Source organism: Cervus elaphus, chromosome 17 (genome assembly GCF_910594005.1).
Source record: "Cervus elaphus chromosome 17, mCerEla1.1, whole genome shotgun sequence".
NCBI lineage: Eukaryota > Metazoa > Chordata > Mammalia > Artiodactyla > Cervidae > Cervus > Cervus elaphus.
Window position 1 is genome coordinate 26949513 of NC_057831.1, and position 144179 is coordinate 27093691.

The 144179-nt window shown below is 37.9% G+C and overlaps 2 protein-coding genes and 1 long non-coding RNA gene across 6 annotated transcripts; 2 read left to right on the top strand and 1 right to left on the bottom strand.

The window, feature by feature from the left end:
* The first annotated feature begins 12963 nt into the window (after positions 1-12963).
* EIF4E (eukaryotic translation initiation factor 4E) lies at positions 12964-96213 on the top strand. Of its 4 annotated transcripts, none has more exons than XM_043871358.1 (8): positions 12964-13057; positions 57720-57766; positions 81431-81537; positions 86892-86987; positions 89779-89842; positions 90546-90659; positions 92732-92871; positions 94932-96213. In XM_043871358.1, the coding sequence occupies exons 1-8, from the start codon at positions 12979-12981 to the stop codon at positions 95044-95046; spliced, it is 762 nt and encodes a 253-aa protein (XP_043727293.1). In that variant the 5' UTR covers positions 12964-12978; the 3' UTR covers positions 95047-96213. The 4 variants fall into 4 exon arrangements, with proteins under 4 accessions (XP_043727293.1, XP_043727295.1, XP_043727294.1 ...); XM_043871360.1 differs by lacking the exon at positions 12964-13057 and adding an exon at positions 28773-28791; XM_043871359.1 differs by lacking the exons at positions 12964-13057; positions 57720-57766 and adding an exon at positions 58005-58248.
* Positions 30095-30343, bottom strand: LOC122673209 (40S ribosomal protein S27-like). Its single transcript, XM_043870737.1, has one exon. The coding sequence runs from the start codon at positions 30341-30343 to the stop codon at positions 30095-30097; it is 249 nt and encodes an 82-aa protein (XP_043726672.1).
* Positions 96214-100163: 3950 nt separating the features above from the next.
* On the top strand, positions 100164-101045 carry LOC122673512. The gene is made up of 2 exons (XR_006334702.1): positions 100164-100212; positions 100918-101045. It is a non-coding gene; the product is annotated as an uncharacterized LOC122673512 (long non-coding RNA).
* The last annotated feature ends 43134 nt before the right edge of the window (positions 101046-144179 follow it).

The window sequence follows — 144179 nt, forward strand, 5'->3', positions numbered from 1 at the left end:
ACTTCACATAAGTCCTTATTTATTTTGGATATATTCTTAAATGTAGAATTGCTGCATTAAAGGATCATCACTGCTGTTTATTCTTTTTTACATAGTTTGCTAGTTTTTTCCTCAGAAAGTGTATAAAATTTACACTCTGGTCAGAACTATATTAGAGATCTTATTTCCGGAGACCTTACTAGTGCTAGGTATTACCTATTTTTAATGTTTTTCATTGGGATAAATAGATAAATCTATTTGTTATCAGATTATAGTAAGGCTGAACATTTTTCTCTGATTATACCTTTTTTATTTGTATTTTTATATGTTTGCTTTTATTTGTTAAAATTTCTTTTTTCAAGAACAATGCTAAAAAAAGTCAAGACACAAATTGGCCATGATACCATCACCTAAACTCATCAGTGTTTCATCTATCCTAGTTACCTTCAATCCTTTTCCACATGCGTATTAAATGTTTACACATTTGCTGTTATTGATGGAATATTTTGTTCAGCATTTTCACATAGCACTATGCCATGGATTATTCTTAGATTTATAGAAAACCGGAAGTCCCATTCCTTTTCTATATGATAACTCTGTGTATTTGTGCTATCATGCTTATGGTTTGTAAGTTCTTACCATATTCCCTTGTATTTTATTATATGTTTAGATCCCTTGTCATCTTTGTCCATCTACTCTGGAGGAATTCCAGTTTGCTGGCTTCTGGTGGGTTGTGTGCAGGATTGAGCTAATCAGATAGAGGAATAGGAATTTCTGAAAATTCTAGTTAAAAAGACCCTCAGGGTTCTTCTCAGGCACTGGGAGGCTGGAAACTCCTGTTGGCCATCTCCTCTGGAGGCTGCTGCTTCCTTGATCTTTATGAAAGCCATACTGTAGGCCAGTTAAGAGCACAGAAGTTGCATTAAGATAGGCACTGTTCAGTTCAGTCGCTCAGTCACGTCCAGCTCTTTGTAACCCCATGGACTGCAGCACGCCAGGTTTTCCTGTCCGTCACCAATTCCCGGAGCTTACTCAAACTCATGTCCATAGAGTCGGTGACGCCATCCAATCATCTCTTCCTCTGTCGTCCCCTTCTCCTCCCACCTTCAATCTTTCCCAGCATCAGGGTCTTTTCAAATGACTCAGTTCTTCGCATCAGCTGGCCAAAGTATTGGAGTTTCAGCTTCAGCATCAGTCCTTCCAATGAACACCCAGGACTGATTTCCTTTAGGATGAACTGGTTGAATCTCCTTGCAGTTCAAGGGACTCTCAAGAGTCTTCTCTAACACCACAGTTCAGAAACATCAATTCTTCTGCACTCAGCTTTCTTTGTAGTCCAGCTCTCCCATCCATACATGACTACTGGAAAAACCATGGCTTTGACTAGATGGGCCTTTGTCAGCAAAGTAATGTCTCTGCTTTTTAATATGCTGCCTAGGTTGGTCATAGCTTTTCATCCAAGAATCAAGCATCTTTTAATTTCATGGCTGCAGTCACTATCTGCAGTGATTTTGGAGCCCTAAAAATAAAGTCTCTCACTGTGTTTCCCCATCTATTTGCCATGAAATGATGGGATCAGATGCCATGATCTTAGTTTTCCAAATTTTGAGTTTTAAGCCAAATTTTAAACTCTCCTCTTTCACTTTCGTCGAGAGGCTCTTTAGTTCTTCTTCACTTTCTGCCATAAGGGTGGTGTCATCAGCATGTCTGAGGTTATTGATATTTCTCCCGGCAATCTTGACTCCAGCTTGTGCTTCTTCCAGCCCAGCGTTTCTCATGATTTACTCTGCATATCAGAAAAATACAAATTAAAGTACCTACTTTTTAGAGTTCTGTCATAATTAATTTGGATCGACTTTTTAAGTGCTTAAGAGACAGATAAGTTATAGTTATCATCAATATTAGTTAGCCTTGCTATAAGTTTCTCTTTGGTCCCCTTCACCCCCATAAGACAAGCTATTGAGTGACATAAACTTCCTTGACCACCATTCTGGCTGTTCTTAAGACAATCAATTTTATGCTTTTGTTTAATTGTGAAAAAGTAACAAAACCGATTTTTATGAAATTATGCCAGACATAGTCTACTTTATTCTTTTCTTCCTTCTGATATTTTTAACTCAAAGTCCCTATTGGACATCAATTTCTGTTTTAATTCCTGTGGGCAAAGTTCAGGTAGCCTATTTATAGCCAAAAGAATGGACTTCAGAGTCTCAGATAAGAATTTGGTGTTTTTCAGAGTCCTTTGGCCCTAGAGGGACTTGTTTCTCTGAACTTTTACACACAGAAAATCATTTTTCAGGTAATGTCTAAGCACATGCCCGAAGCCATCTCCAACTAGCTACTCTGCTTCAAGTGTCCACAGACAGTTTATATTCAATATGATCAAAAAGAAACAACTGTCCTCTATTGGGCACTTTTGTCATCCCCTTTTCTTCCTGAATTCGCTATTTTGTTTAGTGACATCCTTTCTACTGTTATCTCCAAAGTTAAAAATTAGACTCTCTCAGGACTTCGCTCGTGGTCCAATGTTTAGGATTCAGCACTTTGACTGCCATGGCCTGAATTCAGTCCCTAGTTGGAGAACTGAGATGTTGCAAGCCATGTGGCGCAGCCAAAAACGAAATTGGGCTCTCTCTTCTTCCCCGTGCTCCAACATCAAATCAATTACTCAATCCTATAGGTTTTATCTTCTAAATATTTGTTTTCTGTATTCTCTCTATTCTTTGGCTGCATTTTTAGTTTAGGCCATTTTAAGCCTAAGCTTTACGGTAGCCTCTTAACGACCTCTAATTCCATTGAATCTAATCCCTGCCATCAAACTGATTGTTCTAAGAGACAAATCTGATCATGTCTTTCCCGTGCTTAACATCCTTCGCTAATATGGGGCCTGTGGAGCTGGAGCCAAGATCCAAGAGGTAACCAGAGCTCGAAGAATTGGGGCCAGTGAAACAGTCAGAGCTAAGGGGATCTGTGGGAACACCAGGCCAAAGCAAAGGAGATAATCAAGGATCAGGAGCTTGGTACATAAAAGGAAAATGAGAGAATAAGTAACTAAGGATATTGAGAGCCAAATTTTCACTATCTAAGCAGAAAGTTTAAAATATGAGAAGGCTGAAGGCTAGAATGAATCATGTAGGATTATACCGAAATAGAAGTATCAGTGTGAACTCAAACTTTAGATAAATAATACAGTTGTATGTGTATATGTTTGGATAACGCTTAGCCCACTAAGAGGACCTAGTAGCAATGAACACACCTAATTTCCAGATCTTGGTTTCTAAAAACTATTCCCCACTAAAAGGAATCAGAGCTTCTTGGAGAACTGGCACATTGCAGGAGCAGGGGAAGTACAAGATAAATCTGTAAAGTCCCATTGTACCAAAATATAAAGTAAAGCTCAAACATGATGGAGAGTATAAAAAGCACATTGTTGGCAATTTGAAGGAGCTCCCACTGGCCAAACTGGAGATAATCTGAGCATTAGAATAAATAATGATAGTATCAGATTATAAGCCATTTTAAAAAATGTTCATCCATGGACCCATACTGATAAAAACACACAAATGAGAAGCAAAGGTAAGCACTTCTTTATAACAATGTCAGATAATAACTGTGGAAGAAATGAAGTTGTTAGAAAATTACCTTTTGGTGGACCATTATACTAATACTTGGGCTTCCCTTGTGGCTCAGCTGGTAAAGAATCCGCCTGCAATAAGGGAGACCTGGATTCGACCCCTGGATTGGGAAGATCCCCTGGAGAAGGGAAAGGCTCCCCACTCCCGTATTCTGGCCTGGAGAATTCCATGGACTGTATAGTCTGTGGGATCCAAAGAGTCCAACACAACTGAGGGACTTTCACTTTCACTTTCATAGTAATACTTGGGCTTCCCAGTGGCTCAACGGTAAAGAATCCGCCAACAAGCAGGAGACACTGGTTCAATCCCTGGGTCAGAAAGATCCCCTGGAGGAGAGCAGAGCAACCCACTGCAGTATTCTTGCCTGGAGAATCCCAAGGACAGAGGAGCCTGGTGGGCTCACAAAGAGTTGGAAAAGACTAAAGTGACTTAGCACAGGTGCATGCATAGTAATACTTTACTCAGGCAAGTGCTGAAATGATTGGGAGAAAATTTGTTAAGGAACAGAATAGTTACATAACCTCAGTGTAACTCCCTACAAAATATATACCATTTAAAAAGGCAAAATAGGAACTTCAGAGCTGAGAAACCTTGCAGATGCTTTCCTAACTATGTAATCAAAGTTAAAATCACCAGTAATAGGACAGATCAACTTTGTACATCTCCTAATATGAAACACCAAGAGCACAGTATATCTTTTGTGGTGTTCCTGCCAAAAATGCATAATTGACTCTAATCATGAGGAAACATCAGACAAATCTAAACAGAAGACAGTCTATAATATAGTTAGCCTATACTATTCAAAATCCTAGTGTCCCAATAGGGAAAGATTTGAGGAACTATTCCAGATCTAAAGAGATATAGCAATTAAATACAACACTTGAAACTGGATTGAATCTTGGACCAAAAGAAAAAAAAATGTTTTTGCTATGATAGAAATTGGTTGTATTTGATCCCTATTTGATCTCTTGGTGAAATTACTATTTCTTCGAGATCCAATTCAGGTATCACTTCACCCATTAAATTTGTGTTGACCCTTGCAACTCTGACTTCCCTGTGGCTCAGACAGTAAAGAATCTGCCTGCAATGCAGGAGACCCAGGTTAGATCCCTAGGTTGGAAAGATCCCCTAGAGAAGGGAATGGCTACCTACTCAGTATTCTGGCCTGGAGAATCCTAGGGACTGAGAAGCCTGGCAGGCTACAGTCCATAGGGTGGAAAAGAGTTGGACATGACTAAGCAACTGATATTTTTACTTTTACTTCGTGCAACTCTGGGGCTTCCCAGGTGGCGCTAGTGGTAAAGAACCTGCCTGCCAATGCAGGTAGATGTAAGAGACACAAGTTCAATCCCTGGGTCCAAAATATCCGCAGGAGGAGAGCAAGTCAACCCACTCCAGTATTCTATGGGCTTTCCTGGTGGCTCAGATGGTAAAGAATCTGCCTGTAATACAGGAGACCCAGGTTTGATTCCTGGGTCAGGAAGATCCCCTGGGGAAGGGAATGGCAATCCCCTCTAGTATTCTTGCCTGGGGAATCCCATGGACAGAGGAACCTGACAGGCTAGAGTCCATGGGGTAGGAAAGAGGAGGACACGGCTGAGCGTTAAACACGTGCAGCTCTACTTCACCAGTGCCTTCCATAGTGCTACCTCTCAACCAGGTACAAGGTGTTACTATTGCAATTAATAATTTCAGGTAACATTTATTAAGAACGTACTATATGATAAGATATGGTCATACGTATGTCAGTACTACTACATAAGTAGAAGTGAGATGCTAATGCAGTTACTTTTGATGCTCACAAGGACTCTGTGAGGTAGGTCCTAGTTGTTGTTCAGTCGCTCGGTCATGCCCCACTCTGCCACCCCGTGGGCTGTAGCGTACCAGGCTTCTCTGTCCTTCACCATCTCCCAGAGTTTGCTCAAACTCATGTCCATTGAGTCAGTGATGCCATCCAACCATTTTCTTCTCTGTCGCCCCCTTCTCCTCTTGCCCTCAATCTTTCTCAGCATCAGGGTCTTTTCCAATGAGTAGGCTCTTCACATCAGGTGGCCCAAGTATTAGAGCTTTAGCTTCAGCATCAGTCCTTCCAAAAATAGTCAGGGTTGATTTCCTTTAGGATGGACTGGTTTGATCTTGCAGTCCAAGGGACTCTCAAGAGTCTTCTCCAGCACCACAGTTCAAAAGCATCAATTCTTCAGTACTCAGCCTTCTTTATGGTCCAACTCTTACATAACTACTGGAAAAACCATAGCTTTGACTATACAGACCTTTGTCGGCAAAGTAATGTGTCTGCTTTTTAATAAGCTAAGTTTGTCATAGCTTTTCTTACAAGGAGCAAGTGTCTTTTAATTTCATGGCTGCAGTCACCATCTGCAGTGATTTTGAAGCCCAAGAAAATAAAGTCTGTCATGGTTTCCATTTTTTCCCCATCTATATACCATGAAGTGATAGGACCAGATGCCATAATAATAGTTTTTGGAATGTTGAAGTTTTAAGCCAGCTTTTCCATTCTCCTCTTTTACCTTTATCAAGAGGCTCTTTAGTTCCTCTTCGATTCCTGCCATTGGGATGGTGTCATCTGCATATCTGAAGTTATTAATGTTTCTCCCGCCAATCTTGATTCTAGCTTGTGCTTCATCCAGCTCATCATTTTGCATGATGTACTCTGCATACAAGTTAAATCAGCAGGGTGACAATATACAGGCTTGACATCCTCCTTTCCCAGTTTTGAACCAGTCTGTTGTTCCATGTCTGGTTCTAACTGTTTCTTCTTGACCTGCATGCAGGTTTCTCAGGATACAGGCCTGGTATTCCCATCTCTTTAAGAATTGCGATCCACACAGTCAAAGGCTTTACCTTAGTCAGTGAAGCAGAAATAGATGTTTTTCTGGAATTCCCTTGCTTTTTCTATGATCCAGTGAATGTTGGCAATTTGATTTCTGGTTCCTTTGCCTTTTCTAAATCCAGCTTGTACATCTGGAAATTCTTAGTTCATGTACTGTTGAAGCCTAGCTTAAAGGATTTTGAGCATTACCTTTCTAGCATGTGAAATGAGCTCAATTGTGTGGTAGTTTGAACATTCTTTGGCATTGCCCTTCTTTGGGATTTGAAAGCCCAGGTCCTAGTACTAATCCCATTTTTTGCCCAAGTTCACATAAACAGTAGGTGGCTGAGCCTGGCCTTGAGTTCAAATCTGTCTGACTACAAATGCCATGCTGTTAACCACTGTATCCATTACCTTTACTCTTTCACCTGTCTCTCCTACTAGTCTGTAACTTCCTTGTGACAGGAGGATTTATATCTAATTTTTTTTCTATTCCCAACCCTTAACCTTATCATAATTCTTGATGTATTATAAGTGCTTAGTCAATGTTTTTCCTCCTTAAGTTTATGTAATGTAACTATGATTTATCTCATGTTCAAAAGAGAAAAAGGTATGTGTGTGTGGTGATTGAAAGAGAGTTGGGGGTGGAAGGGAGAACACTGGTTTTATCAGAACCCAGAAAGAAGCAGATGATACTCTCAAGCTGGGTGATTTGAGAAAAGAAAAGAATTTGATAAAAGGACTAGGGACTTCCTGGTGGTGCAGTGGCTAGGTCTCCATGCTTCCACTGCAGGGGGCACAGGTTCTATCCCTGTTCAGGGAAGTTCTACATGTCTCATACTGTGGCCAAAAAAAAAAAAAGGACTATATACTAAGGATTGGACAGGGCCTTGGAAAACCAAAAGAAATGGTACAATAACTGAGAGTTAACAATGGGAAAATATTTACATTTCTCAATCTGAAGGAGTAAGAGGACAGGGCAGTAAGTTGCAACTGTCCTAGAAAATCAAAGCCAGAAGTTTTGGTATTCAGATGCAGTGGAAAATGGATCAATTTCGTTTTCTCTTTCCAGAGTAGCATTTTTATTGATGGATGCTAAAGAATGCTTTGTGTCTGCTGAAGAAATATTTGTAGCCAAAACTGAGAAGTTTATTAACATTCACCAAAGTTTAGTTTTTTGTTTCTGCCTGCTCCCCTTCATGGGCCCACAGCATGGAAGCTGATGTTCAGGATTCAGCAGATTCCTGCATGGTAACTTACTGGATATTTCCAGTACTGAACGCAATAAATGCAAATGCTAAAATCCAGAGTGAGCTGGGAGGAGAAGGCCTCCTAGCTGGAGTTACGATTTTTGGTTAAGAGACATACCCAGCCCAAAGCCACCCCACAGTCAGGAATCTAGGACCTCATTCTCTTCCTTCCCTTCAGTCCTCTAAAACTACAATGATAAGGAGCCTGTCATCTACAGTGGACCATACAAGTCCACCTCAAAGGGTAGAGGGCCAGACTGAGAAGGGATTGCAAAACAGTCAGACATGACTTAGCAACTAGACAACAGCAACCACCAAGCTTCTTAAGAATTGAAATACTGGTCAATACAGTTGAGGTCCTCAGTTACCCCTCCCCAGTCACATCCCTCCACTGCCTCTCCTGCAGTGCTGCCACAAAGATTCTTCTGCTTCTGCATAATATATGTTTTAATTGAAATGGAATAACAGAAGTTTATGACAAGGACTAACACTTCGCTTGCTGTGTCATGTTTTTATAGCTCAGAAGCATCACGGTGTAAACAATGGATTGGGAGTCAGAAAACTGATCCATGTGTCTAGTTCCAAACCCTTTGTCTTATGCAATGAACTTCAGATATTTCAGCTTTTGTCTCCTCATCTGTAGAATGTTGTTAAGAAAATCAAATGAATTTGTACCGTGAAATCATTTTGTAAACCATAGAGTGCCATATGAGTGCAAATGATCTCTGCTTATGCCTGCCTCCCTTCTGTGTATGACATATCCTGTGAGAGCAGGAAACTTGTCTCTCCTGTCTATTTGCTATTATATCCCTAGTCCCCAGAATAGGGGCTGGCACAGTATAGGAGTGGCATTAGATTAGTCAGGGAAGGCTAACTGCTGTAATAGACAATCCCAAAACACTCAGTGACTTAAGAAAATCAAGAGTTTATATCTCCCTACGTCAGAGTCAGTTATAGATCAATCGGGGAAGCCCTGCTTTCTCAGTCAGTCTGATCTCAGATCCCAGATGAGTCTTTTATGTATACCACATCCTGGATCCTTGGAATCCTTACCTGAGAATAGGCTGCCACGAGAACTCTCCTATGCACGAGATTTCACAGGTCACCACGGGAGTGGTGTAGTTCACTCTAGCACATTCCACTGGCCAGAAATCAGTTCCCGGCCACATACAAGGGATGCTAGAAAACATAGTTTATCTGTAGCCTCAACATAAGAGAAAATGAGTTTGATTAGCATCCTACCAATCATTACTATGACTTTCACAATATCTGAAGAATAAACACATGAAGAAATGAAGTATACACATGTGAATGCAGCTTAGGATACACTTTTGTTTATCAGCATCTCAGTAATGATATTTTCTTTTTACTTGAAGTGTAGTTGATCTGGGGGCCTCCCTGGTGGCTGAGTGGTAAAGAATTCACCTGCTGATGCAGGAGATGAAGGTTCGATCCCTGGGTCAGGAAGATCCCCCTGGAGAAGGAAATGGCAACCCATTCCAGTATTTTTGCCTGGGAAATCCCATGGACAGAGGAGGCTAGTTTATGAGTCTCAGGGGTTGTAAAAGAGTTGGACATGGCTTAGTGACTAAACAACAATGACAAAAACTACAATAGTTAATTTACAATGTTGTATTAATTCAGGTACACAGCAAAGTGATTCAAATATACATATATCTTTTCTTTTTCATTATAAGTTATTACAAGGTATTGAATATAGTTACATGTGCTATACAGTAGGTCCTTTTAAAAAATCTATTTTATAGGTAGTAATATATATCTGTCCATTCCAAGCTTCTAGTTTACCCATCTCCCCACTACTTTCATAACCATAAGTTTGGTTTCTATGTCTATGAGCCTGTTTCTGTTTGGTAAATAAGTTCATTTGTATCACTTTTTTAGATTCCACATATAAGTGATATCATTTGTTTGCCTTTCTCTGACTTACTTCACTTAGTATGACAATCTGTAGGTCCATTCATGTTGCAGCAAATGGCATTATTTCATTATTTTTATGGGTGCATGGTATTCCATTGTGTGTTGGGGAGGGTGATGTTTGCCTTATCTTCTTTATCCTTTCATCTGTAGACATTTATAGGTTGCTTCCATGTCTTCGCAATTGTAAATAGTGCCACTATTGAACACTGGGTTGCTTGTATCTTTTCAAATTAGAGTTTTCATCTTTTTTGGATCTATGCCAGGAATGGGATTGCTGGTCCATATGGTAAATCTGCTTATAGTTTTTTAAAGAAACCTCCATACTGTTCTCCCTAGTGGTTGCACCAATGTACAATCCCATTAATTATATAGAGCGTTCCCTTTTGTCCACACCCTCTCCAGCATATTATTTGTAGACTTTTTGATGATGGATGGCCATTCTGCCAGATGTGAGGTGATACTGCATTGTGGGGTATTTTTAATTTTTCTTATTTATTTATTTTCAACTGCACTGGGTCTTCATTGCTGCATGCAGGCTTTCTCTAGTTGCAGTGAATAGGGGCTACTCTTTGTTATGATGCATGGGCTTCTTATTGTAGTGGATTCTCTTTTTGGGGAGCATGGGCTTTAGAGCTCAGAGCCTGTGATGCACAGGCTTAGTTGCTCTGCGGAATATGGAATCTTCCCAGGCCAGAGATAGAACCAGTGTCCCCTGCATTGGCAGGCAAATTCTTAACCACTTGACCACCAGGGAAGCCCCTCATTGTGGTTTTGACTTCCATTTCCCTAATGTTTAGAGATGTTGAACATCTTTTCATGTGCTTGTTGACCATCTGAATTTTCTCTTAGGAAAAATGTCTATTTAGATATTCTGCCCGTTTTTTGATTGGGTTATTTGTTTGTTTGTTGTTGAAACTGAGCTCTGTGAGCTGCTTGTATATTTTGGAAATTACTCCCTTGTCAGTTTCATTGTTTGCAAATAATTTCTCCCAGTTCATAAGTTGCCTTTTGTTTTGCTTATGGTTTCTTTTGCTGTGCAAAAGCTTTTACGTTTATTTAGCTCTCATTTGTGTCTTTTTGCTTTTATTTCCATTACTCTAGGAGACAGATCAAAAGAAATATTGCTGCGATTTATGTCAAAGAGTGTTCTGCCTATGTTTTTCTCTAGGAGTTTTCTAATATCCTGTCTTACATTTAGGTCCTTAATCCATTTTAACTTTATTTTTCTATATGATGTTAGAAAGTGTTCTAATCTCATTCTTTTCCATGTAGCTGTCCAGTTTTCCCAGCACCGCTGACTGAAGAAACTGGTTTTTTCCCATTGCTTATTCTTGCCTCCTTTGTTGTCGGTTATCTGTAAGTCTGTGGGGTTTCCGCCTGGGCTTTCTGTCCTGTCACATTGCTCTGTGTGTCTGTTTTTGTCCCTGTGCTGTACTGTTCTGATTACTGTAGCTTTGCTAGTTAACTTTTCTAATGCATAGTATGATCAACTTTTTTTTTTTTTTTTAATTATAGTCAGGGCCAGTGCTTGACCTTGCCTTACCTGTTTTGAGGAGTTAGCTTGAGCTTAGTTAAAATGCTTTAATTTTAACATGTACATATTTTAATTCTACCAGAAAGTGGTTTTTACAATTAATATTAGCATTGTAAACACTTGTTTAGGTTTATGTGACTGTGTACATACAGTAGCAAACTAATAGAACAGGATTACAGAAATGCACATTTCAGCCATGAATGGCATAAAACATATCCCTGTGTCCTTCCGTACAATATGTATGTGTTCATCAGACAACAGATATTGTAAATTATATCTCCAATAATGATTTTTATTCATGAAATGAAATAGAATTAGCATGTTTTACTAAAAACCTCTCTAGAAGCCAGTATTTCCTTTACTGTGTTGCCATAGTAGCTTTTCTGCAATATTCTTTTTTAATTTTTAAATAATCAGATTTTAACAGGCTGTTTAAGATTCTAAGCAATGACATCTTTTCCTTCTTATTAAATTATAAGGCACTCAATGCATTTTAATAAATGTTTTGATCAAATTGTTAGTATGAATAACAAAACTTCTGTTGGTCTTGATTTACCAATGTGTATGTGGAATCATGATGGGGGAAAAATTCCCACACTTACTGTGTACATAAATACAGAGGCTCTTAAAATATTTTAAATAAGACACATACTTAAAGCTATATTTTAAATAGGCACAGTAAATATTATTTGATAAATATTTGTAAATACTTCTAAGAGAATTATTTTCTCATTTGATAAATAACATCTACTAGAGATGACAAACTAGAAAATATTTAAAAAATTTTCTTTTATAAAACCTATTTTAAAAAATACTAATAAGTAGCTTGTCACAAAATATATTAATATCAAGAAGAAATTTAGAAAACTTCATTGAAAGACTTAAATAAATATAAAGGCAATATTTATATATAGGAAAACAAACATTTTTAAAATTGAAGTATAGTTGACTTCTTACAATTTCATGCTAGTTCCAGGTGTACAAAAATTTTTTCTGATTCAGTTCATCCCAAGTTAATATATAGGTTAGTTATAATTAACAGTTAAAATCAGTGAGATATGTTATTATTGTTTTGTTAATTGTTGAAATGATTTTTAATTTTATTTATTTTTAATAACAGTAAAAGATAGTCACAAAATTATGGGAGGGAAGTAATAATTAAAAGAGAAGTCTAATTTTACCATATATAAAGCTATATATGGTACCAGTTTAAAATCAATAATATAGTCCCAAAGGACAAAGTAGTCTAGAAAGCAGAATGATAGAGTCCAAAAAATAAGAATATCTGAATTCAAATTCTGAATCTCCTTTATAGTTAGTTTCTCCTTGCCTCCCTTCTATGGTAGTGGTTTAGTCGCTAAGTTCTGTCCTACTCTTGCGACCCCATTGACTGTAGCCTGCCAGGCTCCTCTGTCCATGGGATTCTGTAGGCAAGGATACTGGAGTGGGCTGCCATTTCTTTCTCCAGGGAAAAGTGAAGTGAAAGTTGCTCAGTTGTGTCCGACTCTTTGCAACCCCATGGGCTATATAGTCCCTCGAATTCTCCAGGCCGCAATACTGGAGTGGGTAGCCTTTCTCTTCTCCAGGGGATCTTCCCAACCCAGGGATCGAACCCAGGTCTCCCGCATTGCAGGCGGATTCTTTCCCAGTTGAGCCACAAGGGAAGCCCAAGAATAATGGAGTAGGTAGTCTATCCCTTCTCCAGGGAATCTTACCAACCTAGGAATCTAACCAGGGTCTCCCGCATTGCAGGTGGATTCTTCACCAACTGAACTATGAGGGAAGCACCTCCTGTAGAAGAGGATTTACTCACATATGATGTGTGATGTATATGGGCTAAGTCACTTCAGTCATGTCCAACTCTTTGCAGCCCTGTGTACAAATCAATATAAAGGTGAGGAATGATTGAATAAATTATCTTAGGAAAATTAGGTAGAAATTTGGGGAAAAATAAATTGAAAAATGATGAACTAAGAACAAATGTAGGGCTTCCCTGTTGGCTCAGTGGTAAAGAATACACTTGTCAAAGCAGAAGATACAGGTTCAATCCCTGGTCTGGAAAGATCCCACATGCTGCAGAGCAACTAACCCCACCGCCACAACCACTAAGCCTGAGCTCTACAGCCCAGGAGCCACAACCACTGAGCCCATCCATGCCCCGTAACTGCCAAGCCTGTGTGCCCTAGCGCCTGTGCTCCACAACAGCAGAAGCCACTGTAATGGGAAGCCCATGCGCTGCAACAGAGAGTAGCCACCGCTCAGCGCAACTAGACAAAAGCCCAAGCAGCAGTGAAGATCCAGCACAGCCATACATAAATAAATTAAATTATGTATAAAAAAAGAACAAAAGTAAAAAATTTAAAGTAATAAAATTAGCCAAAGAATAATTGAAAGAAATAAAACTGGATATTTAGAAAACCTCTGAGAGGTTTTCTAAAATTCTGTTTAGAATTATTTCAAACAGAAGACTAAGTCCAAATTCAACTTTATCATGTACTTATTGAGCTATGCTACCATATCATAAGCATTATTATAGAATCTCAGGTTAGATCAGTAAACAACAAACAACACAGTTTGTAACCCTGACAAACCCTGACAAACCCAGACAAACAACAGTTTGTAACCCTGAAGTTTCCAGCAAGACTCAAATATCGAGGATAGATAACTGTTTTCAAGAAAAATAAAGAACTGTGTGGTAATGGTTTATAGACAGGCATATAAATGAGTGAAACAGAATTGAGAGTCCAGAAATAAGACCATGCATTTATTTTCCAAAAAGTTGAAAACCACTCAAATGTCCATCTACTGCTTAATGAATTTTTTATTGTATTGTATCTGTATAATGGAATAGTATTCGACCATAAAAAGAATGAAGTACATGTTACAACATGGGTGAGCCTGAAAAATATGCTAAGTGAAAGAAGTCAAGCACAAAAAGCCACATATTGCATGATTTCATTTATATGAAATGTCCAAAATAGGCAAAGCCATAGAAATAGAAATTACATTAGTAGTTTCCTGGGGACAAGGAAAAGAGAGAATGGGGAATGACTGAGGGTTTCTTTTTAATTGGTGAAAATGCCCTGAAACTAGTGGGGATACTCTTATTGTTATTCTTTGGAAAGTCATTTTTTCCCCTGTAAATGCTTTTAAGATTTCCCTCTTTGTCTTCGGTTTTCATTAGTTTTGCTATAATGTCCCAGAGGTGATTTTCTTTGTATTTATCATGCTAAGTCTAGAGTTTATTGGCTCAATGGCTTGATATCTCTTGTTGGATTTTGATAATTCTTAGTCAATATCTCTCATTTCACATATGTTAAAAGTAAATTTCCATAATATATATATATTGTTTCTTATCAGTGTCCCATATGATTCTTAATATTTTCATTAGGAATTTTTAATATTTTAAAAAATATTTTCTATTCATTCTCTTCTCCAACTTTCTGTCTGAATGCTGGGAACTCCAAATATTATTGTTTGGTGGTTTTTTCTCCTGATCTTGAATCATTCAAGGAAATATTTCTCCTGTCTCCTGCCAAGGAGGTGTGTTTATCTGACTGCCTCAACCCCCAGGAATGAGTGTGCATATTTTCACTTTATTCTCCCAGTCAACTCCTGGACTCACAACTTCCTCTTGTCCAGATCTCATGTTTTCATTCCCATTTTCTTTGACCTTGTGGGTTTTAATATATATTTTATTCTTTTACTGCCCCTTTAAGGAAGCCTTGAGTAGAAGAAAAAATAAATGATTATTCTGCCATGCTTAACAGGAAGTCATATGTACAGTACTAGTCAGTGTTGGTAGATTTCTGATGGTGGGGGCCTTTTTATAAAAGATCTTTAAATCTGATTTCTCTTCTGAGAAGAAAGCCTAAATAAATAATGTAAAATTCAAAATTGAGAATATTTTCTAGGGACTTCCCTGGTAGTCCAGTGCCTAAGACTCCACACTCCAAATGCAGGGGGCCTGGGGTTCAGTTCCGGTCAGGGAATTAGATCCCCCATGCTGCAACTAAAGAGCACATGTGCTGCAACTAAGACCTGGCTCAGCCAAATAATTTTTTTTAAAAAAGAATGTTTTCTATTCAGAAGGATATTCACAGTAGCATACTTAATGATAAAGTTCAGATTAACCTAAATACCTAATGGTTTGGTAATAGATAAATAAATTTAGAGTCTACATCTAATAGAAAATTGTACAGCCCTTTAAATTAGTCAAGATATGTATTAACATAGATAAATGCTATTACACTATGTTAACTGAAGGATACAATTTTTAAAAATTGTCTAGAAACAAATACAACTCAAAACAGAAGCATATAAAAGTATGTTTCTGTATGGAAGTAACTTATCCAAATATGGACAATACTTACCTTAGGATGGTGGAACAGTGACAAATGATTTTTTTTTAATATACATATATACTTTTCTATATTTTCCATTATGCCTAATGAATGTGTACTTTCTTAAAATAATGAAGATAGGGAAAACACCATTTTAAAAAGAAGAAACATTATTTCTTTAACTTACACACTATGCTATTTATAATACTAATTAATACGAAGTCCACATTATTTGTTCAAAATATCATATTTCTTTTTAATTCATTACACATCCTTGTTTTAAGTTCAGTTATAAAGATGGAGAGTTTTCAACATGCATTTCTTGAAAATAGTGTTTGAGAAAGAATCCTGGACTCACAAACCTAACAAACCCCTAGGTCATATTCTCTACATTTCATAGAAAACGTGTTTCACTTACAATTCGGCCTCAAAATTAATTGATTCAAATTCTGTGCTACTACAACTCTAAAATGCAGTGCCTTATTTAAATATCAACCAAGTACTACAGAGTTTAATTTGAAATACGTGTTCCACGTTACAGTCTGATCTCCCTCAATACTGTTTAACAAATTAAAATGGCAAATGGTATCGTCTGCTAACTCTTTGAGGCAGCAAGAGATACTGAAGAGTTGCTTGAGTTTATCTCTGCTGACATATTCTACAATGTGTTGCAAGACTGTTCTAAGATTGATTTATACAAGTTGAACCAGAAGTGATTTTTTTAAGTGGATTTAGAAATGTGGTGTAAAATAAGCATTATTCTGGTTTTCTGTTTTCAGTGCTTGAGATAAATTTAAAAGAAGTGAAATCTTTGAGTAATTGGAATTAGACAACTGTCACATTGTTAATTGGCTATACCCCAATACAAAATAAAAAGTGTTTAAAAAAAAAAGAATTAGACAGCTATCCATAAGTTGTGGAACATTTGAAATATACATTAACACAAACGCCACATTGCAGATTCTGAACTTAATTTCTCATATGAATTGTGAAAATAATGCATCATCTACAGGCTAGAAGGATCTAAAAGATGGAAACTTCATTACCAAGGAATATAACATTTACAGGCAAGAAAAGAGCCTTTTATATTCTGTTTATGTTCACAGCAACCCTCTTAGCAAAGAGAGAAGCCCAGAAAAGAAGCAAAGTATAATTCTTAATATCTTTCCATTTGGGCTCAAATTACCCAGAATGGTTTATTCTGCCTTCTAATAGATGGCTGGAAAAACAACTACTACACCAAGCCAGTGTGGAAATGAAAGACAGGCATCTATTTGTTTTACAGATTTATAGCAGCTTCTTCTCTGATAGCTCACCCAAGCTTCTTTGGGGGCCCTCGACAGCTGCCATTTTGCAGTGCTCAGTGGGAAACTCACTCACATGAAATGAGCTTACAGATTTCTGTTGCTTCCTTTCTTAGCAAAAAGGTCCTTTCCTACCAGTGCTTTCCAAGTTACTCTGTTTGCATAGCGTTATGACTCTCAAAGGAACACACACCACGTAGCACATAAATTAGGAAATTTATGGTATTCATTCATGTAGCTTGATTTATGGCAGGACTCCCATTTCAGCTCTGTTCTGGGCATGTCTGAAAGCAGTGAAAGAGGTGAGATTCTACAGGGGCTAGCAGAGAAACCTCAAAGGAGAGGTCAGATGGGCTACCAAGGTCAGAATGTCTTTGTGAGAAAGCTACTTCATGTAGCTGTGAGTACAGCAGCTTTTATGAGAATAACCAGTGTAACTGTGTGATACTGTAATCCTTGTCTCCTGATAGTTCAAGAAGTGTAGTTCAAGAAGTGTCAATATGCAACCTGGATTGCATAATCTGTCTACTTTGCTTTTCCCAATGTCATCAGCATCGAAATGAATAATGCAACTGAATAATGCAGTTCACTCATTCCTTATCTTACAGTTAAGCCATATGTCTTCTCAAATACTCGGTATATTTAGGCAAGGTTTTTTTTTTTCCAATAATAGTTTTTACAGCAAGAATATTAGTTCTCTAAGGAATCTCAAGTAATTTTATAATCATAACTGTTTTATCTATGTATTCTGATGTATTTTATTCTGAGATAAAGAGGATATGTTTTCAGTGTCTCATGCCATCTCTTCTTATTTAAAGCATTGATATGATATATAAGTACTTGATTCTGTAGTTTATAAAAACTGAATAAGACATGACTGTGAGATGCGAAAAACTAACTCATTAGAAAAGACCCTTATGCTAGGAAAGATTGAAGGCAGGAGGAGAAGGGGATGACAGAGGATGAGGTGGTTGGATGGCATCACGACTCAATGGATTTGAGTTTGAGTAAATTCTGGGAGTTGGTGATGGACAGGGAAGCCTGGCGTGCTGCAGTCCATGGGGTCACAAAGAGTTGGACATGACTGAGCGACCGAACTGAACTGTAAGATACTTTTGGAGGGTTCTCTGAAAAGTCTGATATTAGTGAACCTGCACTTTTAAGACTTCTAAAAATAGAGATCACCTACAAAATCATGTTATATTCCTGAGAGTCTCAAATACTGAAAGAAACTATTTGCCATAAGATCTCTCTCTTCTGTTTCACTTAGGATGAAAGCCTTTGATGAACTCATGAGATTGTGAAGAATGTTTCTAACACTTTTAGTTACATTCAAAGATTGAAATGCAATCAACAGCTTAGTGGGGATATTCCTACTTATTTGACAAGTTGGATTGTTTGTCTCAACTCATAAAATAAAAGATCATCTTCTAATATACAAGGGTTTCATAGGATGCAAGAAGAGAACTCTTGCCTATGGAATTAGTAAAGTAAAAATGTTTGTTGTACAAATTTAAAGATTGGCTCATGTACAAAGAATCCTGCCCACACTGTAAAAGATTGCACTTGCCATGACTTAGGGGATTTGAAGAAGCAGAATGCTGATTCTGAGGTCATAGGGCCTTTGAGGATGTATTTATTTGCTTGGACTGAGATAACAAAATACCATGAACTTGGTGGCTTAAACAACAGTTTCTTTTCTCACGGTTATAAAGACTAGAAGCCCACGATCTAGTTGTTGACATATTTGGTTTCTTCTGAGTCCACTCTCCTCGGCTTATAGATGTCCAAATTCTTGCTGTGTCCACACGTGATCATCCCATGGCCTGTGTTGTCTGTGTCCTAATCTCTTTTAAAGATACCATGTCATATTGGATTAGGGCCCATCCACATGGTCTCATTTTATTGCCTTCTAAGTCACTTCAGTCATGTCTGACTCTTTGTGACCCTGTGGACTGTAGCCCACCAGACTCCTCTGTCCATGGAATTCTCCAGCAAGAATACTGGAGCGGTTTGCCAGGCCCTCCTCCAGGGGATCTTCCAGACCCAGGGATTGATCCTGGGTCTCTTATGTCTCCTGCATTGGCAGGCAGGTTCTTTACCACTAGCACTACCTGGGAAGCCCATTTTATCTTAATTACTTCTTTAAAGGCCCTGTCTCCAAATACAGTCACATTCTGAGGTGCTGGGGGTTCGAATTTCAATAAATGAATTTGAGGGGGACACAGTTCAGTCCATAACATTGGGAAATATGCTATCCTGGATCTCTCAGAATATAGATCCAGGAAACGTGGAAGTAGTTCACAGTATTTCCCAATGTATGATCTTGATTATTCACATGGTAATGCTGGAAAATCCAGGAGAAGATGCCTGAGCTTACAATAATATTTGCACATATTGTCACACATTCAGAATAGAAGTCAGTTACTGCTGACTATCCTGGGTCTTCATTGCTGCATGGGCTTCTCTCCATTTGTGGCAAGTGGGGGCTACGATGTAGCTGGGCTGCAGTTGCATCTCTTGTGGAGCATGGGCTCTAGGGCGCTCGGGCTTCAGTAGTTGCAGCGTATGGTCTCAGTAGGTTGTGGTTCCAGGGCTCTAGAGCACAGGCTCAATAATCGTGGTGCAGGGGCTTCTTTGCTCCGATGCATGTGGGATCCTCCGGGACCAGGGATAGGACCCACAACTCCCGCAATGGCAGGTGGATTCTCCACCACTGAGCTACCAGGGAAGTCCTTGTTACGGGTTTTTTAATTAATTTTTTAGAAACTTTTTGTTTTATATTGGAGTATAGCTGATTAGGGCTTCCCATGTGACTCAGTGGTAAAGAATCCAGCTATCAGTGCAGGAGATGTGGGCTCAATCCCTGGGTAAGGAAGATGCCCAGGAGAAGGAAATGGCAATCCATCCACTCCAGTATTCTTGCCTGGGAAATTCCACAGACAGAGGAGCCTGGCAGGCGACAGTTCACAGAGTTGCAAAAAAGTCAGACACAACTAAGCAACTAAATAGCTACAGTAGCTGATTGATGATGTTTTGGTAGTTTCCAGTGGCCAGTAAATGGATTCAGCCATACATATATAAGTATCCATTCTCCCCCAAACTACTCTCCCATCCAGGCTACCACCTGACATTGAGCAGAGTTCCTTGTGCTGCTGTTAGGGGTTTTTTACTTTAATCTTTATTGGAATATAGTTTTTAAAATATTTCTTTCTTTGACTGTGCCAGGTCTTAGTTGCAGCATGCAAACGCAGTTGCAGCATGTGAACTTACTGAAGTAAGTGAAGCAAAATGAATCAGTTACACCTATACATATATCCACTCTTTTTTAGATTCTATTCCCATATAGGTCATTACGGAGTATTGAGTAGAGTTCCCTGTGCTATACAGTAAGTCCTTATTAGTTACCTATTTTATATATAGTAGTGTGTATATATCAATCCCAATTTCCCAATTTATCCCTACCCCTTTCCCCTTGGTAGCCCTAAGTTTGTTTTCTACATCTGTGACTCTTTTTGTGTCTTATAAATAGATTCATTTGTACTATTTTTTTAGATTCCACATATAAGCAATATCATATTTGTCTTTCTCTGGCTGACCTTGTTTTAATTTTTCATAAAGATCAGTAGAGAGTTAACAACATTTTCTTCACAGTAGTAGTAGTAGTAGTGAAAGTTGCTCAGTCATGTCTGACTCTTTGCAACCCCATGGACTATACAGTCCATGGAATTCTCTAGGCCAGAATACTAGAGTGGGTAGCCTTTCCTTTCTCCAGGGGAATCTTCCCAACCCAGGGATCAAACCCAGGTCTCCTGCATTGCAGGTGGATTTTTACCAGCTGAGCCACAAGGGAAGCCCAAGAATACTGGAGTAGGTAGCCTATCCCTTCTCCAGGGGATCTTCCTGACCCAGGAATTGAACCAGGGTCTTCTGCATTGCAGGTGGATTCTTTACCAACTGAGCTATCAGGGAAGCCCTTTCTTCCCAGAGCCTTTGTCAAAATTGTGTACATCATCTCACTCAATATCAGTTTCCAAGACATTTGTTTGGTTAGAATGTCTCAACCACATATGTATCAACAAATTTGCAAGTTTTATTCAAGAAGTGGGTGTTTACATGATGCAGTTGTCAGAGCAGGCTCACTGCTATAATAAATAAACCCCAAATCTCAGCACTTTAAAGTTTATTTCTACTTTATATAAAGTCTAGTCAATATTCCTGATCATGTAGTTCTCCTAGGCAATTTTTCTCCAAATGGTTGCTCAGAGAACTAGGCTCTTTCCATCTTATAGCACTACCATTTTAAATAGGTAGGTTCCAAGGTTTTGTGGAAGGGAAATAGAACATGTAGAAGGCACTCCAGGTGTTTACCTCCTTGACCCAAATGTGAAAGAACGTCACTTCTGTTCATGTTGGCTAGAACCAGTCCTTAGATTCAGAGAGACTAGAAAACATAGTCCTTGGCTGGACAGCTGCTTTCCAGTAATAGCTCTCCACTGTGAACACAGAACTTGAATCTTTGGTGGTCAGCTGGCCCCCTCTGCTATGTACAGCAACTCCAGCGTAGGTTTCTTTAAATACAGTTGCATTGGAAATTTAGTGACTAAAAGCCAAACTGCCCAGCTAGAACCCTGGCTCTGCTGTTTATTGGCTGTGTGACCTTGGAAATACTGCTCACCTCTAACTACCACAGCTATCTCATCTATAAAATAGGAATTTTATTCAGAGGTTTGAACAGACTACTGTAAAGCACCTGAAATATTGCCTAGCCCACAGTCAACACTCAGTAAGTGGTAGCTATTATCATTATTCTCATGAGTATGTCCCCACCACACTCCTTGTGAAGTAGGCTGTAAAAGTTTCAAGAACCCATAGCCCTCAGTGCAGCAGAGATGACCCAAGTGGGGAACTCTGCCCGACAGAAGTGGCCATGACTGAATGAATGGACCAGTATCCTCTCTTGTAACAGTCGAGTGTTTAACACACAGAGTAAGTCAGCAGGTTATTACAGGGGTGGAATCCAAAAAATGAAAAGAACAAAACCAAACAAACACCCAGAGAAAAGACAATGATCAGAAGCCATGAGACAATAATGCCAAGAGCTGTCAGACACCATGAATGGGGAGAGCTAAGAAAGACCATGGAGAGAATGGAATAGCAGGAACAGGGGACTGCAAAGAGTAGCTGAGTCATCAGAATGGCCCAGGACTGCATCGGGGACCCACGGCATCATGAGAACACAATGACGCAAACGGCTGACGTCCCACATGACCTTCCTGCTTCATTCCAGTGCGCGGAGGGTCTGACTGTAAAACAGATACTTGTCTTCCTTACTTTAAAGCCCCATCACTTAAGATTTCCTACCTTGTCATTTTGGCTTGTGATTTGAAAGAGCCTGTCATCATAGCCACTGTGATTAACTTGAAATGCATAAGTGATCTTGGTACTTTTTTCTGATAATATGAATCTAGTGGCTGTGAATTTCAGTTCACAGATCCAGGTGTAGAAGAAATCTACAACAAGGGACTTCCTGATTCTGAGCACCACCAGCACCCTTCCTCTGATGTGTTGAAATTTAACCTTGTTCATTCTTGGAGCCCATCTTACCCAGGATGGGTCCCAGTTCTGGAATCTTATGCAGTGCTGCAGCATCCAGCAGGTGGAATACAGCCCATGGGTTGTTGGTCATCTCTTCACAGCCCTGACCATGCTCAATCCACGTCATCCCCTCACGCCCAGCAGCTCTGAGCTGCTTCTGCACCAGGTTCGCTGCGTGGATATTTTTACCAAGGCTGTGAACCCCGTGCACCCTGGGGTCTCAATCACCCTGCGATTGTGCCTCTCTAGGGTCTATCTTGCTCCCTCCCTTGCAATACTGCCCGAAAGTATGATCCAGGTTCCCATGTCCAAACCCATGCCTCTGGCCCTCATTGGACCTAAAGAGTTGTTTTAACATTGTTATTAACAGAGAGAAGCCCCTTTACTTCAACTTTCTCCAAGTCATTTTGTCCCTACCTGTACTTTCTCTCTTCTGCTGAGGTTTAAACTTTGGAAATACAAACCAGAAAATTTTCCAGCTGACTTCCATGCCCATCCTTACTACACACACTTCATCTTGATGAAGAAAGCAAAGACCTTCCCACCTACAAATATGAGAGAAAAGGAAAGGGAAAAATAAAGAGAAAAAAATTAGGTAATTTTGGGAATTCACTGGCAGTCCAGTGGTTAGGACTCTGTGCTAACTCCTTGCTTCCACTTCAGGGAACTAAGTGGGAACTAAGATCCTTCAAGCCACTCAGCACAGCCAAAAAAGAGAAAAAGTTAAACACTCCAAATACTTTTTATTCTTCTTTTTTTTTCTTTTTGCTGTAGATACCTGGAAACTCAGGTTCAAATTTTATGCTCAGTACCATTACAGACCCTTGGAATGCGGATATTTACTAGTTGTTTTTTTTTTTTCTTCTGATTTCAGGTAGTCATTCTCATTTTATTAACTTTATTTGGTATACCTTGTAAACAAATACATTTTCCTACCTATTCAAATCCATATTGATTTTTTAAAACTAATTTTTGTAGCAGTGTGGAGGGTAGCTGGGGTCTGCCAATAGAGACATACTCAAGTCAGGACTCAGAGCTGGAAGGTCTGTCCTGATATCCAGCAGTTCTAGTGACTAAGATTCCAGTGACCTCTGTTGTGTGCTCAGCCATAGTAGAGATTCAGTTCTGCCTGTTTCTGACTGTCCTGCTCTAGGTCCCACCAGTAAACGGACCATCTTCTTTCTTTCAACATAATAGCATCTGTTTATTTTAGCTTCTCCTTATTCTTGACTTCTCCTATGTAGAGGCTTGTACTAGTTACCTTTTCTCAATCTTTGTCTTTCAGTTTTTGCTTTTGCTACCATTTGAACACCTCCCAAAGATAGATAATATTCATTAGACTAATTAACTGCAATTATTCCCAATTGAGTTTTCCCGATAGATCAACTTATAGGTTCATTTTTTTTCTCACCAGACTACTGATTTGTCTTAAAATGATATTAAAGGATATAAATCAACAGCCAGATGAAGAAATATATAGGGCAAGGTCCCGAACAAAAGAGCATCTGTCCTCCAGGAGCTTGGGGCCTAGCATGGTGGCCTGAGGAACCCATGTAGAAACCAGTTCTTCCACATGGAAACTCCAAAAAAGGGCTTCAACTCATAGGTTATTGATTAAATGGGTTATTGACTTTTCTTGGATCTGATAGCTGCCTTTGTTTGTGCCAATGAATAAGGTGTCAGGGTCCTTTCATACAAGAGAATTATATGCAGAAGTAAAACTCTAGAAGAGGATAACAGGGAAGAACCTCTTAGAAGGCGCTGTGGGCAAACAGGTATCCTAAAGCTTAGTTTGTTCAATATTACCATTAATTAAAGATAGGGTAAATAAAGCAAATATTGCTCTCAGAATATAAATATATCCTTTCCCTTTGAGGCTTCCCTGGTGGCTTAGATGGTAAAGTGTCTGCCAGCAATGTGGGAGACCCAGGTTCGATCCCTGGGTTGAGAAGATCCCCTGGAGAAGGAAATGGCAACCCACTCCAGTACCCTTGCCTGGAAAATCCCATGGACAGAGGAGCCTGGTAGGCTGCAGTCCACGGGGTCACAAAGAGTCGGACACAACTGAGCACCTTCACTTTGCTTTCACTTTTGAGGATAAAACCCCACCCTGACCCATTCAGACACTGTTTGGCTCCATGACCTTTTTGACGCAATGACCAGAGTCCAGATTTGTACCTTTGCCATAGTCTGGGTTATCAGGTCTTAAGTACAACCTTAAGCAACATGGTAGCCTGTGACTACAAAATGAGATTATACTTTCTAGCGAAAGTGAAAGTTGCTCACTTGTGTCTGACTCTTTGTGACCCCATGGACTACACAGTCCATGAAATTCTCCAGGCCAGAATACTGGAGTGGGTAGCCGTTCCCTTCTCTAGGCGATCTTCCCAACCCAGGGATCAAACCCAGATCTCCCACACTGAAGATGGATTCTTTACCAGCTGAGCCATCAGGGAAGCCCTTGCACTTTCTCTTTGTCTCTAAATATTATTAAGACACAAGTTTCCAAGTGGCCTCCTGAAAAGATCCCCAATAGTTCTGATGATGACTTGTTATCTCAACACTATTTTATATATATTCATTTGTCCAGATTCCACTAGCTTGTAGACGCAAATAAAGTCATGTTAAGAGAAATAACCAACTAATGATAAAGTGACATCATCACTTACATAATGCAGGACTTCAGTCTCCTTTTGAAATCTCACTTTCTTGAAATGTTTTAGGCATCTTCACCTGGTGTCTCACATATGCTCACAAGCACACCCCATCAGGTACCACATACACTTGCTGGAACCTGGAGCTTTTCCACCGAAAACATGTTTCTGAAAAATATGTAAATCACACCTTAAGTTGCCAGATGTGTCATTTTGCACGTTAATACTTTTCATCTTTGATTTACATATTCAGTTTAATGTATGTATTCAGAGTTTTATGACAAATTATGCCATTATATCTTTTCTAATTTGTTCATAAATTATAATTTAAATTATAAACTTCCCCAAGTCAATTCAAATGCTAGTACATGTTCTTTTAAGTTTTTAAAAATAGACTAAATATAGGTGTTCTTCTACACCTATGTTTCAAACTATAATAATTCAAAATTTTAAACTGTTGTCTATGTATATTGATTGTTACTGGCTGGGTTCCCTGGGAAGTAGACTCTGACACAGAGCTTGAGGCAACAGCCATTCATTAAGTTGAACCTTGGTGGCTCACCATTGTGTTGACAGCAGTTTAACCCTTGTGCTGCTTAGATCCACTTCTTCACATGCATTCTGGAACACCTCCTCCCAGATCCAGTAGACCTATTTTCTAGGGGAAATTTAGAAGTGGAAGTTGAGTGGAAAGAATTACAGCCCTGATGTCAGGGCTGTGGCAGGACCTGGCCCTGCTCTGCTGGCATGGTAATTCCTGCTGGGTTTCACTGGTGTTCAGGAAAGCCTCTGGATCACATGATGAGCCCTATAGGTGCCAAGCTCCCTGCAGACACTGCTATGGTTCCACAGGCATCTCAGCTTCTGCTTTACTCCAGCATGCATGGCAGTTCTTGCTCTGCCTGCCAGTGTCTCTGACCAAGCACCACCCAAAGGCATTAAAGAAAAATGCTTCTCCCCTGTCTCTTCTCTTTAGGGGAATCCAAACCTGTAGTGTCAGGGTCTTAACAGATTTCAGTGAAACAGCACTTTCAACTTTTACTTAGCACCCTTCTTCTCCCGAGGTCCCAGACACCCACTCAGGGGACTTGTAAATGAGAATGTGCCTAATGATAGCCACCAGGCTCCCGAGATCACTATTCTCTTAAAACTCAAGTCCATTGTTTCTGACTTGACTTTCTTCAAGATGATTTCTCCCAAGAAGCAAATTTGTCCTTATCCAAATGGTTCTATGTGGGCCCACCTTACCAGTTTGCCAGATACTCCAGCTCTTGCCTGAAATTCACCTAATTACAACTTTCTCCCCCAATTCTATCTGCCAGATTAAAACAAAATCTTCAAGTAATTGTGCATAAATAAGTATGCTCTTTCCACCTCTAAAAGAAAACCAAAACAGCTCTATAGACATTAGCAAGTGCTAACACAGTGACAAAAAATACTGTAGAGATGAGAAAAACAAACCCACTTCATGTCAGAGCCAACTGCTTAGGCTAATATATGTAATTAATTATAGACTTTCCGGCTTTCAGCAGCTTTGCAGAAATTATTGCATAAATAATAAATCATTGAAATCCAGAATCTCAGAATCATTAAGAAAGCTGTCTGTCAGTAATTCATGGGACTGAAGAACAAAGAAAATAAAGACTTGAATCTATCTTGCTAACCTATTTTAGCTTTGCTTAGAGCAAATTTTTATGTAAATTAAACAGAATTAAATAAAATAAAATGTAATTTTGAGCTAGTTTTGTTGAGAAATGTCAAAAGCATTCATTACAGATTCAAGAACAATTTACCATAAACTCAAAAGTTAATTACAAATCTAATTATAATAAATCACTAATACAGTTGATTAAACTATTTCATCCTGAGTTTATACATTTTTCTATTTCTATAGCACTTGTTGGGTTTGTTTATTTGGGGTTTCTTTTTGCCTTTGCTGGGTTTTAGTTGCAGCATGCAGGATCTCGTTCCTTGATCAGGAATTAAACCTGGGCCCCCTGCATTGGGAATGTGGAGTCTTAACCTCTGAACCACCAGGGAAGTCCCAGTGGTTGATTATTTGTTTGGTTTTTAATGTCTGTACCATTCCCAGAAGACCATTTTCTTTTTTTCCGTAGTATGCACTCCAAATAGTATGATAAATGAAGGAACAAATGAATGATTGTCATGTATAAAAGAAGGACTATTTCCCTCAAATATTCTGGGCTGCCTTCTTGCAGCCCCATATCAAAGCGACGGGGACCCACACCAGAGCCAAATAGTCTGGATTCTGGTTCTGACTCTGCATCTATTACGAGGTTGAACCTGGAAATGCACTTAACATCTCTGTGCCTCAGTTTCCTCATTTGAAAATGGGAATAATAATAGTGCCCATCTCATAGAATGTGATGAGGATTAGATGCAATTTCATGTGTAAAGTCCTTGGAACACATATGTGTCACATATGTGACACATATAAAGCATAATTGATTTCCATCATTATTCCTCTAACTTACATATGAATACCACATTTTAAGTAAAAAAGAAACTAAAGAATTTTGAAATTTCAAAACTATAACTAATTTTAGATAAAGTGACGACTAAACCTTAAGAACTTTGCGGGGACTTCCACCGTGGTCCAGTGGTTAAGACTCCATGCTTCCAATGTAATGGGTGCAGGTTCAATCCCTGGTCAGGAAACTAAGGTCCCACATGCTGCATTGCATGGCCAGAAAAAATAAAATAATTTTGCAAGTTATAAAATGTCATGCTTGCCGAAGAGGAAAAAGATACCCAGGAGATGTGACCATGAAGTAAGAGAATTCAGAGGTTTAGGGGGAAATCCTGGTGCAAGAGATAATACTTATGGCAAACCAGAAGCAGAGGTGAGAGGTCCCAAATCACAAGGGGACTAAAGAAAACCAAAACAAATGTTGCCAGTATACATACCACAGGTCTGGTCACCATGTGCGCGTGATCTTAAAAGATTTCAGCTCAATCTTTGAGGAATTTCTTACCTAAGGAATGATTTCTTCTATTTCGTATATGACCAGTGTTTACAGATACCTATGATCAGTCACATCCTTGAGACGCACCTCTGATTTGTTCCACAGATGGGGTTCACAATGATATGCAGTTTAAGACTTAGACTAACACAGTCCCATCTCCAGCTCATCTTATGTATATGTTTCTCTGCTCCTCGCTGAGCATTGTGCCTGAAAAAGCAGGCAGTTGCTCAGCTGGCAAGTACCCACATAGTTGGGTCAATGCAGGAGACACGGATTCAATCGATGGGTCAGGAAGATCCCCTGGAGTAAGAAATGGCAACCCACTCCAATATTCTTGCCTGGAAGATCGCATCAATAGAGGAGCCAGGCAGGCTACAGTCCGTAGGGTTCAAAGAGACGTGACTGAGCAAGCACTCATGCACACAGTACTTTGCCTATCTTCTCAAGTTCTTCTGTTGCTGTTGTGTTTAGCTATGACTATTCTTAGCTAAATTCTTTGATTTTTTTGGCAATAAGTTATATATAACATGTCCATGTAATTTTTTAAAAATCTCTTCCAGATTTTTGGTTACATTCCCTTTCTCATTTCTAATATAGGTATTTGTTTTTTCTCTCTTTTGTTATAATTTAAGGTCATCGGCTGAGAGTGCTTGAGATACCCATCTACCCAACAGGAATTATCTTGTCAATAAAGCCTCTCCACTGGCCACGATTCTCCCTCTCTTGGACAGAGCTTGGATGGGTACTGCCTGAATTTGTTTCTCTGATTCTTCTCATTCAGCACTTCAATAACTGACCAGATGCCTGCTGTCTGACACATTCTTTCTTTAGATATGTTAAAGACTTCCCTGGTGGCTCAGTGGTAAGAATCTGCCTGCAATGCAGGAGACCTGGGTTCAATTCCTGGGCTGGGAAGATCCCCTGGAGAAGGGAATGGCAACCCACTCCAGTATTCCTGTCTGGATCATCCCATGGACAGAGGAGCCTGGTGAGCTACAGTCCGTGGGGTTGCAAAGAGTTGGACACAACTGAACAACTAACACACACACATAGTCCACTTAGGTTGATCTGGAAGCCACTCTATTTAAGGTGACTTTACTTATTATTGGTTTTTGCTTTTGATATGAAAAATAACGTTTATTTTCTGATTTTAAAAACAATACAAGCAGGTTACAAAGCAATTAAATACTCCAGAAAAGCTTAAAGAATATAAAATTGACCAGAGGAACCACTAACCAGTTAAAGCCATTGTTATTTTGGTAAACATCCTTCCAGATCACCCTCAATTAAAATGAAAAAAGTATTATATTATACATGCCTTTTTATAACCTACTTTTTTACTCTGCAATATACTATAGACATTTTTCCATGTCAGTAGCTATAAATGTTTGTCATCATTTTCAGTTCAGTTCATTCACTCAGTCGTGTCTGACTCTTTGTGACTCATAGACTGCAGCACACCAGCTTCCCTGTCCATCACCAACTCCCAGAGCCGGTGGTCATCATTTTAGCTGTCATTGTAGCAGGTATATATTGTTACCTTGTATGAATGTCCCACAATTTATTGTGTTTAATTTTCCCTGCTTTGGTCACACTGCACATCTTGCAGGATCTTAGTTCCTCTTCCAGGGATCGAATCTGGGCCACATCAATGAAAGTACCAAGTCCTACCACTGGTTTGCCAGGGAATTCCCTATGTGTTTAAAATTTTAAGGTTAAAATATCAGAGGAACATTTTATTTTGAAATTTCTTGAAAGTTACTTCACCATTATGTCTCTAAAGCAAATACCCACTTTTCTTTGTTTACCATGTGCTGGTTCTCTGTTAAGACTCTATATGTATGAACTTAAATTCATTCTTCTTAGAAAAGCAGGGAGACTTGAGTGAAAACCCCATTCATCAACTGTTTTCCAGCTGACAAGTTTCCATAGATTTTCCACAAAAAGTTAGTTTTTTTCCCACTTGTTTTTTTGTTTGTTTTTGTACCCAAAATGTGTTTTTTGGAATGGTTTCCCATTCATCTTACTACAGGGTACTTTTAGTGTTACTTCCATCTGAAGAAGCATCCTTCTGTAAGCCTTGCTTTTCCTCCTGTAGGCTGGCAGAGGATGGTAGAGCAGCCAACACACAAAACTACTGTTTGTGCATGGCTGAAAACGGTGGTGATTTTATAGCATCCTGAGTGTTTTACATCCATGAAATAGGAATTGGGGCTCTGCACCAGGCGCTTCTTCTTGTGTTTCCTCTTTTCCTCTTCTGGAGAGGGATGAAGAAGATCCTTTTCGAGAGGCATGTTCTCATGATGAGGTCATCACCACCGGAAAGACTTGTTTTGAAAGTGCTTTTGAAGGCATCATTGGCTTTTTTTGCTGAATCTTCACTTTCACTTCAACTAGCTCTTTGCAACACTGATTTGAGATCCAGTTTCTTCACTGATAAAGTAGATGGATGAGTTGTTTCTAGGACTTTTTTATTCTAGCTCTAAAATATTTGATTCTAGAAGACAGTGTGATGGGTGGGTTTGTGCATTTTCAGTGGAAGGCATAAGACAAAATGATTAAAAACTTTCCCTTACCATCAAAATGTTTATATCAGAGAAGATAAATATATACAGCATGCTTAAGGTATAAAAAATAAATCTTTTAAAGGGAATTTTATGAGAACATATAGGAAAACAAATTGACTAAAGAAGGCAAAGAAGGCTTCATGGAAAAGGAAATTAATCTGGACTTGAAGACTAGATGAGAGCTAAATGTGCAAATCTACAGATGTGTGGAGATATAATCTGTGATTTAAGAGTTAAAGTAGGTGGGATGGAAGGTGTGTCAGATAACATGTATTTGCTCCTTTGGGTCCCCTCTTCACTGTGCTCCACATTGAATGTTCATACTCTTGAGAAGAGTCCTTATGCCTGGGAAAGTTTACCTGCACTGATAGACTTGCTTTTTCTCTGGCTTCCAGTTGGGAAAATACGAGAGTGAGAGAAGACTGAAGTAGGAATATCTGCTCCCTGACCCCCTCCCTACCGTGTCTCCATGGCTTGCTTCCTCTACTGAAGGCACAGCTCTTATTTAGAATCCAGCTCAATATTGGGTCCTCTATCCTATTCCACTGATTTGTTTATCTGCTTTTGTGCCAGTATCATACTGCTTTGATTATTGTAGCTTTGTAGTATAGTCTGACATCAAGGCACATGAGTCTTCAAGCTCTATTCTTCTTTCTCAAGATTGTTTTGGCCATCTGAGGCCTTTTGTGTTTCCATACAAATTTTAAAATTATTTTTTCTAGTTCTGTGAAAAATATCATTTCGCTAGGAATTAAATTGAATCTGTAGATTGACTTGGGTAGTATGATTATTTTAGCGCTATTGATTCTTCCAACCCAGAAATGTGGTATATCTTTCCATCTATTTGTGTCATCTTCAGTTGCTTTCATCAGTATCTTATAGTTTTCTGAGTACAGGTCTTTTCCCTACTTAGGTAGATTTATTTCTAGGTATTTTATTCTTTTTGATGTGATGGTAAAGAGAACTATTTCATTAAGTTCTTTTTCTGATAGTTATTAGTATATAGAAATGCAACAAATTTCTGTATGTTAATTTTGTGTCCTACCACTTTACTGAATTCATTGATGAACTCTAGTAGTTTTCTGGTAACATCTTTAGGATTTTCTATTGTGTAGGATCATGTCATCTGTAAACAGCAACAGTTTTAATTTTTCCTTTCCAATTTAGATTCATTTCAGTTCTTTTTCTTCTGTGATTAATATGTCTTGGACTTTCAAAACTATGTTGAATAAAAGTGTATGGCATCCAGGTTTTGCTGTTGCCCTGATATGGTATCTGTGATAATTGTGAAATCATTATATCCTATCCATGATGTGTAGGGGCCACCTTGCCACTGGGACTCATACCCCAAAGCTGTATTGCATCAATGCTGTGTCATAATCAGTGGTATCTCAGGGTAGAAGAACTATAGTATATTGGTCTGTAGTATAGTATATTGTATGTATTGTTCTATAGTATAGTGTATTGCCTGACATATTCTTAGGAAAGGCTAAAAAGGTCCACTTCAGGTTCTTGTGGAAAAAAAGACAGTTTGAATTTTATTCTGTAGGCAAATGAGGGCAATTCTTGGGCTTCTAAACAGACTGCCATAATTAGGCTTATGATATAAAAATGATCTTTGAACAATGTGAAGGGTGGACTGAAAATAGATATCTGAATACAGGAAGACCAATTGGGCTGCCATTGCAGTAATTTAGGAGAAAGAAGTTATGATGGCCCAAAGTAGGGTAATTAGAGTGAAAACAAACAAACAAAAAAAAAAATAGGACAGATATGACAGCCTGGTAAGGCTGTTACTGTTGCAGGAAAAATCAGTTAAATCAGAATAACACAAGTTTTGGGTTTAAGACTTTCAGAAAATCTAAAAAGATAGGTATAGACCCATGGATCCTCCCTTTCCTAGCAGTTTTCTCCCTTGCTAGAGCAATATTCTCATTTGTGTGGAAACCAGGGAAAGGTTCATACCAAGAATTTTAAAAGCCATAAATTGATAACAGTTGAAGCTGAGTTATAGGCAAATGAGATTTGTTATTATTCTTACTACTTTTGTGTATGTTTGGAATTTTCCACATTAAAAAATTAAAACACACAAAAATTAAAGTAGTCATCCCTCAATATCCACAGGGATATTGGTTCCAGGACCCGTCACAGATACCAAAATCTAAGTATGTTCAAGTTCTTTATATATAAGGCATAGATTTTGCACATTCTATATCTGTGCATATCCTCTTTTATATAATTGTGTTTATTTCTTGATGTGTCAGGTCTTCATTGCTGCTAAGGCTTTTTCTCTAGTTGCCGTGAGTGGGGGCTACTCTCTAGTCGCACTGGGCAGGCTTCTCATTGAAGTGGCTTCTCTTGTTGCAGAGCACAGGCTCTAGGCACTCAGTCTTCGGCAGCTGTAGCACATGGGCTCAGTATTTGGCGCTCACAGGCTCTAGAGCGCAGGCTCAGTAGTTGCGGGGCACAGGCTTAGTTGTGCCACGGCATGTGGGATCTTCCCCAACCAGGGATGAAACCCATGTCTCCTGTGTGGGCAGGTGGATTCTCTACCACTGAGCCACCGGGGAAGCCCTCCTCTTGTGTACTTTAAATCATCTGTAGATCACTTAAAATATTTAATACAATGTAAATGTTATGTAAATAGTTACAGGCATTCAGGCATGGGGAAAATTCAAGTTTTGTCTTCTGGAACTTTCTATAATCTATCTCATATGCATACTTACATGTGAAATGACTTATGTATGAGGAACCATTCTTTACATTAGAAAAATGTTTTTCAAAAAAACAAGCAAAAGCCTCTAGGATGCTGGTTAAATAAGTTTTATTTTATCTATAAAATGGAATAATTTTCAGTCAATGGAAAGAATAAAACTGTTCTATATACAGTATATTTATATGGAGACATCTCCTACAAATAGTATGTGAAAAAATACACAAACCCAAGTGAGAGTAAATTGGTGTATTATATACATACTGCTGTTTATTATATATATTCAAAATATATACACATACCTAAATATACTCAAAAATAACTGGCAGCCCAGAGATAAGATCACAGTAGGTGGAATTGAAAGAGACACATGTACCCCAGTGTTCACTGCAGCACTATTTACAATAGCTAGCACATGGAAGCAACCTAGGTGTCCATCAGCAGATGAATGGATAAGGAAGTTATGGTACATAATCACAATGGAATATTACTCAACTCTTAAAAGGGATGCATTTGAGTCAATTCTAATGAGGTGGGTGAAACTGGAGCCTATTATACAGAGTGAAGTAAGTTAGAAAGAGAAACACAAATACTGTATATTGATGCATATATATGGAATTTTGAAACACGGTAGTGACAATCCTACATGCAGGGCAGCAAAAGAGACACAGATGTAAGGAACAGACTTTGGACTCTGTGAGAAGGTGAGGGTGAGATGATTTGAGAGAATAACATTGAAACATGTATATTACCATATGTAAAATAGATGACCAGAGCAAATTCGATGCATGAAGCAGGGTACCCAAAGCCAGTGCTCTGGGACAACTTGGAGGGATAGGGTGGGGAGGGAAGTGGAAGAGGGGTTCAGGAAGGGGGACACATGGATACCCATGGCTAATTCATGTTGATGTGTGGCAAAAAACATCACAATATTGTAATTATCCTCCAATTAAAATAAATAAAATAATTTTTTTTTTAAAGATGGCTGTAGGTGCATGCAGGGAAATCATCCACTCAATACTAAAGGGTGCACATTTCTTGCAGTTCTCTACATTCCTACATTTCTCCCTCCAAATTGGCTTTATCCTAAAACTTGTTCTCTTGTGGCCACGTGATGGCTGCAGCCATTTAAGTATTTACATGAAGACACAACTTCCAGCGAGAATGTCTCTTTTTGGGTCCACTTTCCTGTGCTGTGCTGTGCTCAGTTGCTCAGTCGTGTCCAACTCTTTGTGACCCCATGGACTGTACCCACCAGGCTCCTCTGTCCATAGGGATTCTCCAGGCAAGAATACTGGAGTGGGTTGTTATGCTCTCCTCCAGGGGATCTTCCCAACCCAGGGATCAAACCCAGGTCTCCTGCATTGCAGGCAGAGCCTTTACCATCTGAGCCACCACTTTCCTGCTGCTGCTGCTGCTGCTAAGTCGCTTCAGTCGTGTCCGACTCTGTGCGACCCCATAGACGGCAGCCCACCAGGCTCCCCCGTCCCTGGGATTTTCCAGGCAAGAGTACTGGAGTGGGTTGCCATTACCTTCTCCAACCACTTTCCTAGGAGTGAGGAAATCTTCCTGGAAGCCCTCTAGTGGACAAGCCTTGATGTCACATTGGCCAGGTTTGTAAAATCTTCCCAGTCTGAGACCTAACACTGGAAAATAAATCGCTTAGACCAGTGGTTCTCAGGCTTCCCAGGTGGCTCAGGGGTGAAGAATCCACCTGCCAGTGCAGGAGACGCAGGAGACAAGGGTTTGATCCCTGGGTTGGGAAGATCCCCAGGAGTTAGAAATGGCAACCCATTCCAGTATTCTTGCTTGAAAAGTTCTACGGACAGAGGAGCCTGGTGAGCTACAGTCCATGGGGTCACAAAGAGTTGGACGTGACTGAGCGCACACTCACCACCACTGTTTCTCAACCCAGGGTAATTTTGCCTTCCGGGGGGCATTCAGCAATATCTGGAGACATTCTAGTCACACCTGGAGAAAGGGTGCCACTCACATCTTTAGGGTAGAAGCAAACGACACTGCTAAACATCCTAGAACACACTTGAACAGTGCACCATGACCAAAAATTACCTGACCCCAATCCTTGTGCACTGTTGGTGGGAATGTAGATTGATGCAGTCACCGTGGAAAACAGTATGAAGTCACATCAAAAAACTAAAAATAGGTCCAGCAATTCCAATTTTGAATATATGTCCAAAGGAAAAGAAATCACCATGTCTTTTGGAAGATATCTGCACCCCCATATGTGTGTATATATCTTCTGACAGAGATAGACCCATATATGTGGTCGTAAATGGCAGGGTTTCCTTCTTTTTCTTCTTTTTGTGACTAAATAGTATTCCACTACATATAGAAGAGGACAGAAGAGCCTGGTACATTTCAGTCCATGCGGTCACAAAGAGTTGGACACAGCTTAGTGACTGAAAAAAAATATATATATATGTGGAAGATATACTGTCGGAAGATATCTGCACCCCCGCACCTCTATTTGTGTGTGTGTGTGAATCTTTATGTGTGTGCATATATATATATTTCTTGCATCTAACTTTATATACACACACAAGAGTGCAGATATCTTCTGACAGTATATCTTCTACATATACATACACATATATGGGTGTATGTCTATGTCTGCTCCACAACAAGAGAAGCCACTGCAGTGAGAAGCCCATGCTCTGCAACTAGAGAGTAGCCCCTGCTCACCACAATTGAAGACAAGTCAGAGCAGCAGTGAAGACCCAGTGTAGCCAAAAATAAATAAGTAAAAATAAAAAAGGAATTGTTAATACCTGATGATTTTCTAGACGTAGAAAATGGGAGAGAGACTGTCATTGGAGAGATGTTAAGATTTATAGAAAAGAATAACTGGGAAGTGATTTTACTGTTAACCAGAATAGAAAATTCAGGAAAAGAAACATGTGTGGTGAGGTACAAGGGAGATGAAGTGCTGTTTTAGGCTCCACTTGCCTTTGTCAGCATTCCTCTGGAAGCAATTATCAGGATTAATTTTATAGGGCTGTTTTTGAGTGTTATGTACTATTCAATACTATGTGTCAACAATTTTATAAGCCTGATACAGGGTGGTTCTTGGCTGGCAAGTCAGCTACCCTATTGTATTCGTGGGCCCTGAGTTTGCAGAAAATACCCTGTCAAATTTATCTTTCTGGACTTTGCTTTTAAAGATGACTGAGAGGCCACTACCCTCTCCCACTCCTTTGTTGAATCACAGCAGTTGTTCAGGCAGGATCTACTGCAACAACTTGGTTCTAAGTTTCTTGGTCAAAATCACAATCCAATTGTGCCTCTCTGTAATTATACCTAAGCCATCTTGATTGATTTTGGTAATTTCTACTCAGTATTGGGGAACTAGGCTTTGTTTGGGCATTTTCCTCTGACTTATTAAAAAATACTTTGAAACTTACTGAGTCCAAGTTCTTTTTTTATTTTTTCAGAATTTTTCTATTTATTTTTCTACTGATGTATAGTTGATTTACAGTGTTGTCTTAGTTTCAGGTGTACATCACAGTGATTCAGTTTCATATATGTATTGTTTTTCAGATTCTTCTCCCTTGTAGTTTATTACAAAGCATTGAGTATAGTTCTCTGTGCTATACAGGAGGTCCTTGCTGGTTATCTGTTCTATATTTCAGTTGTGTCCAAATCTTTGTGACCCCTTGCGCTGTAGCCCACCAGGCTCCTCTATCCATGGGATTTTTCAGGCAAGAAAAACTGGAATGGGTTGCATTTCCTTCACCAAGGGATCTTCCCAACCCAGGAATCAAACCCGTGTCTCCTGTGTCTCCTGCATTGCAGTCAGCTCCCTTACCCACTGAGCCATCTGGTGTCTAGGTTAATCCCAAACTCGCCAAGGAGGCGTGTCCTAATTCCAAACTGTTTAGTTACTGAAGAAGAATTAGAGCAGTGGCCCAGTTCACTAACAGTTGTAGTTCAGGGGTATTATTTTGTCTACTAACATAGCAATGATAATCTTGCTGGTCCAAATGGAGACCAAATACCTTTGGTGTAGGCCCCAAATCCATAGCATTTTGACTTATATTTGGGGACACATCCTCCAAAACAAGTGAAAGGCAAAGGGGTGAGGGGGAGAGATTCCTGGGAAGCCACACACTATGCCATGTAGGGCCCGGTTCCCTTCCCCAGATGCCCCTTTTCTTCATGGCTCATTTCTGGTGTCCTTCACTGCAAGGGCATCAGTTGAGACCAGCTCAATCCGTTAAATAGATGGTGATAAATTGGAATAGCAAAAGAGGAGAGGTCAAGGTCTTGGTTCCTTTCTACCCAGGAGACTCCTTTTGCTTTCTATGAAAATTCTCATATGAAGAGGCATTAGGAAGGGCAGGCTTTATTAAGCCACAAAATAAAGTGTAAAGAGTGCCTATATTCTTACATTTACATAACTGAGAGCAGTCACTCCAGCAGTTTCTCGCAGAAAAAGATATGCTCTAAAGGGAAATTCTGTGTTCATACAGAGTAGCAGCTGGCCAATTTTTAAATTTTTTTTTTTTTTTTTTTTTAAAAAAAACCAAGTTCTACCTAATCAGGCAACATGCTATTCTTCCTCATTCCGTTCTCTCTGGGGAAGCAAACTCATCATTTCATAACATTCCTTGCTTTTAGATCTTTGAACCTCTCATTGTGTTATGTTTTAAATTATTGGTTACAGTTCTATCTCAACAATCTAGGTCTCAGAAATATTTGAACTAGTCCTTACCAACTTTCTCTTGCCTCAGATTCCTCTAATTATTTATTTTTCTTTCTTACCTATCTAGAATCCAGATCACTTAGTGACCTATCAGTATCTTGCTCTTCCCAGGTGGTGCTAGTGGTGAAGAACCCACCTTATAGGACGTAAGAGGCATGGGTTTGATCCCTGAGTCAGGAAGATCCCCTGGAGGAGGCCATGGCAACCCACTCCAGTATCCTTGCCTGGAGGATCCTGTGGACAGAGGAGCCTGGCGGACTACAGTCCATGAGGTAGCAAAGAGTTAGACAGGACTGAACAACTTAGGACATCAGTATCTTATCAACTGTGTCAGTTTGGATTTCGTTTCTCTTGCAGATGTTCTTCTCCCAGAGAGTAAACAGCTATCTTTCTTCATTTCAAGTCTACGGAATCAATTTCTCTCACAGTCTATAGATTCTGGGTTATTTTTTTTACACATATGCACCTCTTTTAGTTTCTGAGTATTTATCTTTCCCCTATTTCTGTTGCTTAAAGGACTTTTAAGGAATCGTAGGTCTTCTCTCTTTTCTCTATATTCAAAAGTTTTGGTACACTACAAATGTAGTTATATTTATTAAAAATTTCAAACATCGTAGAAGTTAGAAAGTCTCCCCCCAACCATGATCCCTTCCCCTTGCACATTCTCCAGAATTAACCACTGTTAATATAGCAATATATATCCCTCTAGATATTTTCAAATTATCTTTCTTTCAAAATATGCTTTAGTTTTTACTCTTTTATTAGAGATTATACATTTTATAATGCTTAAGTTGGTCAACCGGGATAATTATTCATCTTTGTATGATATTAAGCTCTTGTGTTGATTTCTTCTCTACTAAACACTCTCTTCTTGGTAGCACATCACTCCTTCCCCTTTTCTGTAACCTGCTCTTCCCACTCCTTCAGCTCTCTGGCTCACACAGAGTCATTACATTGTTACACATGCTACCCCTTCCTCCAGGCAGAATTGACTGGCCCAAGAGTGACTTTATAACCCAAGTTAGAATACCCCAGTACTGCTGAACTTTGTTGATTGGTCAGGTGTGGGCACCTGACTTAAAACTTACAAGCTTTCACGCAGCAAAGGATACCATTTTAAAAACTGAAAGACAACCTATGGAATGGGAGAAAATATTCACAAATTATGTGACTGACAAGGGCTTAATCTCCAAAATATAAAAACTGCTCATATAACTCAACAACAAAAAAACAACTGACCCAAGCAAAAAATGAGGTGAAGATCTTAAAAGACATTTCTCCAAAGAAGACATGCAGATGGCCAGTAGGCACATGAAAAGATGCTCAACATCACTAATTATTAGAGAAATGCAAATCAAAACTATAATGAGGTACCACCTCATACCAGTCAGAATGGCCATCATCAAAAAGTATATAAATAACAAATGCTGCAGAGGGTGTGGAGAAATGGGAACTCTCCTATACTGTTGGTGGGAATGTAAATTTGTGCGGCCACTATAGAAAACAGTATGGAGGTTCCTTAAAAAACTAAAAGAATTCCCTGGTGGTGCAGTGGTTAAGACTCCAGGCTTTCACTGCCAAGGGCATGGGTTAGATTCCCCGATTGGAGAACTAAGATCCTGCAAGCCAAAGATTGTGGCAAGAAGGAAAGGAAGGAAGGAAGAAAGAAAACTAAAATAGAATTACCATATGATCCAGCAATCCCACTCTGGGGCATATACTTGAGCAAAACTCTAATTCAAAGAGACACATGCAGCCATATGTTTATGGCAGCACTCTTCACAACAGCTGAAACATGAAGACAACCTAAACATCCATTGATAGATTAATGGATAAAGAAGATGTGGTACGTATATACAATGGAATACTACTCAGCCATAAAAAAGAATGAAATAATGCCATTTGCAGCAATATGGATGTAACTAGAGATTATCATACTCTGTGAAGTCATAAGTGTTAGTTGCTCAGCTGTGTCCTACTCTTTGCAACCCCATGTAGACCATCAGGCTCCACTGTCTATGGGATTCTCCAGACAAGAAAACTGGAGTAGGTTGCCATGCCCTTCTCTAGGGGATCTTTCTGACCCAGGGATCGAACCTGGGTCTCCTGCATTGCCGGCAGATTCTTTACTGTCTGAGTCGCCAGGGAAGTCATAAACAGAAAGGCAAATACCATGTGGTATCACTTATATAGAGAATCTAAAGTATGGCACAAATGAACCCATTTATTAAACAGAAGTATACTCACAGACATAGAGATCAAGCTTGTGATTGCCAGAGTGATGCGGGGGTAGGGAGAAGGATGGACTGGGAGTTTGGAGTTGGTATAGATGCAAACTCTTACATTTAGAATGGATAAATGTAACAACAAAGTTCTACTGTACTGTATAGTAGAGGGGAACTATATTCAATCTCCTGGGATAAACATGATGGAAAAGAATATTTTTAAAAATGTATATATGTGTATAACTGAGTCACTTTGCTGTACAACAGAGATTGGCACAACATTGTAAATCAACTATACTTCAAATAAAAAAAATTCATGTGCCCCTTGACTAGACTAAAGAATTCCTAGATAGCTGGTAAAACATTATTTCTGGAAATGTCTGTGAAGGTGTTTCTGGAAGAGATTAGTGTTTGAATGGTACACCCATCTATGTGGGTGGGCATCATCCAATCTGCTCAGGGGCTGACTAGAACAAAAAAGTGGAAGACGGGTGAATTTGCTCTCTACTTGGTTTGAGACATCCATCTTCTCCAGCCTTTGCACTAGGACCCAGACTTACCATCAGCTTCTCAATTCCTGGACCTTTGGACTTGGACTGGAACACACAACACTTGCTGCTCTGGTTCTCAGGCCTTCAGAGTAAGAGTGAATTACTAGTGACTTTCCTAATTTTTCATCTTGCAGACCACAGATTGTGGATCTTCCTGGCCTACATAACTGTATGAGCTGATTCCTATTATATATATATATATATATATATAAATATATATAAATCCCACTCCAGTATTCTTGCCTGGAGAATCCCCATGGACAGAGGAGCCTGGCTGGCTATAGTCCATAGAGTTGCAGAGTCAGACATGACTGAAGTGACTGAGTATGTATATATATTCCTGTTTGTATCTCCTATCGATTCTATTTCTCTGGAGAACCCTGACTAATACAATCACATAATGTCACTTAGTGGGAAGGTCTTGCCTTCCAGGGTCTAGAATTTGGTGTTGGGGATTGGAGACTATAAGATCAGTTTGTTTAAATGCTGAATTTTTACTAAGCAAAAATAGCAGGGACATTGGAGATAACATTTCAGGATTTTAGCATTTCTAAATATAGACATGAGTAAGGTATCTATCTAAGTATAATAACATTCAGCCACATTCTCAAACTGTATTATCCTAAATGGCAATAGTAATCCTTCAGGTCATGACATGCATTATTTACAAGCAATTTCTAAAAAATATGTAAATCACAACTTAAGTTGCCACATGTGTCATTTAAGTTAATACTTTTCATCTTTGATTTACATATTCAGCTTAATATATGTACTCAGAGTTTTATGACAAATTATGCCATTATATCTTTTCTAATTTGTTCATAAATTATAATTCAAATTATAAACTTCTCCAAGTCAATTCAAATGCTAGTACATGTTCTTTTAAGTTTTTAAAAAATATACTGAATATAGGTGTTCTTCTACACCTATGTTTCAAACTATAATTATTCAGAATTTTAAACTGTTGTCTATGTATATTGATTGTTACTGGTTGGGTTCCCTGGGAGGGAAGTAGACTCTGACACAGAGCTTGAGGCAGCAAGCCATTCATTAAGTTGAACCTTGGTGGCTCACCACTGTGTTGACAGCAGTTTAACCCTTGTGCTGCTTAGATCCACTTCTTCACATACATTCTGGAATACCTCCTCCCAGATCCAGGAGACCTATTTTCTAGGGGAAATTTAGAAGTGGAAGTTGAGTGGAAAGAATTACAGCCCTGATGTCAGGGCTGTAGCTGAGTTCATCTTGCCTCTCCTCCACTATCTACTGAAGATTCTTATCATTCTCTGAGAACACCTTTGCTGGTCTTAGCAGTTTGCCCCATGGTTTGGGTCAGGTCCTTATCCTACAGGTCTGGTTCCCAGGGAACCATGTCTTCTTTGGTACATAATAATTTGTATACTTGTCCATTTGCCATCACAATTGGGCAGGAAGTATCAAGAGGTGCCCAAGTAGATTTTCTGGGCACCAAGCTTATCCTCCCTTCCTGGTTGGTCATCAGGGTCAGTTATTTCTGAGGGAATGATGATTCCTCTCTTTGTCTACTAAGTTGGATTTTGCCAATGATAGTAGATGGATCAGCCTTGGCAAGTGAAATTCATCTTTTTGGGTCCATGTTCAGTCACCATGGATATTCTATTCAAGCACCCACTGGTCAAGCACTGAAGTGGCTGATGACAGAGGCTGACTACCATCAAGTGGCCAAGTCATTTTGTTTCTTAGTTGCTTATGTTTCTTCCATGATGGGTGCTGTCTGGTGGAGATTAACATAGGATACAAAGATCCTCATAGTTTGTGTACACTCTCATCTATCTATCCAATCTACCCTAGACCTACTCTATTCTAGTTTTGTAATCTTCCTTCAGATACCTGCCCAGGTGGCCAAGCCATTCACCATTGACATGAGTTTGCATATGGTCTGACCGTGGGCCACTTATCTTTCCACACAAAGCAGAGGAGCCAGGACACAATATACCCTTTGGGAGGAAATTCACTCACCACCTTTTTTTTTTTTTTGAGGCCACACTTATGTGGGGCTGTAGTGACACTTCTCTTTTCAACTTGCATCCCCATGTGGAGTTAACCCAGCCATGGTTCAAGCTTGAATCTTTCTCCTCCATAAGCTCTTCCTGAGAAATTTCCCACATAGCCATAGTGAAAATGGAAGGGAAGGTGCTGGTGCAACCTGCTTGTGCCCATGAGTCCTACTTGTGCTGAATCCTAGATGTACCACTTTCATCTCATAATGAATCATTGCTAGCCTGCCTAAGCTTTGACTTGGTGAAATAGGTCTCACAGAACCCACCTCACCAGGGTAGTTATAACCGTAAGGTTACTTGGTGTCCAGTAACCATGAGTAAGCCCCTTTTGGGACTTCCCTGGTTGTCCAGTAGTTAAGACTCTGCACTCTCAATGCAGGGGCACAGGTTTGATTCCTGATCAAGAAACTAAGATCCCTCATACAGGACGGTGCAGCCTAAAAAAAAACAAAAACAAACAAAAAAGACCCCTTTCTTCTACCAGGGTCTAATAGCATGCCAGAATTTTTTTTTCAAGAGTAAAATTCTCTGCTACAAATGTTGTGGCCTTGCTGTAGAGCCCTAGAGGCCTGCATTGTGATTATCCCACTGGGGTTTGAAAAAAGTCCACATAGCATCTTTCACCACCATTGACACATCTAACATCATATGTCTTCCAGGCAGTGTAGCCCAAGGCCTGATTGCACCATAGTCTGATACTACTTCAAAGCCCTTTCTCCTCTGGGCCCTGCTCAAAGCTAGCAGCCTTTCTTATCACTTGAACCTACATGTAGAATATGCTACCTTTAGAGCCTGAAGAGACATATTTGATGTTGGGCTCCCTTTTTTCACTGTGGGGGATGTGAGATGCCATAATTGATCCTTTAGTTTGGAAGGCATATCCTGACATGCCCTTGACTAATGGATTCTTAAAAATTGTATTTTCATGTTTGATAGAAAACAGCAAAATTCTGTAAAGCAATTATCCTTCAATTAAACAATAAATAAGTTTTTAAAAAGTTGTATTTTCAGGGACTTCTCTGGTGGTCCAGTGGCTGAGATTCTGAGCTCGCAATGCAGGGAGGGGGTGGGGCTGGTTCCCTGGTCAGGGAACTAGATCCCATGTGCCGCAAACTAAGACCCAGCACAGCCTAAATAAATTTTTTTTTTTAAACTGTATTTTCATGGCAGGCTCCTGAATCTTAGTACATTTTATTCTCCACTCTTTGATTGCACATATGTCCTGTCAAGGTCTCCAATGTTGTAGCCCTTTTGTGCTTAACCAGTTTGATTAGAATGATGTCATTGATATAGTGGGTCAATATGATGTTTGCAGGATTTTCAGACATTCAGAACCTCACTGGGGGAATTCCCTGGTTGTCTAGTGGTTAGGACTCTGCTTTCACTGCCGGGGCCCATGTTCGTTTCCTGGTTCGGGATGATCCCACAAGCTGTACAGTGTGGCCGAAAAACAAACAAAACACCTCATGGGATTATACTAAGGCAGAAACATATATTGTATTGTAACACAGCCTGAGAGCAAGATTTTACATGTACACTGTCCTGTCCATGTCTTTCTAATCCCCATTTTGGTAGAGGTGGAAAAGAAATGTCACCAAATTAGTAGGTATATACCATCTATTGAGGCCATATTAATTTGCTATAGCAAAGATCCTATGTCTGGTATAGCAGTAGCGATTGGGGCTTCAACTTGATTGAGTTCAATAGTCCACTGTCATGTTTTAGGATCTAGCCAGTTTTTGCATGGACCAGACTTGTTAACTAAATCAAGATAATATGCGGACCACCATCCCTGAGTCCTTTTGAATCTTAGGAGTGGTACTAATTATACTACTATCCTTTCCAGAAATATACTCCTTTTGGTTTATCATCTTAACTGGAGTTAGTAGAGGAGGTAGAGCAGTTTCAGAGGTTTTCACTTGGCCTTCCTTACTACGATACCTCTTCATTGGGCCAAGGTTCCAACCACTAAGTGTGTCTATTCCAGGTATATATTTAGGGAATGGTAAAATAACCACTGGTAGGTTTGTGGGTACAATGGGCTCACTGGAGCTAGACCCTGACCAGGATTCCAGTTATTGCCTGAACCTCATATGCTCTCCTTCTAAAAGGGAAGTCAGGATGATGCTTCAAGTCTCTGGGTACCTACCAGTGTAAAGTCAAACCTAAGTCCAACAATTATAGAAATGTTTGGATACTCCCTTTTCCAAACTATACACTTATCCAAATAAATGACTAGAGATTCATTTGGAAAAGAACTGGGGAAATTATTTCCCCATTGATGGCCATGGTTCCTTTCTCCTAGGCACCCAGCTCCTTCAGGTGATGAACTCTGAGTCTGAAAACTGGCTCAGATCCAGGAAATGGGCAAAAGATTGTGATGTTTTATTGGTAATAACTGCCTTCAGGCTTCTTACCATCTATTATTGATTGTTTTTTTAATATATAAGTCAAATAGTACCATTGTTGGCTCCCCATCTATTTTACACCTAGAGACTCCATGTCCTATTAGCTATTTCCACAATTCTAAGGGACAACCCCATTGACTGCTGCTGACTTTTCAATTATCATGAATATTCTTATCAATCCTTATTGATCCAAAGATTAATAACTACCGGGATTCCCTGGTGGTCCTGTGGCTAAGATTCTGTGCTTCCACTGCAGGGGGCAAGGGTTCAATTCCTGGTCAGGGAAATTCCACATGCTGCATGGTGCGGCCAAAAAAAAAAAGTCATCACCAAAGATTAACAATCAGAGAATCTAGATGATGGGTTTACAGGTACTTAATGTTCTGTTTCAACATTTTGCAGATTTTTTAATTTGCAAAATAAATGTAGGGGAACAAAGATAAAGGCTATGAATTAGTAAATAAAAAAACCAGTGACAAAAATTATCAGCAATATATTCTTATAATTAAAATTTTTTTAATTGCTTTAAGGCCCAAGCTGATAAGTTTGTTGTGACCTGTTAGGTTGATACAAGACTTTGGAGAACAATGTGAATTCCAATATGTGTAAAAAGCAAAAGTTCTGTTGTACAAATTCCATTGCTGAAAACTTATCCTGAAGGAATTATCTAATCTATGTAAACAAATTTCTCATGAATGTATGCATTAGTGCATTTTTCTTAATAGGAGAAACCTGAAAATAACCAGAGTATGTAACCATGAAGAATTAGGTATGGTAGTGTATCTACTTAATAAAGTATTCTGAGACCACGAAGGTTACCAGTGTTGACGTGACACACTGGGAAAGACACAATATTACTGACGCAGTATTTTTGCCAAAAATGTACAGTTCAAAAGTGTTGCATGAACATAACAAGTTCACAATATTGTAACCCTATGAGCATCAAGTATTAAACTGTCATAGGAAACAATCAGACAAACTAAATTAAAGGATATTCTTCAAAACAGCTGTCCTTTACTCTTTTTTTTAATTATTTATTTATGTATTTTTGGCTGTGCTGGGCTTTCGTTGAGGGGCTCTGGCGTTCTCTAGTTGCAGTGAGTGGAGCCTGCTCTCTAGTTGTGGTGCACAGGCTTCTCGCTGCGGCGGCTTCACGTTGCAGAGCATGGTTCTAGGATGCACGGGCTTCAATAGTTACAGTGCACGGGCTTAGCTGCTGCAGCACCCGGGATCTTCTCAGACCAGGAACTGAACTTGTGTCCCCTGCATTGGCAGGCGGATTTGTAACCATTGGATCACCAGGGAAGTCCTGTCCTTTACTCTTAAACATTTATTTATTTATGTTTTAATTATTTATTCGTTTGGCTGTGCTGGATCTTGGTTGGGGCACACAGGATCTTTGATGCCTGTTGCAGCGTGCAGTATCTTTAGTTGCAGCATGGGAACTCAGTTGCTTGTGGCATATAGGATCTAGTTCCCTGACCAGGGATTGAACTGGGGTCCCCTGCATTAGGAGCTTAGCGTTTTAGCCACTGGACCACCAGGGAAGTCCCTGTCCTTTACTCTTGAGTGCCAGTGTCTGAAAAGACAAGCTGAGGAACTATTTCAGATTAAACTGAAGAGACATGACAACTAATGCAATGCATGATCCTAAGTTGGAAAAAAAATGTAAAAGTCATTATTCAAACAATTGGAAAAATTTGAATATTGAGTCAGTTATTATATTTTAGGTAAAAGTTTTGAATATTACGTTTCCTGATTTGTGTTATGGCTCTGTAAGAAAATATTTAGGAGGAACCTGTTGAAATATTTAGAGGTCATTGTGTCTGCAACTTGCTCTCAAATGGCTTGGAAATACTGAAAGAAAGATTGAGACAGATAAGGCAACATGTTGACAACTGGCTAATTTAGAAGGGTTTGTGGAAGTTACTATTGAACATATTCTGTAGTTTGATAATTTTTCAAAATAAAATGTTTAAAAAGTATTATCCAGTCCACAGTGTTGAAAATTTTTGCAATAAGAGACCATGTGAAAAATGCACAGTTCAAAATTGCATGTGCCCCATAATTATAAAAGCATAAAATGCTGGCATATAGATCTATTAGGGTAGTAGGGGGGATTTTCCTTAAAAATTTTTTTTCTTTAATGCTGTTTGTTGTTGTTGTTGTTGTTGTTGTACAGTCACTAAATTGTGTCCCACTCTTTGTAACTTCACGGACTGCAAAAGGCCAAGTTTTCCTGTCCTTCACTATCTCCCGGAGTTTGCTGAAACATGTCCATTGAGTCGGTGGTGCCATCCACCCATCTCATCCTCTGTCATCCCATTCTCCTCCTGCCCTCAGTCTTTCCCAGCATCAGAGTCTTTTCCAATGAGTTGGCTCTTTACATCAAGTGGCCAAAGTATGGGAGCTTTAGCTTTAGCATCAGTCCTTCCAGTGAGTATTCAGGGTTGATTTCCTTTAGGATTGACTGGTTTGATCTCGCCATTCAAGGGACTCTCAAGAGTCTTTTCCAGCACCATAATTCAAGAGCACCAATTCTATGATGTTTGTTATATTGTATTTAAAATGAAACCATTATAAGATTAAATGCATTTAAAAAAGAAAAACCAAGGGGTAAAAAAGAAAAAAATAATCACCAAGCTGAAGAACAGTATAAAATAAAACAATAAAAATAAAATAATTGTTTAAAGAGTTTTTTTTTAATGTGGGCCATTTTTAAAGTCTTTATTGAATTTGTTATAATACTGCTTCTGTCTTATGTTTTGGCCCAGAGACAAGTGGGATCTTATCTACCCTGCCCAAGGATGGAACCCAAACCCTCCTGCACTGGAAGGGGAAGGCTTAACCACTGAACTGCCAGGGAAGTAATAAAATAATTTTTTAAATTCCAGTTTTACTCTATGATTCCTTAAACTTTTTTTTTTTCCTTTGGCCATGTGTCTTCAGGGCCCTTCATTCCTCGACCAGGAATCAAATGTGGGCCTTTGGCAGTGGAAGCAGGAGTCCTAACCACTGTAAAGCCAGGGAATTCCTTCCTTAAACATTTTGAAGGACAAAAGTTTAATTTATAGATTCAAGCCAATTTAAGCAATTGTCCCATCCCAGCTTCAGATTGAAAGGCAAATAAACACATTCCCCTCTGGAAGTGTGATTTTTTTTTTTTTTAAACAGAGCTAAGCACTAGACATAGACCTACAAGACCTTCTAGAACTAACACCAAAAGAAGGATGTCATGTTCATTATAGGGACTGAAATGCCAAAGTAGAAAGTCAAGAGATATCTCAAGTAACAGGCAAGCTTGGCCTTGGAGTACAAAATGAAGCAGGGCAAAAGCTAACAGAGTTTTGCCAAGAGAAGGCACTGGTCATAGCAAACACCCTCGTCCAATAACACAAGAGATGACTCTACACATGGACAACACCAGATGGTCAATACTGAAATCAGATTGATTATATTCTTTGCAGCCAAAAATGGAGACGCTGTATACAGTCAGCAAAACAAGATTGGGAGCTGATTGTGGCTCAGATCATAAACTCCTTATGCAAAATTCAGACTTAAATTGAAGAAAGTAGGAAAATCCCATAGTCCATTCAGGTATGACCTAAATCAAATCCCTTATGATTATGCGGTGGAGGTGACAAATAGATTCAAGGGATTCAATTTGATAGAGTGCCTGAAGAACTATGGACGGAGGTTCATAACCTTGTACAGGAGGTGATGATCAAAACCATCCCCAAGAAAAAGAAATGCAAAAAGGCAAAGTGGCTGTCTGAGGAGGCCTTACAGTGGCTGTCTGAGGAGGCCTTTTTCAGGCCTTAGCTGAGAAAAGAAGAGAAGCTAAAGGCAAAAGAGAAAAGGAAAGATATACCCATTTGAAAGCAGAGTTTCAAAGAATAGCAAGGAAAGATAAGAAAGCCTTAAGTGAACAATGCAAAGAAATAGAAGAAAACAATAGAATGGGAAAGACTAGAGAACTTTTTAAGAAAATTAGAGATGCCAATGGAACATTTCATGCAAAGATGGGCACAATAAAGGACAGAAATGGTATGGACCTAACAGAAGCAGAAAATATTAAGAAAAGGTGGCAAGAATACACAGAATAACTATTTAGAAAGAAATCTTAATGACCTGGATAACCATGATGGTGTGATCACTCAACTTAGAGCAGACATCCTGGAGTATGAAATCAAGTGGGCCTTAGGAAGCATCACTAGGGACAAAGCTAGTGGAGGTGATGGAATTCCAGCTGAGCTATTTTAGATCCTAAAAGATGGTGCTTTTGAAGTGTTGCACTCAAAATGCCAGCAAAATTTGAAAAACTCAGCAGTGGCCACATAACTGAAAAAGATCCGTTTTCATTCCAATCCTAAAGAAGGGCAGTGCCAAAGAATGTTCAAAGTACTGTACAATTGTACTCATTTCGCATGCTAGCAAGGTAATGCTCAAAATCCTTCAAGCTAGGCTTCAACAGCACATGAACAAAGAACTTCCAGATGTGCAATTTGAATTTAGAAAAGGCAGAGGAACCAGAGATCAAATTGCCAACATCTGTTGGATCATAGAAAAAGCAAGGGAATTTCAGAAAAACATCTACTTCTGTTTCATTGACTATGCTAAAGCCTTTGACTGTGCGGACAACAAACTATAGAAGATTCTTAAAGAGATGGGAATACCAGACTACCTTACCTGCCTCCTGAGAAATCTGTATGCAGGTCAAGAAGCAGCAGTTAGAACTGGACATGAAACAACGGACTGGTTCCAAATTGGGAAAGGAGTACGTCAAGGCTGTATGTTGCCACTCTGCTTATTTAACTTATATGCAGAGTACCTCATGCAAAATGCTGGGCTGGATGAAGCTCAAGCTGGAATCAAGATTGCTGTGAGAAATATCAGTAACCTTGGATATGCAGATGACACCACCCTAATGGCAGAAAGTGAAGAGGAATGAAAGAGCCTCTTGATGAAGGTGAAAGAGGAGAGTGAAAAAGCTGACTAAATTCACCATTCAAAAAACTAAGATCATGGCATCTGGTCCTATCACTTCATGACAGATCGATGGGGAAACGATGGAAACAGTGATAGATTTTATTTTATTGGGCTCCACAATCACTGCAGATGTTGACTGCAGCCCTGACATTAAAAGACGCTTGCTCCTTGAAGGAACAGCTATGAAAAACCTAGACAGCATATTAAAAAGCAGAGACATCACTTTGCCCACAGAGATCTACATAAGTCAAAGCTATGGTTTTTCCAGTAGTCATGTGTGAATGTGAGAGTTGGACTATAAAGAAGGCTGAGCACCGAAGAATTGATGCTTTTGAACTGCGGTGTTGGAGAAGACTTTTGAGAGTCCTTTGAATGGCAAGAAGATCAAATCAATCAATATTACAGGAAATCAACCCTGAATATTCACTGGAAGGACTGAAGCTGAAGCTCCAATACTTTGGCCACGTGATGTAAACAGCCAACTCATTAGAAAAGACCCTGATGCTGGGAAAAATGGAAGGCAGGAGGAGAAAGGGAGGACATAGGATGAGACGGTTGGATGGCATCACCAACTCAATGAACATGAGTTTGAGCAAACTCCAGGAGACAGTGAAGGACAGGGAAGCCTAGGAGTCCATGGGCTCATTGCAAAGAGTTGGACATGATTTAGCAACTGAGCAACAACAACAGTATCTTCTATCAGATATGTGATTTAATCTCCCAAAATAATGATATAGTTAAGTTGTAGTGTGGTACAGTTGACATATAATGTAACATTTCTTTTTAAGACAAAAAATGTTATTGAGTTACATTTAAATGTTTTCATTCAAATAGTTTCAGCCAAGTACTATTGATTGATTTGCTCTTCAAGTATTAATTACATTTAGCTAATCGGTTTTTTTTGTTACTTAACAAAACAGTAATTCCCCTTTAGTTTTTCAGTTTCAACAATGACTGCTGACATTTTCCTATATATTTCCAAAATATATTTCAAAGTGTAAAAATTAAGCCCTAATAAAGGAATAAGATCATGTTTACTTGCCATCTTATTTTATTGCAAAATGAAATAGATATCCCATTTGACTATTATTATCATATGAACCTATTTTCTTACCCTTCAGGGGAGAAAAACATATAGACATATATGGGGAAATGTTTAAGCAAGGTCAGATTTTTTTTAAGGTTCCATCTCCATAAACTGCCTCACAATTAAACTAACAGGTTTCATAAATCTGCCCAGCATGTTTTTTTTTTTTTTTCCATTTCCCAGAAGTCACTTTTTATAAACTAAGTGCATCCAGTGGAAAAGACCCTGATCCTGGGAAAGACTGAAGGCAAAAGGAGAGGAGAGCGGCAGAGGATGATTGGATAGCATTACCAACCCAATGGACATGAACTTGGGCAAACTCCAGGAGATAGTCAGGGCAGGGAGCCCTGGTATGCTGCAGTCCATGGAGTCACAAAGGGTCGAACACGACTTACTGACTGAAGAGCAACAACAGCAACATCCAGTCTGCTGATATGTATATCAGGGTCAAATCCTTTTCGCCTTCTTAAAACCTGATAATCTCAGGCATTGATCCCTGAAAATCTCAGGCATTGATGTGAGGAAGTATGGGCCTTTGTTTCCCAACTTCCCATTTCAGAGCTGTGAATGCTGTCACATTTGCACTAAATGCATCCACAGACCTGACAATACCAAGTCTCCCCAAATACCAAGTCTTTAATAGTGATTTCTCATTTTTTAAAAAAAGATATAAATGGCTTTCTGGGAGTATAATTATGATTATATTATTTATTTTTACAAAACTAATCATGGTTTTCTATTAGCTACTTGAAACATGTAGGGTAATATCTGAGAATTTTTAGTACATCCCCTGTTTTTAAGAATTTAAAGGCAGATGAATTAAAAAATTTATAATTCACAAGTCTCCAAAGATACTGTTGGAGAAGAACACTTGACAAGCCCTAGGGAGGGTAGCCATACAGACAGTTCCTGTAGATTGGCATTTCAACAGAGAATCATCACAGTCTGAGGACACACAGAAAATCCAGTCCACAGGGGTAGTTTTCTTTTAGCCAAGCTACCAGAGCATAAGTAAAACAAGCTAAAAAACTTAATGCCATTTAAAAAATGGTCTCTGATCAATGTAACTATTGTGGTCTAGACATTCATGTATCCATATCAACCCTACATATATACAAATCAATACCAGAAGATATGTTCATTATATGGTTGCTTGGTAAACCTGGAATCAAAACAAGGCAATTGTATAGTTGTGGTGTCCCCAAGAAACCATTCCCATTGGGGGCCAATGGACCAGAGTTCATATTTTTGTGCCAGGGTACTCTGTCCCCTCAACCCTGAATATTCATTGGAAGGACTGATGCTGAAGCTGAAACTCCAATACTTTGGCCACCTGATAGGAAAAACTGACTCATTGGAAAAGACCCTGATGCTGGGAAAAACTGAAGGCAAGAGAAGGGGACAACAGAGGGTGAGATGGTTGGATGGCATCACTAACTCAATGGAGATGAGTTTGAGGAAACTCAGGGAGATAGTGATGGACCGAGAAGCCTGGCATGCTGTAGTTCATAGGGTCGCAAAGAGTCAGACAGGATTTAGCGACTGAACAACGACTCTGTCCCCAGAACAATGCTAGATCATCAAATTTTGTTATCCTGGATTCCTCTGTTACACATGGCAAGCAGATCAACTTCCACCCATTAATACATTTCTTTCTCTAGACAATTCAGTGTAAGCACTTACTCAGATATGTAGCAATGAAAATGCAGTCATGGATTTTCAGAAAATCCTCTCTGAAGTTCCACCCAAATCTCTGAATTTTGGGTGTTTACAATCATGCAGATTATTTCTATAGACTACTGATTGCATCCCATACATTTAAATTTTTTTCAAATTTCAATTTTAAAAGATGCATTAAGTGTATTTATAGTAATTGTTGGTACTAAACATGAATTTTTCACATACTATTTGCAGGTTATTTCTCATTGTTTCCAATGACTGACTTTCTTATTAGGCAGTCCAATTACAATCTAGTCAATATCATATATTGTTAAGAGCCCTGAAGGCAGAACTATTTCTGGCAAAGTTATTTAACCTCAGTTTCCTTATCTCAGAAAGTTCTTTTGAAGATAAAATGAGGTACCATCAACACATGTAAACTGCTTAACATGATGCCTGGACATGGACATATTTTTTCTATTGCATTATTAGTCCTGAGGCCAGACTTTGGTGAAGTTTTAAAAATTAGATTTGTGTTTTCCCCAAATATTGATTAGCAATCTACCTACAAATCATCAAGGAGCTAATATTATGCTAGTGGAGACAACCGACAATTAAATATTTAATATAATACTGGGTTTAAAGCAAGGGTTACAAAGTGGTCTGATAAAGCAGTGCAGGGGGATAAATAGTAATGACCATGATGATTTAGACAGGGTGGTCAAGGAATGCTTCCTTCAGGGGATGGCACTGGGATGGAGATCTGAATGCAATGAGGGAAGCAGCTCAGTGCCTATCTCTATCATTAGGTGGATGAGTTTATTATGGTGCTTGTGAGCTGCACCGTCTCGGTTCTTAGTCACACTTCTTTTATGGGTAGTGAACTATTTATATACCCATGACTTAGGATGGCAAACAGATTTTACAGGCCAGAAAGGAAGTGCCTGGGCGTCCCATGTCCCGTCAGTATCCTTCAAATATTACACACTTCCCATTACTAACATAGTTCTTCTTGAATTGTCAAGTTTTGTAATTGAACTTAGTACTAAAAGTTCTTCAAAGAGACCTAGGCATTTTGGAAGACCCTGTTGGAGGAAAGCAGCTCTGGTATGGAGGAAAGAATATCTTAGAGTTGAGAGAACTGGGTTTGGATTCCGGTTCCCCATTGGCTGGGTAGATTTGCCTGTGTCCCCTAACTTTACTGAGTCTGTCTATAGATGGAGGTGATAATGTTTAATTATGCTTAAAGACAGTGAGTGGGGGTTGGCTCTCTGCATAAAAGAATTTTTAAGCATACTATACTATACAAAAAGTAGAAATCAGAAATTTATGTTCATGTGATATTTTATCATGGTAATTATAGTTAACATAGTGCTACTATGTTCTAAGAACTATTCTAAGCATGTTAATGGATTAATTTATTTCTCACACTGATCATGCAAGGTAAGTACTATTATTGGCCCATCTAACTCATGACAAAAAATGAGGCAGAAAGAGACAGATATCTGCATATGGTCACACAGTAAGTGGTAGAATGAGGATTATGAACCAAGAAAATTTGACATTGGAGCTCATGTTCACAAATACTAAACTAATTGTAATTTAAAAGATTATTCATCATGTTAGAAGCCATCATTTTAGGTCCTTCCTAAAGTAACATCACTGTAGAAAGTGACGATAGCAATTTAAAAAATAGACTGTAAAGTATAACCAAGTTTGAGAGTGAAAAAAATGAAAAAAAGAGTGAAATGGTTTTTTAAAAAGTGTTAACTAGAGGTTGATTTAGATTATATCTAAAATTAATACCCAACATTAAAATATTAAGAATCATTTACTTTATTATGCAATTTCATATCCTCAGTCTCAAAACCTACCCATTTTAAGACAAATGATTGCTTTGTACTAATCAGAGTCTAAGAAAGACATCTAATTTAAATAGACTGTCTAAAATTCCAAGGCCTATTTAAAAAAATTTCTAGACACTGCAACAGTAATATTTTTGAGGGACTGATCATAGCAGATGTGATTAGTTTGAACCATAGTTAAACAGTGTCCAGTAAAACAATGACTTTGGTTATCTAGAAACTCTAAATAAAATTCCAGTGACAAAATACATGATAAAAATGATGTGATGTTTTTATTATGATGTATTCTATTAAATTATTTAAAGTCTTTTTACTATGAGTTAAATCTATAAAGACTAGTAATGTATCAGCTTCAGGAATATACTATGCAGAGAAAAGACCATGACTATTTACAGATGTTAAATGATAACCAATTATTCCAGGCTTTTAAATAATAGTTTCACTTCACTTCACCATGATACTATGCTGGGTCATTAGTTATGTGTTAATTATATAACTCCAATAAGTATAAAAGTGTTTTAATACCATATCCCTCTTTAAGTACAAGCACAAATATGTACTTTTTCTGTGGATTAGAAGATAAAGTATAAAATTTCTGCTCTGTGTATTTCAGGTTGGTAAAACAAAGCAACTATATAGATACATAGATTAAAAACCTAATCACCAAGTTTTTGACATGGCAGAATCTGATGGTAATATTAAGCAAAGACATATGAATGTGCCATAAAACACATGCAACAAAGCTCATACAAAATAGAAATTAGCTGTAAAGAATAGGAGTATATACACATACATTGTAGAAGCACAAGGATGATTGACAAAAGTGAGGTGTGTGTTTTATCAAGAGAAAAGCTAATAAAATGGAAGCTATCATTAAAAACAAGTTTTAAAGACATCACTGGTTTTCAATCCCACATGGGAACTAAAATCTCTTCAAATTTTAAATCTCTTTTGTTCTGTTAACTAGCAGCACTGGGAAAATAATACATCTATACTATATAGTCAGAGCGGGTAACAGGATACTAATTTTAAACAACAGAAAGTAAGATGGAGATCCACTGTAATTACTTCGGATAGGCTAAAAGTAGATAGTCTCTGTAAATAGAAATCCATATTATCCATTTATTTTTTCAGAATTCTACTTTAAACCTACTAAAGCTAAACTGACTGGTCAGAAGCTTTCATTAATTGTCTCTGACATCCAGGTAAACCAAAGCATATGAACAGGCCGTGGTTTTTGAGTTCTTATTACAGCCTCAATTATGTGTTAGTCAGCTCAAGCACCCATTATGTACTCAATAATAGGTATGACACAGTTAAGAACATCAGCAACACTATAAGCAGGCAGGCACAGGCAACCTGCTTATACTTATTTTTCTGGTGTTAACATTCTTAAAAAGCATGGGAAGTAGAAACTTTATAATGTCTTCCTCATTAAACCTTAGAGTAGCACTCTACTAGATATCTTTACCTCTATCTATAGCCGTGCAGAGTAACACTGTCTTGAGAAATGACAGCACAGTATGTTACATGGAAAGGAGATGTAGGATGCCATAGTGGGGATGAATTTCTAATTGCCAGTGATTATTGTGAATATAACAATATTTTCCTGAACATTAAAGTCTCTGTGGAGGGTAGCTACAGTTAAAAAGGGGGAGGGGGGGAGCTTGTCCTGAAACTTTAAAATTGCATTGGTGTACATGACAATGTAACAAAGTACACGAAAGAAAAAACTTTTTAATTGTTTAAAAAAAAAAAAAAAATTAAGGGAAGCCGCTGATCCTCAGCTTCCTGAGGTTGCCTACTGAAGCATTTATAGAGTCCGATGCTTCTTCAAAACTGGTTACAATCATTAGCACAGCAAACCCTTGTGAGGTAAGTGTATTATTATCTGTGGTTCATAAATGAAAAAGCTGAGGCACTGACTAAGTCACTTGCCTAACGAGAATGAGTCAACGTCAAGAGTCATAGTTGACCTGGCCTAACGACTCCTGACCGTCAGTCCAGGGCTTAGTCAGCGGGGGCCGGAGTGGCTTCCCTGGCTGGCACCTGGACTTGGGCTGTTTCCGTTCACGTTAAAGCAGAACAGTGGAAGCGAGAGGACACAACTTGCAAATCATTTTTACTTCCACGCAAGATTTAACTCTAAGGTCTTAGTTTCAGGAGTTGGAACAGGAAAAGCTGTCGGGTGCACTCCCCCTCCCCCAACCTGTGGCAAGTGGGTACTGTGGGCGGTGCCGCCACCCCGTTCGCAGTGATGGCGATGAGTGACCACCAGTGTTAGCGGCGCCAAGGGACCGGGGAGGGTTGACTGCTCACACAACTATCCATCGCCAACTCTTTGTAAAACTAAGAGAAAATGGTGAGAAGTCAAAAGAAAATTAAATAAACACACAGGCAACTCGTCCTAGGACCTCAGCTAAGCAAATGAAGCCTTATTGAGCGTGCTGAGCCTTCGGTTCCCAACCTTCCAGGGAAGATGGGAGGACAGGGCGACAAAGGGCACAGGAGGCATGCCTGGCAGTAAGTGCGACAGCATCTATCCAGGCGGAAGAGCAGGGCACTGAAAACCACCCTGCAGAACGCGAGTGTCCGCAGCGCCGAGAACCGCGAACCGTACCCATCGACCACGTGACCAGTTCTTTTTTTTTTTTTTTAAACTTCTTTGCCTTAAAGAAAAAAAAAAGGGGAGAGACTTCACTTCCCAGAAGCCTCTCGTTAAACACGCAGCCGCAGTCTTGCGCAGGCGCCGCCAGGGCCAAACGGACACGTCCGTCACGTGAACAGTAGCCGGCCAATCCGGTTTGAATCTCCTTTTTTTCCTCTCACCCCCCCCCCCTTCAGGAGCGGTTGTGCGATCAGATCGATCTAAGATGGCGACTGTGGAACCGGTGAGTATTGCCTTTGGCCCCCACCCCCACCGGTCCCCGCGCTCCGTCTCCCTTCGGACTGGGGGACCCCGCGGGACGGCGTTCCCGGCGCGCATGCTACCCCTTGCCGCCCCCTCCCCCTCTTCTTGGGCCTGACCTCCCCGCGGACAACTGGGGGCGCCCCGGAGGTTGGCCGCTACGGCGTGTGGAGCACACGTTCTGGTGGGGGCCCGAGAGCTCGGGGAGAGAAGTGGGGGGAGGGGCGGCGCGGCGCCTCCGGCAGAGCCTTGAGGGGGCCACGAGGATGGAGGGTGTTCGGGGCCCTGGGCTCGGGTGATGGGAATTGTGTTTTCGGGATTGGAGGGCGCAGGGCCGGCTCCGAGCAGGCGTCGGGATCCACAGGGACGGTGGGCGGCGAGCCGGCCTGGAATGAGATGGAGGAGGGAGCCCCGGGGCAGCCTTTCCCTCTCCCTCCCGAGCCTCTATCCAGCCCAGGGACTCGGGTGCGGCGCGCGTGCCGGGGTTCATTAGACGGGTGGGCCGGGAGGCCGGTGGGCGCGCGTTGCCAGAGGGTGGGTTGGGCGGGAGTGGTGCCGCGGCACGCGCGGAGAAGCTTCGACCTCGCCGCGGGGAGCCGAGAGGGGCGAGCGCATGTTACTCCAGCGCGTCGGAGAGTTGCCGGGGTTGGCGGCAGGGGAGGCGAGAAAGGTTTGGGGTGGGGAGGAGAACCCCGTGCCGCGCGGTAAACCTCTGAGAGGAGGATGAAAGGGCGGGGGGGGGGGTGGTTAGAAGGGGGACCACATTGTCCTCGCCCCTCCGTGCTCGAGACCGGGCTGTCATGGAGGAGGGAAGGGGGAGGAGCGAGGCCTACGGAGAGCTGCAGCCGGTCTGGTTGCCGGCGGGACCTGCTGCATTTCACACGCGCCTGTCTTCCATTCATTCATCCTTTCCGCGCTGTGCGCACGCCTCAGAGAATGCGACTGGGTCTAGATCCGTCTGTTCTTCCGAGTCTTTATCGTCTGGAAGATTTCACAGACGCAGTTTATTGGAAATAGAAACTTAACTTTTCAAGTTAATTTTCTATTTGATTCTCTCTTTATCCGTTCTACTGGCTTCCCTCCCATTTTAGGTATCATCTTAAACTTCTTTGAAGCAAGTTGATCCCAGAGTACAAAGTTGATTGTTACCGCTCAAAGGAGAGAGTATCTTTGACATAGTTTGGTTTTGCCGGCACTGGCTCACTGAAACTTCTAGGCCTGTGTTGCCGTTTTAGAAATGTCGCATCTAAGTGATAATTTAGAGGCGTAATACATTCGCCAGAAAACCTTTGATACTCTGGAACCAATTCCAGACCTTCGTTGCCAGATGTTTTCGTGTATCTTTAATGGTAGTTTGTGATTTTGATCATGGCTTCCCAGTTTGCTTTGACTCTTTTTAAAGATTTCTATAACTACTTTGAAAACTAGGTATGGAAACGTCTGTAGAATACAAAAATACTTACTTTTCATTACATTGATGTAAACTATCCTTAGCTTACTGTCGGAGTTTAAGGCAGAAAGCTTGGTTATTTCTTCCTTTATTGGTACCAGTATGTGTTTATTTTCCTGGAAATTAGATTGACTACAGAATTCTCTTTAAGTTGCTGATACAATTAACTGATTTTTAGAACATTAATGTTAAATAGCTAAACGATAAATACGTAAAACCTTTAATTTAAAACCCTTTAATGGGGTATGATACTACTTAAAACTGCTAACTCTCTTGCCCTCTGTGCTAGCATCAGTTAAAAGCACTATAGCTGGTCATAGGGGCAAGGCTAAACGCTCTAAACAAAACAATAATGTATTCTCTGAAGTTTCAGCAACATTTAGGTCCTTTGGGTTTTGCAAAGCTATGCTGTTTTGTTTCAACAGCAGGGAGCAAAACTACAAAGTGTTGAAGGAGTGTATTTAGTCAGTAAATATTTATAGCCCCGGATATTTTTAGGAGCTTGTACCAGGTGTTCTTGAGGATACAAATTATACAAAATGGGATTCTATACCTTGTTCAGCGTGAACTTTTAGAAGCTTAATTTCTGATGATCCTGGTCAGTGATAAAGTATAGTATTCCTTCTAGTTGTTGACCCTTGGGAGATTTGAATACTTCATTTAAATTTGGGGAGTAGGGAACCTAAAAATCTGGTTTGTGAAAGTCGAAAGCCAGATTGAAACTATAGTAGTTTGAGGATGCCTGTAAAATACTTCGAAGGGTTCCTTTTTAGTGTAAAAATACGACTTTAAAAAAAAAAAATCTTTTTTTTTTTTTTTTTTTTAGTATTTTTAATGTACCCTTGTCTGCAGATTAGTCATTTAGAATTCTTTTTGGCAATTTTAAATAGTGGCTTTTTTTTTTTTAAGCAACTGATTAGTATTTGTTGCAATTGAAGTATCCCTGTAAAAGCCTACAAAAAAGTGTATTTATTCATTGCTATTTCAGTTAGCTTGTGAGTTTCCTTATTTCTTTTTTGCTGGGCATAATCATAAGCACCTAAAGAGTCATAGGTTTTTCCTGCTTGTCCCACCTTGGTAGGCATTCGGGGAATTTTTGTCTCTGACAGTTACGTAAAGTATCATTTTCAATTTGATATGTAATTATCGAGCGTGTGTGTGTGATCAGTTACATTAAGATGTGTCTTACACGGAATCTAAAAAAATGATTAAAATGAACTTACTTTCAAAACAGGAATAGATTCGCGGACACAGAAAACAAATTTATGGTTACCAAAGGGGAAAGGGAGGAGAAAGGGATAAATTAAGAGTTTGGGGTTAACAGAAACACACCAGGATATATAAAATAGAGCACAGGGACCTGCTTTATAACACAGGGAACTATATTTGGTACCTTGTAATAACTATAATGAAAAAGAAGGTAAATATATATGTGTCTGTGTGTGTGTATATTTAAAACTTTGCCAGTATACCTCAAATTAGCACAACTTTGTAAATCAACTATACTTAAAAAAAAAAAACCCACGACAGAACACATGGACACGCAGAAGGATACTGGATGATACTAAATTTGTTAAGAAGGTTGATAGGCAAATTAAAGGAACCACTTATCTCTTAACAGGTACTGTTGGAAAATTTTGAACAATACTCTCCTGTTAACTCTGTTGGCATTTGAATTATGGCCAGGTCAGAATTAGAGCTTGTGAGTAGATCAAAGTTAGACTTAATATCAGTTGATAAAAATGGCAGGCCATCTTGCCTCCAGTGGGTCATTGTTTTGGTAGCTTTTATCTTCATTCTGTTTTCTTCATTATTGGGTTGTTTTTTGACTTGTAATTCTTTCAAAGATAAGAGATTTTTATTTCCTTAGTTAAACTGAAGGTATATAGTTTTACTTGCTTTTACATTATATCTTTTGAATTTTTTTAAACTATACCTTAGTTTCATAGGTGGAATCCACTTGGACGGTCAGCTAATCTAATGTTTCCTTTTTTATCCCTTAGAAACATGTTTTGCAGAGAGTTTATAAAAAGTAAATCTTAAATTCATGTGACAAATATGTTACATAATGCCATGTTTTTTGCTAAACAAAGACTGTTGACAAGCAGACCTTGCATATTAATATGCGTGTTTTTCCTTTAAGAAAACGTAGTGTTATGAGAGTCCATTCACCAGCCAAAGAAATTTGGTTCTAGTGTTTATATTTTACATTTTACTTTGTTTTTTACTCTGAATTTATATTATGCCTAATTATTTGACTTAGAGAAGTCCAGCTTAGAAACAGACATAGTCTGCACTCCAAAGTTGCAGAGAATAAAATGTTTAATGAATTATGTAACCATAATCCAGTTTGGATAGAAAATTCTACACACAAAAAATTTTTAAGTATTCTATTTAATTTATATAAGATTAAGAATATAGAAGTACCTGCAATCCTGGATGTAACAAGGAACCAGTGAAGTAGTTGTTATAGCAATGGTAATTTCTTCTTTCCTTCTCTGCTTCTATTAGAAATTTTCTTGCTGTTTTGGAGTTGCTCCATCTTTGTCATAGAGAATTTTTTGAGAAGTGGAAATGAGCCTGAATTACAATCTAATTTTATTATCTGTGTTGAAACCTTGAAATTTCTAAAGCTAGCTAGAAAATGGGAATAAGTACAGTGATTTTTATTTTCAAATAACAATATTTAGAGATGACAATTTGTCAGTTATGAAGAACTAGATAAAGTTAATATTCCATTGATGTACTGCATGCAGGTGTATTCATGCATGGGTATGCTTACCTTTTCCTCTCTTTGCTAGGAGGTTCACATAGCTGACTTTATTTTTATCTTTTCTTTGTCATTATTCAGAAATACAAAGCTTATGACCTGTAAATGATTGATACTCTTCCCGCTCTTTACAGTAAAAATCAGTAGTGTTTTAAAAGTTCCTATAATGTGTCTAGAGAAAAAAGATGACTTTTATCTCTTAAGTACTATGTAGTCATTTCTAGTCTCTTACTTCTAGAACCTGAGAATGTGATCAGAAAAATAAGATTTTTTTCCCCCAGTTGGAACTTTTGATATATCTTTCATAGAAACAATGGGAAGCTGTAGTTTTTGCTCACTGTGTTCACTAAGAGTCTGTGGAACTATAACAGATCTAATCAGCTTTGCATTTCTAGGGCTGCAGATTTAAAGTTCTAAGCAACTGACTTAATAGAAATGTTCTTTTTAAATACAGTCTGTAATAGTGAATTTTAACTTAAGCAGTCTTTATAGCTTGATAATAGTTAACACATCAGGCATCTTACTAAGTGCTTTACATATATTCATTTAATTTTTAGCAGCCTTATGAGGTAGGTATTATTCTTATTTCACAGATAAGGAAACCAAGGCACAGAGAAATGAAGTAACTTTGTGTGACTAACTTGCCCAAGATCACACAGCTAATAAGTGGTGGGGTGGAGTTCAAACTAAAGCAGCCAAGTTCCAGAGTGTGTTAAACATGACACTGTCTTTCCAAGAGGCATGTAGTGTGTGTTCCTTGTGTGACTTGGAAAGATTAATTTGATAAACTTAATAGATATTTTGCTAAAGCTCTAAAAGAAAATATGTGGACGTTTGTTTTTAGTTTCTGTTGTCCTGCAGTGTTTGCTGATATCCAAAGTATAGAATCTTAAGAAAATAGCAACATTGTGTCGAAAGTCTAAGGACTAAACAAGTTAGTTATACTGTTCCTTCTTCAGTAAACGTCTAGGACTTTGTGGGTTGATTTCTAAAGAAAGTGAATGATCTCTTCCCTTCTCCCCCTTCTCATTTGATTTCTGGACCTTGTCAATTCAAATGATTTGACAGGTGAAATATTTTGCTAGTGGAAACAGTGTAGTAAAATTTTTTAAAAATTGGCAAATATGGCATCTATTCTCAGCTACCTTTGTACTTTTAGTAATTTTGGTGAAAGGTCTGGCAAAGAGTTAAGCAGTTTTGAAAAAGTTTCAGTTATAGTATGTTACTCATCTTAAAAGCTGAATTATTTGGAGGAGGTGGTAGTAATAAGACTTAAGATTTCTCTGAGTAATGTTTGAAGTAAATTCTTTGCAGTAATCTATAAAGCTAAAATGTCTTTAGTTATGTATTTTAAACTTGTTACTGTAAAATGCTGTGCTTATTATAATGACAGCCAATAAGATTTTAGTATTTATGTGAACTAAAAAATTGTTATAAAAAATTCTTATGTGATTTTCCATGGGTCATCTTCAGATAACAGTTTATGTAACCACAAAGTCTGATAACTTAAAGTATTAACTAAGGCAAGAAATATTTCAGTAGAGAGAAAATGCACATCTTTTTCTTGTAGTTTTAAAAAAATTTTAATGTCGTGGGATAAATACTTTTTATTGGTGAAAAATTCACATTTCAAGTAACTTAAAAAAAAAAAATTCTGCCAGGGTCACATAGTTCGTAAATGAGAGCGCTGGATCTCAAACCCAGGTTCTGCCTACAAGCTTTATTACTACACTTAGAAAAAAGAAACTAAAATTCAACCAACACTCAGAAGTCCAACTCTTTACCTTCAGGAAAAACTCTTACCTTAAGGATAGAACTGATTCATAGATTGCACACAAGTAAACATAAAATCAAATCTGAAAGGAGGTATGGGTGGTAGCATGATAGGATTTATGAGTGATACAATTAATTTTTTTTTTTTTTGAACTTGAACAACTTGTATTCTCAAACAGTATTTAGTAAAATCACCTTTGGATCTTGATTTATAATTAATGCTATTTTAGCTTTTTAAATTACTTTTTCCTTAAAGGTGATGGATCCTTTTAGCAGTCTGCTGGAGCTTGTGACCTCATTATCAGAATACGGTTTTTAAATGCATTAAATAAACTATTAATACTTAGGATTACAAAGGAAAATAGTTGAAGAACAGTGAAGATTAAAAGCGTTAACATGAAACATTAAGGATGCTGCCTGGCACAGGCCAAGTCCTGTTTTACTGATGTGAAAAACCTATCTCCTGTTCTTTCCAACCACCTAGTTCTCTCCAAAGCATTCACATATTAACTGGCTTATTTGAGGATTCTTCTGAAAAAATGCTGTCCAAGAGAACTTTCTGTGATGGTCAGAGTGTTCTATATTTGTGCTTCCAAGACAGTAGCCACTAGCTGCACTGTTGAGCCCTTGAAATAAAACTAATCCAACAAAGAAATTATTTTTAAACTTTAAATGTAATTTTTAATTACTTGTAATCTAATTCCATATGTAGTAAATGGATACTGAATTGGACAGTGGCTCTAGAATCTAGATATATCCTGGTATATAAAAACACATGTTGTATTGCAACTTTATAAGGAATAACTGGATACAACAAATGCCAGTTTGGTTGGGCAAGTTATTGTTTGATTCTAGGAAGACATCTTTCTAATTTTTCTTCTATATTCAACTTGCAAAGATAATTATTTGGTCTTGACAAAACTGTCATATGACCTTGTTTTGCTGTTTAAGAAAGCGTGTGTGTGAATAGCCAGTTGTTGTTTACATTGTCCACAAATCAATTTTTGTACAAAAGAGTATATGAGGTTTTCTCAGGCTGTTCCCATCCAGATGGATCACTTTTAGGGGCAACCAGCATGGTCAGGTGGTCAGTTCATATCTTTCTGTGGAAATTTGTATATTCAGTGTCCCTCCCACCCCCACCCCGGATTTCCATCCAAGGATTCAATCAACTGTATCAAATTTTGGAGGGTTCTCTGTCCTGTGCCATTTTATTTAAGGGACTTGAACATCTGTAGATTTTGGTATCTTAGGGTGTCCTGGAACCAATCTGCCACAGATACTGAAGTGTGTGTGTGTGTGTGTGTATACACACTAAATAATATATATACACACAAGCAAATGTGATATTGACCCTTGAGCAACCTTGATTGGAAATCTGGGGCTCCACTTATGTATGAATTTTTTTTCACTAAATGCATTCTATGACACTACATGATCTGCAGTTGTTTGAGTCCACAAATGCTAGGTTTGGGATGAGAAGGGCTGACTGTAAAGTTGTGTGTGGATTTTTGACTGTATAAGCGGTACCCTTAGCCGCTACATTGTTAAAGGATCAACTGTACATTCTTTACAAAACATAAGTGGTAGCCAACTCCATACACTATTCTGGCCTTTTGTGTTTTTCTTATTATTATGTCTTTTAGAGCATTTCATATCAACAATCAAGTTTTCATTTTTTTTTCTGATGATATATATTACATGGTTTGATCTTAAAACATATTATTTCTATGTTGATGAACACTTCCAGGGGTCCAATTAAGGCATATAAGTATATCAAAGTTTATTATCCTGAATTGATTATAAGAGGGAATGTGATTGTTAATCTGGGGATGAATTATAGTACCATTTGTGTTTATTGGTTTGGCTGTGTTATCCATACCAGATAAACTGAGGACTAGGTGATAAATTGCAGATGGTGATTGCAGCCATGAAATTAAAAGACGCTTACTCCTTGGAAGGAAAGTTATGACCAACCTAGATAGCATATTAAAAAGCAGAGACGTTACTTTGCCAACAAAGGTCCGTCTAGTCAAGGCTATGGTTTTTCAGTGGTCATGTATGGATGTGAGAGTTGGACTGTGAAGAAAGCTGAACGCTGAAAAATTGATGCTTTTGAAGTGTGGTGTTGGAGAAGACTCTTGAGAGTCCCTTGGACTGCAAGGAGATCCAACCAGTCCATCCTAAAGGAGATCAGTCCTGGGTGTTCATTGGAAGGACTGATGCTAAAGCTGAAATTCCAATACTTTGGCCACCTCATGCGAAGAGTTGACTCATTGAAAAAGACGCTGATGCGGGGAGGGATTGGGGGCAGGAGGAGAAGGGGACGACAGAGGATGAGAATGCTGGATGGCATCACCGACTCGATGGGCATGAGTTTGAGTAGACTCCGGGAGTTGGTGATGGACAGGGAGGCCTGGCATGCTGCGATTCATGGGGTCGCAAAGAGTCAGACACGACTGAGCAACTGAACTGAGGTGATAAATTGAACAGTTAGAAAGATTTGTAACTACTGTAATTATTTGAGAAAAGCAGTAGAAAATTCAAAGATGTGAAAGATTGTTAGAGTTATGCTGTCTATAATCATACCTCCCTGTATCCATGTAGCCATACTTTTGAGTAGTCTACAGCTCCCCTCCTGTCGTACACACACATCCCTTACCTCCCACCCTACGTCCCATCCCGTTTAGCCATGTAACTTACTTTGGAATTCCAACCATTTGCTAGTTAAGTGCTGTGATGAATAGCTCTTATCTATAGTATTCTATACATGAGGTGGTATATCTGTAGGGTGAATGTTTTGGCAACAAATTGAAAATTTAAAAACTCTACTGATAAAGCACTTCTGTTACTGTCATTGGCTATCAGGCTACAATTTTTTTCTTTTTAGAACTCCTTTCTGAGATATTTATATGTAGAAAAAATATACCCGTGTCTGTAAGTTTTAGAGTAATAAACTGAAGACTTGTCATGTTAAGACATCATTAGTGCTTCTGCGTTGTACCCCATGGTTACACTTTCATTTCTCTGCCTCCTCACCTACTCACTAACCTGACTTTCATGTTAATCATTTCCTTGATTTTTTTTGAACAGTCTAATTGTCTTTAGAGTTTAACATCCAGTCTGTGTATCTTTCAGCTGTTTTAATTTTGAAAAACTAAAAACTTAGATGATGTATAAGGAAAGCACAGTATTGCTGCTGTAGCTGAACACACCTTCTGGGTTATAGCTTGGTTTCAACTTCCTGAAATTTCTACTAGAGCCCTTCTTGAGAAAACCAACAGGTGAGATTATGTTCTGGGAAACACAGGACTCTCTAGTTACCTGGTGGGGCTGTGAAATGGGCCAGGCGGAGAACCTTCAGTTAATAAAGAGGTCTCTTGGAGTGAGTTGTTCTGTATTTAAGAACAACAAAATATAATTTTGGTGTCAAATTCTTAGCTGTTCCAGGGAGCAGGGCACAGAAGAGGGAAAAGGGAGCTTTGTTAGCATATGTTTAAGCTGAGTTAAGTGTATGTAAACACCCAGGCCAGACAACATGTCAATCTGTTTTTAATAGAAGGTAGAATAGTAAGCCCTTTGGTCATAACAGATGCGAAATGAATGTAGCCAGAATCACATTGCTCCAGTCTAGACTGTTGCTCTCTATATCTGGTGCACACCTGTCTTACTTGGATCCCTTTAGACTGTGTTCCTGATTTGCTGTCTTGACTTCTGTGTTACACCCCTCTGTTTGCTGTATCTCTTTTCTTCCTCTGATTATGGTTACTTGTTTCACTATGGTGGATCACATCTTCCAGAAGATTTTTGAGAAAAGGTGCATGAGAAAGAGTTTTGAAACCATGCATATTGAACATGTAGTTTGGGTGTAGCCTTTTCTTCAGAATTTTTAAGTCCCATGGTCATTTTCTCTTATAATTGTTTAATTCAGGAATTACTCTGATGGTGTTTTCTGTTTTTTTTTTAACGTGACCAGTTCCCTTTCCATTCCCTAGAAATTTGTCAAGTTTCCTTATCCTCATTTCACAGTGACATACTTTAGTGTGAATATTGTCTGTTGTGCTGCGTACTCATTGAACTTTTTAAATATAGCAACTCATATCCATCTCTTCTGAGAGATCTATTGGTGATTTTCCTATCCCTATTTTTCCTCTTTGAAACAGTTAATTATATATTGGAGTCACTGAGTCATTCATGTCTGCATGCTCTGACATGCTCTTGTGTGCTCTCTAAATTAAATCTAAATTTTGCTCTCATTTCCCATCTCTTTTTGTTTTGTTTTCTGTGCGTGCTAAGTTGCTTCAGTTGTGTCCGACTCTTTGCTACCCCATGTACTGTAGCCTGCAAGGTTCCTCTATCCATAGGATTCTCCAGGCAAGAATACTGGAGTGGATTGCCATTTCCATCTCCAGGGGATCTTCCCAACCCAGGAATCGAACCCCAGTCTCCTGCATTGCATGTGGATTCTTTACCATCTGAGCCACCAGGGAAGCCCTGAAATGGAAGTAGAGGCATAAAACATGAGATGCTCATCCTTACTCATAATAAGTGAAATCTGAATTAAAACTTCGCTGAGATACCATTTTTCTATAATTAAATGGGGAAACTCTGAAATATAATTTTTATTGTACCCATATATCCAGTCCAGTGATAGCTGGTTGCCATGCCGCTCCTCCAAGGAATCTTCCCAATCCAGCAATTGAAACTGCATCTATTGTGTCTCCTGCATTGGCAGGCAGGTTCTTTACCACTTCCAACCTTTTCTGTCTCATAATTTAAATTTCCAGATGTTCTCTCTCTCTCTGATCTTCTGAATGCTCATTTTCATAGCTTCCTGGAATAATTGTATGCGTGCACAATCTGAACTTTTGGAGGACATACATAGGTACATATTTTTAAAGGCATGATCTATACCTGGCTATCTTCTCCAAGTTGCTTTTCTTCTTTTTATTCTTGAACTCATGGCAGCAATGCTAGGGACTTGGAGTGGTTGGGTGGGGTTGGGGATGGAGAGACCTAGTTATTTCCGAAACAGCTTTCACTGGATTCTTTTTATCTATTTATTTTTGGCTATGCTGGGTCTTTGTTGCTGCACATGGCCTTTCTCTAGTGGCGGTAAGTGGGGGCTGCTCTTCGTTGTGGTGTGCAGGCTACTCGTTGAGGTGGCTTCTCTTGTGGAGCACAGGCTCTATAGGCACACAGGCTTCAGTAGTTAGGGTACACAGTTGCCATGTGGCATGTGGGGTCTCCCCGGACCAGGGATTGAACCGGTGTTCATTCATTGCAAGGCAGATTCTTAACCATTGGACCACCAGGGAAACCCTCACCAAATTCTTTTTAATTTACTCCCCTCACTCCAAGTTATAAAGGTGCTGCCAGGAGACTTGAAGGTGTGTATTGATAGTTACCACTTGTCCATCTACATTCCACTTTTCTTTCTCTTTTTTTTTCCCTGCTCTCCCCATCCATGATTCTGGACCACCTTCTTTTTTTTTTTTTTTTAATTCACTGTGGTTTTAGTGCAATTTTGACTAGGAACAAAATTAGAATCATTTCTTTATTCAAACATTTAAGTGCCTGTCATGTGCCACGCACTCTTGAGTGCTTAACCCAGCTCTCCCTTAACCTACGAGATACTGGATTACTGAATAGAAATGAAATAAAGAACTAATACTTATTATGACATTTAAAAAGTAACTTGTTGCATTCTGATTATAGAATACAGTGTTAACAATTTTTCTGTATAACTAGGCCAAAGATGCCAGGAATAATAACAAACTTGGACGTTCTTTGCAGCAATCATATACTCAAATTGCTAGAGTCTTGAAGTGCCTAGAAATTATAAATCCTAACAGTTTGCAGGATTCATAAATAAAGTGAGAAATACAGTAGAGGACTTTAATAAGTGAAGAGTCATGATTTGCTTTTCAAAGAGTTACTATTGGAAAGATTGGTAATTTTTCTGAAAGTTAATGTGTACATTCTGTATGAACTGAATCAAAATATTTGCTAGTGCAGTGAAAGCTACACTTGATGCTGGGGTTCACAAGCTGGCCTTAGGGCTGCTTTTTTGTGTGGCCTGCTAACCAAGAATGGTTTTTATTTCACAAGATTGTAAAACAAAACAATGAATAAGTGATCAGATTCCCAGCCTAAAATATTTACTCTCTGGCCATTTAAAGAAAAAGTTTATAAGTTTATTTGAAAGACTAAACAAATGAGAATGGCAGTAAATTTTTGGAAAGGAGGAGAAAAGGGGAAACAAGAATGTCCCCTGCGAGGAGAAACATTCAACAAAGGTACTTTTAAAAATGTGATGTTGGTGCAAGTAGGGACTGACATCTCTGGAACAGACTGAGCATTCCAGAAGTAGACACTATATATATATTTGGGCTTCAGTATTAATTTTTTCATAATAAATTTGGAACATTTAGATATGTATGAAGAAAAAAGTCATCTGTAATCCTAACAGTATGTTCTCTGGTTAATATTTTGGTTTACTTGTTTGTGGACTCTTCCCCCTCCCTCCCCCAACCATGTCTCTCTTTGTGCCTTTTCCTTTTCCTTTAACTTTTTTTAGAGCAATTTTAGGTTCACTACAAAATTTTTTTTTTTAATTTTATTTATTTATTTCACCACAAAATTGAAAGGAAGGTCTGAAGGGTTCTGATGTATCTCCTGCCCCGACAGGCACAGTCTCCCCCGCAGTCAACATTCCACACCAGAATGGTCCATTCTTTAACATTGGATGAACCTACATTGACCCATCATTAGTACCCGAAGACTGTAACTGACATCAGGATTCACTCTTACTGTTGCATATTCTGTTTGGTTTGGACACTTGACATAACCCATTTACCATTATAGTTTCATACAGATTGTTTCACTGCCTAAAAGTCTTCTGTTTATCCCTTCCTCCTCCACAACCCTTAGCAACTACAAATCTTTTTATTATCCTTTGTCTTTGCCAGAAATATAGTTGTTATCATATAGTTAAACAGTATGTACCCTTTAAGTATCCTTTCACTTAATAATATGCATTTAAGATTCCTCCATGTCTTTTCACAGCTTGATAGCTTGTTTTCTTATTGTAGAAAAATATTCCATTGTCTGGAGATACCACAATATATTTGGGACTTGTTAAATTAAAAAAGTGGCTCCCAGCCCCCTAAAAGTAGAATTCTCTGTTTATGTAGTCCTGAAATCTTTTCCGCATTTATGTTAGCACTTTAAAATGATTTTTCCAAGCTAGTTCATAAATCATAAACACTGATTTATCTGTTAAACCTGTATCTTTTTTGCCTCTACTTTTGCTTACTAATATAAAATATATAAAGCTCCTATTATCCTGAGAGTTCCTTTGAATAAATACAGAATTAAAAGTATAACTGGGTTAAAGATTATAGATGTTTTTATATTTGGAAGTTTGGATGGTTCATTAAGTGAAAGGATATAACCATACTCTCTAAACCTGGGGACATTTGAAACAGTGGCTGCAGTACCTGGTTTTTTAGTTTTTAAAGAAATACAGATTGACGACTTTGGAAAGATGATTCAGATACTCAGAGAATATAAGGATAAATCTAATATTCTTACCAAAACCATAGTTTTAGTAAGAAATTTTAACGTTGAAATTTAAAATTTTAACATTTAGCATTCAGTTCAGTTGCTCAGTCGTGTTTGACTCTTTGCGACCACATGGACTGCAGCACGCCAGGCCTCCGTGTCCATCACCAACTCCTGGAGTTTACTCAAAGCTATACCTCCTTGCTATTTAGCATTATAGAACTTAAAACTAATGCATGGAATTTAAAAAGAATTCAACTGCTTGTTTAACTGTGACATGTTAAAATTGATTATTTAAACTAACGTTTAATCAGTATTGTTACATTTGAGTTACGCTTTTCAAATTTTAAATTTTTTACCTATTTTTTGCTGTGCTGGATTCTCATTGCTGTGTGCGGGCTTTCTTTAGTTGCAGCTTGTGAGGGCTCCTCGAGTTGCAGTGCTCGGGCTTCTTGCAGTGGCTCCTCTTGTTCTAGGGTGCGCATACTCAGGCTCAGGAGGTGTAGCCCATGATCTCTAGAGCATGGGCTCTCAGGAGTTGCGGCACATGGGTTGAGTTGCCCCGTGAGATGTGAAGTCTTCCTAGACTAGAGATAGAACCCGTGTTTACTGATGGCAGGTAGATCCCCAGTGAAGTCCAGGAATGAAGTTTAAAAGAAGCTGTAGTTAAATTCTTTACAGTGTTTGCCTTTCAAATTATAATTATAAAACTTTAAAGAATGAATAAAATATAAATTATTACCTTACTGGAACCAGTGTAATTTTGTGCAGTGTAGGTGCTTGTCCTAACATTTTAATATTACTGATTGATTTGAAGCACTAATTTTTACTTTTATATAATGTTCAACTTATATAAATTTCTCCATAGTTACTTTAAAATTAGTCTTGAATTGGGAGACTGGTACTGACTACAGTACTACACATACACTACTGTGTATAAAACAGATAACTAATGAGAGCCTACTGAACAGCACAGGAAATTCGTTGCTCTTTGACAACTTGATTGGGAAGGAATCCAAGAGAGGATATATATGTATATGTATAGCTGATTCTGCTTATATGTATACATATATCCCTTCTTTTTTAGACAAATTTTATTTTCTTGGGCTCCAAAATCACTGTGGACTGTGACTGCAGCCATAAAATTAAAAGATGCTTGCTGTTTGGAAGGAAAGCTGTAACAAACCTAGACAGCGTATTAAAAAGCAAAGACATCACTTTGCTGACAAAGATTCGTATAGTCAAAGCCATGGTTTTCCCAGTAGTCATGTATGGATATGAGACTTGGATCATAGTGAAGACTGAAAGTGAAAATCGCTCAGTCACGTCCAACTCTTTGCGACCCCATGGACTCTTTGTGACAGTCCATGGGATTCTCCAGGCCAGAATACTAGGGTGGGTAGCTGTTTCCTTCTCCAGGAGAGCTTCCCAACTCAGGGATCGAACCCAGGTCTTCCACATTGCAGGCAGGTTCTTTACCAGCTGAACCTCCAGGGAAGCCCTGAAGGCTGAGCACTGAAGAAGTGATGGTTTCAAATTGTGCTGGAGAAGACTCTTGAGAGTCCTTTGGACTGCAAGGAGATCAAACCAGTCAATCCAAAAAGACATCAACCCTGAATATTTATTGGAAGGACTGATGCTGAAGTTTCAATACTTCGGCCACCTGATGTAACGAGCTGACTCATTTGGAAAAGACACTGATCCTAGGAAAGATTGAAGGCAGAAGAAGAAGAGAGCGACAAAGGATGAGATGGTTAGATGACATCACCGACTCAATGGACATGAGTTTGAACAAACTCAAGGAGATTGTGAAGGACAAGGAAGCCTGGCATGCTGCAGTTCATGGGGTTGCAAAAAATCAGACATGACTTAGCGACTGAACAACACAACTATAGTTGATTGACTTTGCTTCAGAGCAGAAGTTAACACAACATTGTGTGTTTTATACTCCAGTAAAAACTAAAAAGAATATATGAGTCTTCTGGTGGCCTTTGGTTTAAGTAGCATTCACATTTAAATTTTATTAACCTTATTCTAGATCATACATGTTTGTTAATTCTTTTGTCTCTACCACACTTTCTGAATTTGTAGACTTGTCCTAAGCAACTTAAGATGTGCAGAATAATTTGGTTGACAAATATTAATGCTGTTTTTTTTTTTTTTAATGCTGTTTTAAGAATTAGTTTATTTTAAATGCCCACAAGTCTTTCTGGTTTTAAAAATTAGGTTCTAGAAGATCAGAAATTCAAGTATGACCTATAAGAATTATTTTATATTAGTGAAAAGTGGCTAGATGTAGCTTGCTGACTATCCAAAAACATATAGCACAGCAAATTGAACTCAAATCTAGTGCTAGTCTTAAATTTTAGATAGCTCTTATAACTTAAATTGAACAGCTATTAAATTTTGGAGTAATTTTTGGACACAATACAGTTTATGCAAATGGTCACAGCTCTTCCCTCTATACCTCAATTTTCAATTTTTTTCATTGTTTAGGTGTCATATTAAATTAGTTTAAAAGAATACTAAAAAGTACTGTCTGGAATCAGAGGTAATATATGGGATCTCACAGTCCTTTGCATGAAAAAATTATCTATTTGAGCAGTGTTTTAAACCCTAGAAGATTTGTATTTTGCTAAATCAACATTTATTGTTTATCTTCTCCAGCTTTTTAGTTTATGGCACAAAGGTGTCACCAGTTTGATCCTTTGATACAGACAGGGAATACTTGCAAAATCCATAGCTATACTTTTCCTGATGAGTGATGCCAGGTTAGCTGGTATTCCTTTACTATAGATAATGTAATTGAGAACTAACACCCAAAAATAGCTGGTTTAATTATTTGTGGCAGTTTTTACTGTTTATACCAGATTTTTCATTCCTTACAAGGCATGTGAGGCTATTTGTTTTTGTGTACTAGATAATTAAACTAATTTACATATGGGAGGGTCTGTGGGAAGTGCATCTTTGCTGAAAAGAGACCTGGGAACTGAATGTTTGGATAATAAAAGGAAGAGTAAAAGAATCATGAATTCTATTTACATATGTCACTTATATCAAATAATAATATTCTTAGAGTTAATTATTTGTATCCATAAAAGAGAGTTTTTATCTATGTTTACCTGTAGCTCTGAGATATTTTGATGTATTTAGTATACTATCTTGCATAATATAGAATCCCTATAATTAATCATTGGCATTTACATATTTTTTCCTAGTGGAGTGTGTGTGTGTGTTGGAAGAGTGAAGTGTACTATTCATGTCTTTTTTGTGGCATGCACTTGAAAGAGAGTGAAGGTGTGGGACCTGAGGCTGTGGTACAAAGCATGGTATTAATGTATACTGTAGGGTTATGCAGCCTAGAAGGAGTGTCTTGGTAACCATTCTGGACACTTGTGAGAGTGAACAAGGGCTCTAGTAATAATAATTATGCTGAAACAACAAACAGGTAAAACTTAGAGACATAGCATCCTTATTTGTGAATCTTGACAGTCCTGCAATAAAATGTCAGGCTATAGACAGTACATGTTAGTGTCCACGGCTTAAGTTTGAAGAGCAGAGAGAGTAGTAGTTTCACAGTATTGTGAAGATTGAATATATTGAGATGAAAGTGAAAGTCACTTAGTCGTGGCTGACTCTGTGACCCCATGGACTATATGCAGTCCGTCTAATTCTCCAGGCCAGAATACTGGAGTGGGTAGCCATTCCCTTCTCCAGGGGATTTTCCCAACCCAGGGATCGAACCCAGGCCTGTGCATTGCAGGCGGATTCTTTACCAGCTGAGCCACAAGGGAAGCCCTATATTTCTTCCTATAGGCCCTATAGGGCTTCCCTATATTGAGATAATGTATATAAATGTAGCCTATTGCTTGTTAGTAACTGCTTAGTTAATGTTACCTATCATGTAAAAGAACTCATAGTTTGATACAAGTGTGAGGATTGGTGTTACCACTTGAAAATCATAAAGCACTGCTGTCCTTTTCTATTCTTTGCTTACGCTTCTGTTCGTTATTTCATATCTTTAATATGTAGTGCTTTCAGTCTGCTGAGGTACTGTGTTAATAAGCTGGTAGTTGCTGTTCAGTCACTAAGTCATGTCCAACTCTTTGTGACCCCAAAGGACTGCAGCACACCAGGCTTCCCTGTCCTTCATTATCTTCTGGAGTTTGCTCACCTCATGTTCATTGAGTCAAATTATAAATTGTAATACTGTACATTAAGTTTTTAAAAATTGAAGTATAGTTAATTTACAACATCCTGTTTATGGTACACAGCCTAGTGATTCAGTTTATTAGTATATGTATGTATATACATATAATGTAATGTATTTATATATGTATGTGTGTGCTTCTCTGCATTCCACTATAGGTTATTGCAAGATATTCAGTATAGTTTCACGTTCTGTATAGTAGGACCTTGTTTATTTTATATATAGTAGTTTGTATCTGTTAATTGAAAGCTCTTGCTCTCCCTCTGCATATTTTTTAAAGAATTACTTATTTATTTGTGGCTGTGCTGGGTGTTTGTTGCTGTGCAGGCTTTCTCTAGTTGCGGCAAGCAGTGCACAGGCTTCTCATTGCGGTGGCTTTTCCTGGTGGCTCCTCTGGATTAATGGCACAGGGCTCTAGAGTGTGAGGGCTTCAGTAGTTGTGTCTCGGGGGCTCTAGAGCACAGCGTCTGTAGTTACGGTGCTTGGGCCTAGTTACCCTGTGGCATGTAGGATCTTCCTGGACCAGGGATTGAATCTGAGTCTCCTGCATTGGCAGGTGGATTCCCAACCACTGGACCACCAGAGACGCCCTCTTCTCCATATATTTTTATTTGAATCTCATAAACTCAACAAATCCAAAACCAGGTTTAATAACTTGTTCTTAAACTGGTTGTCTCTTCTATTCCCTTACTTGTTAGTTGTATTTAATAACTTTGACCTGTCAATTAATGGCTTCCACTGCTTCCATGTGGAAAGATACAGTTTCAGCCTCAGGCGTTTTAGAGTCTTGCTCCAGTCTACTGTTCTAACTCTATCTTTGGTTTCATGAACGTTCACTTTAGACTCCCTGCTTCCTTACTGTCTCTCGATAAAACACTGTACCATGTCACAGCTTTATTCACCTTTCTACCCACCTGAAATGTGTCACACAGTGGTTTTTCACTTGCAGATTGTCTTTTAGGTTGAAATTGTATTTGATTAATTTGAGAGTAGCCATGGTCTTTAAAATGAGCCTTTCCTGGTTTGTCTGGGTAGTTTCTGGGATATTTAAAATGTAATTTTCAGTGAAATTTCCTTCTGTGGGGTGACTACCAAGCTGGGTGGTCACCAAACTGGAGGGATGTTACAGGACATTGCAGGAGAGAATTTTGTTTTTAAATTGGATGTGGGAAATACCTTGGCTGTCCAGTCTTTTGGACCAGGGATTGAACCTGGGCCATGACAATGAAATCACTGAGTCCTGATCACTGGACTGCCAGGAAATTCCCCCTTTTAGGGTTCTTTTGAAATGTTACTTCATTCTTTTTTGGTATATGTCTATAATTAATTTGGCATATGTCTAAGATTGAAGGCAAAAGAAGAAAAGGGTGGCAGAGGATGAAATGGTTAGCATCACCGACTCAGTGGACATGAATTTGAGCAAACTATGGGATATAGTGGAGGACAGAGGAGCCTGGTGTGCCATATAGTCCACGGGGTCACGTGACTTAGCAACTGAACAACAACTATAACTGTAAACTAATTTTTGATCAAAGAATTTAATAATACAGCATGGCCATCATCCTGGACATTACTTCTCATTATATGTACTACCACAGATTTATAAGGTATGGGAGGGACTTCCCTGGTGGTCCAGTGGCTAAGATTGTGCATTCCCAGTTCTGGGGGTCTAAGCTTGATCCTTGGTCAAGGAACTAGATCCCACATGCTGCAACTAAGACGTGTTCAAGCCAAAAAAAAAAAAATGATATTGGAGCTTCCCCATAGAACAGACCACCGCCATAGAATTAATCTTAAAGGTTAAAATAACATCAAACATGGCTGTACTTTGGTGTGTTTTTTTGCTTTATCTAAGTTGAAAAAATGCACCCTGGTTATTTATATCAAAGTTAAGAGATTTTAAACAAAAAATAAAACAGTAAGTTGAAAGAAATGAACAGAAAATGATTTTATAATGGGGCATGCCTCAGTAGTCTCAAACAAAAATATTTTCCTTTGCAATAATGTACAACATAGTTGTAGAATCAAGAAGTTTTCAGGGTGAATGGTTGATTGTACGCTTTTTAAAGCTTTGAATTGTTGTGATAAGTAGATGGCCATAGCACAACATGACCTGAGAAAATTTGTACTGAGAAAATATGTCCTTATAATATTAATGTTTTCATAAGTAATTTCCATCATGAAAATGATTTCTTACTAGATTTGGCCTGTGCCATGTTTTTGTAGAGTATTTGAGTAATTTTTATTGTGTCATGGAAACAATTGGCTGTTAATCACTTTTATGTTATTAAGAGGATTTGAGAAATTCAAATAAGCTTAAAAATTTGCACATCTATCAGACTCTAGATAGTAGCTTAAAAGGCTAAAAAAGACAGGAATTCCCTGGTGGTCCAGTGGTTAGGAATCTGTACTTTCATTGCAAGGGGCACAGCTTCCATCCCTGGTCATTGTGGCCAAGGAGGGGGAAAGGCTTATATTAAAAAACATGTCAAATACTGAAAAGAAGAGACAAAGTGTTTTAGAGTATTTTTCTTAAAATCTAGCTTGTTTGTGTGATACTGAAAGCAAAGATGAAAGATTTTAAAATAGTATACTTGTTCATACCTACACACATTTATTTAAAGATTAGTAACTATTTTTATTTCAGTTATAGGAAAACTCCAAAATTGTATATTCTTAATATAAAGACTAAAATTTCAATTAAAATAGAACTTTCAATTTAAAGGAACACTTTTTAAGGAAGTGAGCATATTTGGTTTTAATTCTCAAATATCTAGAGACTTTAGATATCATCTAAGTCTTCCATCATTCTCCTAATGGTGAAAAGAGTAGAATAGGAGAGAAGAATGACTTAGGAAGTGACATTTTGTATCCTCTGAAACTTGTAGTTACTCCTAGTGTAATTCATTGTTTTTTATGTGCTGCTGAGGTATTGATAAAAGATGTAAACAAACACTGTGGAATTGTACAATTGTGGATTGTAATGAGGGAATGAACTGGGAATGCAGTTTGAATTTGAATGAATTTGAATTCATGAGTACATTTTACTAATCATTGTCCTTTAGGTAAATAAGAGAATTTGCAGTATTTCTTAACTTTGAGGGGAAGAATATCTTTTTTAAAAAAATTCTTTTTGCCATGCTGCATGCATGTGGGATCACAGTTCCTCAACCAGGGATTGAACCCTGGCCCCTGCAGTGAAAGCACCACATCCTAACCACTGGACCACCAGGGAATTCCCTCCATCTTATATTTTACCGTAATAATAAGGTGGCTCAGTGGTTCTGCTTGCCAGTGCTGGAGATGTGGGTTTGATCCCTGGGTTGGGAAGATCCCCTGGAAAAGGAAATGGCAACCCACTCTAGTATTCTTGCTTGGGGAATCTCAAGGACAGAGGAGGGTGGTGGGCTGCAGTCAGTGGGGTCACAAGAGAGTCGGACACAACAACTAAACAAAGTTAAGACTGTCTGCTAGCCCTGTTCTCTGGATCATATGTATGTTATCTAGGTCTCTTTCTATAGACAGTTTAATCTCTTGATCATCAGTTGCTGTAGAAAATTTTCTTTGCATGTTTGATGATGTTTGACTGTTTGAATCTCATTCCCGCAGCACCCTTTTCTCTGGTACACTGTCCCTGAAACCCACCTGCCTTATCAGTCCCTAATTGTTTCCTACTTTCTCTATTCACTCAGACTGCCCCTGTTTGGAGACCATCATTAATTTTAAGCTAGTGAAGAATGGCATTTGGTAATGATCATCTATTTGAAGATTTAAATGGATTGTGATGAGAAAATGCTGGTAAAAATGTGATATTAAGTCATTGGCTACTATATGTAAATTTTAGGGCCTAAACTACTCGTGTAAATATTTAAAATTTAAGGAATCGAGCCAGTAAGTTTCTGTTGGGTGTAGTATTTTCCTCATTGGCATTATAGTTGTGAGCAAAATCGAGATAAAGTCCTTGCTGTGAGTGACTTCATAGGCTAGTAAAAAGTAGTTCCTGGAGGTGTCGTTTTGATTAGAAAAATGAATTTTTATTTTTGTAAAATATGTATCCTCTGTCTGCTCTGAAGTCTTTTAGATCATACATCTCTGATTTATAAAATGTTAATGTGAATATGTATCTTTATTGTTTTTCTGGTTCCATTTAAATCTGATATCCAAACCCTTGTTGCAGTGCCCTCCTCTTTTGTATCAACTTGTTTCAGTTTCTAGTCCCTTTTCTTAGCTGTCTTTTTGTTGACAGCAATTTACAGTAGGGTGAAGAGTTACATAGATTAATGTGGATAATATGCATTATTCCCAGGCTCCATTTTTCCATGACATTTTTAAATGATGATGATAACTATGTCTCACTTCAGTTCAGTCACTCAGTTGTGCCCGACTTTTTGCGACCCCATGGACTGCAGCATGCCACGCCTCTCTGTCCATCACCAACTCCCAAGTTTACTCAAACTCATGTCCAGTGACTCAGTGATGGCATCCAACCATCTCATCCTCTGTCGTCCCCTTCTCCTGCCTTCAATCTTTCCCAGAATCAGGGTCTTTTCAGATGATTCAGTTCTTCGCATCAGGTGGCCAAAGTATTGGAGTTTCAGCTTCAGCATCAGTCCTTCCAATGAATATTTAGGATTGATTTTCTTTAGGATGGACTGTCTGGATTTCCTTGCAGTCCAAGGGACTCTCAAGAGTCTTCTCCAACGCCACAGTTCAAAAGCATCAGTTCTTTGGCACTCAGCTCTCTTTATAGTCCAACTCTCACATCCCTACATGACTACTGGAAAAACCATAGCTTTGACTAGATGGACCTTTGTTGGCAAAGGAATGTCTCTGCTTTTTAATATGCTGTCAAGATTGGTCATAACATTTCTTTCAAGGAGCAAGTGTCTTAATTTCATGGCTGCAGTCACCATCTGCAGTGGTTTTGGAGCTCAAAAAAATAGTCTCTCACTCTTTCCCCATCTATTTGCCATGAAGAGATGGGACTGGATGCCATGACCTTATTTTTCTGAATGTTGAGTTTTAAGCCAACTTTTTCACTCTCCGCTTTCACTTTCATCAAGAGGTTCTTTAGTTCTTCTTTGCTTTCTGCCATAAGAGTGGTGTCATCTGCATATCTGAGGTTATTGATATTTCTCCCGGCAATCTTGATTCCAGCTTGTGCTTCATGCAGCCTAGCGTTTCTCATGATGTACTCCGCATATAAGTTAAATAAGCAGGGTGACAGTAAACCGCCTTGATGTACACCTTTCCTGATATAGAAGATTTCAAATCAAGCTGGTGTCCAGCTTTTTTCCTTCGGGTCATTTGAAAATGACAGAAGTTGCTCAATTTAAGTTACCATATATCATAACAGTTTGACATGAAGGCAAGGATCTATGTAGTATTGCCTTATTCACTTTATAAAGGTTTTTTTGTGTGTCATGTAATATAGTTAATCATGCTATCCAAACTTGAGTTGAACCGGCCCTCCCCGCTAACCGCCCTGCCAGCACTTTAATGGTGTGTTAAAAGAAAGATGCTTCATTTTCCTGTTTTGCATGGTGTCTAATAATCTTATGTTAAATGTGTAAGTGGAAGATAACAATATATATTTTAAATTTGAGAAACATTTTGCTCTTAATGAAGAGATGCTAGAAGAGTCTGGTGCTTTTCTTAGAGTTTGGCTAGTTGTCTATCAAATGCGTCTCCTGTAATTCATTCTTTAAAAAATGTTATGGACAGTATTGATTCAGATTTATTTAGAGTATTGCTATCATAGAGATTAAGTTTTCCAACATTGTAACTTAACTATATTTCAATAAAAATGTACAAATAAATTTCTTCATGTTGTTTTTTCATGTTAAAAAGTTTATAATGTTTAACTATTTTCCACTAGGAAACCACCCCTACTCCGAATCCCCCGCCTACAGAGGAAGAGAAAACAGAATCTAATCAGGAGGTTGCTAACCCAGAACACTATATTAAACACCCTTTACAGAACAGGTAAGCTTTCTGACACATGGATTTTTTTGACTTGGGCAACAAGGTAAATGGTGAATGGGACAGGTTTGGAGGGGAAGGTTAGATAAGACTAGTTTTAGGTATGTTAGGTTGAGGATTCCATTTTCTCTTGGATGACCGACATCTGGCAAGCAGTTTTACGTGTGAATCTTGAGCTCAGAAAGTAGAACTTTGAATGGTAGTTGAAACCAGAGTAGTAAATGAGTTCTCTTAAATGAATTTGACTCACAACAGAGGCTTGGAATATTAGCACATAGGGGATTTTTTTGGGTAAGAGTACCTATGAAGAAAACAGACGTGGTGCAAAGAGAGAGGGGGTTGGGCAGGGATGGACTGGTAGTTTGGAGTTGGCAGATGCAAATTATTTTATATATAGAGTGGATAAACAACAAGGTCCTACAGTATAGCCCAGAGAACTACATAGTTAATATCTTGTGATAAACCATAATGGAGAAGAATATGAAAATATGTATTCATATGTATAGCTGAGTCACTTTGCTGAACAGCAGAAATTACCATAACATTGTAAATCAACTGTACTTCAATAAAATTTTAAAAAAAGAATGCCTATGGGAGTGTATAGACATATATACTGTATAAACTAGGACAGAGTGTTGGTCATGGAAACCAAGAAAATGGTTTATTTTAAGGACAAGGTACAGCATATATGCCCCAAAAAGGTCAAATATTCATTGGATTGAACAGTAAGTCCTTGCTAACATTGGAGAACGTTTAGTAGAGTAGATGATGGAAAAAGATTGGCATAGTTTGAAGAGTGAATAGAAATTATACAAATGTATAGAGCAGTAATAGGCAATTTGAAGGAGAAAGTTCAGATGGTCTGTGAAGGAGAAAGAGCCTAAGGTATGTGGAGTCTGGATATTGGTTGGTTTGTATTTTAAGAGAAGTTTAGGAGAGGAAAAGAGAGTTTTGGATGAGTTAAGTTTTCATAGTTGCAGTGTAGTAGTTTAATACTTCAGTATATGGTTTTTCCTATCTCCACCCTACCACTTCCCAGTATGTTTGTGCTTTTACTTAATTATCTTTCTGGTTTATCTGATAAAACTTAACTTTAATTCACTGAGAGCTGATGGTGGGAAAACTCAGAAACATTTCCTCAGAATCTGGAGGAAAGTAAATTGGATAAGTTAACTTTCGAGGATCTTTAATTCCTTTCATTCCCCCTCTCCCAGACCCTACAAGTCTATAATTAGGTTTCATTTATCTGAAAAATGTATTGTCCCTTTATGTCCTTTTTTCCCCTTCATTATCATTGTAGACCTACTGAAGTAATAATGCAAATATGTTTTGGTAGTTTTTTCATAGGAGATGGTTGATTCAGCATACCCTCCAGGGAGGAACAAATCAGTTCTCTAGATACTGTGGATTGTCAGCCAGTGTGTGAAATACCAAAGGTCAAATAGTTGATAAAAGGAAAAAATTCTTCTTCGGGAAAGCATTGTGCCAAAGTAATACTAAGTTGATTACAATTGATTAGTGGCAGTTTTATGTAGTTCATCCTAGCAGCAGTACTAAAACCTTTATTTTTCCCCCATCTTTTCAGTGGTATCGTATAAAAAGCTTACTGTCTTCTGTCTGTGAACACAGTTCTTCATGTTGCTATTATTGGGAGGTCAAGGCATATATCCCTCATAGCTTAAGATGAAATCTGAGATTCCTGAAAGGTGCCCTTATCAGTGAACAAACTGATTAAGTCCTAAAATGAAATCTGTGAGGATTTTAATTTCTCTGTAATTTCTATTTCTTGCATAAAATAATATCACATTGAAAACTGTTCTAAGACATTTTTGGTTCTGATTTTGGTAATTTCTTCGTTATTTACTTTTTGTAAATAATTTTGTAAGGAATTATGTTTTCTTAAAAAAAAAAAAAACCACTATAGTATTGTAGGAAAGATTAAATCATCGAGGCACGAAGTATACAAAGTGTAAGTTCTCTGTTTTTCTCTGATTCCTTCTTCCCCATTTTGTTTTGCTCCACTCCCCAAAATAGTAAAAATTTGGTTTGTGTTTTTCCAAAACCTTTCAATGTACATATATATACTTTTTTTTAATACAGATTGCCATACTATTGAGGTTTTTGTTTGTACATGTAAATTTTAAGTCTTTATTTCAATCGACAGCCTTGTTAGTATTAAATGAATATATAGTCGTGTATTTTATCAGGCTTACATTAATGAGTATGCAGATTTTTTAAATTTACGTATACATCCTTATATTTTTTTACACTTGTGTGAATATAGTGGTATATCTATATGGTAAAATTTCAGAGTTCTTAGGTTTAAGACTGCCCATTATCTACCTTTGTAGACACTGCCAAATTATCCTCGTTTATCTGCTTAGAATTACTGATTTCTGCATCCTTGCCAACTGGTACTGTCAATCTGTTAAATTTAATTGCCTGTCAGATTGGTTCTAGTCTGATTTGCGAAAACAATGTCTTATTGTTTTAAATGTGCATTTCTTCTATTGAAGTTTCAAAACAGTTTTGTTCAAGACAATTGCTTATTTGTGTTTTTACCTGTGAGAAGTCTGTTCAGTTCTTATTGTCTGTTATTTTCTTTTGGATTATCTTTTCAAGTTTATTTCCAAGCATTGTACTTTAGGGATGCTAACCCATCCAAGGGGGGGATTAGATTGAAAGTACACTTCCAAATCATTTGTCTTTTAACATTGTCTAAAGAGTTATGTTATTTTAAAGGTTTTTTATTTTCATATAATCAAATACCAACTTTCCTCCATGGTTTCTGGGTTTCATGTCAGTCTTAAGAGAATTTTACCCACACAGTTATCCTATTTTTTTTTTTTTTAGCCCACACAATTAACCGATTTAATAGCAGCCTAGAAGTCTTCTTGCATGTATTTATTATGTTTATTATATTTTTGAAGTTATTTATTGTAATTATTTAAATATTACTTCTTTGGGCTCATGACCCCTTTACATTCTTAAAAATTATTGAGGATTCCACAGTGTTTTACAGGTTATGTAGATTTTCATCTATTTTCATTTGCTATATTAGAAAATAAAATAATTCTCAAAAATGTAAAACTACATATGTACTTAACTCATTGAATGTTAATGTAAATGATTTTTATGGAAAAAATTTATTCAAAATAAAACATACATAGTGAGAAGAACAGCATTTTTGTAAATATTTTAAGTGCCTGACTTAATAGAAATCAGCTAGGTTTTCATAGCTGGTTCTGCATTTTCAGTCTTTGGAGATATGTTGTTTCAGAGGAAGTATAAGGATAAAATATGACCTCAAATATACATGGTTGGAAAAGGAGAAATTTTAATGGCCTTTTATAATTAGGAATATCTCCTTCCTTTGATACTAGGTTTCTTGCAGGCTAGTTGCAATGTAGAATCTGAAACCACATCCAAGAACTTTTTTCTACTCTGTTACTTTAAAATCCATTGATCTGTCTTGCATTTGGAATATATCCTTCTCCACTCATGCATACTACTGGTCATTTAGAAAAAATACTGGTTCAGTGAGTTTGTAGATCTAAATATTGGCATTTTTCATTATATGATATCAAAACAATAACATCATCATTACTAAATGCCTCAGAAATGTCCCCAAGTTTTGTTAAATTGTCATGCTCAGTGGCACCTGCAGGCTTTCCAAAATTCTGATTTTTCTCCTGAAAGCTCAAATTTTAGCAACATGCTCACTGTTCATTTTTCAAGAAGTAACCATGCTTGATCAGCCTATTCTTCCAGTAAAAGTGGTGTTCTTTGAAAAAGCAACTAGTTCTCCTCACAGTTCAATTGCCTAAGCATTGTATTTGGTGTGCAGAAGTATTTTTGTGCAGAAAACAACATGTACACAAATTGAAATTTAATAAAACAAGTATTTTATTACTGTTTCGTCAGTGGCATTCTTAACTGAAACTGACAGTTATTCCTCTGAGAGTTGATGATAATACAGGAACAGTGACAAACGGTAGACATGGGTGCCACTGTATGATTCTTGTTCGGCACATCACCGCTAGGTTTACTGTTGTTTTTGCATCACCAGTGAAAATGTCAACACAGTGAAAAATAAAATATCTTAGGATTTTTGTGAAATGGTTTTTACGCATCAGTGCTCCTGAAAGGGTCTTAAGATGCCTAAGGGGTCTTGTAAACCACATTCTGAGAATTGTTAATAGGCACTTAAGATGTTTCCAGTTTTCCAAATTTAAGAACCTTATTGTACAAATATTTTTGCTTAGTCATCCAGTCATTTACTTAGAATAAACCTTTAATGGCTGAATGCAATTTTTTTTTTAAAGATGGAATGGAATTTTTTTATTTTCAGTTGAGGTGTAACAATTTCAAATGTACAACACAGTGATTCAGTATTTGTATATATTATGGAATGATCATAATCAACATCTATCACAATACATATTTATAATTTCTTATAATGAGAACTTGTAAGATTTAGTCTCTTCACAACTTTCAAATTTGCAGTGCAGTATTATGAACTATATTTACTATGTTGTACGTTGCATCCCCATGACTTACTTATTTTATAACTGGAAGTTTGTACCACTTGATCCCCTTCATGCATTTCCCCACCCCTTTTCCTCTGGGAACCACCAGTCTGTTCTCTATATCAGTGAGCTTGGGGTGGGTTTTTCTCCTTTTTTAAAGTTTTTTTTAGATTCCACGTATAAGCAAAATCATATAGTATTTGTTTTTCCTGTCTAGTGTGTGATTTATTTAGCTTGTTAGAAAGTTCTGTGGTCCATCCATGTTGGAACTAGCAAATTTTTCTTTTCTTTTATGAGTGAATAATCCATTGAATAGACACATTCATACATACATACATATTTTCTTTTTTCACCCCCTGATGAACATTTAAGTTGCTTCTGTATCTTAACCTCTTGTAAAGCTACACTAATCATGGGGATTCATATATCTTTTTCAAGTTAGTATTTTCATTTTCTTCAGATAATACCCAGAAGTGGAATTGCTGGATCAAATGGTAGTTCTGTTTTTAATTTTCTCAGGAAAGACTAAATTAGTTTTAGACATCCAGGGTACAGTACTTGATACTGTGTGTTTAGTAGTTTTTCTGCCTTTGCTTTTTCAAAATATTTTTTTCCTTGATCAGGGGTTGGCAAATACACATTACCAAGTAGGTGTTGAAATGCATCTCATTTTTATGTCTGAGATTATTAAGCATTAATCATAAAGTTATAAAATATATGTCCACTTGGAAAACTGTCTTCAGACAACATTTTTATTAATAAGTGAAACTCACTGCTGCTTTGAACATGGATGTAAAACTTTTGTTGACACTGACTTTCTGTTTCTAGATGGGCACTCTGGTTTTTTAAAAATGATAAAAGCAAAACTTGGCAAGCAAACCTTCGATTGATCTCTAAGTTTGATACTGTTGAAGACTTTTGGGCGTAAGTAACCATTTTAGGATGTTTGTTGTATTGTGTACTTTTTTATTTTAAGTTGTATTCACAAAAAGAAGGGTAAGGTGAAGAGTTAATATTTACTTTTTTGCTTGTCCATCTTCTCACAACTGTTAGAATTGGTGATTATTTCTTACCAGTTTTAGAAAGCTTCCATCTTGTCATCATTTAGCTCTGCCTCTTCTCTATTTCTTGTCCTAAGATATCATTCATTGAGAATCCTTTATTGTCACTGGAACTTCTGACAACTTTTAGGACCTTGTCCCCTTTCTTGGTTACCTAGGCAAATTTGCTCTATTTTTAGGTATTCCAGAGCTTTCTTAGGAAAAGAATGCTTTTCTTAGCATTTCTACAGATCCTCTTTAGCATAAACTGTGGATTTCCTGTGATAAAGATTCTGAGATTTCAAAGGCTGAACTGCTCATAAATCAGGGTTTATCAAAGAATGACAGTATCTGTGATGATAGATAATTTTATTATACTTTGTGGTCAACTTAAGAATACTTCAAATATTTTTGAGATTTTGTTTCAGATTTAGCAATATAATTTAATTTAGAGCTATAAAGTTCTTTGCAGGAAGTTTTGGAATATTGATTCTTTAAAAACAGTTTATTTAGTATGTCTTATTTGCTTGAAAAATATATAGGGAGAAACTGTTGGAGAACATGAAAGATACAGCTTATTAAAAACATGTTTAAGAGCTGTAAATTATCTAGCAGTTATCTAAGTATTCTAATTTGTTCAGTTGGTATATTTTGGATCGTATCAATGATGTGATTCCTATGTTTTAATGTTAATGCTTGGGTGTATCACACAGATAGATTGTGGTTAGAAAATTATAAATTAATAGAATATGATTAAAAATTTTATACATATGATGTATACTTCAGCATATTAGGCATTTAGTATGCATTTGAATCACTGAAAACAAACAAAGCATAGAATAATTAAAGAAACTATGTTGGGATCACTTTTTAATTGAACTTACGGGCTTTTTTTAAAAAAGTTTTTAATTTAGTGAAAACATTTTTTTAAAAATGAACTTCATTTGAAACTCCTAGTAATTCATAGGTCTAGTTAAATTATGGTTCTGTTTTGCCGTTCATCAAAACATTGAGTGTTTTTCTTCTTTAGTTGTTTGTTTTTCTTCTCTAATTGTATTTTTTCAAGAGTTTTCTGAAACATAATAGTCTCCAGTACCCTGTGGAGGAGGGAGAGCAGAGTCCTGAGCTGTTCTCCCACTGAATAAGATTTGCATTTATCTGAGTTTGTTTGGCTGTCACCAGTTTTACATAATGATATCCCTAAATGGCCTCTAATTAGAACATGACACCACAGTTTTTAGGCATGTTGTAAGCAATATTATTGCTTAGTGGATTTTTATGCCATAAATTGAGAGATAAATCCTTAAGCTTTCTATCTTTGTCACTTCTTAGTTTCTCACTTTTGGTGGGCAAATTTAATGAAATAGCCTTTGAGGTTGGTTTTTTTTTAATCTAGTCTTGTCTGTAGCATTAGGATTCTATTTAAGTGTGCCATTACAGATTCTAATTGTAAACTTAGTAAGAGACCTTAGAGCATGATTAAGGAGAAAGAAGACAGCCGAAAGAAGCATTGGTCTTTTCTACTTTGAATGCCATTGAAGAATGTCCCTTCCACACTAGCCATTAATTGTGAAGAAATGGTGGTTCTAATTCTGTAGGTACTGTTGGTATCCATGTCTCTTTTCTTGCCTAGTGGAATCTTGTCAGTGATAATCTAGTTTGGAAAGAGTTAACTATTAGAATAACCCAGCAAGCTGTATGCTGTCTTAATGCTCTCTCATTCAAACTGGATTTGTTGTTAAACTGTGCAATGTCATCCAAAGAATCCTTGACTCTTTCTTAAAACTCTGCTTGAAGTACAGACTGGGTTAAAATAGCAGTAAGAAAATCTTACTAAGGAAAATAATACCATCTGTGTGGTATTATTGCTAGTCATATAAGATCATCACTTCTGTATAAAATACTGGAGACAGGCAAAGCATTCTTACTCTGTTGCCAGTTTTATAACAATTTTGCTATGGTAGACTTCAAGAGATCAAATGATCCAATCTAGCATTCTACCTTCAGGCTAGTGGAATACCTAATTCATCCCAAATGTTTAATCTGTTACATTGCTAGTTTAGAAATACACATTCTGTGGTTCCAGCCTATATTTAAGGAATTAAAATTGTAAGAAGTAGGATGTGGAACTGTTCTGTCGTTAAAAGCTCCCCCAAAGATTATTATGCTTGCTGACTTAAACTAGTAACGGTGTGTGGTGTTTGGGGACCACTGATCTTTTCCACTCTTGCGTACTTTCACAGATAATAATAATGTTGACTTAGTTTTGTCATGCAATCCTGATGATCAGGGAGTTTTATCTTACTTTCTGTAGATTTCTCTTTGTGTGTTTAAAACTGCCTGTTAGCCTCTTGGATTCTTTCATTTACTTAAAGCCATCTTGTACCTCTCTTCTCAATTTCTTGTAATAATGTGTATATATTAAGTTAACTAATACATCAGAATTGTCAGGATAAAATCACTGAAGATATTTTCTAAAAATCATCAGATTGATTCTTAAAGCTGACTGTCATTAAGATCTGTTTGGTCTGTTTCAGAAATTGACTCCTTAGGGGGAAGAAAGTAAAAGAGTTTTTATCTTGTTTATTTTTATCATATTCTCTGAATGTACATACAAACACCTAAACTCTGCACTACATTTTCTATGTTTATAATTGTTCTTTTCTTTTACCTAGTCTTTACAACCATATCCAGTTGTCTAGTAATTTAATGCCTGGCTGTGACTACTCACTTTTTAAGGTATGCTTAATTGGTGACTTCATATATTTATTATAAGACTAGACCATTCAGGTATTCATTAAAATCTTACTGTGAACTTAGAAATAGTTAATGTTGCGATGCTTGGAGAATAATTGTATTAGCTTTACCATATTTTAGCATAAGTATATTTTGGCTTCTTTTAGTATAAATAATTGAAATTAAGTGAGAGTTTGGCTGTATGGGCACATACTGTGATTGATTTTGAGGAGAGCTTTGATTATCCAGTCCTATTTCTTCTTTATATACTTGAGTAGATTGAAGTGCAGAGTTTGTCAGGAGTATGTGCGTCCTCGAGATACTTTTATGAGTTTTGTCAGCTATTAGTGGGTGGGACAGTCATTAGCTCTCTGAAGTGGTGTAACTTTTGTATGTATTTTTTAGATACAGAAATGTGTATAGCTTCTCAAAGGTGTATGTTACTCAGAATGTTTTAGAATCTCCAAATTAAGTCAAACCCAATATTTGATAGCTAGTAAGTGCCCTAATCAGGGCTCTGTTCTTGCAATTCCATGTTTTTGCAATCCCATGCCTCTAGCTTTAAGTTTTGTGTGCTTTTCCCACTACCTCAATAACAGTTTTATGAGTATAAAGTAAACAACATGGTTGTTGCTTACTGTTTTTAGTATTATCTGAAGTTAAACTAACAATATTGTCTCATATTGTTGTATCTCTAACCTTGCAGGATGGTATTGAGCCTATGTGGGAAGATGAGAAAAACAAACGAGGAGGACGATGGCTAATTACACTGAACAAACAGCAGAGACGAAGTGACCTCGATCGTTTTTGGCTAGAGACAGTAAGGTTTTAAAATTATAAAGCTGTTTCACAGTACTAAAACTGTGTTGCTAGTTATTCAGTTGCTAAGTTGTTTCTGATTCTGTGACCCATTGAACTGCAGCACTCCAGGCTTCCCTGTCCTTCACTATCTCCCATAGTTTGTTCAAACTCGTGTCCATTGAGTCAGTGACACCATACAGCCATTTCATCCTCTGTTGCCCTCTTCTCCTCTTGCCCTTAATTTTTCCCATCATTAGGGTCTTCTCTAATGAGTCAGCTTTTTGCATCATGTATCCAAAGTATTGGAGCTTCAGCAGCAGTCCTTTCAGTGAATATTCAGGGTTGATTTACTTTCAGATTGATTGGTGTGATCTCCTTGCTGTCCACGGGATTCTCAAGCATCTTCTACAGCACCACAAGAGTCTTCTCCAGCACCACAGTTGGAAAGCATCAATTCTTCGGTGCTCAGCCTTCTTTATAGTCCACCTCTCACATCCATACATGACTACTGGAAAAACTATAGCTTTGACTAGACGGACCTTTGTCAGCAAAGTGATGTCTCTGCTTTTTAATATGCTGTCTAGGTTTGTCATAGCTGTTCTTGCAAGGAGCAAGTGTCTTAATTCCGTGGCTGCAGTCACTGTCCACAGTGATTATGGAGCCCTAAAAAATGAAGACTGACTCTTGTTTCCTACATCTTCCACCTCTGTTTGCCATGAAGTGATACAACCAGATGCCATTATCTTCATTTTTTTAATGTTGAGCTTTAAGCCAGCTTTTTCACTCTGCTCTTTCACCTTCATCAAGAGGCTCTTCTTCACTTTCTGCCATTAAAGTGGTAGAAAACTTTGTTGCTTTTTACGTTGGTTACTCAAAGAGAAGATAAGGATGCCACTCTAGAAATCTAGATCAGCACTTAATTTTGTTCTATCATGTGAATGAATCTTATATATATTTACATACTAGTACAGTAAAATGCCCTGCCACATATTACAAATCCAGAAAGTGATTGGCAATTGACTGACTTTCCACAATAAGGTCATCCTAGTTATTTCACTAAGTTCAAAATTATGGTAACTTTCACATTTTGTATGATACAAGTTTTTACAGTCCTTAGAGTATTGCTTTGGGTACTCAACTTTTTAGATCTGTGAAGGAAATAGTGAAATTGTAGCTTGGTATCATTCAGCTTATATGTTGTGATGTAATTTGGAACTTTTGGCTTCATACAACATTTATTAAATTGAGATAATAGACATTTTCTCTAGTGAAAGGTTTTAAACCCCAGGCTTTTAAGGTCAGGGATTATACTTTTTTTTGTATCCTGAACACTGGTCTGGTCTGTAGTTAGTGTTTTAAGCATGCCACATGGCATGCATCATCTTAGTTCCCTGACTGTGGATTGAACCCAAGCCCCCTACCATGGAAGCATGGAGTCTTAACCACTGGATCACCAGGGAAGTTCGTGGTTAGCACTTACTAAATTGAGCAATAATAAATATTTCAGTAAATGGCTTTTATTGAGGAAAAACTTAGTTTTCTTTTGGGAGAGATTATCAGTAAATACCATTTTAGAACTCTTTATTAAGTCATTTCAGTTTTGCAAGATGACAAAAGTTGTGGAGACAGATGGTGGTACAGTGTGAATATAAATATACTTAATATCACTAAACCATTCACTTAAAAATGGTTAAAATGGTAAATTTTATGTTACGCATTTGCCATATTTTTTTTTTATTAGGGAAAGTTCATGAAAAGCAACAGAAACAAGAGGCATTTCATCCATGAGCAACTTTTCATTTATTCCATTAAAACTTGTTTGTTGGCAAGTATAAGCAGCAGCAGAGCAAATGAATATTAATAAAATAATTCACTTTTTATGTGCCCTGACATCAGTTGCCCAGTTTACTGAAAAAGTTAACAAAACTGTTAATGGTTTTGGTATTAAAGCATCAAATTAAAAAGCCAGGACAAAAAACTATATATATAAACTTTCTTAGCTTTGTATATAAATATATGAGACATTTTGCAACTTAAGAAGCTGTTTATAATCTGTTGAATGTAATTTGAAATTGAGTTTTTTCTTTTAAGCTGCTGTGCCTTATTGGAGAATCTTTTGATGACTACAGTGATGATGTATGTGGAGCTGTTGTTAACGTTAGAGCTAAAGGTGATAAAATAGCAATATGGACTACTGAATGTGAAAACAGAGAAGCTGTTACACATATAGGGTAAGTTTTGCTGTTTGTGTACTTTTAAAATAGATAACTAAAAGCAGAACTACTTTTAAAAAAATACGTTTATGTAGATCATTATTTTTCTTGTTTTCATGAACACATTTATAACCTTGAACTGCTGTATTGGTGTTCTGTGTCTGGTTCATCCTTCTTCATTTCTGTAAAATTTCTTTTTCCTCTCAATGGAGTATAGAATCACTGGAACACTATTTTAGCATGTCACATTTTATTTATCAAATGAGAATGTGTCTTTTCTTTAATGTACTTTAAAAACCGCAGTGCTAATGTATAATACTCAATACATTGGTGAATATTGGCAAATGGTATATGTGTATTTTGCCACATATGTGTACACTTAAATGAAATTTCCATTGAGATATAAGTGACAGTAGCTTGGTTTTGTCCATGCTTAAAGCCCACATGTATATATTTTAAAACTTTTTTGGCAAATACTACCATTTGCAAAAATTGCCTGTCATTTTTCTCCCCCTCAAATGTCAGTCAATGTTAATTTTTACTAAATTTAAATTAGTAAAACTGAACTTTAAATTTTATATTGAAATTAAGTACAGGTCATAGGTCTCAGTATGTTTGATTTGCCCCTTTGTATGTTGATTTTTCCAACAATATGAATTCTATGAACATAATTCCTTTCTGGCAAGTATAATTAAAAGGTGTGGGGATTTTCTAGGCTTCATTTTCCAGAGGGTTTCTGTAAGAGAAAATTGATAATTGATTGTCGTCATATTCCTGATCTTTTTGTCAGCGTTGAATCTTACTGATTGTGGGGATCTCATATTTCTTTGAAAGTGCATTAAAGAAATTAGATATGAATTTCTTTCCTCGGGAAGATTTTTAATTGTGTCAGTGTTAACAAGTTTTGAAATCTTTATTTAAACATTTGACTTCAGTTTTTCAAGGAAGGATATTTTTCCACCCTTTTAAGTTGCATGGCTCAGTACTCTTGCTTTCTGGCATTTTTAGTAATTAAGTATAATTGAAGGTACATTGTATCCTAATGTCAACCTGATACTAGTTGTAATTTTAGGTATCATAAAATTATTTTCAAATACCTTATTCTAGGGAAGGTACCGAAATCTTCTGGAGGGTAGAGTATGAATAAATTTTCCTAGTATACTGGAGGATTCAGCTCCATGAAAAAATACATATCTTTATTTTTGTTTCATTTGGTGCTTATTTTTAAATTTTGCTCTTCTTAGATACCAGGTTTCTAGCCTGACCTGTGACGTTCTCAGATCTGTGTCCAGTTTTACCTTGTCAGCCTTACCTGTCATATTTACTTTTCTTGCGAGCTATAGCCAGTGAGCTTTATTTTTATTTTTCAACCTTCAGATGTGCTTCATTCTCGTAGCATTATACCTTTGACCTCATAAATTTAAAAGGAGAGATTTCTTTGTTTTCCAGGAGATTAGATCATTCTTATTAATGATATTGCAGCCCCTGTACTTACCTTCTTTGATACTCATATTTGTCCTTAAAATAGAATCACATATGATTTGAAAATATTACAAATTGCCTTTGAAGTATTTAATTTTTGAGTGTGCTTTCTTGTCAGTAATAGATAAGGTAAATGTAATTGTAGTAACATAAAATATTTACTAAAGTTTATATGTAAAATATAATTGAAGCATTTTAGATCAAAAAATTAAAATAGGTGCATATAATTGATTTTACACAAATTAATTTTGCATGTGATGCAGCTCCACCATATGTATTTGTGATTATTTGTAAATAATCAAATACTCTAAACTATAAATACCATGACCCCAGGGACTGTCACTGCTTTGCTTATTATTAATTTATTGATAATTACCATAGTACCTGGTACATAGTAGATTCTCAAATATTGGTTAAGTGATTAACCAAGATTGTAGTGAAAAGGAAGAGTATGTTTTGCTAAAAGGAAAATGTGCAGTTTCTTATTTCACTCTCTAGTTTTTTGGTTTTTTTTTTTTAATAAAGAATAGTAATGCTGGATCTGGGGTGTATGTTTGAATAAAAATTAATGGCTACTTTTCTTTTTCTTCCTCTAGGAGGGTATACAAGGAAAGGTTAGGACTTCCTCCAAAGATAGTGATTGGTTATCAGTCCCATGCAGACACAGCTACTAAGAGCGGCTCCACCACTAAAAATAGGTTTGTTGTTTAAGAAGACACCTTCTGAGTATTCTCATAGGAGACTGCGTCAAGCAATCGAGATTTGGGAGCTGAACCAAAGCCTCTTCAAAAGCAGAGTGGACTGCATTTAAATTTGATTTCCATCTAAATGTTGCTAAGATATAAGAGAAGTCTCATTCGCCTTTGTCTTGTACTTCTGTGTTCATATTTTCTTTTTTTTTTTGGCTAGAGTGTCCATTATCCCAATCAAAGAATTACAATACACATCATCCCCAGAATCCATAAATGTGTTCCTGGCCCACTCTGTAATAGCTTAATAGAAATAACCATCACAAACACATTTGACCCATCTACAATATTAAAAAAAAAAAAGAACTTGCATTTCTGTACCTTACAAGAGAATGACTTTGTTTACGTTCCATTGTATGCAGGGGCATATTTTGCTGGTTTGAAAGAGTGTGATGCACACAGTTTCCTGGCAATTTCCTTTGTTTCTTTTTACGGCACTGTCTGTGCTGTACTCTTGCTGATGGCTGCTAGATTTTAATTTATTTGTTTCCCTACTTGATAACATTAGTGATTCTGATTTCAGTTTTCATTTGTTTTGCTTTAGTTTTTCTTTCTCATGTAACATTGGTGAAGGATCCAGGAATATGACACAAAGGTGGAATAAACATTAATTTTGTGCATTCTTTGGTAATTTTTTTTTTGTAATTTAAAACTACAACGCTTTGCTACAAATTTATGCATTTCATTCAAATCAGTGATCTATGTGTGATTTCCTAAACTTAATTGTGGATTATAAAAAAAATGTAACATCATAATTACATTCCTAATTAGAATTAGTATGTCTGTTTTTGTATCTTTATGCTGTATTTTAACACTTTGTATTACTTAGGTTATTTTGCTTTGGTTACAAAATTGGCTCAAGTAGAAAAGCGGTCCCATTCATATTAAGACAGTGTACAAAACTGTAAATAAAATGTGTACAGTGAATTGTCTTTTAGACAACTAGAATTGTCCTTTTATTTCTCCATCTCTGTAGAAGGAATTTGTATTTCTTATTGCAAGGCAGTCTCTATTGTGTCTTCTCTTGTAGTGTCTTCCACATGAACAGCATAAGTTTGGAGCATTAGTTTGGTTATTTTGTTTAATTTTTAATAAATTGAATAGGTAGCATCATATATATGAAATTAAATTGATGTGGCTTTTTTTTTTTTTTAAATAAGGCGCAGTCCTTTAGTCTTAGGTAAATAATGTACTCTTAATATGTTAAAACTCATGAAAATTGCGACCTTGATGCATCACCATTTGATTGGTAGGGATAGTAGTTATAAAACTTGGTTGTTAAATTGAGATGTTCTTCTTTAAATGTCAAAATAATAGCATAAGGAAAGACTTGTAGGTGATGGGGCTGTATGCATTAAGAATTTTGTTAGTGTTGCTGTCTAAATAGAATTGGAATAAACAGGTTATGAAGACTCATATTTTTAATGATAACTGGTGTATGGCTTTATGTAAAATTGAAAACTTGATCTACTCTTTAAGTGAATTTGAAAACAGGTTATCTGTAATGCATAATTGTATATTTCAGATTTGATAAAATGAAATATAACTATTGTAGACGGAAGAGTGAGCTGGAACTGTAGGTAGAACAACCATTAGTTGAGAGGAAATTTTGTCTCTAGATGGTGATTATGAATTAATCATTTAAAACTGGTAAGTGACAAAAATCCTATGTAAAATAAACGTGAAATTAATAGTACTGAGAATTTGAAACCGTTTAAAGGGTACCACAAGCTACCATCTGAGTACTCAATACCACAAACACCACTTGTTCAGTATTCTATAAATACTGTGTCTTTTATATTTATAATCTCAAATATGTACCTAATAATATCTTGTTTAAATCTGGGTGATTGGTTAAGGTGATTTATTGTCTTTTGGTATATGTAGTTGTGAGCACTTCAAGAGCTTGCTTAAAAGTAACAGTGGTAATGTTAGTATGTTGGCAGTGGGTGGCATTGGAGGAATGTATCAGAAATCAGTGCTTTATTAATTCTAGGATGCAGTCCTTTTTAAGAGGTATCAGCCTTTGAGAGTAGAGAAGAGATAATGCATTAAATGTTCACAGTTCTAAATTGTTAAGAATCCTAATTTATGGCATTTTATTATCCTCATTATCAGCTGAGAATCACAGTTGGTTTTAAGTCTTTTTTTCCAGTAAGGGTGGAATGATTCTGAGTGTCTTTTGGCAAATATCACTTAAATATCAGAATAACTTGCAAAGTTTATAACTATTAGCATCTTTTCTAAATATAAGATTAGATTGTGCATGATTTTCTAATTTACTTTTTCCTTTTTGTTCAACAGGATATTATAGCTTAAATATATTTTCATAATAGATTATTAAAACAATCTTTAATGGATAATTAGTATTTCATCATAAGGATATGCCATATTTCATTTAACCAATTTAATTGTTAAAATTCTAGTTCTTCAGAAGGATTTGAGTTATACTATGAAAGAATCAAAAAGTTAAAATCCTTATTTCGTACTTACTATGTGCCAGGCAGTGTTCTAAGCACTTCATATGCACTTTAAAACCTGCACAATAATCCTTTGATGTAGGTGCTCTTACCCCCTTTTTACAGATGAAGAAACAGAAACAGTGAGGATTTAAGTCACATAGTATGGATTTGAGTCCTGGAAATTTTGTTCCAGAAATTCTGTAAAGCACATGATACGGTCTCAGAGGTATGGAGCCTACCTCATGGGCTACAGTAAATTGTACCAGATTGTAGTCAGTTTATATAGGTCAGAACATTTTAAATTTTACTTCCTTTGTAATGAAACGTGTAAGAGATGGGGAGTCTCCTGAGGGTACTCTGTTCACACTCAGCTAATCATTTGGCTTTTTTTCCTGAGAACATGGAGACAAAGGTACAGGAGTTTAGAGGTACATAGATCAAGTGAACATTTTCATATCCGGTTTTAAGTATCTATGTCCTGTTATCCTCTAAGATAAATGGCAAAATAAAGCAAAGTTTTCGAGTTGAGATTCTTAAATGCTGAAGTTTGCATTCAAAAGGATAATTTTAATTTACTAAGGCAGTGTGATAATGTGATGTTTTACATTTTAAAATTAAAACAAGTTAATGACAAGTCTCTGTGCTACTTTTTATCTAATTGTTGGATTGGATTGTCTTCATTTACTGAGTCGAAGGAAAAAAGAACTGAATTTTCTCATTCAAGAGTTAGACCCAGATAAATGCAAGGTTTCAGATCAAATTGACCCTAGGTAGTGCTAGCAGGTGTTTCTCTAGACCAGTATAGAAATTGTGTATCTAGAAACTTCTACAGAAATCAGATATTGCTGTGACATTGTGTGTGTGGAAGTTGCTTCAGTTGTATCTGACTGTAGCCTACCCGGCTCCTCTGTCCATGGAATTCTCCAAGCAAGAATACTGGAAGTGGGTTGCTATGCCCTCCTCCAGGGTCTTCTGACCCATGGATCACACCCATGTGTCTCATGTCTCCTGCATTGGCAAGTGGGTTCTTTACCTCTTGCACCACTTGGGAAGAAGTATGTGATATATATATATTTACATTTGTGACAGGAGTGTGCATTTTGGGGTTTAAACCTGCTCCTTTATCACATACAGTTGGAGAGACACCCCTCTTAGGTTGTCGTCTTCAGTAGCCCGGATCAGCTCATTTGCCCATCAGTTGCTGAAAACAACCAGCTCATTATCTCTACTTCTCAACTCACAACTAATGGACTTAGTGTGGAAGTTTCAGCCTCAGTCTGTAGCATCTTGCAATAACACTTTTTTATATCTTGCTTACTGTGAATTTTGAAGTAGACATGAGGTAGTTACCCTAACACCTTGGATGGTTTCATGTTTTAATATTCTTGTGATTACTTATTTTACTGCCAGAAGCAAAAAAATGAAACTGGGTGTGAGGTCAGATGTGCTATACCTTTCCCAATTCACAGGAACCAGATTCCATGTTTTAATCTTGCCCCCTTTTCTTTTACTTCTGAGCTTGTAAATTCTTGATAGTTTTGCACAGAAGTTATATCCCTACTTTTTCTCCAAAAAACGCATTTTGAGTACCTCAGTTTATTGTGCTGTAGATGGCTGGGTGTACAGAAGAAAACAAAATAGACTGGTCTGTGCTCTAAACTTTTAAAAGCAGGTATCCAAAATAATTCTATCTTTCCACAGTTTCTGCAGATAGCTTGTATTATTGTAATAGAGTTTCTGTTACTAGGGATTAGTAGTCTATAGGTAAATATAAAACACCCTTTCAGCACTAACTTACAGTGAGTCTAAATGGGTCACACTAGATAGGAGGACTCGACCAAACCCCCATGTGTAAATTACAGCTTTTGTAAGACTTAACTTCTACTTTACATTGTTGAAATCTGTATGACTCTCCAAGTAGTTTTGTGGGTGTGGCTCTTTTTCAGCTATGAGATTGTGCTTTTAAAAAGTTTCCTTGTTTTAGCATACTTTTGAATTTGTTGAAGCATTTTAAATGTGATTGTGTCTGCTTTGATGTGGTTTTGTAGATGGCAGTTCTCCGTTTAGTCACCTGTTTTTTTTTCAGTGTTTGACCAGACATAACATACCTGTTTTGACTACAGAAGGTAGAAGGTGACAATTTCCTACCTCCTTCAATCCTACTTTTCTTTTTCAAGGTACCACTCCAGTTTCTTATATACGTCTAAGAATTTTCTGTGCATACACCAGCTACATGTGACTTTTTTCTTTGGACCCAAATCATTCAGCATTGCTTTTTCATTTAATAATCTTGAAAAGTTGAGTTTTATGTCATAACACATAAAACTTTCATATTCTAGTGATCCATTAGATGAATGTATGCCTTATTGAAGGACTGGCTTCCTTCCTTGCTTGCTTGTAATTTTTGCCTTTACGGTTTCCCAGTGTAAGTTGTAGTCTTATCTGTGTGTAGTGTAATTTTTTTTGATATGTGCAAAACAGTTTCCATTTTTTTTGTTGTTTAGTTGCTAAGTCGTGTCCAACTCTTTGCAAGTCCGTCGACTGAAGCCAGCCAGGCTCATCTGTCTGCGGGATTTCCCAGGCAAGAATACTGGAGTGGGTTGCCATTTTCTACTCCAGAGGATCTTCTGAAACCAGGGATCAACCCTGTGTCTCCTCCTGGCCAGGTAGATTCTCTACCACTGAGCAACTTGGGAATCCCTTTTCTTTAGCACTAAATGGCCCTTAGTCTCTCTCTATGCATTCCAAACCCAGACTGTTCTCATGTGCATTAAAGGGTCATCTCCAGTGTTGTGGTTGTGTTCTACAGGATGCTGTTTAGCAAGTTTTTCAGTTTTGGTCTTCATGATATTTTTATGATCAATATTGTTTTATTTTCTTCTAATGAGCCAATATTGGTTTAACATACAAGTAAAATAGTTCTCTGGATTGAACTTTTTCCAAAGGATAAGCATAAAGTTGTTAATTTTGTTTTAAGCCTGTAAACATTTAAAAAGCTTGAATCAGCACTGATAACAGGACCTAGTTTTGTTTTCAAGCCTCAGACTGAATTTAACTTTGCGATTTTCTTTAACTGAGGACATTTCCCAGATTCATCTTTATATTGTCATAAAAAGTTTCTTTTGGCAGTTGTTTTGATTTTAAGGATGTTTGTTTTTCATAAGTTCCCATTTCACACAATTTTTCTCCTTTGAGAAAATCATTATTTACCTTCTCTTAATGTTTTTTTCAAGTGTTGCTATTTTATAAGAATTCTGATTTAAATGTTCATATCTCCCATCTTCACTATTCTTAGGTTATCCATACTGTCACTTTGTGACAGTGGCTTCCAAATCTCTGTCCTTAACCACAGCCTTCCTCTTGTCTTTCAGATCCATGTGTCTCCATGCCTACTGAACCTCTTTTCAGGACAGTAAACTACACCTCATAGGTCATATTTGGCATGCATTCTGTTTTGTAATTACTGTTTTATTAAAGTTTTATTAAAACATGGACTTGCCCATTTGTTCACATGTCTTTTTTTTCCCTTTGGTGTGTGTTCTATAATGACAGAGTTAACTAGTGACTAAGACAGGCCTGCAAAGTGTCGGATACTTACTACTCTTAGGACCTTTGTAGAAGTTTGCTGATCCTTGCTCTAAATGTTTTGTGGTGACTGTCAGTAAATCTAAATGTCTTAACCCTGTTTTCATTTCCTTTTCACTTCCAGCAGGCTCCTAACCCCATTCCCACCTGATGACTTTGTCATTAATCCAGTCAGCAAAGTGTGATTTGCCTCGATATTTACTTTTTTCCTCTCCTTGTCCTTGAGTCCACTGCAGTTTCTCTTGATTGTCCATGGTATTGTCTGGGTTCTTAGCTTAAAGACATGCCACTGAGCCCTGTTTTACTTTTTCCATGTCCTCAAATGCTCATTGTTTATCTGTATGTTAAGATTTCTTTTACTTTCTGAAAAGCAGCCAAGGTAACCAGAGGTCTGTAACTGGGAAACACTGGAGCTTATATACTTATTCTCAGAATGATAATTGGGTTTTTAACTATAAAAGTGATTGCACAGTAGTTTCTAAATCATTTAGCAAAGCTTCTACTCTATTAGGACTGTCTTAATAATACATTTTTTTGTATTACCTAAAGCAGCATGTGGTATGCCTCTTTGTTTGTTGCTTTATTATAGGAAGTGAAAAAATGAAGATAGAATGTGAGAAAAGATTAAGCCAGAAGTGAGGTTAGCATGCAAAATGTATTCCATAAAGCCCATTCTAATAACCAAATAAAATGGAGAAGCAAGTCCTTCAACGATGCTCATGTCGTGCTTGAGCAATTGCCTTTTGTGAGACACAATTTTTGTGGTAAGTATCCAGCTGACTAGATAGTCAAATAAAGACAGGATTCAGTAGATGCTCCGCAGTAAAGGTGAAGGCTACGTGGCAACCTGCCCTGGAAAAGCACACACATGCTTTGGTGTGCTATAGCCTCGGTTCACATTCTAGTTCTGCAGTCTATTCGATGTACCAACCTAGTCAAGTTAGTTGAGATTTCTAAGCCAGTTTTTGTCATCTCTGAAACGAGGAGTGATACCTGTATCAGAGGGCAGTCGTGAGACAAGGTTGGTTGTGTATAGTTCAGTGCTTGGTGCAGAGCAAATCTTTAATGAATTTTAGCTTTCTGTAGGTCTTCCTTAAAAAAAACTCCTGTCGTGTGCATCATGCAGTGACTGACACTATATAGTAATTCTAGCTTTTATGGGATTGTTTTTTAATAGCCAGTGTAGGCTGGTAAAATGATGCAAATTATTATTTGCATAAATGCAAATTGCCTAAATATGCAATTTCATTCCATAAATGAAGTTGGGTGTGGGGCTTGACCACATTTTGAGATCCAAGTTTATAATCCAGCCCATTGTATATAGTTTCAGGGTGTGATGTAGTGGTTCTTACAGTTTTGGGTGGAACAAAATTATGTGTTAACCCCTCAGGGTGGCTATATGTATGTATCAAATTGTACTATTTAGAATTTCTATTGTTCTGAAGCCACTATATGGTTTCCTTGGGCTGAATGTCCTTGTATTCTCATATCAAGGACTCCTGAACTAGGAATGGTAAGGGCTGCATAATTTTTTAAACCAGTTATATATTGCATACTCATTATCCTCAAATGAAATTCATAGGTAATATAACTTGCTTACCACTTATTTAAGAAAAAAATTCCCTGTCTAGAATAATAGAGCTAACAGTAAAATAAGGGGAAATTAGAGGGAAGTTTTTAGGAAAATTATTTTAGCTCAAATGTGATTATTTAAGGAAAGTAATCTGATATTTGAACACTTACCTAGTATCAGTGTGAACAACTCTAAATGCAAGTTAGCGAATTACTCTGAAATGGTAAAAATGCTTAGTTAAGTTCTAGACAAAAGTATACCTTTTTTCATCTTATACAAAATATTCTGGAAAATTCAGTATATTAAAATTGTACAGAGATTATTTGGTGTTACATGTTAGATAATACAGTTAGATTCAAATTTCAGTATTAGAAGTAGATTTTAAAACTTTTCACATGAATGGCTGGCCGGGTGTTTGAACGTCATTTGGGATACCAGCTCTTGGGTGTGTACATCTGTGTATTGCTCATCCCTAATAATTCCAGATGTAACCTCACCTATAATTGTTACAGTCCAAGTGTCCCATAAATTTCTACTGGTTATGGTAGTCAGTGCTACTGTGTCCCTTGAGAAACAATCCTTTTCAAATTTCATTGTGCACATGAATCAAATGGTCAGTCTGAAAGATTACTCCTGGAATCAGGCCTTAATTCTACATTTCTAAGAAACTCCTAAGTGGATCTTGTGATGATTAATGTGACCCAGGGACCATACTGTATGACATAATCTGAATCTACAATGTTCAAAACAGTAGCTCAGATATTGGGCATTCTGTCATTGCTATAAGTTTCAAATAGCAGTGAGTTTTACTAGTACTGAAGAACTAAAGTGTTGCACTTAATATATTGTCAGCTAATTTGAAAAACTCAGCAGTGTGGCCACAGGACTGGAAAAGGTCAATTTCCATTCCAGCCCCAAAGAAGGGCAATGCCAAAGAATGTCCAAATTACCGTACAGTTGTGCTCATTTCACATGATAGTAAGGTTATGCTCAATATCCTTCAAGTTAGGCTTCAATAGTAACACGAACCGAGACCTTCCAGATACCCAAGTTGAGTTTAGAAAAGAGAGGAACCAGAGATCAAATTCCTAACCTTCATTGAATCATAGAGAAAGCAAGGGAATTCCAGAAAACATCTACTACTGCTTCATAGACTATGCTAAAGTCTGTGTGCATCACAACAAACTGGAAAATTGTATACCAGACTGCCTTACCTGTCTCCTAAGAAACCTGTGTGTGGTTCAAGAAGCAACTGTTAGAATTGGGCATGGAACTACTGACAGGTTCAAAATTGGGGAAGGAGTATAACAAGACTGAATACTGTCACCCTGCTTGTTTAATACACATGCAGAGTATGTTGTTCGAAATGCCAGGCTAAATGAATCACAAACAGGAATAAAGATAGCCTGGAGAAATAGCAACAGCCTCAGATAATGCAGATGGTACCACTCTGATGACTGCAAAGAGGAGCTAAAAAGTCTCTTGATGAGGATGAAAGAAGGAAAGCTGCTTACAGTAGCCTACAATAACACATTTTATGTTGTGGCTTTGTTTATATATGTATATACCAAAAGTTTCATTCAGCTGTATTCTACCATAGGGAATGAAGGTATCTTGAGATTTTTCTATAGTCTATTTTAAAATTTTGGTCTCAGTCCTTTTCAGATATTCACAACCTGCAGCTTGAAAAAATACCATGAAAAGTATCTCTAGTATTATGAACCTATTAAATTTATAAAGCAGTTTATATCAGTTGGCATTTTAAAAAAAGTCTCTAAATCCTCCATTGATGGTTTACACTTGGTTAATTTAATTTTTAATTAGAGTCTTAAGTACAAAATGCATTCCTAGATAGCCGAATGAGTTATCTTGCCACTTGGCATGGTTAACTCTTAATCAGTTAAATAGTTTAGTCATTCTCCAAAGTAATAATGCTGTTTTTGTGCTGATAGGTACTCTCTGGAATGTAGGTTTTCTTCAGGGTACATGGTGAGACAATAATTACATTACATTGTAAGACAGCTATTTAAGATCACATGGTTCATGACTGCTAAGCCAATCATTTGCAACAACACAGATACTTAATTTGTATAGCCAAAGAGCCTGTATTATTCTTACCCAAGTGTGGTATCAGCTTCTTAAGTTAAAAGTTAGAAGGTGGGGGGGAATATGTACATTAGTTTATCATACTGTAATTCTAATCTATTAAAGGTATTTCTTACTACTCAGTGTCCCACAAGTATGAAAGTGCAGATTCAGTATTTAGTTGTTAAACAAATATTCATGGAACACCTATTATGTGCCAGCCATTGCTGTTGAATAGACGTGAGAACAAACTAGACATGATTCCACCCTAATGATCATAATCCCTGAGTTTATATAATGTAAATGTGTGAAAGTACACTTACTAAATGGTTGCTATGTGCCAGACTAGTTCATACTAATAAAACAGAACAAAAATCTCTTCCCGTAATTATGCCTTTGCTCTAATAGATTTGTAGATATGTTCATTTTCTACATGTCTTTTTAACGGTTTTTGCTTTGTACAGTTCAATGTTACTTGATGCTTAAAGATGACAGTTTTCATTGTGCTTTATCGTACAGGGAAATGGCTAATTTTCCATTGCAGTAGACACCACTGACGTTACCTGCCCAGAACCTTTTGCTTCTAGGAACTGTTGCTTCTCTCGACTCCCTGAGGTCCACTTGGCTTTAGGTCTGACTCTTAAATGAATCAGTTTCATTTCAGACCAATAAAAGTTATCTATGTATGAACTACAGATAAGCATTTTAAAACTTTTAATTTTGACATAATTTCAAAGTTATAGAAAATTGGTAAGAATAATATAAAGAATTTCCATATACCCTTCACCCAGATTCATCAGATGTTAACATTTTACCCATTTTATCTTATTTTGATTTTTTTGCCATGCCATGGTGCATGTGGGATCTTAGTTCCCCAATCAGGGATGGAACCTGTACCCCGTGCAGTGGAAGCACAGAGTCACTGCTAGGGAATTCCTGTCACTTAGTTAAAATATGTTTCTAAACCATTTGAGAATAAGCTGATGTCCCCCTCTGTCCTAAACACATCATTGTGTTTTCTAAAGTTTGGGGGGTATATTTTCTAAAAACAACATTTTCTTACATAACCATAATACAATGATCAAATCAGGAAATAAAGAGTTATTACAGTAATTAAGTTTTATTCAAATTTTACCATCATTATTATACTGGACAGTTTCCTAGATAGCAAATGAAAGCCTCCATTTATACCTTGCATTCAGCTCTCATATTCCTTTAGTCTGTTATTTGAAACAAGTCCTCACTCCTCTATGTTTAAGGAGATAACATTTTTGAAAAGTATGTGCCAGTATCTTGTAGAATATCTCTATCTGGGTTTGAATGTTTGCTCATGATTAGAATCAGGCTGTGAACTTAGGGCAATTATAGAATAAATACGTTTCTCAGGGCATCTTAACCAGGGAGCACATGACCTCAGTTTGTTCGATTACTGGTGGTGGTAACTTTGATTGCTTGATTAAGGTGATGTCTGTGGGTATCTCCATTATAAACTTGTGATTTTTCCTTTGTAGTAGTTAAATCTCTTGTAGCAGAACTTCCTGTTTCTCCATAAATTATATCCTCAAAGTTTTGATGCCCATTGATGGTCTCACTTTCAGTTATGATTGGCAAGTGGTGATTTTTCTACTTCCGTCATCTCTGTATTCATTAGTTGGCTTCTTACTGTAAGAGCTTTATATAGTGCAGATTCAAGATTTTTTGTTACAGCCAAAAAATAAAAATCAAAATTCCCCCCCAATATTTGATTGCTACTTCTTTTTTCAGAGTTTATTTTAAACTATTTTCTTTGCTTTTGTCTTAATAAAATGTATATTTTATTTTTGCTTCTTGCAGTGGATATTTTAAGTTTTCAAAGCATTCTTGTGTTCTTTATAAATATTAACTTTTCCATGACGTAATATTTTTAGCCCTTATTTAAAATAATGCTTAAAGTTTTACAATTTTCAGTCTTTTTAAGAGGCTAGTTAGATTTTTATTACTTTTTTACACTGCATTTTCTCAATGAGTAATAATTTTAATAATTTATACTGTTATATAATCACATTTACAATATTTAATGTTTATCTCTGACCCTGAAGTCATCACTTTTAAAAGCAGTGAAATCAGCTTTATTCTTTTTATCTGACTATAAGTATTTGCTTATTAAAGATTCAAACAATTTAAACAATTTATATGAGAACTACTGTTAATGTTTTGATGGTCAAATTTTCATGTATTCATACTCATAAACACAGAGCTAGTTAAGATACAGGGCTATAATTGATTCAAATATTTTGCTAAAAGTAATACTAACTATAGAGGTTTATTAATTAAATATAATACGAAGGCTAGAGGTTGGTGGTTACAGGATTTACAGCAGTTTACCAAAGTCAAGACTTTGTACTGACTTTTGATTTTCTTGGCTTTCCCTTCATAGTCACAAGATGGCTCTCACAGCTCCAGCCATAACTTCCTCAGATAGCCATGTTCAACAGCACAAAATAAGCTGCTTCTCCTCATATCTTTTCAAGGAGAAAAAAAAATCTTTCCTAGGAGACCCTAGCAGATTTTTACTTTACATTGATCAGAGTACATGGCCATGCCTCACCCTCAAGAGAGGCTGGGAAAAAGTGCTTCTGGCATTTTCTGCTTCTATATTGAGAGGTTGAAAGATAGCAAGAAAGAATGAAAGGGAAGGGCTGTTGGATGGACAGCCAACAGTATCTGTCATATTTGTAACTTTATAAGGTGGCCGTGTCTTGTGTTTGTTTTGGTGTGGACATTTTCCTTACCAAACTCAAACCCCACATAACCATTATTTAAAATCTATTACTTCAGCCTTCATCATGCTTATTTATGCACACATAGAGAGAGGAGGTTTTGTTGGTTTGTAAAATAAGCTCACATTGTACACATTTATCTGAATATTGCTTTTCTTGATTACTATTTAATACAAATAAATAGTATTTACTATTTATATCTGTATTAACCTGTAGTAATATATATATTACTATCTATGCCTATCAGATACAGATCTAATTTCAGCTATTTTAAAGCTTACATGATCTCTGCTGTCTATGTACCATGTTTTATCCAACCATATCCTTATTGGTGAACATTTTTTTCTTATTTCCAGTTTTTCTCCTCTACAAATAGTATCATTACACACATCCTTCTTACGTATATGTCCTTATATTTTGAAACTTTAGATTATGTGGATGCTGACCCATTAAAAGTTAAAGGAGATATTGTCATACATGTGCATAATTTTATATAAATTTTAAAATGTGTAAACCCACATGTCCTTCTTTAGAAGAGTTCCATTTTCTTAGCACCTTTACTCGTAGTTGTTTGCTCATTGTATTGTTTGTTCATTCCACCAACAAGTATTTCTGCCATGTGTCTGGCATTATTCTAGACACTAGATTAAAAAAAAGTTTCAGCTTTCCTGGAGTCTAGAGTCTACTGAGAAAGACAAGCAATAAGCAATTACATTACAACGACTAATACAATTCTATAAATATTGCACAAATGCAGTAAGACAATCAGTTACACTAGGTAACTGATAAATGTAAGGAAGAATGAGTAAGATAAGCAGAGGAAGCTTTGTGGGAGGAGGATTCTGTATTAAGTGATAAGGGCACATTTCTGAGCAGTTGACTTTGGAGCAAAGACCTGATGTAAGTGAAGGAGAAAGCCACCATAATATCTAAGGATGGAGTATTTAGGCAGAAGGATCGATGTTTTTTACATTTAAAGATGCATTTGAAGCTGGACAGTGGCTGAACGATAAAGAAAGCAAAGAAGAGAGGTCAGAAGGGGCAGTCTAGACTAAGTTAGGCCTGGTCAGTCATAGGGGCTTCTTTGATAGCTCAGTGGTACATAATCCGCCTGCTGGAGGAAATGGCAACCCACTCCAATATTCTTGCCTGGAAATTTTCATGGACAGAGGAGCCTGGCAAATTACAGGCCCATAGAATCGCAAAGAGTCGAACACAACTGAACATGAGCCAGTCAGCCATAGTAAGACCTTTCGTAAGGTGTTAACTGAGGCTCATAATTCTTGACGGTTTGATAGATGTAATACATCATTGTTTTATTTCTCTGTATATTAGTGTTTTGAAAAATTTTCTTAAGTGTCTTTGGATTGACTTGTCTGCCTATTAACATTTACTCTTCTGCATATTTATATTCATAGTCCACTTTCCTGTCAAGTTGCTTTTTACTGTTGTTTTCTATGAAATTACTTACTTGTTTTGCATCATAAATACTTTTATAAGTACTATATTTTCTCATCCAAAAACTGAACTTTTTTTAAGACACAACTATTTGTGTTATTGGAGCTTACAGATTTATGATCATTGTACTAGTTGCTTTTTATATAATGTGTCTTTTTATTTTGTTTACGGCTTAAAATTTTTTTTTAATTTATTTTTAAATTTTTTGGCCACATCTTGCAGCATGCAGGATCTTAGTTCCCCGACCAAGGATTGAATCTGTGCCCACTTCAGTGGAAGCACAGAGTCTTAACCACTGGACCACCAGGCAAGTCCCTTCTTAGAACTTTTAATATTATATTGTACATTGACTGATGTGAGTAGAGAGAAAAGGTTTCACCACTTACTAGCTTGTGACTTTGGACAAACCTCTCTGCTTTCTTTCCTCATCTATAAAATAAGGATTATAATAGCATCTACCTCATGGAATTGTTATAAGCATTGAAAGAATTAATACTTTTAAAGTGTGTAGAACAATGTCTGGCACACTATGTATTATACAAGTGTCTGTCATCCTTCATTTGTTTAGTGAAAAGAAAAAAAAATCCCAGATAGGGAAACATTCAGAAATTCTACCAGCCATCTACACCATCTTAGCAAAATACTCAAGAAAAGACTAAAATTTAACTAAGAAAGAAGCTAAACTAATTTTATTTTGTATTGTTAAAAAAGGAAAATGTAACACTGATCTTTTTCAAGGGGTGGGATGGGAAGATGATTCTTTTTCTCTCTCGCAGTCTTTTTTCCTTTTATCCTTGAAGCTTGTATGATTTTATTGAAATAATTGAGTTTTATGAAGCTAATTTAGGTGTGTGGGTTTTCTCAAACAGCCTTAACTGGGGCTCCTAACCCCTTTAATCTACAAGTTTACATTTTATTTTACTATCTTTTTTGGGTTTTTTTGGATTTACGTTATGGCTTGTGGGATCTTAGATCCCTACAAGGGACTGAACCTGGGCCCTTGGCAGTGAGAGTGTGGAGCCCTAACCACTGAACTGCCAAGGAATTCCCCATGACTTGGTTAGTTACTGCCTTTCCTTCATCTATATTTCCTTACTTTCTCCTGGTACTCCATGATTTTTTATGAGAGATGCCTTTGGATCTGTCCAGCACAGTTGTCATCGCCTCTGGAGTCCCATTTTTTGCATGCTTGCTAATGTTTTGAGCTAGGCCTCTGACCTGACCTTTAATTAATTGAGGTCTAAGCAGTGACCTTTCTCTAATTAAAAAATTTTTTTAATTTAAGTCCATGGTTTGTGATTTGTAATCAGATTTTCTTAAGCACTTTCGTTTTGTATGCTTCAGGTCACTGCTTTGCCCTCCAGTAGCTCTGTCCTTCCTCACGGTGGCTGCCTAATTAGGGGCCTCGTTAGTTCCCTTTCGCATGTAGGCTTCCACCCTTGCTCAGCGTTCAAGTCCTGCTGCTGGTGTACCTGCAACTCTATTAGTTCTGAAAGGCACTGGGTTTTCTGTCTTGCACTCTGCTGGCACTCAAGCCAGAAGTTTGCTTATCCCCTACTCAGAACTCTCTGCTCGCCTGAATCCCCAGATTCTGGGGGCAGGAGGGATTCAGTCAGTGAGTCATTTCTCCGTTTATCCCTAAGAGCCAAACATGTGAAAGGACTGAGACCTAGTATGATCACATGATCGTGTATCAGTGACTTTTCAGTCCTTACTCCAAGGCTCTTGCTCTTTCTACAAGACTCCCAGGTTTTGTCAGGCCTGAAAGGGAGGGTAAGTCTTCAGAAGAGATCTAAGGAAATTTGAGATCTAACTTATGCACACAACCTGCCCACTTGGGAGAAGTAGTTGGTATTTGGGCTGCAGTTCAAAGAGCTGAGCAATAGGAAGTACATTAACACTGCCATCTTCCCAGAAATTTCCCAATCTTGAGCTCTTAATTTTGGGTCACTTGTTAGACATCTCTTTATGTACCTTTTCGAAGAAGGATTCATGATATATTTTCTCAGTCTTTACATATCTGAAATGATCTTTTGGTTTCTTTTTACATGTTAAAGGAAACTTGAATAGACATAAATGGCTAATGATTCTAGAATTGCAGTTTTCTCTGAACACTTTATAGATACTGCTTAATTACTCTTGGTATTTGAAATTGCAGTCAGGCCCACCACTAATGTTTGCAGAACCCAAGGCAAGAGTTTGAATGGAGATCCATATGTCTAAAATTTTTAAATGTTTGAATCATGATAACAAACTTAAAATATCCTCTTACCTTGGCAAATAAAGTTTTATTAAAATAGAAAAAGATGTACAGTGCTATAGTTTTTATATGACAAAGTGTAAAATATCAAAGATGACTGAATTTCGTTATTGCACATATCTGAGTGTTCAACAGCAGTGTTTGGGTGAGTAATAAAGACATATGTCTTTCAATAATGCTTCTGTTTCAGGATTCTCCTTCAGGAGCACTGCTTATTTTGATTCTATTCTCTACATATTTAGATATTCATTCATTGTTTTTTCTCATCTTTCCAAAACTAAAGAAATTTTCCCATTTTTCTTACTTTAATTCTAACAAAATCTTTGATTATGTTCTTATAAGAATTTGTTCACAATGGCTATTGGCAGTAAAGAATAAAAAATGTATTCTAGGTATATAATATTTAAATATTTCATCAAAGAGGAAATTAAATACTAAAATTATTTTTATATTTTAAAAAGTCTTAAAATATTCAAAGCTGTTTATTAAAATTAGAATTATTATGAATATAATTGTTATCTCAATTTTAAATAAAAATTTAAATAACTTAATTTTTGGAAACTTTAATAAAATGTAATTAAATAGTTTTAAAAATAAAACTCCCTGCAATTCTAATGTTCAATGTCCATCTTGTTGCTAATGTAAAAAATTAGTAACACACTTTGTACGTTACTTATTATTTCTACAACTACTTATGCAGAAATGTAAGATAATAATAAGTTGTTTAATATTGTGAAGTGTTGAACTTTATGTACCTGGTGTGAATGCCTTACTATTTGTGAATCATTGTTATTTTAAAATGTAGTCTTGTTTAGTCCCTTAACCTAGAACACCTTTGTCAATTTTCCTCCTTGAGATTGCCATTAGACGAAACCAGATCAGTTGTCTTGTAAGATGTCACATATTCTGGATTGATCTGATTGTTTAACTTAATCTTTTAACTCCCACATTCCTATTAACTGGAGGTTTAGCCCAAAGGTTTGGCTAGAAACACATTAAACTTTTTGTGTTTTGGCAAGAATGCTTCATGGTTAATGTTGTGTATTTAACATTGCATCCCATAAGTGAGCACATAATGTCAAGTTTGTCACTTGGCTGAGATGATAATGCCAGCTCAATCAGTTGTAAGATACATTTTTCCTTTTCAATAAGCAAGTAGTCTGTGGGGTGATACTTGATTCTGTGCCAATATCATCTTCAACAACCTTTTACCCAATGGTTTTAACATCTTGTCTGAATTAATTATTTCACTAAGAATTGCAGAAAGATTTTCCAGTTAAACAATTCCTTCTACATTTATTAGCTGATAGTCTTCTGTAAAGAAGAATTTCCCCTCATCAACAAAATATAAGTTACAGTTCTTCCCCAAAGGCAGGATAAATGTTTAATTCTTTACAGAGTGAGAAAATTGTCACCTATAATGGATGAAGGGGGCATAGGAACAGGAGAAGGACAGAAGTAATTCTTCTCTAACTTTTTTCCCCTTTTTAAAAAACCATTAAAAAGTTAAAGTTTAGTTAATTTGCCATATATTAATTTCAGGTGTACAGCAAAATGATTCAGTTACATATGTATATATGAGTAACTTTTTATATAGTTTTTATTTTCTCTTATGAATGTGTCATATAGTAAACATTACATTTAGAAGAAATATAAAATGCAAACATCCAAATTTAACTTCAACAATCAAAAGGCCTATTTTTTATTTTATTTGGTAGAATCTATACAGAGAAAAGTATTCCAAGTGAATGTTGAATCTAATACTCTATTTGTACATCCTTAATGGAACATATCCCTGAAGAAGGAAATGGCAATCCAGACCAGTGTTCGGGAATCCCTGGAGAATCCCGTGGACAAAGGAATGTGTTGGGCTTCAGTCCATGGGGTCGCAAAAGAGTCTGACATGACTAAGTAACTAAACAACAACAACAAAAGGGATATATTCTAAGGACAAAACCGTAAATAAATTTTGAAATTTCACTAGGTAATTTTATTGCTGACAGTAATAGAGCCAAGATTTTCACTGCCAGAGAAAAGATACACAAAGATAAACCCGAAAGTCCAGAAAGTCCCTATAATATCAAATATGATAAATATTATTATGAAGTCATTTAAAAATATTTTAAGAATTATTTCCTAGTTTTGCCCATGAAAAGAGCATGAAACTAGTGATGCCCCAACTGGTAAAATGAGATTCCCAGGTATATATGACCTCATTCATAAAACTGACATTCTGTGGGAAAACTGTAAAGCTGGTTAATTTAGTGCTCTACTCCTCAGGTGCCGGCACGAGTGGAGAACACACCACCCTAACTGGATGCATCACCCTAACCTTAAATGGGCCTCAGTGGTACCTCACGGTTGAAGTACATACAGCTCCTTGGTCCATTCACTGTACTACCCTTTTGATTATTTCACACTTCTCTTTCCCCCTACTTCCAAATCACTTCCTCTATCCTCACTCTGCCAGTTTTACTTCCTAATTCTCCAAAAAGATGGAAATGATCAGAAAAGAACTTCCTAGGCTCTCATCACATCTTATCCCACCTTGCATAGGACATTACTCCAGCATTTTCTCTGTATCATTTTCCCTCGCTACTGAGTTATTCCTATCAGTTATTCCTATTTCTTCTGTCCTTTAAAAAATTTCTGATCCCACCTTCTCAGCTACATACTGCCTTGATTCTCTGCTTGGCAGCAAAACTCAAAAGAATTGTCTGTATGTTCCATAGGACCCATATAAATTTATGGAATACTTCATCTCTCCAGAAGGTTTACTCATGCCCATTCCTACTCAACACATCCTCCAAAGGTAATCAATATTCTGACTTCTATTGTTATTTGTTTTGCCTAATCTTTAACTTCATATAAATGCATCATCCGTATGTACTGTTGTGACTACTTTCACTTACTACAGTGTCTATGGTCTTCATTTGTTTTGTTGCAAATATCAAGAGATTCTGGGTTTTTTAATTAAATTATTATGTAGTCTTCCATGTGAGACTCTACCATGTTTGATTCATTCTTCTATTGATGGACATATGGGTGGCTTCTATTTTGACTAGTTTGAGTAATGCCGCTGTGAATATTCTTAAAAATATATTCTGATAGGAAGGTGCCCTCACTTTTCATGGGTTTGTACCTAAGGGAAGAATTGCTACTTTGAGGGGTAGGTGTGTGTTTCATTTTACTACACAGTGTCATTAATTTTTCTATTGCCTAACTATTTTCCAAAGTGTTTGAAATAATTTACCTTCCCATCAGCAATATATGAGCGTTCCAACTGTTGCTTCTTATCCTTATAATATTTGACAGTAATAGTCCTTTAAATTTTAGTCACTCTGTAATCTCATTATGCTCTATTATTTCTGTGACAAATAATTAAATACCATTTCATATGCTTGTCGGCCTTTTGAATGGCCTCTTTTGTGACAGACCTCTTTGGGACTTTTACCTATTTTAAAAATTGGATTATGGTCATTTTCTTACTGATTTAGATATGTTGAATTTATGTCATGAAGATCTTTGTGTCTATGATTTGCCTTTTTTTCCTTGCTTAATTTTGTCTTTTGATGAATATAGTTCTTAGTTTTAATAAAGTCAGTCTTTTATGGTTAGTGTTTTTTGTGTTCTACTTAAGACTGTCATGAGGAAACTTTCTTGTTTTAGTCTAAAGGCTTTATTGCTTTACACATTTACAATTGTGATGTATCTCAAATTAAATTTTATATGTCACGTTTGGTAGGGATCAAGTTCTGTTTTGGTCTGTAGAATACCAAATGTCCCAATACCCCTTACTGAGAAACCATTCATTTCCTTATAGACCTGCCCTAATTAACCTATGTCTTTTTCTGACTATTCTGTTCCATTGGTCTGTTTGTATATCTTGTGCCAGTCCCACACTATCTTAACTACTGTAAGTTTGTTCTAGTTCTTAAATTCAAATATGTTCTTTTCAAACTTAATTGGGCTCTTCTGGTTCTGATTTTTTTGATACCTTATGCACTCAATGTGGATAAGACCCAATTTAGGTTATCAGCAATCAGTTGATAGGAAAAAATCCCTGTATGGTGCTTGAGCAAATATTTTGAAAAACTTTAGATGGCAAAATCTCACCACTAGTATTTTAAGTTTCCATAGTACATCTGTTCTCATTCCTTCCTCCTCCCCATTCCTATGATGTATAGAAATGTACCAGGTTTTACAGTGAGGGTGAAGTTAGTTATCCCTTTATACTGGATCCTCATTTTGAGACTAGTGGTAAGAAGAGAAGGGTTAAGAATGATTACCTATGACAAAAGCACAGAATAAAGATATAGGTAACAAGTCCCCGGCTTCATCCCATGTATTATCATTGACACCACAAAAGAATTTATTAAATAATATATTGAGAAACTTTATATTTATACTGGTGGTTCTCAACTAGAGAGTGATTTTTACCTCCTGGGGGATGTCTGACGATGTCTAGAGACATTCTTTTGGTCATGATTGGTGCAGGAAGTGGGAGGGAGAGGAAGGTGCTTCTGGCTCCTAGTGGGTCCTGGCCAAGAATGTTGCTCAATACTTGACAGCAAGAACAAATGCACCACACAACAAAGGATTATCCTGCCAAAAAATGTCGTCCTGCAGAGATTAAGAAACCCTGATCTGGATGGTTGCATCTTTCTCCAAAAGAAAGATCTTTGAGTCAGTACTTCACCCATTTAACTCTGCTATGGTATATGCAAATAAAGTTGAAGACAGCAATCAGGCAGTGTGTGCCTTGATGAGTGAATATGCTGCAGAAGGGTGGAGAGGTAGGATTTAAATGTTAAGATATATCACATCCAGTTAACCAGAGAATAAAATCAAGAACTGAAGGAGGAAATGGTAGTAATGTGAACTAGGAGGGGTCATAGCATCCCCCACCCCCAACACAACCATGGAGGTTAAAGTTGACAAACTGTCACGCACCTTGGTGGATAACTTCTCTCCTGACATAATTGTTTCATGGAAGGGGGTAGAGATATGTCGTCTTACTCTCAGGTATTCAGAGAGAAATGGGGTTTCTTTGGTAGCTACAATTTGAAGCCAGAGACTATGTGTGTACATATTGTTCTTTAACAGTCACATATTTTTTCTGCTCTTCTGCTCCTTCTCTTTCACTGGTTCCTTCTCTCTCCTAGAGTTTAGAATCCCAGGTTTTGGAACCACCAATGCGTTTTTCCTCTTCTATTGGGCCATTTATATTAGCATATAAATACAACCTTTGTCAGCAAAGTACGACAAAGGTCTGTCTAGTCAAAGCTATGATTTTTCCAGTAGTCATGTATGGATGTGAGAGCTGGGCCATAAAGAAGTCTGAGCACTGAAGAATTGATGCCTTTCAACTGTGGTGTTGCAGAAGACTGCTGCGAGTCCTTTGGACTGCAAGATCAAACCAGTCCATCCCTAAAGGAAGTCAGTCCTGAATATTCATTGGAAGGACTGATGCTGAAGCTGAAGCTCCAATACTTTGTCCACCTGATATAAAGAGCCAACTCATTAGAAAAGACCCTGATGCTGGGAAAGATTGAAGGCAGGAGGAGAAGGGGACAACAGAGAACAATATTGCTGGATGGCATCACTGACTCACTGGACATGAGTTTGAGCAAGTTCCGGGAGATGGTGAAGGACAGGGAAGCCTGGCATGCTGCAGCCCATGGGATCACAAAGAGGCGGACACGACTGAGGGACTGAACAACAACAACGACATAATTATGACACTATTATGTCTACCAGCTTAAAACATAAAACTTCTGCTTGAATCATTCTCTGTTCCCCTTTTCAGCAAAGCTCAGAAATGTTGTGTTTACTCATTGTATCCAATTTCTCTCTTCAAATTTTTCCTGAAGTCACTTCAGTAAGACTCAGCCTGGACTTCCCTGGCAGTCTAATGACTAGGACACCACAGTTACATTGCATAGGGCATGGGTTTGATTCCTGATCATGGAACTGGGATCCCACATACCACATGGTGTGACCAAAATAAATAATAAGGCTCAGGCTACATTCTGAATTATGTCTCTACTTCCATCCTCGATCCTGTACATTCAGTACTCTGTGTTGCATTTCCAGATCTATTTCTTTCCATAGTGCTCAGCAACCTCTAAAATTATTGTTTATTTATTCAACATTTATTGATCACCTACTGTGTGCCAGGAATAGTAGCAGTTGCTGAGGATATATCAGTGAACAAAATGGACAAAGATATCTTACTTCATATAGCTTATATTTCAGAGGGAGGAGACAAGATAAACATAATAAGGAAATCATATGGTTTTATTTTTTTTTCATTTATTTTTATTAGTTGGAGGCTAATTACTTTACAATATTGTAGTGTTTTTTTTTCCATGCATTGACATGAATCAGCCATGGATTTACATGTGTTCCCCATCCTGATCCCCCCTCCCACATCCCTCCCCATCCCATCCCTCTGGGTCTTCCCAGTGCACCAGCCCTGAGCACTTGTCTCATGCATCCAACCTGGGCTGGTGATCTGTTTCACACTTGATAATATACATGTTTCAATGCTGTTCTCTCAGATCATCCCACCTTGCCTTCTCCGACAGAGTCCAAAAGTCTGTTCTATACATCTGTGTCTCTTTTTCTGTCCTGCATATAGGGTTATCATTACCATCTTTTTAAATTTGATATATATGCATTAGTATACTGTATTGGTGTTTACCTTTCTGGCTTACTTCACTCTGTATAATGGGCTCCAGTTTCATCCATCTCATTAGAACTGATTCAAATGTATTCTTCTTAATGGCTGAGTAATATTCCATTATGTATATGTACCATAGCTTTCTTATCCATTCGTCTGCTGATGGGCATCCATGTCCTGGCTATTATAAACAGTGCTGCGTGAACATTGGGGTACACGTGTCTCTTTCAGATCTAATTTCCTCGGTGTGTATGCCCAGGAGTGGGATTGCTGGGTCATATGGCAGTTCTATTTCCAGTTTTTTTAAAGGAATCTCCACACTGTTCTCCGTAGTGGCTGTACATGTTTGCATTCCCACTAACAGTGTAAGAGGATTCCCTTTTCACACACCCTCTTCAGCATTTATTGCTTGTAGACTTTTGGATAGCAGCCATTCTGACTGACGTGTAATGGTACCTCATTGTGGTTTTGATTTGCATTTTCTCTGATAATGAGTGATGTTGAGCATCTTTTCATGTGTTTGTTAGCCATCTGTATGTTTTCTTTGGAGAAATGTCTGTTTAGATCTTTGGCCCATTTTTTGATTGGGTCATTTATTTTTCTGGAATTGAGCTTCAGGAGTTGCTTGTGTATTTTTGAGATTAATCCTTTGTCTGTTGCTTCATTTGCTATTATTTTCTCCCAATCTGAGGGCTGTCTTTTCACCTTGCTTATAGTTTCCTTCGTTGTGCAAAAGCTTTTAAGTTTCCTTAGGTCCCATTTGTTTAGTTTTGCTTTTATTTCCAATATTCTGGGAGGTGGGTCATAGAGGATCTTGCTGTGATTTATGTTGGAGAGTGTTTTGCCTATGTTCTCCTCTAGGAGTTTTATAGTTTCTGGTCTTACATTTAGATCTTTAATCCATTTTGAGTTTATTTTTGTGTATGGTGTTAGAAAGTGTTCTAGTTTCATTCTTTTACAAGTGATTGACCAGTTTTCCCAGCACCACTTGTTAAAGAGGTTGTTTGTCTTTTTTCCATTGTATATCCTTGCCTCCTTTGTCGAAAATAAGGTGTCCATAGGTTTGTGGATTTATCTCTGGGCTTTCTATTTTGTTCCATTGACCTATATTTCTGTGTTTGTGCCAGTACCATACTGTCTTGATGACTGTGGCTTTGTAGTAGAGTCTGAAGTCAGGCAGGTTGATTCCTCCAGTTCCATTCTTCTTTCTCAAGATTGCTTTGGCTATTCGAGGTTTTTTGTATTTCCATACAAATTGTGAAATTATTTGTTCTAGTTCTGTGAAAATTACCATTGGTAGCTTGGTAGGGATTGCATTGAACCTATAGATTGCTTTGGGTAGTATATTCATTTTCACAATATTGATTCTTCCAGTCCATGAACATGGTATATTTCTCCATCTATTTGTGTCCTCTTTTATTTCTTTCACCAGTGTTTTATAATTTTCTATATATAGGTCTTTTGTTTCTTTAGGTAGATATACTCCTAAGTATTTTATTCTTTTTGTTGCAATGGTGAATACTATTGTTTCCTTAATTTCTCTTTCTGTTTTTTCATTGTTAGTGTATAGGAATGCAAGGGATTTCTGTGTGTTAATTTTATATCCTACAACATTACTGTATTCATTGATTAGCTCTAGTAATTTTCTGGTAGAGTCTTTAGGGTTTTCTATGTAGAGGATCATGTCATCTGCAAACAGCGAGAGTTTCACTTCTTCTTTTCCTATCTGGATTCCTTTTATTTCTTTTTCTGCTCTGATTGCTGTGGCTAACACTTCCAAAACTATGTTGAATAGTAGTGGTGAGAGTGGGCACTCTTGTCTTGTTCCTGACTTTAGGGGAAATGCTTTTAATTTTTCACCATTGAGGATAATGTTTGCTGTGGGTTTGTCATATATAGCTTTTATTATGTTGAGGTATGTTCCTTCTATTCCTGCTTTCTGGAGAGTTTTTATCATAAGTGGCTGTTGAATTTTGTCAAAGGCTTTTCCTGCATCTATTGAGATAATCATATGGTTTTTATCTTTCAATTTGTTAATGTGGTGTATTGCATTGATTGATTTGCAGATATTAAAGAATCCTTGCATTCCTAGGATAAAGCCCACTTGGTCGTGATGTATGATCTTTTTAATATGTTGTTGGATTCTGTTTGCTAGAATTTTGTTAAGGATTTTTGCATCTATGTTCATCAGTGATATTGGCCTGTAGTTTTCTTTGTTTGTGGCATCTTTGTCTGGTTTTGGTATTAGGGTGATGGTGGCCTCATAAAATGAACTTGGAAGTTTACCTTCTTCTGCAATTTTCTGGAGGAGTTTGAGTAAGATAGGTGTTAGCTCTTCTCTAAATTTTTGGTAGAATTCAGTTGTGAAGCCATCTGGTCCTGGGCTTTTGATTGCTGGAAGATTTCTGATTATAGCTTTGATTTAATAAGGAAATCATATGGTTTTTTTTAAAAAAATCAAAGAACAGTGGATGATCATCAGAATAACTGTTGTTGTTTTTGTTGTTTAGTTGCTCAGTTGTGTCTGACTCTTTGTGACCCCATGGACTGCAGCACACCAGGCTTCCCTGTCCTTCACCATCTCCCAGAGCTTGCTCAGACTCACGTCCATTGAGTCGGTGATGCCATCCAACCATCTCATTCTCTGACATCTCCTTCTCCTCCTGCCTTCAATCTTTCCCAGCATCAGAGTCTTTTCCAATGAGTCGACGCTTTGCATCAGGTGGCCAAAGTATTGGAGCTTTAGAATAATTTAGCAATTGAAAAAACCCCACTGATCTTGGTCTCACTTCAGACATACTGAATCAGAACCATTAGGGTGTGGCCTAGGACCTATATTTCATAAAACACTAGGTTATTCAGAACAGTTGGGATAAATGTTTTAAAGTATAATTATGTGTCAGAACCAAGGATAATAACACATTTGTTCTTTAACAATTTATTCATATTATACTTATATCTTGATAGAGAGGAAAAAAGAGACCACCCCTTGTGGCTCAGATGGTAAAGAATCCACCTGCAATGTGGGAGACCTGGGTTCAATCCCTAGGTTGGGAAGATCCCCTGGATGAGGGCATGGCAACCCTCTCCAATATTCTTGCCTGGAGAATCCCCATGGACAGAGGAGCCTGGCAGGCTATATTCCATGGGGTCGCAAAGAGTCTGAGTGACTAAGCACAGCACAGCAACACATTGGGAGATAAGCATTCTAAAATTTAGGTTTCTGGATGATTTTTTCCTGAGCCAGGCTTTTCCCACTGGATGGGGAAAATAGTCACTAGGCAAAGGGTGAGGGCAGACCATCATTCAGGAAGAGGAATGAAAACTTTCAGAGTCTGGGTAAGAAGCAATAACCTTATGGTTAAAGTAATGAAAATGATGGGGCTTCCCTGGTGGCTCAGTGGTAAAGAATCCACCTGCAATGCAGGAGACCCAGCCAATCCCTGGGTTGGGAAGGTCCCCAGAAGAAGGGAAAGGCTACCTACTCCAGGTGTCTGGCCTGGAGAATTTCATGGACAGAAGAGCCTGCCAGGCTATAGTCCATGGGGTCACAAAGAGTCGGACATGAATGAAGAAATTGAGAATGCAGTGAGAAAGATCCATGATGGGGAGAGAAATGTTTTGGAGAGGCACCTCTCAGCAATTGTGTTGGGAGGAAAGTATATGAAACTTGGTATTAGTTATCTATTGAGTAAAAAAAAAAAAAAAAAAGACTCTAAAACTTAGTGACGTAAAAAACAAACATTTATTATTGCATTGTTTCTGTGGGTTAAGAGTAAAGGAGTGGCTTAATTGGATGGTTTAGTTTGAGATGTCTTATGAGGTTGCAGGCAAAATATTGGCTGTAGTTGTGGTCATCTGAAATTTCACTGAGGTTGAAGGATCCATTGCCAAGATGATTCATTCCCATGCCTGTTGGCAGGAGATTTCCAACACAGTAATTCTTCACCACGTAAGCCTCTCCACTGAGCTGCTTGTGTGACCTCAAAACATGGCTGCCTGCAACTACAACATCTCTCATGACTTAGGCTTAGAAATCTGCCCTGTTACTTTTTGTGATATCTTATGGCTATCCTCCCATCAGAAGAAGAGCCAGTTTCCCCCTCAGTCAGTCTCTCCCATCAGGAAGCTTCCATAAGCCTCTTATCCTTCTCCATTGGAGGGCAGACAGACTGAAAACCACAGTCACAGGAAACTAACCAATCTGATCACATGGACCACAGCCTTGTCTAACTCGGTGAAACTATGAACCATGCCATGTAGGACCACCCAAGACTGACAGGTCATGGTGGAGAGTTCTAACAAAACATGGTCCACTGAGAAGGGAAAGGCAAACCACTTCAGTATTCTTGCCTTGAGAACTCCATGAAGAGTATGAAAAGGCAAAAAGATAGGACACTGAAAGATGAACTCCCCAGGTCAGTAGGTGCCAATACGCTACTGGAGATCAGTGGAGAAATAACTCCAGAAAGAAGGAAGGGATGGAGCCAAAGCAAAAACAACACCCAGTTGTGGATGTGACTGGTGATGGAAGTAATAAAGAGCAATATTGCATAGGAACCTGGAATATTAGGTCCATGAATCAAGGCAGATTGGAAGTGGTCAAACAGGAGATGGCAAGAGTGAACATCAACGTTTTTGGAATTAGCAAACTAAAATGGACTGGAATGGGTGAATTTAACTCAGATGACCATCATATCTACTACTATGGGCAAGAATCCCTTAGAAAAAATGGAGTAGCCAACATAGTCAACAAAAGAGTCTGAAATGCAGTACTTGGATGCAATCTCAAAAACCACAGGATGGTCTCTGTTCATTTCCAAGGCAAACCATTCAATACCACGGTAATCCAAGTCTATGGTCCGACCAGTAATGCTGAGGAAGCTGAAGTTGAATGGTTCTATGAAGACCTACAAAACTCCAGAACTAACACCCCAAAAAGATGTCCTTTTCATAATAGGGGACTGGAATGCAAAAGTAGGAAGTCAAGAAATACCTGGAGTAATAGGCAAATTTGGCCTTGGAGTACAGAATGAAGCAGGGCAAAGGCTAATAGAATTTTGCCAAGAGAACACACTGGTCATAGCAAACACCCTCTTCCAACAACACAAGAGAAGACTCTACACATGGACATCACCAGATGGTCAATACTGAAATCAGATTGATTATATTCTTTGCAGCCAAAGATGGAGAAGTTCTATATAATCAGCAAAAACAAGAATGGGAGCTGACTATGACTCAGATCATGAACTTGTTATTGCCAAATTCAGACTTAAATTGAAGAAAGTAGGGAAAACCACTAGATCATTCAGGTATGACCTAAATCAAATCCTTTAAGATTATACAGTGGAAGTGACAAATAGATTCAAGGGATTAGCTCTGATAGACAGAATGCCTGAAGAACTATGGACGCGGTTCATGATATAGTACAGGAGGCAGGGATGAAGACCATCCCCAAGGAAAAGAAATGCAAAAGGACCAAATTGTTGTCTGAGGAAGTCTTACAAATAGCTATGAAAAGAAGAGAAGTGAAAAGCAAAGGAGAAAAGGAAAGATACACCCATTTGAATGCAGAGTTCCAAAGAATAGCAGGGAGAGATGAGAAATACTTTTTCAGTGATCAGTGCAAAGAAATAGAGGAAAACAATATAATGGGAAAGACCAGAGATCTCTTCAAGAAAATTAGAGATACCAAGGGAACATTTCATGCAAAGATAGTCTCAATCAAGGACAGAAATGGTATGGACCTAACAGAAGCAGAAGATATTAAGAAGAGGTGGCAAGAATACACAGAACAACTGTACAAAAAAGATCCTCACCACCCAGATAATCATGATGATATGATCACTCACCTAGGGCCAGACATCCTGGAATGCAAAGTCAAGGGGCCTTAGGAAGCATCACTATGAACAAAGCTAGTGGAGGTGATGGAATTCCAGTTGAGCTATTTCAAATCGTAAAAGATGATGCTGTTAAACTGCTGCACTCAACATGCCAGCAAGTTTGGAAAATTCAGCAGTGGCCACAGGACTGGAAAAGTATTCATTCCAATCCCAAAGAAAGGCAATGCCAAAGAATGCTTACACTACCACACAATTGTACTCATCTCACACGCTAGTAAAGTAATGCTCAAAATTCTCCAAGCCAGGCTTCAACAGTACATGAACTATGAACTTCCAGATGTTCAACCTGGATTTAGAGAAGTGGAAAAGGCAGAGGAGCCAGAGATCAAATTGCCAACACACACTGGATTATCAAAAAAGCAAGAGAGTTCCAGAAAAACATCTACTTCTGCCTTATTGACTATGCCAAAGCCTCTTAAGTGTGTGGATCACAACAAACTGTGGAAAATTCTGAAAGAGATGGGAATACCAGACCACCTGACCTGCCTCTTGCGAAATCTGTATGCAGATCAGGAAGCAACAGTTAGAACCGGACATGGAACAATAGACTGGTTCCAAATAGGAAAAGGAGTAGGTCAAGGCTGTATATTGTCAGCCTGTTTATTTAACTTATATGCAGAGTACATCATGAGAAATGCTGGGCTGGATGAAGCACAAGCTGGAATCAAGATTGCCAGGAGAAATATCAATAACCTCAGATATGCAGATGACACCACTCTTATGGAAGAAAGTGACAAAGAACTAAAGAGCCTCTTGATGTAAGTAAAAGAGAAGAGTGAAAAAGTTGGCTTAAAGCTCAACATTCAGAAAACTAAGATCATGGCATCTGGTCCCATCACTTCATGGCAAATAGATGGGAAAACAGTGGAAACAGTGAGAGACTTTATTTTGGGGGGCTCCAAAATCACTGCAGATGGTGACTGCAGCCATGAAATTAAAAGACGTTTGCTCCTTGAAAGAAAAGTTTTGACCAACCCAGACAGCATATTAAAAAGCAGAGACATTACTCTGCCAACAAAGGTCGGTCTAGTCAAAGCTATGGTTTTAATAGTCATGTATGGATGTGAGTGTTGGACTGTAAAGAAAGCTGAGAGCCGAAGAATTGATGCTTTTAAACTGCGGTGTTGGAGAAGACTCTTGAGAGTCCCCTGAACTCCAAGGAGATCCAACTAGTCCATCCTAAAGGAAATCAATCCTGAATATTCATTGGAAGGACTGATACTGAAGCTGAAAGTCCAATACTTTGGGTACCTGATGTGAAGAACTGACGCATCTGAAAAGACCCTGATGCTGGGAAAGATAGAAGGCAAGAGGAGAAGGGGACAACAAAGGATGAGATGGTTGGATGGCATCACCAACTCGATGGACATGAGTTTGAGTAAGCTCTGGGAGTTGGTGACGGACAGGGGGGCCTGGCGTGCTGCAGTCCATGGGGTCACAAAGAGTCAGACACGACTGAGCGACTGAACTGAACAGTAGAATAACACAAAAAGATGGTAAAATAACCTCAGCAACTTTTCTGTGCCTTTAGAGTTTTCCTATAGGAGACTGAAGTAAAATGAGCCTTCTCTTCCTTAAGATTACCCAAGTTGTCTCTTATAGGACAACTAGAAGCCAGTATCACATAATGTGGACTTCCCTGGTAGCTCAGATGGTAACAAACCCTCCTGAAATGTGGGAGACTTGGGTTCGATCCCTGGGTTGGCAAGATCCCCTAGAGGAGGGCATGGCAACCCACTCCAGTATTCTTGCCTGGAAAGTTCCCATGGACAAAGGAGCCTGGTGGGCCACACCCCATGGGAGGTCACAAAGAATCAGACGTGACTGAGTGAGTAAGCACAGCACGATAAAGCAATAATAGTCTATGCCCTCACTGGATTCATACCAGGAATGCAAGAAAAGTTACTAAAACAGCAATAATAGCTAAACAGATTAATAAAGGAGAGAAGTCAGAGGAGTATCTCTCCAGATATATGCAGGCATTTTAATAAAATTTGACATCTATTTTTGATTTAAAAAATATGCTAACAGCATAAGAGATTGGTAGAGATTTCCTTAACATATTATAAAAGGACTCTTGTATAGGCTGGACTGGGCTGTTATCTTAGAGGTTCTGGAGAAGAATCCTCTTTCAGCCTTTTCAGGCTATTGGCAGCATTTGCTCCTTGCGGTTATAGAACTGATTCCCATTTCCTTGCTGGCTGTCAGCTGGAGGCTGCTCTCAGCTTCCAAAGACTGTTCATGTTCCTTACCACATGGTCCCCTCCATTTTCAAAGGCAGGAAACTCATGTCCAATCCTTCACACATTTGGAATCTCTCTGACTCCCATTTATATTACCAGCTGAAGAAAATTCTATGCTTTTATAGGGCTCATGTGATTAGGTTAAGCCCACTTATATCCTCTCTCTATCTTAAGGTCAACTGACTAGTACGCTTAATTGCACCTGCCAAATCCTTTTGCTATGTAGCTTGTATAATCACGGGGAAAACGTTAAAGGGCAGAGCCCATAGAGACCATTAGAATTCTGCCTGCAACAGAAGTTTAGAGGAACAAGGATGGGATTCTGAAGGTGGAATGCATGAATGCACAATAAACAGAGAAGTAACATGAGGCTATAAAGAAATTTTAACATGCTCTTCCTCTGAAATTTAAATGTAGTCACAGTTAGGAAAAAATTGTTCTTACAAAAAGAAATCATTAAAAGAAAAAAAGATGGATTGTAAGTTACAAATATTAAATTACACATTTTTGGAATAAAGTGTCACTAACCACTTCTGTCATTGATTATATAAATTATAAGATTATTCTGAAGTTCTATTCTCTAACCATTAAAAAATTTTTATGTGGGACAATTTGGAGATGTGTTTTGCAAAAAACATTTATAAAGCTTTCTCTTTTTTTCTTTTTTGAGTATTTTTTTTTTGAAGTATAGCTGATGTATAGTATTGTCTAAGTTACAGGTGTACAATGTAGTGATTCATAATTTTTAAAGGTTATAGTTCATTTATAGTTTTCATATAATATTGGCTATATTCCCTGTGTTGTATAATATATCTTTATACCTTATTTTTTATTGAAGTAGAGTTGACTTACGTTTCCAGCATACAGCTAGTGATTCAGCTTTATATGTATATGTAATTATATAAATATATTCTTTTTCAGATTCTTTTCCATTTAGGTTATTACAAGATATTGAATATAGTTCCTCGTGTTCCTTGTAGCTTATTTTACACATAGTAGTTTGTACCTGTTAATCGCCTGCATCTGTACTGTCCCTTACAAAGCTTTCTTAATGACTGTGTAGTTCTAGTGTGTGCTCAGTTGCTCAGTTGTGTCTGGTTCTGCAACACTATGGACTGTAGCCTGCCAGACTCCTCTGTCCATGAGATTTCCCAAGCAAAAGTACTCAAGTGGGTTACCGTTTCCTTCTCCAGGGAATCTTCCCAACCCAGGGGTCAAACCCTCATCTCCTATATCTCCCGAATTGCAGGCGGATTCTCTTTTGCTGAACCACTGGGGAAGCCCTATCTCTTTAAACCCAGAGAAAAGAACTGTTGCGTTTGAAGTATGTTTATTTTTCTTTTCTTAATCCACTGGTACAAAATGGATTACTGAGTCCTTTTTCAAGAGACTACTGAAAACTACTCAGATGTATTATAATTAACCATCTCACAATATTCCGAAGTAATAGGAACTGTGTGACTAATTCTGATCTGATGGGAGATGCTAACGCTGCTGCTGCTGCTAAGTCACTTCAGTCGTGTCCGACTCTGTGCAACCCCATAGACGGCAGCCCACCAGGCTCCCCCGTCCCTGGGATTCTCCAGGCAAGAACACTGGAGTGGGTTGCCATTTCCTTCTCCAATGCATGAAAGTAAACAGTGAAAGTGAAGTCGCTCAGTCATGTCCGACTCTTAGCGACTCCATGGACCGCAGCCTACCAGGCTCCTCTGTCCATGGGATTTTCCAAGCAAGAGTACTGGAGTAGGGTGCCATTGCCTTCTCCAGATGCTAATGCTATGTAACAATTGTTCAAACATTTAAAAAGTATTTTTTTTAATTGAGGTTTATCAAAGTTTAGAAATTTCTAGATGAAAAAGCTATTAGGGATTACTAAATAAGCATGTGGAGTGCTTACACTGTATAGTGTGTTATTTTGTATTCTAAGGATCTCTTGTTAGGTAAATGTCCAGAATAACCGATGACACAGAGTATCCAAGTTCATACTATGTCAATCCATTATATCTTGATCTGTAGATACACAGGGCTTCAGTGTTTTACTTAGAAGCTAACATCTTTGTCTTCACTTTTCTTTTTTTTTTTTAACTTTTCATACATTAAAACATAATCTGGAAAAAGAAAAAAAACATAATCTGAATAACAGTAGCCTGAGGAAAAAGTAATTTCCCTACACCATCCACCAATTATAAGCTTCCCTTCTTCCTAATCTATGCATACACTTCCAAGTTTTAAAAAAATGTTCTGATAACATCAGTTGGAAAGGAATGGAAATTGGTAGGAACAGACTTTGTATCCACTTAAGTTTTCTGTTTCGTTTTCCTAACAAGATTTCCGTAATAATTTCCAAAGTCTTTATGATGTAGAACAAAGGTAGCGTGTCATAATAGAGAGCACCCTGTGTTAGATCCAGGGAACCTGGGTTTCTAGTCCTGATTGCTAAGGTTTTCTTGGGCAATCTTGACCAAGTCTCAACTTTTCTCTGGTCCTAGTTTTTCAACCAATAAAATATTAATAGCTTGAATTAGATACTTGTTTCTCAGAGTGTGTTTCATTCATGAATGTTCAATGGTAAAGAAAGCCTGGGAAAACTGTATTAAGCCAGCCTGAAGAGATTTTTTGTTTTTAGTGCAGAACTTCTTAGAACCTTTAATGTGCCAATGTGTATTGTGAATTTCCAAGGGGGAAATAAATTATTCAGGATTTTCTAAACTTGCCTGACTATACAACTCTTGTATTGAAAGCACTTAATAGAAACACTGTTGAGAAATGCTGAACCAAGAAATTTCTGAATTTTTGTACAATACTGTGATTCTATAATGATACCAAAGCCATTGTTCTAATCCTTTAGGGACCACACTCACATCTCGGTGTTGGACTTAAGGTCTGCTTTCTCAGAAATTTGTCCAGGGAGTAAGGGATGCAGGTAAATAGACTTAAAGCTTTTTCTATTGTAGACTCGAATACTGAATACTTGAATACTGAAACACGCCAGAAGGAGTATGTAGAGACTTATGCTGTTACTGACATTATTACCATTTATGGATAAAATACAATTTTTCTGACCATAGGAATGAAAAATTTTAGACCTTACATTAATGTTTTGCTCTGACTTTACTGAAGTTGTTGAAATAAAAGTAAATTGGTAAAAAAAAAAAAAGTAAATTGTTTAGTTTTTTTTAAATATGATTGTTAAAACTATTCAAGCAAAAAAAAAAATTTATGAAGCCAGAAATCTTTAACAACAAATAGACTATTTTTCTATTTAAAAAAAAATTTGTTTGTCTTTTGAACCTTTTATTTTGTATTGGGTATAGCCAATTAACAGTGTTGTTTGTTCAATGTCATGTGACATCCTAGATCAGAGAGGGCTTTGAGGGAGAATGGATACATGTATGTGTATGGCTGAGTCCCTTAGCTGTTCACCTGAAACTATTCCAATATAATAACAAATAGACTTTTAAATAGCAAATAGACTTCTCATTAACTCGTCCTGCCTAATTTTTTGAGGAGTGACATGTTTGCACATCATTTACAATTTTAAAGGATTATTTTTACACCTGCTTAGCTGCTCCACTGTTATTTTTGATATTCATTTGAAGCATGTTTTCAACTATAATGATACCTGTTTTGAACACATTTTATTGACACGGGATTCAACTTCCTGTGGTGCCTCTTTGGCAGACATTTTAGAACAATGTTTCTCAGGTTATTGTATTTCATGGGTCAGTAAGATACATATTTCTAAAATTGGGCAGGGAAGTTTCCCAACTTTTTAATTTTGTAAATGGGGCAAAATAAAAGCAACCAGCAAAAATAGTTAATAGAAAAAAAAATAGTAAGGAAGATAGTTTCTATTAAGTGCTTTTCAATGAAAGAGTTGTATAATCAGGCAAGTTTAGAAGATCTTGAATAATGTATTTCCCCCTTGGAAGTTTAAAAGTCACTAGCAAGAGGCCCCCCTAAAAGCAAACAATGAAAAAGGGAACCAGAATCTACTATCTCCATAAGATGAAAAAAGGCCATTTTAATATCACAAATTTAGAAAATCATAACATCAAAATGAAAGAGTTATTTCAATTTTAGTTTCGTAAGAAGTTAGCTGCATTGGTCCCTTTTTCCTCAGTTTCGTGTGGACAAGGAACAACTTTGTCACAAACTCCTTTGGTCCAGGGATCGATCACAGTTTCTGATAGCTGTGAGGGGCAGGAAGCTTGGGGGGCTGCTGTTTAGTTGCTCAGTCATGTCCGACTCTTTGTGACCCCATGGACTATAGCCCACCAGGCTCCTCTGTCCACAGCATTCTCCTGAGGTCCTGGTAAATCTATGTGCATGGCTGAGGCAGTGGTTCAGCAGCTGCTGTGATGCTGCAAGGTTTGAGAGAAGAGGTGGGAAGGCAGGGGTGTCTTGGGATGGGTGTCCTAAATGTCCTTTTTGAATTTGATATGTTAAATGCCTCTCACCATTGCCTCGGCCTTTGCCTGCTCAGCAAAGAAGCACTTTGAGTCAATTATTCTCTGAAATATTATTTTCAGTGCCACCGAGAGTTGGTGACATTTTCCTTAGCTGTGTCTCATGACCTATTTATAATACCTGTTTTAAAAATATGCCTGGTTTGACAATTCAGTATCTGTTGAAAACATGGAAACATGAGTAGAAAAGTGTATGAAAACTAACAAAACATAAACAAGTCTAATGTATAGTTTTAGCATTAGGCGTCGTATTGAAATCTCGGCCTCCCTGGTCCCAGAAAGCAGAGTCAAAGTGAAAGCTACTGAGCTGTGTTTCCATTTCTCCATTGGGTCTGTGTCCAAGAGGCAAAGATGAGGTCACTTTGAAGAGGCACAAGCTGGGGATCAGCACAAGCCCATCTGTGTTTGCACTGGCAGACACCATTATATGTGACCAGCCCCACCTCATCAGGGGAGGAGATGTGCCCCTGAGACAATGGAAAAGGCATTCTTTAGCATCAGAAATACTGGTCAGCATGAGCTTTCCACCCAGAGTGTCCTCTGGGCTATCTGCCCATCCTGTGTGAGCCCCAGACACTGGGGCGGTGTTTACTGGTGGTATTGCATCTCTTTCCACATCCACAATTCTTCACAGATCAGGTCTGCCCCTGTCCTCTTGAACTCTATGGTCCCCTGATTGGCAAACCATCTATTTCATGCAAAAGAACCAAGAACATGGCTGGAGAGATCATACTTTCTGTGTGTGTCACTTGCTTTGGAGAAAATTTTTCTATCTAATTAGGTAAAATTCCATTCCTTTCATCAGTTGTGAAGCAGATAATACATGAATCCAGTCTTGTTTCTTCTATCACCTTCTGTGCAGCTCTCATTTATCTGCCCAGAATCAAATAGAGATGCTTATATTTACTTTTATTTTTATTTGAATAGGGAATATAAATCCTATGGTTTAAAATTTGAAAATACAAATGTACTTGGTTTCCTTTAATCCATGTCTCTTAGCCACCTAGTTTTGTTGATGTTGTTTAGTTACTAAGTCATACCCAACTCTTGTGACCCCATGGGCTTTAGCGTGCCAGGCTCCTCTGTCCATGGGATTTCCCAGGCAAGAATACTGGAGTGGATTACCATTTCCTTTCCCAGGGAATCTTCCCGACCCAGGGATCAAACCCACGTCTCCTGCAGGTGGATTCTTTACCGCTGAACTAGTACCTGTTCCTAGTTAGTAGTTTCTTGTCTACCCTGTTGTGGCAGGGGATGGGGAAGAAGGTTTCTTGTTCACCCAAAAGATTTACATGAAGAGGGTTTATTTCTAACTCTCCTGTTCTTTGACTTATCTTGTGCTCCTTCCTAAGAATGGAGTAGGCTACATGATTGATGAGTTTAAGAAAAAATTGGTACGTGGAGTTCAGTCCTTGCCTTCAAGGAAAGGAAAGCCAAGATGACTCCAGCAAAGACTTTTTACTCCTCAACTCCATGTTGGAAAATGTACAGGGTGGCTCTCACCTCATAAGCTCAGAGAGGCTTATGAGGGCCCAGCTTAAGTGGATGAGATTGCTTGCTTCTGGTTTCAGTATTGAGTAACCCTACTGTTGACATGTGTCTGAGTTTCGTTCTCTGATATTAGCTTTGACGATAATGAAGATAATGTTTTGGATTCCTTTGCCACTTTTTGTTTCCTATCGGCCACAACATATCCTTCTAGAGATATAGACACGAGTAAATTCTTTCTCCCTTTCTTTGAAAAATAAGTGGTGGTATGCTAAGCACACTGCTTTGTATCTAGGAGATCATTTATTATCAATATGTAAAGAATATTCTCATTTTTCTCTATGAATGCATAGAATTCCATTGAGTGGAAGAATCATAATTGACTTAATCAGTCCCCTATTAATGAATATTGAGGCCAATCCTAATCTTTTGATATTATTTATATGCTATATAGGGAATGACCCTATATATATGTCATCTTGCATCCCCGCAAATATTACCTAGTTGACAAAATTCTACAATTGGTATTGCTGGGTCGAAAATCTGCCTGTGCATTTGATGTATTTCTGGTCTTTGAAATTAGTCTCTTGAGTAGTCTACCTGGTCATGAAACATTACTCAACTGTGGCTTTATAATAAAATTTAACATCCAGTATGGTATTTCAAAAAAGATTTCCTGCTGTTTTTCCTATTTGTATTTTGAGGTTGTCCTGAATTTTTGCACTTACTTGAGGGGAACATCTTTTAAATTTTGTTTATTTTTGGCATCGCCATGTGGGGCTTTTCTCTGCTTTCAGTGAATGGGGCTCCCAGTCAGGGGGGTACTGTCTAATTGCGGTGCTCAGGCTTCTCATTGCAGTGGCTTGTCTTGTTGTGGAGCATGGGCTCTAGGGCACACAGGCTTCAGTAGTTGTGGCATGTGGGCTTAGTTGCCCTGAAATATGTGAGATCTTCCCAGATCATGGATTGAACCCAAGATTGAACCCAACTCCTGAACTGGCAGGCGGGTTCTTTACCTCCAAGCCACCAGGGAAGCCCAGGAGAACATCTTAAATTACTTCTTCCTATGATATTCTTTTAGTTATTTAAGATTCTTCTTGAATCCCTTGGTAAATTTTTATTTATGGAGGCTGGGAATGTTTCTTATGTTTATTCCCAAATATTTGTTATTTTAAATCTTAAAAAAATTTTTTTGTGTTTTATTAAAAAAAATTCAAACTTATAGGGAAGTTGGAAAATAATACAAAGAGTTCTCATATTCCCTTACCAGTTCCACCAATATTCACTATTTTGCCACATTTACTTTGTTGTCTTTCTCGATGTAAATTTTTTCCCTGAACATTTTGAGGATACATTGTGATTATCTTGTCCCTTACTTCTTCATTAATTTTGTTCAAGGTAATAATGTGCTAGGGCTTCCAAGGTAGTTCAGTGGCAAACAATCCAACTGCCAAGCAGGGGAGGCAGGTTTGATCCCTGGGTTGAGAAGATCCCCTGGAGGAGGGCATGGCAACCCACTCCAGTATTCTTACCTGGAGAATCCCATGGACAGGGGAGCCTGGCAGGCTACAGTCTATGAGTCACAAAAGAGTCTAACACAACTCAGCAACTAAACAACAACAACAGCAATACTATTATTTAATCTGAAGCCCATATTCCAACTTGTAAATTGTCCCAATATTGTCGTTTGTAGCAACTTTTTCTTTCCTGAGACAGGATCCATCTAGTCCAGGATCATGAATTGCATCAGTTGTCATGACTCTTCACCTTCCTCAGTCTTTGTCTTTCATGAGGACAACATGTTTGAAGAATATAGGTCAGTTGATTTATATTGACCTATAAATGGGTTTGTGTGATGTTTCCTCAAGGTTAGAGTCAGGATATGAACTTTCGGCTGAAAATAACACAAATACTACAGTATTCTCAGGGTTTCATATTCACAGGCTCATTTATGCTCATTGTTTCTTATTTTGGTGATATTAATTTCAATCATTAATTCACTTATATCTTCTAATTAGTTAGTATATGCATACATGTGTTTCTGCACATCTCGTGAGCAGAGGCACGCCTGCCTCTGTCTGGATACTCTTCTTTTCAAGTTGTAGTGAACAGCTTGGAAAATAGAGATGGTGCCATTCTCTGTAGCAGAGGAAAATTTCATTTACTGTCCAGTATTGTGACTTTTGAAAGGAATTTGTATTACATATTTGGTCTTCTGGACCATTTCTGTCTGAGAATGGTACACCTTTCATCACAAAAGCCATTCAACAATAGGCTAATTTTCAAGAAATTCAATGGACCTTTCATGTTCCCTACTGTCTACAGGTGTCTGGTATTGTTGAGTGTTGGAATGATCCCCAAAAACTTCTGCTCAAAAATATTTCTGATTCTACCTCCTTTACCTTTCTGCTCCACACACATTAATAAGGCAGTTGGGTCACTGAATGTAGCTGTCCCCAGAAAAGGATCATTTCCTATCGGTGTGCTCCTGGGTGGAGATCAGGGATGGAGGGTTATATAGACTTATCTGGACTCTATCCTGACCATTTCCAGGCATGATGCACCCTTTCTTTCCCCTAACAGCAATCCTGGGCCAGCCTGAGGGTAGGTACACCCTCTAAGTGGCAGCCCTGCCCAAAAGGGGGCACAGAGGATAAACTTAATCTGGTTCAGGTACTCGGATTCTCCTTGGACTGAAAAGGTCCTAAATTGTAGGATAGTGACCACCTAGTTGAGCACACTATTCATCAGGTCCCTGTGTGGACCTGAGTGGAGGACATACGAGTCTTTGTAAATTTTACTTTTTAAAATTTATTTTAATTAATGCTGTTTTGGCTGTGCTGGATCTTCATTGCTTTGGGTGGATTTTCTCTAGTTGCAGGGAGCGGGGGCTGCTCTTCGTTGAGGTGCGCAGGTTTCTCACTGTGCGGCTTCTCTTGCTGTGGAGCAGAGATTCAAGGCCCATGGGCTTTGGTAGTTAAGGCACATGGGCTTAACTGCTCCTTGGGATGTGGAATCTTCCCGGACCAGGGATTGAACCCATGTCCCCTGCATTAGCTTATCTACTGTGCCCCCAGGGAAGTCTCTGTAAATTTTAAGATGGCCTTGTCCATCTTGCACCTGATCTTTCCAGACAAAATATCTGAGTACAAGTAGAGTATGATTGGAAAGAAGATGAAGTTATAGCTACTGCACTGGGACACAAAGATTTTGTTGCAATGGAGAGAAAACAACAACCCAACCTCTAAGGGAACACCGTAGAGCCCAGTGGTATGGAGCAGGGAAGGACCTTAGTGGTCTTTTTTCTTCAGAATCATCTCTGGCACTTTTCTCATGAAAGCCTCAAAAATGCTCTTTTGTGGCTCCCAAACTGTCACAAGTACCTTGAGTTTAATTGTCTGCTGGGCCTGTCATCTCCCACCAGGTACAAGAGAAGCCAACAAAGTGTGATGTCCTAAAAGGCAAGTAAAAAAAGTGTTTCAAGAAGTATGGAAAGAATCAACTGTGCAAATGCTGCTGCCAGTCTGAGTAACAGGAGAACTTAGAACTGGTCACTGATACGTAATATAGAGGTCACTGGTCATACTGTCTCTTACAGTTTCAGTGATAGAGACCTGGCAGTGAGAAAGGAATGCTAAGTAGAGATGGGTGTTTCTTAAGTTTTTGAGGATATGGGGAAGAAATGAAAGATAAATTCTCATCTTCCCTGGTGGGAAGTGAATAGATGATATATAACTCCATTATTTTGATTAGATCAATATTCAGAGTTTAATTTATTATGACTACGTAAACTTTATATGTAGATAAAACAGGTGGTAAACTATGGTTATTTTTCCTTTGCTGTGCAAGTTTTTGCAGAATGCAAAATGAGTTGGATCTAGTCTACAAGTGGAGAATTAGAATTAGTTTTCTAATGTACTTTCTACTACTGAAACTCTAAACTCTCCACTACTGTCTAAATTTATTTTCAAAACTTTCATAAGGGTTAGATAGTCCCACACATTAACAAAATTGGTTCATCTGTTGAAATAAAAAAGAAGGCACAGTGCATACCTCTAGGTGAAGGTAAGTTGGTAGATTTGTTGGAAGGCTCTTGAGAAAGTTATTTTCTGATTGCAGCTGTTTTCTCAGTGGAATAAGAAGCAAGTTCATCAGTGAGAGTGAGAAAGGTCAGAGGGTGAGAAATTTAAGAAGAGAGAGGAAAGTGTGAAACAGTTGTGGAGGAAACCGGGAGAGTAAATAGACAAGGGAAATGAAATTTGGTTTTCCAGGTATGCTGGGGGCCCTCTTGAGGCTTGTGATCACCAGTTTAAAGTGATGCCTCTCAGCATGACATGTGATTTCTTTCTAGGCATGTTCAAGTGCTCAGATTTTGGAACAGAGTAGGCAGAGCATTGGATCAGGGTTGTATTAAGGACTTTACCAGACAAGCACAGCAAAAGGCAGAAGGGATGGGAGTGGAGGTGTTATGCAAGAGAATGGTGATGATGATGATGATGAACCATGGCATCTAAGCTGGATAAGGAAGGAAATGAGGATGTCAAGGGTTGACTGGACCATCACCAGGTAGTGGAGCGGAGGGAGTGGATATTCTGGGAAAGGCAAAGAATTGTTGGAGTGATGTTGTTAAGGGAATGAAATGAAATAGAAGATTTGAAGATGATTTGAAGTTGTTGGGAATGATAGTGTCTATATATAACCATGAATGAGATCAGGGTAGGAGAAGTGGTAGGATCCTGCAGTCGCTTGATCTGTAGAGCAAAGGGCAATGATGACATGTAAAGAACACTTTATTGGTGGTACTAACTCCACCCACTTTAATGAAGAATTTTGTTATGGCTTATCTTAGGAGACCCAAATGAACATAGCACCCTGCTGTGGATAAGGTAGCTGAAGGGAAAAAAAGCAAGGTCCACCTAAATAAATATCACTCTAAGTAGCCAAAACTGTTTTGAAAATATCTGTTCAGTTCAGTTCAGTCACTCAGTCATGTCCGATTCTTTGAGACCCCATGGACTGCAGCACATCAGGCCTCCCGTCCATCACCAGCTCCTGGAGTTTACTCAAACTCATGTCCATTGCTCATGATGCCATCCAACCATCTCATCCTCTGTCGTCCCCTTCTCCTCCTGCCCTCAATCTTTCCCAGCATCAGGATATTTTCCAGTGAGTCAGCTCTTTGCATCAGGTGGCTGAAGTATTGGAGTTTCAGCTTCAACATCAGACCTTCCAGTGAACACCCAGGACTGATCTCCTTTAGGATGGACTGGTTGGATCTCCTTGCAGTCCAAGGGACTCTTAAGAGTCTTCTCCAACACTATAATTCAAAAGCATCAATTCTTCTGCGCTCAGCATTCTTTATAGTCCAACTCTCAAATCCATACATGACTACTGGAAAAACCATAGCCTTGACTAGATGGACCTTTGTTGGTAAAGTAATGTCTCTGCTTTTTAATATGCTGTCTAGGTTGGTCATAACTTACCTTCCAAGGAGTAAGCATCTTTTAATTTCATGACTGCAGTCACCATCTGCAGTGATTTTAGAGCCCCCAAAAATAAAGTCAGCCACTGTTTCCCCATCTATTTGCCATGAAGTGATGGGACCAGATGCCATGATCTTAGTTTTCTGAATGTTGAGCTTTAAGCCAACTTTTTCACTCTCCTCTTTCATCAAGAGGCTCTTTAGTTCTTCTTCACTTTCTGCCATAAGAGTGGTGTCATCTGCATATCTGATATTGTTGATATTTCTCCTGGCAATCTTGATTCCAGCTTGGGCTTCATCTAGCCTGGTGTTTCTTGTGATGTACTCTGCATATAAGTTAAATAAGCAGGCTGACAATATACAGCCTTGACCTACTCCTTTTCCTATTTGGAACCAGTCTGTTGTTCCATGTCCAGTTCTAACTGTTGCTTCCTGACCTGCATACAGATTTCACAAGAGGCAGGTCAGGTGGTCTGGTATTCCCATCTCTTTCAGAATTTTCCACAGTTTGTTGTGAGCCACACACTCAAAGGCTTTGGCATGGTCAATAAAACAGAAATAGATGTTTTTCTGGAACTCTCTTGCTTTTTCAATGATCCAGTGGATGTTGGCAATTTGATTTCTGGTTCTTCTGCCTTTTCTAAATCCAGCTTGAACATCTGGAAGTTTACGGTTCACATATTGCTGAAGCCTGGCTTGGAGAATTTTGAGCATTACTTTACTAGCGTGTGAGATGAGTGCAATTGTGTGGTAGTGTAAGCATTCTTTGGCATTGCCTTTCTTTGGGATTAGAATGAAAACTGACCTTTTCCAGTCCTGTGACCGCTGCTGAGTTTTCCAAATTTGCTGGCATATTGAGTGCAGCACTTTAACAGCATCATCTTTTACGATTTGAAATAGCTCAACTGGAATTCCATCACCTCCACTAGCTTTGTTCATAGTGATGCTTCCTAAAGCCCACTTGACCTCACATTCCAGGATGTCTGGCTCTAGGTGAGTGATCATACCATCATGATTATCTGTGTCATGAAGATCTTTTTTGTATAGTTGTTCTGTGTATTCTTGCCACCTCTTCTTAATATCTTCAGCTTTTGTTAGGTCCATACCATTTCTGTCCTTGATTGAGACTATCTTTGCATGAAATGTTCCCTTGGTATGTCTAATTTTTTGAAGAGATCTCTGGTCTTTCCCATTATATTGTTTTCCTCTATTTCTTTGCACTGATCACTGAGGAAGACTTTCTTATCTCTCCCTGCTATTCTTTGGAACTCTGCATTCAAATGGGTGTATCTTTCCTTTTCTCCTTTGCTTTTGGCTTCTCTTTTCACAGCTATTTGTATGGCCTCCTCAGACTGTCATTTTGCTTTTTTGCATTTCTTTTTCTTAGGGATGGTCTTGCTCCCTGTCTCCTGTACAATGCCACGAACCCCCATCCATAGTTCATCAGGCAGTCTATCAGATCTAGTCCCTTAAATCTATTTCCTACTTCCACTGTGTAAGCATAGGGATTTGATTTAGGTCACACATGAATGGTCTAGTGGTTTTCCCTACTTTCTTCAATTTAAGTCTGAATTTGGCAGTAAGGAGTTCATGATCTGAGCCACAGTCAGCTCCCGGTCTTGTTTTTACTGACTGTATACAGCTATAAATATGAACAGTATACCTTTCAAGTTAAGAAAAAAAAATGATAATGCTGACCACATTTGAACAAGGCAGGAATGCTTATCAAATATGCTGCAGTGTCCCCAGGAACCTGGGGGCACTTTCCCCATGGAGGGCCTGGGATCGCTGTAGTTACTGAACACAGACGTGGAGCAGGAGAGCTTCACAGGCACACATAACATTGTGCGTTCAAGTTCGTGTTGTTTGCTGCCTTTTGAAAAGCATAAGCACTTTTCTTTTTGAAAGTGAGCATGCATATATAATGGGGCTTCCCAGGTGGCACAGTGATAAAGAATCTATCTGCCAGTACAGGAGACACAGGAGACTCGGGTCTGATCTCTGGGTTGGAAATATCCCCTGGAGTAGGAAATGGCAACCCACTCCAGTATTCTTGCCTGGAAAATTCCATGGACAGAGAGGCCTGGCAAGCTACAGTCCATGGGGTTGCAAAGAGTTAGATGTGACTGAGCATGCAGGCATATATAGTACATTTGTTTGTTGGTCTTTCTTGTCTTTTTTGTTTGGTTTGGTTTTTAATCAGACATTAATCAATGAATCTTCTCCTTGGGGAAAAAATCAGCTTCCACTGTTTAAAAATCAATTTAGTCATAGGAAATATAAAATAACTCATCTCCATTCATAGGCACTAACTCTGCCTTGAACTAATAATATAGACAAAGGGGATTTTCCTTTTCTGGTGCCAAATACTTCAGTAACTGCTTACACTTCTTTCCTCATTCACCCAAAGCACTTCTGCTTTATTTATTTATTTTCAAATTTTTTACAGGAGTATAGCTGTTTACAGTGCTGTGTTAGTTTCTTCTGTACAACAAAGTGAGTCAGTTACACAAATATACATATCCACTCTTTTATTTTTATTTATTTTTTGGCTGTTCCACAGGGCATATGGGATCTTAGTTCCCCAACCAGGGATTGAATGAGTTACCCCTGCAGTGGAAGCATGGAGTCTTAACCACTGGACCATCAGGGAAGGCTCTGTCCACTCTTTTTCAGACTATATTCCCATATAGGTCTTTATCGAGTATTGAGTAGAGTTCCCTGTGCTCTAGTTATGTCCTTACTAGTTACCTATTTTACATGTAGTACATATGTGTGGCTTCCCTGGTAGCTCAGACGGTAAAGTGTCTGCCTACAGTGCGGGAGAACCGGGTTAGATCCCTGGGTCGGGAAGATCCCCTGGAGAAGGAAATGGCAACCCAGTATTCTTGCCTGGAGAATCCATGGATGGAGGAGCCTGGTGGGCTACAGTCCATGGGGTTGCAAAGAGTCGGACACAACTGAGTGACTCCACTTTCACTTTCTTTTCACGTTCAGTGTATATATGTCAATCCCAATCTCTGAGTTTATCCCTCTCCATTTCCCCTCCTGGGCTTCCTAGGTGGTACACTGGTTAAGAATCCACCTGCCATTGCAGGGGACTCAAGATACTCAGGTTCGATCCCTGGGTCAGGAAGATCCCCTGGAGAAGGAAATGGCAACCTGCTCCATTATTCTTCCTTGGAAAATTCCCCGGACAGAGGAGCCTGGTGGGCTATAGCCCATGGAGTCGCAAAGAGTCGGACATGACTGAGCACACACACACACCATTTCCCTCCTGCCATAAATTTGTTTTCTATATCTGAAAGCACCTCTGCTTTATTTTAGGAAGAGGAAGGACTAATATTTAAAGGACATTTGTAGTTTTTGTTGATCCAAGCTAATCAAAGAATCACGTGGACCAGCCCATACTTTTCTTTATTCACAAACACATACACACAAACACACACACACATATACTCGGAGAACATGAAAGATGTAGAACATCAACATTTTGAGAGATAGGAAGATGAAGAATCTAGACAAAAAAGGGGTTGAAATGGACAGTGAGAAGGAGACAGAGAGGTCTCACTGTTTCTCAGTGTGGAAGAGAGAGGGTATTAAAAAAGACAGCATGGTGGGAAAGACGATGAGGAGAAAATGCAGAGACAGAAGAGAGTGGGAAAGAAAGATAAAAGAAACACAGGGAAAGCAAATTAGACAAGTACTTGATTTGATTTTGAGTCACTGATATAGCTTTCACCAACTGTTCCCTTGTTTGGGGGGGTTTCCTAGCTTCAGTGCAGGATACCCATGGTCCCAAAATGCTGCTTGTGTTTTTAACTTCTATACTTATTTCTCTGATTGCTCTAAATTTCAGTTTTAAACAGCTTCTGAAGTAGAAATTATCTGCAAAATGTGTCGTCATTAGTATACTAGTATCTTGATCTGGTCCCTTGAGCTCAAGGTTTTTTGTTCTTTCAAGCTAGAGTTCAGATTTTTTAACCTGGAATCTAAGGACTTACCTGATTGATCTCTGCTCACCTCCCTTGTTATGCTAGCAAATGTCAGCTACTTTGGCAAGGACAGGCTGCTTTTTCTCCCACCAACTTTGTGCCATTCCCTCCTTTCAGGAATCGGCTTCCCTTCCCCTCCTCCTTTGGGGTCTTGTCCCAAACTCATGTCTTCCATGATTTCTGATCATTCCAGCCTATGGCAATCTTTTTCTCCACTGAGATCTTGTAAGATTCATGATTTGTAGCATTAATCTGGTGCTTAACCACATATGACATCATCTTGCTAGTGCTAACTGAATTGTAGCTCCCTAAAGACAAGGTTAGGTCTTATTTGTTTTATAAGATAGAACCCAGAAAAGTATTCTGTCAGACAATCAGAATCCACTGGGGGGTACCTTGGCTACATTTATAAATGATCCTAGTCTCAGTTTGTTCATCTGTAAAATGGAAATAATAATAATTCCCCTACTAGGGTGAGATTTAAGTAAGATTGAAACAAATTTGCAGAGTGTTAGCATATAAAATTTGTTCTAAAGTACTAATTTCTATGATAATAGTTTCTATTAATGTTATTAATGCAACAGTTGATTAAGAGTTTATTTGCCATCATTACCATGATAATCCCTGTCATTTGATCACAGAAAACACATAATTTAAAAGCTTTCTTTTTTTTTCAATTCTAGAGTTTGATTTCTTCGTCCTTTCTTTAGATTTCAGATGCCTTCTCTAGTTGGTCAGTTGGTGGTCATTCAACAGGCTTTGACAAGGTCCATTTTGTATGCTGGTGGTGCCTATACCAAATCACCTGTCAGAAATTTTAGCAAAACTTGTGATCCAATATACCCACTGTATATTGATAAGCTCTCTTCATTAAAATAGAAAAATAACTTAATCTAGCTATGTAATAGATTACCTAATTAACAATCTCTAGCCTCCTGTATTTGGGAGATGTACAGGTAAGTTTATCTTCAGGTACAGCTAGATCAAGGATGAAATGATGCTCTGCTGTCCTTTGTAGTTGGCCTCGTATCTCTTCACTGCAGATAAGCTTTCTCCATTCAGTTAGAGAAGATATCTTCTGGCAGCTCCACGTTTACTGCTTCAGCTTCATCAAAGTTCTGTAACTCTCACTATGTAGCTTGGACATCCTGGACTAATACAATGCTCTCAGTGGTCATGCTTGAGTCATATGCCTGTTCGTGTATTTCGTGGGCTGGCTCCACATGAACTACATGGACCAAGAGTGAGGAAGGAGTGATATTTCAAAGGAAAATCTACCAGTTGAGGGAGGAATGGATACCTATCAGGCCTCAACTTCAGGTATTCATCACAATCACCTGTTACACCTGTAGTCATTTATATTTCTACGCAGTGGCAACTACTCTTCACTTTTTGGAATATGGGAAGAGCCTCATTCAGAGTTCTTGGCATAACAAGGTTCTGGTTAACATCTAGCATTTTGTTAATGAGACAAGGAACAAAAAAAGACCTTTTCCTGAGTGTCTGTTTCTCACCCTGCCTCTTCACAGAGGCCAAGTGGGAAGGAATCCAGAGATTATTGTACAGAGGGTAGAAGAGAAGACGAACGTGACACAGGCCATCTGGGTTCTGCTTTCCCCCATAGGCTGCTGGGCCTGTTTCTTCCCATCCCTATTCTGAGAAAGCAAGAGTTTTACGGTTTCCATGGCAACCATCAACCGGGTCCATTTAAAACCAACAGTACTTTCATTTCCCAGGTCAGGGACGACTGGGTCCTTTTCGCACATTCTCACACACAGTCAGGGCCGTTGCCACAGCTACCTCATAGGGTTTCCTCCTCAACTGAATTATGGTCAGGTTTTACCACCATTACCCCTGCCTTGAAGCTTCCCTGACCTGGATTTCGTACCATATCCTCCTGCCAAAGAAACGGTTGCTCCAGGTGGGGCTCTCTTTCCTCCAGCACCTGTGAATGTAGGCAAACATATCAGAGTCCCTTATTGTGCTGTGAGAGGATCTTCATTGCTGGCACCATGTGCATTTTCTTCATTACTTTCTTACAGAGCTTTTATGTTCTGATCCTCTTTTCTAATCATATCATTTTCCAGAGAATTGGGAAATCAGGTAATCTCCTTTCTCTCATCAATGAAAAAAACACTCTAAAACATTGGTTCTTTGTACTCACAAAAAACATTAAATGCACTATTTGTTGTGGGTCTTTGTTGCTCAAACCTCACATCTGGTATTCTGTTCCATTTGCCCATGGGAATGGGAACTACTCTGTGTCCCTTTGGAAATGGTGACCTACTGTTTTCAGCTGTATTAACAGCCCATTCTGATATGAGTAACTGTAACAAGCCTGTAGCTCTTCCCTGGTGGCTCGGTGGTAAAGAACTTGCCTTCCAGTGCAGGAGACATGGGTTTGATCCCTGGGTTGGGAAGAACCCCTGGAGAAGGAAATGGCAATGCACTCCAATATTCTTGCCAGGGAAATTCCCTTAACAGAGGAGCCTGACCCCATTCCATGGGGTCACAAAACAGTCAGATATGACTTAGTAACTAAACAACAAAAACAAGCCTGTAGTTTTCTAAATCAGTGGTCAAAGCTAAACCATCTTCCAGTAGTTGTCTTATATAAAAAGAAGCTTGCTCCTTGGAAGAAAAGCTAT

What these genes read in the sequence shown, in the direction of transcription:
- EIF4E (XM_043871358.1), top strand. Translation starts at nt 12,979, where the DNA reads ATGATGTGTGATGTATATGGGCTAAGTCACTTCAGTCATGTCCAACTC. An exon ending in AGATGGCGACTGTGGAACCG is followed by an intron (nt 57,767 to 81,430) that starts GTGAGTATTGCC and finishes ATTTTCCACTAG; the next exon opens with GAAACCACCCCTACTCCGAA. An exon ending in GTGACTACTCACTTTTTAAG is followed by an intron (nt 89,843 to 90,545) that starts GTATGCTTAATT and finishes CTAACCTTGCAG; the next exon opens with GATGGTATTGAGCCTATGTG.
- LOC122673209 (XM_043870737.1), bottom strand. Translation starts at nt 30,343, where the DNA reads ATGCCTCTCGAAAAGGATCTTCTTCATCCCTCTCCAGAAGAGGAAAAG.